The 123,034-nt window shown below is 45.1% G+C and overlaps 4 protein-coding genes and 1 pseudogene across 5 annotated transcripts; 3 read left to right on the top strand and 2 right to left on the bottom strand.

Moving 5' to 3' along the window:
- The first annotated feature begins 5,433 nt into the window (after positions 1-5,433).
- Positions 5,434-42,728, top strand: CASS4 (Cas scaffold protein family member 4). Its single transcript, XM_019972155.2, has 7 exons — positions 5,434-5,958; positions 25,393-25,809; positions 30,924-31,025; positions 32,782-32,862; positions 33,975-35,285; positions 36,161-36,238; positions 39,559-42,728. The coding sequence occupies exons 1-7, from the start codon at positions 5,923-5,925 to the stop codon at positions 39,967-39,969; spliced, it is 2,436 nt and encodes an 811-aa protein (XP_019827714.2). The 5' UTR covers positions 5,434-5,922; the 3' UTR covers positions 39,970-42,728.
- Positions 42,729-49,725: 6,997 nt separating this feature from the next.
- On the top strand, positions 49,726-93,021 carry RTF2 (replication termination factor 2). Of its 2 annotated transcripts, none has more exons than XM_019972153.2 (9): positions 49,726-49,882; positions 54,880-54,974; positions 56,130-56,223; positions 58,236-58,375; positions 66,118-66,196; positions 88,726-88,839; positions 91,623-91,677; positions 91,782-91,877; positions 92,628-93,021. In XM_019972153.2, exons 1-9 carry the CDS (start codon positions 49,814-49,816, stop codon positions 92,780-92,782), a joined length of 897 nt encoding a protein of 298 aa, XP_019827712.2. In that variant the 5' UTR covers positions 49,726-49,813; the 3' UTR covers positions 92,783-93,021. The 2 variants fall into 2 exon arrangements, with proteins under 2 accessions (XP_019827712.2, XP_019827711.2); XM_019972152.2 differs by having other exon boundaries at positions 92,625-93,021.
- Positions 74,061-78,462, bottom strand: LOC109567311 (beta-1,3-galactosyl-O-glycosyl-glycoprotein beta-1,6-N-acetylglucosaminyltransferase 7). Its single transcript, XM_019972154.2, has 3 exons — positions 77,434-78,462; positions 76,342-76,437; positions 74,061-74,954 (listed from the first exon to the last, which is right to left on the bottom strand). The coding sequence occupies exons 1-3, from the start codon at positions 78,401-78,403 to the stop codon at positions 74,731-74,733; spliced, it is 1,290 nt and encodes a 429-aa protein (XP_019827713.2). The 5' UTR covers positions 78,404-78,462; the 3' UTR covers positions 74,061-74,730.
- Positions 93,022-95,215: 2,194 nt separating the features above from the next.
- FAM209A (family with sequence similarity 209 member A) lies at positions 95,216-97,893 on the top strand. Its single transcript, XM_019972775.2, has 2 exons — positions 95,216-96,605; positions 97,550-97,893. The coding sequence occupies exons 1-2, from the start codon at positions 96,147-96,149 to the stop codon at positions 97,805-97,807; spliced, it is 717 nt and encodes a 238-aa protein (XP_019828334.2). The 5' UTR covers positions 95,216-96,146; the 3' UTR covers positions 97,808-97,893.
- A 20,915-nt stretch (positions 97,894-118,808) lies between these two features.
- LOC109567309 (large ribosomal subunit protein uL6 pseudogene) lies at positions 118,809-119,507 on the bottom strand (annotated as a pseudogene).
- Between the last annotated feature and the right edge of the window lie 3,527 nt (positions 119,508-123,034).

Genomic DNA, 123,034 nt, shown 5'->3' with positions numbered 1-123,034 from the left:
AATCCCAAGTCTCAGCTCGCTTAAGGAAAATCATTTCCCTTCCAGGCAACAGTTTCCTTTTCTGTGATTGAAGAGCTTATCAAAGTCATCCCCAACATGCACTTCCATCAGTGAAGCTCCTTTTCTAAAAACACATCGTGATATAAACAGAATTGGGGGAGGGGGAAGACACTGATTTCTGAGGGGAAACCTGCTTTTGAAAGAAACAGCGGGTCAGGATCGTCTGAGAACCCGTTTCACTACAAACCTGAACAGATTTCATTTTTAATCACTAAGTAGATAGGTGAGCTAGCAAGAGAGCATGGGAGTTCCTGAGGCAGACCCCACCACACAGCCCACATCCAGAGCACTGATAGTGACAGCTGCTGGTAATACCATGGACATTGGGAGTCCCTTGTAGCCTAGACTCCTTGCGCTCTTGAGTCTTCACAAGGTAGGAACTTTGATCAAGACCCAGAAAGAAAACCCAGAACCCAAAAGGTGCTTCCCCCCACAGCTAAAAGGTGATGTTGACAAAATTCCCACCTCAGAAAGAGGAATCCCACCTACAGCACTGGCTCAGGTTTGTGGAAGAGGGTCTGTGGTGTACCAACACGGGAGAAGGCTGTTGAGAATCCCCTGTCCACAAGCTGTTGGCTCCTTGAGCAAGGCTAGAACAAGTCATACCGCTTAGTGGTTTAGAAAAACCTCTGTGTGGTTTCAAGCTGAGAATTTAAAACAGCTCCAGCTGGTAGTGGAGTGTCAGGCTTGCACCTCTGTACAGCTGGGGTCCCCAAACTCCAGGATCTAATGCCTGATCTGAGGTGGAGCTGATGTAATAATAATAAAGTGTACAATAAATGTAATGCACTTGAATCATCCTGAAACCACCCCCCCACCCCCACCCCAGTTCACAGAAAAATTGTCTTCCATGAAACCCATCCCTGATGCCAAAAAGGTTGGGGACTGCTGCTCTTCAGAAGAGCACATCTCAGCCCCAGGCCTCAATAACTTCTCCCAGAGAAACTGTAAGAATTGTTTTCAGGGGCTTCTCTGGTGTCTCAGTGGTAAGGAATCCGCTGGCCAATGCAGGAGACTTGGGTTCGATCCCTGGTCCAGGGAGATCCCATGTGCAGCCAGGCAACTAAGCCCATGTGCCACAACTACTGAAGCCCAAGTGCCTAGAGCCCGTGTTCCACAAGAGAAACCACTGCGACGAGAAGACCCCACACCGCAAACTGGAGAGCGGCTCCCACTCGCAACGAGAGCAAGGCCATGCACAGCGATGAAAACCCAGTGCAACCAAAAACATGAGTAAATGAATCTTTAAAAAGATAATCACGTGTTCTCGAGTGTAAGAAGCAGCCATGGTGATGAGAATCAGCAGAAACGAGTCAGACAGTGGAATTAGCAGGTGCATGATAGCTAAGCATGGTGTAGAATACGTCTGAAAAACTAAAACAATAAAATGGGGTCAAGGATCAAGAGACTTTAACCGAGTAGATTTGAACAACAACAACAAAATAACTTGAGAAAAACTTTCAGCATTTTCGTAGCTTTCATACCTCTTGTCTGGAGAGGGCAATGGCACCCCACTCCAGTACTCTCGCCTGGAAAATCCCATGGATGGAGGGGCCTGGTGGGCTGCAGTCCACGGGGTCGCTAAGAGTCAGACATGACTGAGTGACTTCACTTTCACTTTTCCTTTCACGCATTGGAGAAGGAAATGGCAACCCACTCCAGTGTTCTTGCCTGGAGAATCCCAGGGACGGGGGAGCCTGGTGGGCTGCCGTCTATGGGGTCACACAGAGTCGGACACGACTGAAGCGACTTAACAGCAGCAGCAGCAGTACCTCTTGTCTTTGCCCTGTGCCTTTGTCTTCCTTTTCCCTTTAGTAGGTGTTATCATCTATGAAGACTCTTTCCCAGTCATTTTCTGGCCAATTGTCTCTTCCCTTCCTGGTTGCACCTCCATAATGACTACTGGCTTGTGGCATCATTTTCTGCATTCAGCCTTGCCCTCCAGCTTTACAGACCTTTCTCCACCTGTAGCATTTCCTCTACAGTGTCCTTTTTTTCAAGTCTTGCTCTGATTCCTTTTTCCTGTCAACCTTGGGATCAAAATTCAGGCTAGTAAGCTGAGCTATCGCTAATTATAATACCTTCAGTATTTCAGTCTTCCCCATATTATTCCTATACTCGGGTTTTTAGATGAATTTGTTGGCAATTTATGAAATCCTACTTTGACCAAAGGAGCTCTTTTGAGTTACCTTCTTGAGGTTACAATCTGCCCGATAATCAGGTGATTTTAAAGCAGCACAGGGGATTCCCTGGCAGTCCAGTGGTTAAGACTTTGACTCCCAATGCAGGGGGTTCGGGTTCAATCCCTGGTCAACGAGCTAGGATACCACATGCCTCCTGGCCAAAGAACCAAAACATAAAACAGAAACAATATTGTAACAAAACCAATAAAGACTTCTAAAAAAATAAAGCAGCACAGTCTGAAATGTCCTGCCAGGACTTTAATGCTCTGGACATTCTGAGTCTGGTGTTCAGCTGGACTTTAATGTCAGGTATTGAACTGATACTCATACAGCCGAGTGGCTGAAAGTCCACACGAAAACAGTATAAAAAAGCATATGAAAAAGAGCTCAGTACACAAAACAATATGCCTTCCTGCACATTTTTTAGGAGTTATGAAAATGATCAGACTCCCTAAGTTCTGAAAAGAAACTCAACTCAAAATTCTGTTCTCGGGGACTTTGCTGGTGGTGCAGTGACTAAGACTTCACACTGTCACTGCAGGAGGCCTGGGTTTGATCCCTGGTCAGGAAACTAGATCCCACATGCCACAACTAAAGATCTGGCATGCCTCAATGAAGATCGAAGGTCCTGTGTGCCTCAACTAAGGCCCGGCACATCCAAATAAATAATAAAAATAAACAAAAAACACTGTTCTTAGCAGCATATTACTTAAGAGAAGGGGAGATTATCTTATTAGAAGCTTTCTCACTTAGTTCTCTTAATTCTAGCTGTTTCAGCCTTTGGTCTGTGGGATATTGCAAAAACAACCCAGTTTCCTAGAATAATCAACTCTCGCAATGTTGAGTTAAAATGTAAATATGAATGGACCGCAGCAAAATGTCTACAACTTTCCATTCAGAAAAATTCTAGCTGATCAAACAGGAGCCTGAGAGAGAATGAGGAGTCAAGCCCCTCATTCAATACCACACTGAATATCTATGCAGGGGTGAGTATTTAATTTAGGGTCAAATCCTATTAGTTTTGTTTTTTGGTTCGGACTATTTTTCCTTGAAAAAGACATGCAAATGACATCATTCTAATCTGCATAGGGACCTTCAGGGTCATCCCTTCAGTACTGGGAAGAATTGCTGTCTGGAATTCGCCAAGGTGATGGGAACCATCCAAACTTGAACTGGCGTGAAATCTATCTGTTGTCTTTTCCCGGAGACTTGGGTTCAGAGTCTGTATCTGTTCATCACTTGAGCAAGTTTGTCCAGCCTTTCTACCTTTTTTCAATACAATAGAAAACAGTGGTTTTAAGTGTGGAGAGGAGAAAAAGGAGTGACTGCTGATAGGTATTGTCTTTCTCATTGGGGTGATGAAGAAGTTCTGAAATTAAATAGTGGTGATGGATGCACAACTCTAAATATACTAAAAAAACTCTAAATATACTAAACTAAATAAACTAAAAACACAGAATCGTACTTCTGTGGTACCTTAGAGTCAGGTAGTGAAAGTGTTAGTTGCTTCAGTCAAGTCCGACCCCTTGTGATTTCATAGACTGTAGCCCATTAGGCTCCTCCATCCATGGAATTCTTCAGGCAAGAATACTAGAGTGGGTTGTCATTCCCTTCTCCGAGGGGTCTATGTGAATTATGTGCTAATAAAGCTGTTACTTTTTAAAATTCAATATCAGCAGTACTGTACAATGAATCCACATGGATCCATGACTCAGACTCCCCAATTTTCAGCTCATGGCCAGTATTGTTCTAATTACCTCTATCCACTTTCCCCTTGAATTATTTTGAATTTTCAAATTTTGTCTGTAAATATTTCCTCTCTGAGAGATAAGGGCTTTTAAAAATGCAATCATAACATCATTCCATTTCTGTACATAAGAGGCATCAGAGTTTGGTTCCTTAGATTCCCTCTTTAGCTGGACAGCACTTGCCTCTTCCTTATAAGGTGCTCCATGACCTGAGGTCACCGACACAGAGGAGCTGGTAAAGCCAGAAGAAAGCAGGAGAAAACGGGTACACCTGAGAGAAATGTCCAGATTCATATTTAAAATCATCTGCTATTTTTTAGTGGCCTTTGCCTCACAAATATCACCTGCAGTAGTACCATTTTAACGATTTGTCTCATCTGTAAAGACAAACAGGATAAACAGGATAAGTACCTGTAAAAGATAAACAGGTACATCTGTTAGTCCAGGCTCTACACTGACCTGCCCCTGCTTCTCATACCTTGCCTTCCATGTGAAGACTTTCCTAGATTATTCCCTCTTCTCCTGTCTCTGCCCTCCTCTCTATGGATCTCCACCTTAAGCTTGTTGCTCAGTCGTTTTGTGACGGTTCTGTGTGATCTTTGTTCCTTCCCTCTTATTTGCTCTCATCTATAACATGTCAACCACTTGGCCAGGGAAGTTCCAACAAAGGTAACAATTTAGAATATAGATTGTCTCCCACTGGAAATCAGTGAGCTCTTTCCACCCATAAATCCTTCCTGGTGCTCAGACAGGACAACCAGCAGACAAGACAGTAAGTGCTGTAATCACGGGATGGGAAGAGAGAGAGAGCTCATTGGAGACGGAACCTGAGCCTGGCTGGAAGGATGGACACCAGTTTGTTTATGTGAAATAAAAATGCCAACAAGCTTAGCAAGCCATTTGCGTCCCTGTAGGTCCTCTCTGGATATTTAGTCTGAATTTAAGGAAAGTGGAAAGAATCTGCCTGCAATACAGGAGCCACAGGAAACTCAGGTTCGATTCTTGGATGGGGAAGATCCCCTGGAGAAGGAAATGGCAACCCTCTCCAGTATTCTTGCCTGGGACATCCCATAAACAGAGGAGCCTGGTGGGCTACAGCTCAAAGGGTTGCAAAGAACTGGACATGACTGAGCAACTAAACACGCGTGCTCACAACAAAAGTGGAGCAATTTAGCAAGTTGTCCTGAATTGCATGATGAACTAGCATTGTGGCTTCAAGTTCAGATGGTGGGTGGGTGAGATTTGAGAGATAATATACTTGTATTGACAAGTGCTCAGCATAGCCCTGCTGCAGAGACAGCACCCAAAGACCAGGGGGTGGGCAGTGGGGGTTGGAGCAGGGGGAAGTGTGTGCCTGACCCAGAAAGATGTGGGAGGAGGTCTCCTGGATACCGCTCCCCCATCCCCGGACTCGTTTTCTCTGGCTGTTGCAGGGCAAGTTTTAAGGGGCGAGAAGGAAGAAACACTGACCACTATCAGAAATTTGTCCTGGCGGCCTCTAATCAGAGAAATAAGTTTGATCTGTCCAGTGGGAGTTGTTCCACAGCGTTCAGGGAATGAGACTGCCGTGCGTTCATGCACTCAGCTTTTCAAAGTAGGAACTTCACCCTATAAAGGAGAAGACTATTTTTTTCCCCTTTTGCGGTTTCTCAGAGCAAATGTGTGACAGTCTCTACTCATAGACGTTAGGCATTGAGGAGTGAGGGTGGCCTTGATTTCTTATCTTCCCTCCTTCATTTCTTTTCTTCTCCTCCTTTCCAGAAAGTCTGCCTTCTAGGAGAACCATTCTGACAATTTCCTGTGCTGTCAGATAGCTCCATAGAATTCAGTTTCTGAGAACCAGCCAGAGGCATGCAGTGACATTGCGTAACCGCTTCTGAAGTCAGAGATATTAGCTGCCGGGCTCAGAGGAGCAGGTTCACACGAGCAACATGAAAGGAGCAGGCATCCTGGACGGAGCGCCCAAGGTGAGTGGCCGGGCGGTCTGCAGGGGCAGAAGATGGAGGAGTCTGGGTTAAGGACAGTGGCTGATTTCAGTGCTGAGTTTCTGATGAAGTAAAAAATGTAACAGTAACATGTAAGCTCTAGAGAAGAAAGTTTCATGGGAGTTTAAGTGCAGAAAATATATGTGCTATAAAGCTCCTTACCAGTCTGACTCAGAGATGGATGCAAATTATTTTCTAGCAAAACTCAGTGTACATGACTGATAACACAACCCATCTCTTTGTGCCCATTCACCTTCTAACACATTTCTGAGCAAGACATAGGTCTCTGCTCTGGCCCTGAGCCCTCAGCAGGCTTTCCTATGCTGTTTTCATGCTGTTTTCATGATACCTTCTGTACTGATTATTCCTGAGCAGAGCTCAAGTCTGTGGCAGGGATCAAAAAGGTTTTGCTATTTAGAAAGTTGAAATAACTGCTTAAAAAAGAAAACAAAAAGACTGCTCAGACACAAGGAAAGTGAAGGTCAGGGTTATTTTGCTACATCTTTTTAAAAATTCTAAGTAGAACAGGAAAAAGAAATGAAGCAATTATGAAATGGGAAGCTTGCTTATATGATTAAATATGTGATATTTATTATTATAATAATCATAGGTGTCATTAGTGAAAGTTACAGCTGAAAAACCCATGACAGCCTCTCTAATGTATATTAGCTATCCTAGAATTTTGTACTCAACTATTTTCTTTGAAAAAAATTTAAAGCACTGGGAAAACAGAAAAAAAAAAATGCAGTAAACTTGTGCATTATCCTTTACCTAGATTCACTGATTCCAGGCACTTTATCACATTTGTGATCTATTTATATATTTTTTTATATATAAACCTATATATATTTAGACACAGGCTACATTCACATTTTCTAGAAATCCAAAAATATCCTTTCTATCTTTTTTGGCTATTACTATGTCTTTGTGTATGTGTGTGTTTGTTTTTCTAACCCCAAACTCATTCCAGGATCACACATTTTGTTTGTTAGGTCTCTGTCAACCTTAATCTAGAACAATCCACTACTTTTTATTTCTTTCATAACATTGACATTTTCTATGAATATCCAGATTTTTTTATAATTTAGACTTATTTTTATTTATGGGCCGCTAAATCTGCCCAGTTTCTACAGCACTTTGCAGCATGTGATTAACATATATATACATGCATGTAACATATATTTGATAGTCTCAGCAGCCCCATAAAATTCTATTATCGATATTATACAGATAGTAACAGCTGACCCTTACTGACTGTCCATCTGCCAGGCCTGGTGCTGAGTTTTCTGCTTGCTTTTCATTATATCCTCTCGACATCTCCATGAGGTAGGTGTGTTACTCTTATCCTCATTTTACAGATGAGGAAAGTAGACCAGATGAGGACAGATGACCTTGAAACGACTTGACAAGGTCATTTGCTAGTTAGTAGAATGCCAGGTACCAACCAGGCAGACTGACCCAAGCCCCAGCTCTTAACCACCTCACTATATCCTGATCCTTAGGCAAGAGGTCCACACTCTTTTCATAAAGAGCCAGATAGTGTTTTATGCTCTGTGGGCCACCTCTGATCTCCAGTGCATATTCTTGTTTGTTTTTACAACCCTTTAAAAATATGAAATCATTCTTAACTCTTGGACCGGTCATGTGGATTTGGTCTAAAGGCCCTAGATTGCCGACCCAAGTCTTAGATGAATGACATGTGAACTTGTTCAAATGCCCCCACCCAGTAAGGGCAGTCCCAGGGCAAGAACCCAAGTCTTCCACTCCCAGTCCTAAGGCAGCCTCACCTCACGGCTTCCCCAGCATTCCTATAAAACCACCAATACACAAAGAAAATAATATACTTTTTAAAATGGCTTTACAAGAGCGGGAGCAGTAACTGAATATCTGTGGGGCTTCTTGTCTTTCACAGTGAAAATTATGTATTAGAATGCTGTCTGTTTTAGCACTGTTGATCTACCTCAGTATTTTTAATGCCTACATTGCTGTTTAGGTGCTTCTGATTCGATGGTAACACAGTACGTGAAGGGGTCATGCCATGGGAGTGGTCCCCCGCATCGGGGCATCTGACTTTAAAGCAACCCTGCTTTTCACTTGGGTGACCCGAGTGTTTCCCCAACACCTCTCGTGTCCCGATGTCTGCCTGTGCACGTCAGGAGGCGAGCAGAGCCCTCCAAGGCTGTTCCCCAGTGTTGCTGCTTAACAGCCAACCTGGACTTCCTCGTCACTAGAATTTCACCTGTGTGCACAGCAGGCTCTGTGTAATTGTCTGACTTTTATTAAGTTTCCCCAAACTGTCTTATTAAATGAAGAGAAAAACTGAAAAATAAACGTGATAAAATTAGAGCTAGGAAACACTGACCTCAAACAGTGTGACTGCAGCAAAAATAGAGACCATGATGCGTTGGCAAGTTGGTAAATCCAGCCTCTCAGTGGACTGTAGCTGACGGGCTCCATGTTCAACTCATTCAAGAAAAGCTAGAAAATCAGGTCTAAAAGACAAGATGAATAAGTGGTTTTATTAAATGTAATGCAAATTGTGTTTACTTCTGAGTGTGTGTGTGTGTGTGTGTGTGTGTGTGTGCGTGTGCGTGCACACGTCCACACACTTAGAAGTGATACTGAAAATAGCATCTTTGTCTCCCTGGAGTGAATGTCCAGAAATCGAAAGAGGAATCCTGGGTCAAATAAGCATGGTGGTTATTTTCCATCATTTTCTGAGAATCTCGACTATTTGAAAACCTACTTTCTGTAGTATTTTCTCTACAGTCTAGATGTTCTCTCTTATGAGTAGAGCTATAGGCTGTTTGCTCACTTGGTTTTCTGAAGGGAATTTTCAGACAAGTGTCTTCATTGTGTTACTGAAAGGTGGATGGTCCAGAGAACTGACTTAAATCATGTTTATGTTTTAAGAACTTTTAAATGTCCTGAAATGTTCTCAGCATTTCAGATTTCAGCTTCAATTGAAAAGCAAATGGTCCTGCTTCATTGCACCTCTGAGTGAAATGGTTCCAGAATCAGTCAAGCAGGGTCTATAGTGAAGACTTTGAATTGTTTTTTTAAAAAAACCACCAACATTCCCAGGGTTGGTTTAGACCCTGATAGACTAGGGTGGCATCAGAGTGTCCACCGGTCGCTGAGACTCTCCTGCTCTGGTGCTTCTGGGCAAGAATGCTCACTGAGGCTTTGTTTGTGAGTGGGGAACAATTGCAGGCTCTCCTTATACCTTTAGAAGCTCTGAAGTATAATGATCCACTCCCACCAGCTCCCCCACTGGAGCTGAATTCTTCCCTGAACAAATTCCTTCCCCTTCTCCCCTGCCATTCCTGGCCTGGCATGCTTCTCTCTTCCTGTGGCTGGACCACTGGGTACTCCTATCAAGCATCTTGCCAGCCAAAGGCCTCTCTGCACCACCCTGTCTAAACCGCCTCCCTTTAGACACCCACTGCATCATCTCACCATCCATCTCAGCCTCTCTTATCAAGATGGGAGATTGATTGTTTCCTGCTCTGGAAAGTCAACTCCATTAAGGATAGATCTGGGCTTTCTCATTCGGCGCTGCAACTTTATGTATTTATTTATAGCTGTGCTGGATCTTCATGGCTGCACAAGGACTTTCTCTAGTTGCAGAGAGTGGTGGGGGTACTCTCTAGTTGTGGAGTGCAGGTTCCTCGTTATGGTGCCTTCTCTTCTTGCAGAGCGGGGGCTGTAGGTGCACGGGCTGCAGTAGTTATGGCTCCCAGGCTCTAGGCTCAATAGTTGTGGCGCACAGGCTACGTTGTCCATGGCTTGTGGGATCTTCCCGATCAGGGGCGGAACCTGTGTTTCCTACATTGGCAGGTGGATTCTTTACCACTGAGCCACCAGGGAAACCCTCAGTGCTGCATCTTTAGTGCCTACACACAGTAGGTATTCAAGAAACACCTAGGTGTATGTGTGTGTGAATGAATGGGAGGTTGACAGGCGTGCAGAGCCCTTGCAAAACAGCCTTGAGGACAGGAACGGTACTTCCTGCTTATCAGATGTCTGGGAACAGAGGTCATCCCTGACTCTCAGCTCTCCTAAGCCCTCCCTGGCCCCAACCTGACCCACCTCTCAACCTAGACACTTGAGAATCACCTGCTCCTTCTCCCGTGATCAGATGTTGCCTTATCTCTGAGCCTTTGCAACCAAAGTCATAGCCACAAGCACTGGTGGCCTCCCTCTGACTTTATCCAGCGCTTGACCCCTTCACCTGCCTCCCAAGGCAGGACAGGCTGACACAGAACCCAGTGGAAAACATAGCTCATGGTTCACTGTCATCCTTTTACCCAACACATAGTTATCGAGCTCTGGGGATCAGGGTGATCAACAAAGAGCCAACGTTCCTGTGGGGTCAGAAGGTCAGTTAAGTCAGTAAAGGGACGCAATGATTTCAGATGCTGCTAACTGCCCTAAAGAAAACAAAACAGGGTGACCTGACAGAGGTGGTAGACAGAAAGGACCTCTCTGGAAACCAGAATGATGGGGAAAGTATTCCAGGCAGAGGGAACAGCAAATGCAAGGGCAGGAATGAACTGAGCAGAGCAGAGTGTCGGTGAAAAGGCCAGTGATGTTAGAGAAGAGTCACAAGGGGAGAAAGTGTCAGCAGCAACATTTGAGGGGTCGGCAGTGTCCTGTGCACACTGGGGCTCGTCGACGCTGGAAGAACTTGGACTGAGAACTTGGACTGCAGCGGAAACCAGTGGCCTGTTTAAAGCAGGAGGTGACACGGGCTGTCTTACCTTTTAAGAGATCACTCAGGCTTCTGGGTGCCCATGGACAGTCAGTAGGAGACAGCAGAAGCAGGAGGTGATTCAGGAGACAGAGCAGGGCTTCCTTTTCCATCTCAGATGGTACCCTGCTGTTCTCAGTGCACACGGAGAAGAATCATTCGCTCTGCCTTTTGAAAAAAATAAGACATTTGGTGTTCAAAAGTGTCAGGAGATGTGAACAGAAGGAAGATTAAATAAAGGTAGAAATAGCTTTTAGTGAACTGCGTGTGCTAAATAGTTTTCTTTTTAAGGAACTGATTTTTTTTTTAATTTTTAATTGCAGGATAATTGCTTTACCATAGAACAGTGTGAATCAGCCTTAAGTAGACATATATCCCATATATTCCCTTCCTCTTGAACCTCCCTCCCACCCAACCCTGATTTTTTTTTTTTTTTGCCACACTGAGTGGCCTGAGAGATAAGTACCCAGAATAGGGATTGAACCCTTGCCCCCCCTGTAGTGGAAGCTCAGAATCTTAACCACTGGACCGCGAGGAAAGTCCCAAGAAACTGATGTTTATTTTCACCAACTTTATTTCCATTTTCTGTTGAAAATCCTTTCCTTCATTCCACAAATATTAAGCCAGATGCTGCTCTAAATACCACAGAGAAAAAAGGTTTGGTCCCCTTTTTCAATACTTAATAAATCATCATTAGCATTAACAATCTAGTACAGAATATTCTTTCCCCTGTTTGATAACCTTTAATTCCCTTAACAGAGTATTTACTAAAGAGCTCACTTTGCTGGGGGGAGACGGGGTGGGATTGAGCGGGGCGGGGCGGGGAGGAAGCAAAACAGAACACCATCGAGCTTACCCTTAAAGTTAAAAACGCCTATTAGGAGACTTTTCAAAGGAAAGTGGCCTGCATGATAATGGAATGGGGAAGCGGCTGTAGAAACATGTGTGGTCATCTTGGAACCGTGATGACTCAGAGAGGAAATGACAAGAGGGGAAATAACTTCAAAGGAGGAAGGTGGGAGGCTAGTAACAACAAAAAAAATGCCCCTATAAGTGATACTCGAAGACTTCAACATGAGTTGCAAAAAGGGGAAGTCATCTGTTAGGAACCATTTCCAAATGCAGTGCTCATGAGCCATGTGTTTAGCAGAATGGGAGAGGGCTCTTGTGTGCTCATGGCCAGGACAGAGTTAGGACCTAGAGTGCAGCATGTGCGCCTGCGCCGGAGAGGTCGCTCCTCCCAGGGAGGCTTTGCCAGTTCTTAAGGCACCTCAAGGAAGTGTTAATCCTGGGCAAGTCCAGGCGACCCATCTGCCCATTCAGAGTGGTTTGCCATGAGTTTATAAATTAGTGAACCGGTTGTTCTTTTTCTTTAAACCATTGCTTCTCAAGACTTCTCTGGTGGTCCAGTGTTAAGACTCTGGGCTGCCAGGGCAGGGGTCATGGGTTTGATTCCTGGTCAGGGAACTAACCTTTGCTTCACAAAAGCAACAGCAGTTTTGTTTGTCACACATTTGTTACAGCAGCCTATCATTTGGGGGTTGGCGTTGGGGACAACTGGGGTAAGAAAGCAGTAGGATGCTTCTCTCTTGGAGATGTTTGACACCTGGTTAACAAAAGCTGAAAGGTGCTTGGTGGTCCAGTGGCTAAGACTCCAAGCTCCCAGGGCAGCAGACCCTGGTTCGATCCTTGGTCAGGGAACTAGATTCTGCACACCGCAACTAAGACCTGCTGTAGCCAGATAAATAAATAAATATTTTAAAAAAGAATGTTCACTTGGGTGCAGAATTTAAACTCACAGGTTGAAAGAGCATGAGAGTCAATTACTAACAGCGGAAACATCAACTGGCTTCTATACTTTGGGAAACACCAAAATGAGGGGATTAAGAAATCAACAGGGACAGTTGCAGAGCACATGGTCTATAACCTTCCTTGTGGTGTCTCCTGTAAGGCTAGCAATTGGTTTGTCTGTGACTCATTACTAACAACAAAATGAATAAACCTGGTAACCTGGAAAAAAATTCCTGCTAACAGAATGGGAGAAGAACTTAACAGGTAGCTTGTTGTTTTCCTAACAACGCTAAATATGACCCTAGGCAATGGAGAATTCCGTGAACAAGTATGAACCTTCACTTATTTCTCTGCAATCTATTAAATAGCTTGGACCAGTTTTGAATTCTTCCTGATCAGTCAAATGGAAAAACCACACCCTACAGGGACTTTGACCTCAGTCACACAAGATTATTTTAGGTGTGGTTCATAGATGGGACATTTGTTAATGTTAGCTATGTATTCTAATGTGCATTGGGAAAAAACTAAGGCTGGCTTATCAAATTTTTTATTTCATAGGTCATATTGCTTTGGGAGAGTTTTTTTTTTAATTGGTTTAATTTAATATTGTTCTTTAAGTTAGAAAGTATACGAACAGCACACAGGTATGACAGGAAGCATGCAGTTAATAGTCACCCTTCCTGGTGGCTCAGATGGTGAAGTGTCTGCCTGTTATGTAGGAGACCTGGGTTCGATCCCTGGGTCAGGAAGATTCCCCTGGAGGAGAAAATTTCCACTCCAGTACCCCTGCCTGGAAAATCCCATGGATGGAGGAGCCCAGTAGGCTACAGTCCATGGAGTGGCAAAGAGTCGAACACAACTGAGTGACTTCACTTTCCTTTTTTCCTTTCCTATGCAGTTAATAGGACACGAAGTTTAAGAAGCACAGTCTTAGACAAAGCTTTCCCCTAATAAGGGTGGTGCAATTGCTTCAGACTGCTCAAAGGCCATGAAACACCTTCTTTGGTCTCCATGCCATTCCTTCCCTTTACCTTTCAAAGCAAGAAAAAAGGAAGAAAGGAAGGAAAAGATGAAATAGGAAAAGATCCCACCTGTCACTTTCTTTAATTCCTCTGATGACTTTCACAAAATAGGAGATAAGAATAAGAGAAGAAACTGTGCAAAATGCAGTGGGGGGTGGGTTGGAGCTGGATGGGAACCCTACACTTTCAGATGAGGGTCCTGTCCTGAGATCCAGGAAATTCTCAGCTACTTGCCCTCCTCCCTCCACAAGTTTCTCACAAGAGAAGGCTGAATCCCAACCACTTACCTTGGCCCACCTTTGCTCTCAACAACTCTTGTCCCCAAACCAAGTATCTTAAACAAAAATTCAGGGACTTGTCTAGCAAGGAATGAACTTCGAGGTGGGGAGGGGCTTTGGGGAATGGATGAACAAATATGCTGTGTCTCTAGGGCACTACAGGCTACAAAAACAGTTTGGTACAACACCAACCTGTCTTGGGCCACATCCAAAAAGATCAATTACTTAGAAGACCCGGGAGATCTTCATTGTTGCATCATTTCAACCCTGAGCTTAGACTAAGGAAACTTGTTCACCTTGCTCCCCCTAATACACATCAGACATACAGTTGGTGCTTAATAAGTGTCAAATCAGTGAAGCAGGGAAAGCATATTTTAGCAAAGTTCCCATGAATAGGGGAAGTATATTCAAACATCTGGGTCTGGTGAAGACCCAAATCTATTGGATAACCACACTATTCAGGCATCAGGGAAGAAAATGCCTCATTTCCACTCAGTGGCTTTGGAATTTTTTTCTGGCCACTGTCTCTTCCTCAAACTCTTATTAGTTGACAATGCCTTCTGCGGCTACAGAAGTCCCCGTGTGAGAGACTTTTACATCTGAACCATCAGGAAGAATTCAAAGCTGAAAAGATCAGAGTTCAACATTATGATGGAGAAATCAGTTAAGGTTTGTGCCTGTTCATAGTCAGGATCATTTTTAGAGATGTTGAGAAAACAAGGAAACTTTCTTTTATTTGTTTCTATTTTTTTCTTTTAATATTTTTGATGCATTCTTATCATGCTCTTTCTTTATTTGGTTGTACTGGTCTTCATTGCTGCTCTCAGGCTTTCTCTAGTTGAGGTGAGTGGGGGTTATTCTTTGCTGTGGTTCACGGGTTTCTCATTGCGATGCCTTCTCTTGCTGCAGAGCATGGGCTCTAGGGCAAGCAGGCTTCTGTAGTTGCGGCTCTCGGGCCCTAGAGCATGGGCTCAGTAGTTGTGGCTCACAGGCTTAGTTGCTCTCTGACATGTAGGATCTTCCTAGACCAAAGATCAAACCCATGTCCCATGCATCGGCAGGTGGATTCTTTACCAACGAGCCACCAGGAAAGTCCTGTTTCTCTTAATCTGGAAAAGTGTATTTCAATATCTCAGTTAAATAACTTCAGATGTTCTCTGCATTCTGGAGTCTTTCCATCCAGAACTTTTCAACTTTTTCCTCAAAGTGGAGTGGAAGCCAGTTATTTTCCTAGCCCATCCAAGCAAATTAATATTAAGCACAAGAAAGACAGCAGTTTTCCCTCAGCATCTCTCATTTAACTACTTTGCCAAGTTAAAAAAAAAAAAAAAAAAACTCCAAGAGAAACTACTCTTCTTTATACTGTGGGGATGATGCAAGAAATTACTTAGCTCTCACTTCATTAAAAAAAAATCTAAAAACTTCTGAAATTGAAATGCAGATCATTGTAGCCACGGTGTCTCAAGTTCTGCAGCACCCATGTTTAGGCATGACACATTCAAAGGAAATAATTCAATAGAGTTGCCAATCTCCAGGCAAGTTCTGGTTGCGAAATGTACCATCTTGCTATGTTAAGTGACTCTCGGTTCCCTGTAACGTGTGGAATTGTACTTTTCAATGTAATTGTGGCTACAGAGAGCTGCTGAAATTCATGAAAGGAAAGAAAAGTTAAGATAACTTAGAGAAAGAAGAGGAGGCCCGATGGCCTCGTAGTACAACTCCATGCGCAGGCAAAGTAACAAATGGTTAAACTAACACCTTCCCGGGTGTTAGACGCATGCGCAGCTGCAGCGTCCTGCCGCTGTTCATTGCTGGTCCTGGGAACAGTCCCCTCAAAGGAGGCCTCCCTTCTGGTCCAGGTGTTTGTGCCCAGGACATGTCATTCTGCAGCTGACCACAGGGGAGGGGGTGTGATGGGGACAAACGCAGCCTGCCTCCCCCTTTTTCCTGGAGACTCATTCCGTGCCTCTCTCACTTGCCTGGGCCAGCCCAGAAAAACCCTTCAAGCTTCTTCCAGACTAAACTTCTGTGATTTTTTTTTTCCGATTTTGTTTATTTATGGCTGTGCTGGGTCTTCGTTGCTGCCCGCATGCTTTGTGGCGAGCACAGATACTTTCTAGTTGCAGTGTGCGGGTTTCTCATTGCAGTGGCTTCTCTTATTGCAGAGCATGGGCTCTAGGGCACGCAGGCTTCAGTAGTTGTGGCCCACAGATCTAGTTGCCCTGTAGCATGTGGAATCTTCCTGGACCAAGGTTGGAACCTGTGTTCCCTGCATTGGCAGGTGGATTCTTCACCAGTGGACCACCAGGACGTCCCAACTTCTGTGATTCTTAACACACCTGCAGTTAGACCCTGTTGCATTTATTTTTAATATTATTTATTGATTTTTTTGGCCGCATCGGGTCTCAGTTGCAGCATGCAAGAGTTTTCATTGTGGCACACAGAGTCCTCTCTAGCTCTGGCACACCGGCTTAGTTGCCCAGTGACATGTGGGATCTTACTCCCCAACCAGGGATCGAACCCGTATCTCCTGCATTGGAAGGCAGATTCTTAACCAGTGGACCAGCAGGGAAGTCCCTGACCCTGTTGCATCTAAGTGGTAGGTCTTTGTTGCCTTCTCTGGGGATCTTCACGCTGTAGTCCTACTCTCAAGGAGCTGGGGAGAAAAAAACACTGACAAAATCAGCCAGTTCTCGACAATGGTCCAAACACTTCTCAGCATCTTTCAAGATGTAAATGGTCCTCTGAATGGATGGACAATGAGAGTGCCATCGATGGTGTGAGTTATCCTGGAAGTTCATGAAGCATCTCCCCAGGTGTGAGATGCTTTTACGTGACAAAATGCTTTTGGCTGAGATGAAGACTGGCTTGGTCAAGGTTCCCATCTAGCAAATCTGGAAGTAGAACAGGGATCATGACAAGCAGAAGCACAAGTTTACCAACACAGAAGCCATTTTCTTCCAACAGAACAGAACCCTCTTTACACTAGATTATTGAATTGAAAAATCAAAACATGCACATGTGATTTAAAAAACTGAAACTGTTCCAGTAAACATGGACTGAAAGCATGTTTTCCTTTAATCCCAGATCTCTAGGGTTTCCTGGTCTCCAGTTCCCCAAACCAGAGGGGGAGCCCCAATGACTTAGGTCTTCTTCCAGAAAGATGCTGTCCTCATAGAAGCCTACCATCTGCAGTTTCTCATCTTGCATTTAAAAATATTAGCATTCAGGGATTTTCTGGTGGTTAAGTGGTTAGGACTCTGAACTTTTGCTACCCAGGTCCAAGTTCAACCCTTGGTCAGGGAGCTAAGATCCCACAAGCTGCATGACAGTCAAATAATAATACTCTGTTTTTGAGACTGTTCCACTTCAGCTCATATAAACTCTACCTCATTCTTTTTAATGACTGTATAGTATTCCATTATACAAATGTGTCATTATTTGTCAGTAATTACATTGAAGCCATTGTCTGAATTCTAATGCAGTATCTAATTCTGATGCTCTAACCATGCAACTTATCCAACTGTGTTAAAATGTTTTTTATCAGATTGCCATCCCTCTCTCCTGAGGCACCCTTGGTCATTTCCTCATCCAGAGAAATGCACATGACATCGTGTGATGGACAGTGTGATAGACAGTAACCACTATGACTTGTAGGCTAAAAGGAAGACTCCAGGGTCAGATTTGCCTGTGTGCCAATCTTGGTTCTATTCCTTGCCTCTCTGAGCAGCTTTAGGCTACTCACTCACCCTTTCTGTGCCTTAACTTTCACATCTCTTAAATGGGACATTAGTAACAGTCCCTGCTTTATGGAATTGTGACTACCAAGTGAGATAATCAATACTAATTACTTATCCCAGTGCCTGGAACTGAGTTGAAAAGCTATGAGCAATCCTTATGAATGAGGTACTGGCTAAATTAGTAAACAACAGCATGAACATGACTCAATATACCTCTGGAAGATTAGAGAGAATTTTTTTTCTCTTTGATTAATTACAGGAACTCAATATTAGCTGACACACAGTGTGTACGAAGTCTGCATTGTTATATGGACTTTGCAAAGTGGGGAGCCTCCCCAGAGAGTCTTTGCAGTGACTCCTTGAAAGCCTGTCTGCCCCTCCCTCATCTCTTCTAAGGTTACCTCGCAGAATGTTGTCGCTCATCAGCATCTCCCATGAAAAGATGTCATGTGGATACTGTGCTTCTTCCTCAGGGTTGTCCTTCTTCCTCTCTCTTTCTTCCCTTTTTGGAGAATGTGGGTGGGAAAGGAAAAATGGAGGTGGTAAGGGGATTTTTATTATGCTTTTGGAAACTTTTATTTCTCTCTCTCCTTTTTAAAAAAAAAAAACATTATGCTTTAAAATTTGATGGAAAATAAACAGTCACAAGCCAAAAGATAGCACCATTCTCTCTGCTTTGATCATTCTAAGCCTGTCTATGTATTTATATGATTTGAAATACTTCCAAGTACATTGAAGGGGAGACCTTTGTCTTTAAAGATGATCAAAGAGCTTTCTCCACTCTGCATTTACTCCTGATGTTCTGAGTCTGGACTCAGCAGCCTCATAAAGATGGATGAGAGAATACTGCATGGATCTCAAAGAAGTTCCTACATCCAGGAAAACCTTCATGAACCTCAGGGGTTCACATTTCCCATACACCACAGGATTTGAAATATTTACAGTATATGTGGTTTTAAAAATTGTGACTTCTGTATAACTGTTCTCTCTCATGGCCCTCAGAAGGGAAGTATGAACCATTCCATCACCTTCCCCTAAAACTAACTAAGAATTCTTGGAAGTAAGTCATGGAATCTGTGAGAAGGAAGCCAACATGCTAAACATGGACACTTTTCAAAGAAGGATTTTAGTAGAAGAAAAACACTCATCTTGTTAATGGGGTTCCATGACATTGTACAGAGCAGGGACCCAGCAATCACTTGCTACTCAGAGTTCCTTGCACATTTATGATCTCTATTTCTCCTTGTTTGTGGCATTTGTTTATTTACTACTTCCTGCTGTGTGCTGATGCCCTCATGGTATAATTACCTTCCCAAGGAAAAAAATCCTTTTCTAGCTACTTTAATGGAAACATCCCAGGATCCTTACTCTCCTATCCCCTGCCACTAACTCTGTAATTTCAGGTGTACAAGAGTCTGGGAGTGGAGGGAGACTTGTGAAGGATAAAGCAAGGAGGGAGCAGGATTGGGCTGTGATGCTGCTGATCAGACCCTTGTGGAGGGAGAGAGGGGAGCCAGCAGGGGAGGATGGAGAGAGCCTCAGACCGTGAGCAATTTGCACATAGTCATGGATAACATAATGGGATGGGTGGGAGGCTTCAGAACAGAATGTCCATTAGAGGAGTCCTGCATTGGACATAAATGCTCCTGCGACCCCTAGTTTTAATGCCCAGTTTGCAAAGGAAGCCAGGGTGAGGCCTCTAAGACCCGAGCAGTGGGCTGGACTCAGCAGTAGAGTACTTCATTTGACCCCAGCATTAATAGTTATCTTCTGAAATCTGTCTGACCATGCCAAAGTCCCCACCACTCTCAAATGTCTGACACCTGGCCTTCCTCCCTGACCTACACATACTTCTTTCCCTGGTTCTTATGATCATTTGAGTTTGCCTCTCCTGCCTATGGCTTCCCAGGTGGCTCAGTGGTAAAGAATCTGCCTGCCAATGCAGGAGATGCAAGAGACCCAGGTTTGATCCCTGGGTTGGGAAGATCCCCTGGAGTAGGAAATGGAAACCCACTCCAATATTTTTACCTGGAAACTTCCATGGGGAGAGAAGCCTGGTGGGCTGCAAAGTCCATGAGGCTGCCAAGAGTCGGGCATAACTGAGAGACTAAGCACACATGCACAGAGACTTTGGCAGATTAGGATAGGAATTGACTTGGACTTTGGGGGGCTGTGCAGTGAATTGGCCGTAGCAGGCTTCAGAGTCAGAGAGACTCGCATTTGGATCCCTACTTTCTGCCTGCCGCCTTATGACCTTAACCTCTCCTAGACACAGGCAACATAAAGCTCTGAAATATGGCAAAAAGAATAGATGAGACCCAGCTAGAACATTCTGAGTTTCTGCCACTTTGCTCTTTCAAGTGAACTGAAGAAAAGTGGAAAGGCAAGCAGGAAGGTAAGCTGGGCTCTCGGAGAGCCAGTGTGGGGCAGTCGCCGAGGAGCCCACCCTCCTGGTCTAGAGAGGAGCTGACCACCCTGGCAGTGGGAATGATGCAGAAATAAAAGTTGGTAGCAGCAGCTTCAGCAGGTGGCATTTCTACAGGCTCCTCTAGCCGGCCTCTGCTTAGAACTGTAGATGCTTCTGCCAGCTTTTACATCACTGCAGAAGACAAAGTATGGGACCAAATCTCTCTCTCTGCCTCTTACTTCCCCTGATCCACAGTGCAACTCTCTTTCCTTCTCAGCAGTTATAACCTTGCCCTTCTTTCAAGACTCACCTCAGGATTACACACAATCCCTCAGCAGCTCCTCCCAACTGTGCTCCTACAGCCAACCACCACCCTCCTCTGAGCCTCAGGCCTCTCCCACCTGGACTGGGCCACCACTGGCTTTAATGAGCTTCTTTGGCTTCACACCAGCTCCATCTAATCCCCTTCCCATCCAGAAATTAGAGAGAAGCGTCAGCCAATACGGAAGGAAGCTCTAGGTTTTTGTTTACTTCTTTCCAGACAACCTGGTCAGGGCTTCCATGATAGCTTAGCAGTAAAGAACCTACCTGCCATCGCAGGAGACACAGGTTTGATCCCTGGGTTGGCGAGATCCCCTTGGAGAAGGAAATGGCAACCTGCTCTAGTATTCTTGACTGGGAAATCCTATGGACAGAGGAGCCTGTTGGGCTACAGTCCATGGGGTCGCAAAAGCATTGAACACAACTTAGCGACTCATTAGCAACAACAAGACAACCTGGACATCTTTCAGTTTCCCTGACTCACCATACAATTCACACAAACGCACAAACTCACTCCCTTCCTCACCCATTTCTCTTCCTCTGCCTGGATGATTTCTCCCCCTTTCTCAATCCGACTAATTTCTACTCACTCCCAGATTGCAACTTCCATGGCCAGTTCTCAGGAAAATGTTCTCTAAGCCCTTATCCATCCCCACTTCCCAACTGTACTCAGAATTCCTCATAACTTTCTGTATTTTTCTTGGCTGCACTTAAGAGAAGTAGAAACCCTATGTTTATTTCTGTTGTATGTCTCCTCTGCTAGGATATACACCGACATAAGATCAGGAACTATTTTCTTCACCACTTTATCTCCCCCGAGCGCCAGGCATATAATTGATGCTCAAACTTGATGTATGAGTAAACGAAGCTAGCTAATTACTCCCGTGGCTCATTGCCAGTTCAGTATGGATTAGCACTTTGCATCTGGCCATGTGAATGTCTCCCCAGAGAGAGAAACTCTTATTCTTTGCCTCTGTTTCCCTAGTCTCCTTTCCCTTCTCCCAACTGTTGTATGAAGATGGGCATTTGAGGGAAAGGTCCTTTTTGGAAATTGGCAAGGAAGGTTTCTTCTGTTGTACCTAAGATCTAACTGTCTTTGTGCCCAAAGAGAATAAAAATATAAATATATGCCTTCCTTCATCTCTTGTCTACACAAATGTTCCCAAATTAATACTACCCTGAAAGCCCCTGATCTCACCTGATCTTGGAAGTTAAGCAGAGTTGGGCCTGGTTAGTACTTGCATGAGAGACCACGGGCATACCGGGTGCTATAGGTCTTTTGGGCTTTCCCAGTGGCTCTGGGGGTAAAGAATCCTCCTGCAATGCAGGAGATGCAGGAGACACAGGTACAATCCCTGAGTTGGGAAGATCCCCTGGAGGAGGAAATGGCAACCCACTTCAGTATTTTTGCCTGGGAAATCCCAGGGACAAAGGAGCCAGGCAGGCTACAGTCCATGGGGTCTCGAAGAGTAGGACACTACTGAGCATTCACACACAAAGAATAACTTGGGGGTGGCCTCAGTGGTGATCTTGGTTGTAATCAGAACGCTGTTGTAGTAGCCCATCAGTCCCTTCGGTCTATTGTCTGCAAAGCATTCAGTGCAGTATCAGGGACATAAGAGCTCGATACCTGTTTGCTGAGGCTGCTATTTCTTTTTTTGTTTAATTGGATTAATTAATTTATTTTTATTTTTGGCTGTGCTGGGTCTTTGTTGCTTTTCTCTAGTTGAGGCAAGCAGGGGCTACTCTTCAGTCGCAGTTCGCGGGCTTCTCATTGCAGTGGCTTCTCTTGTTGCAGAGCACAGGCTCTAGGGCATGTGGGCTTCAGTAGTTGTAGCTCCCAGGCTCTAGAGCACAGGCTCAGGAGTTGCAGTGCATGAGCTCAGTTGCATGTGGGATCTTCCCGGACAAGGGGTGGAAGCCATGTCTCCTGCACTGGCACGTGGATTCCTCACTCCTCAGCCACCAGGGAAACCCAAGGCTGCTATTTCTCATTCTCCCCACACTGCCGTCCTGTCCATAAAAGTCTGGCTTGGTCCCAACTGGGTTCTTTCTTAACATGCCCAGAGGGCCCTCGTCTCCAAGTCCCATGCATGCACATGGAGGAGGAGCCCAGCCTTCCCGTGTGGTCAGGGACAGCTTCTACAGGAAGTGACTTGAGCTGAGATCTGAAGGATGAGGAGTCAGTTGTGCAAATATATGGCTGAAGAGTGTTCAGGGCAGGAGGACTCACAAGGGCAAAGGTCCTGAGGTGGAAGTAATCAGTGCGTCAGAGAAAGAAAACGAGGCAGCTGGAGGAAAATTAACAGAAGAGAAGCACTAAAATTAACAGGAGGAAGTCACTCAAGCCAGGCAATCAGGCAGAGTTTAGGTTTTGTTCTAAAGGTGGTTCTAAGCAATTGGACGTTTTTAAACAACAGACCAACAGTCTGATTTATGTGTAAAAAATATCATTCTATACAAATCAAAACTGCAATGAGGTATCACATCGCACCAGTCAGATTGGCCATCATTAAAAACTCTACAAAACAATAAATGCTGGCAAGGGTGTGGAGAAAAAGGGAAGCCTCCTACACTGTTGGTGGGAATGTATTAATAAATTAGTACAGCCAAAGGAGAACACTGTGGAGGTTCCTTAAAAAACTGAAAATAGAGCTACCATATGACCTTGCAATCCCACGCCTGGCATATATCTGGAGAAAACCGTAATTCAAAAGGACACATGCACCTCAGTGTTCATTGCACCATTATTCACAATAGCCAAGACATGGACGCAACCTAAATGCCCATTGACGGAGGAATGGATAAAGAAGATGTAGTACATACGTAGCATGGAATATTACTCAGCCATTAAAAGAGTGAAATACCATCATTTGCAGCAACATGGATTATCATACATAGATATTATCATACTAATTGAGGTAAACCAGACAGAGAAGGAGAAATGTCATATAAAATGTCATTCTGATTGGTGTCTAGAGAATGAATTGGAAGGAGAAGGGTGCAATAATGGATGTGAGGAGAAAACGTCGAGTCCATGGGACCTCAGACAAGTCATCTGATCTCTCTGACCCTGTTTCCTCATCTGTAAAATGGGAAGAAGAAAACCCACCTCTGAGGCACCTGAGAATTAACTGATATCATAGCTTCAGTGTCCCCAACACAAAATAATTCCCCATTCAGTATAGTCTACTGTTAGCTCCCTTTTCTGGGAGAGGAATTCTCCAAGATTTCTTACATGTATTTAATTCTTTTATAACGTAAATATTGATAGTCTTTGTTATCAAAGCTTTGAGACATTAATTGACTGCAGGAGGTGTCTCTGAACCAGTTGTAACAAAATACTATTTTGAGGGGAATCCTGTTCTAGCAACATAGTTAGGGTTTTCCTTTGCTGTGACTATATGCCCTTTAGGGTGTGGACTGCTGCTCTGAAGATTGCAGATTTTTCTGTCCATGGAAAGTAAACCATGTCTCCATAGCAAGACTGTCGATGTCCATTTTGGACAGTTGCGGGTGCCCGATCAGGCAGGTGATCACACAAGGCAATTATTCTCTAGACAAGTATCCCTTTTTGCAACAGGCAAGTCCACCAGCTAAGCTGCTGCCAATCTGGGCACTTCCAAGCAGCTGCCATGTTGAAGCAACTGCTCTGCCTAAACACACACACTATCTTATTTCCAGACAAATGCAAGCACGTTTCAGATGATGGGTTTTTTCTTCTCAGACTGTGTTAGATGTATTTCATGGGAATTGTGATGATAGATTGGAGACTGTGTTTTGCTTTCTGTTTTTTCCCCAGTATGAACAAAGTCTCATTTTCAAAAAGGTAAAATCATAACTCTCATGCAAATATGAAATGACCTCATGTCAAGGATTTTATTAAACTGATTAATTGATGAGGGAACCAGAAAAAGGTTAAAATCAGGTCAAGGGGCATTTGAGGAACTAGGTATTTGTAGGCAGTACAGTACCATTGCTGTCATTATAACAGGTGGGGTTTTTTTGTTGTGTTGTTTGGGATTTTATGAGAACCATGTAGCTTACAGAAAGAGCATGGGCCTGAGAATTAGGAGATTGTTTATATTTTGATTCCGGCTGTGTAGGCCAGTCACTCACCCTCTGTGTCTTTGTTTCACTGCATGTGAATAAATGATCATTAATAGAGCCTCTGCTCTGAGCCTGGGTCCATGCTCAATGCTGCGAGAGAACAGCAAATCGAGCAAGATGGGATCCCAAAAGTCATGGAGCTTCCAAGGCCAGCCAGGAGAAAAGCAACAACCAGGCAAAGAGCAATATAATCGTTTTGACAGTTTGCAGCCAAGCTTTACTGAGCACTTACAAAGTGCCAGGCACTGTTCAGTGAGCTTTCTATACATATCAACCCATTTAATTAATAACTTTGTGAGGCAGAGGTGGCGCTAGTGGTAAAGAATCTGCCTGCAGTGCAGGAGATTCAAGAGACGTGGGTTCAGTCCCAGGGTCAGGAAGATCCCCCGGAGGAAGAAATGGCAACCCACTCCAATATTCTTGCCTGGAGAATCCCATGGTCAGAAGAGCCTGGAAGGCTACAGTTCAAAGGGTCGGAAAGAGTCGGACATGACTGAGTGACTGAGCACACCTACATGAGGTAGATAGCACTATTATTCCCATTTTACAGACAAGGAAACTGAGGCCCAAAGATAGGGCTAATTTACTTAAGGGCACAGAGCTAGGAAGGAGAGCCAGGATTTCAACCTAGTTCTGCGCTAGGCTGCCGTCTACCATATAACTCGGGTGGGTCATTTGTTCAGTCACTCAGTGGTGTCCAAGTCTTTGTGACCCAAGGACTGCAGTATCATCTCCTGGATCTTGCTCAAACTCATGTCCATTGAGTCCATTAAGACTACCTGGAAGTTCTGACATTTCACCTGAGACTCTCCTCACCTCCCCAAGTATGGCTAGAAATAAATCAGGCAAACAGCAGGGACAAGGGTCTCTGGGTGGTGGGGAGGGGAGGAAATGAGATAAAGGAGCAGCTGTGACTGTGTTCTAAGCTAGTGGTGTGGCAGTCTTGGTCCTTGGCAATAACAATGACTGTGAATTCTTTCTCTCCCATCTCTAGACTCTCTTGGCCAAGGCACTTTATGACAACCACCCCGACTCCGCTGATGAGCTGGCTTTCTGCAGAGGAGACATCCTGACCATTCTGGAACAAAACGTGCCAGAAAGTGAAGGCTGGTGGAAGTGTCTGCTCCACGGGAGGCAAGGCCTGGCCCCTGCCAACCGCCTCCAAATCCTAGCGGAGGCCTCCACAGACAGGCCTCGTCCCCCTTTCCTGAAAGGCCTAGACAATGCTCCCGCCATCTCCCAGGAGACCTATGAGGTGCCCACCCTGCTCAACCCCTCATCTCCTGTGTATGAGCAGATGAAGAGTTGGGTGGAGGGACCCCCACCTCCCACAGTCCAAGTCTACGAAGTCCCTGACCCACCTGCCTGTGCCAGAATCGTCTGTGAAAAGAACCTGAGCTTTCCAAAACAGGTAAGTACATTTCCAGACAGAAGAAATAGGTCAAAAGGTAGGCAGCACCCAGGGCCTAAATACCCTTGAATTGTGGGTGTCCATCAGGAGAGCAAACGTACAGGATGGGAACCAGACAGTTGGGGTGATTGGGTTGTCGTTAACACTCTGGGTACCCTGGTGGTTCCTGGCTTGCCAAGACACCCACACTTTGCAGGAAACTGAATGCTTAGTTGAGCTGAGTCTGAAAGAATGATAACATTCACAGTGGTCTCTTTTTACACTAGGAAGAAACATTAGTTAAATGAAGGGGTTGAATTTCCATGGGTCAAAGGCAAGAAATCATTCATCAGATTTAAAATATGTGTTCCTTTCAACCTAGAAAGGATTTCCAGAATTGTTGCAAAAATATACAAGAAGGCAGAAGTATATCTGAATGAGAAAGTCATAGCCATTACAGTATTATTTGTTATAGGGAAAAATTCCAGTTGCCTAAAGGAATGTTCATGGAGGATTGGTTACATAAGTTTTGGCAGTACCCTAGGACGAGCCACTCCGTGTGTGTGTGTCCGTGTGTGTGTGTGTGTGTGTGTGTGTACTGCAGTTGTGGGGGGAAAAAATGAAATTAGTTCTGTAACGATGTATAAGGGAGGGAGAAAGAGCCATTTACATAAAAACCTAACAAACAAACCAAAAAAAACCTTTAAAAAGTATGTGTGTATATGTGTGCATTGAAAAGAACACACACTAGCAGTGGTCACCCTTAGGAAGTGGAACTGGTTAAGCAGAAAGTGGAAGAAGTCATTAAACAGGGATCTATACTTTATTGGCTTCTGTGTCCCCTGCACCTTGGATGTGCCTCGCCTGGGGTGGGCACTTGATAAATATTTGATGAACAAAGAGACTAAGAGGTTGATTTGTGTGTTATATAGAACATGTATTACATCTGTAATTTTTTAAAAAGTAACATTTTTTTTAAAGCCGAGGAAAAGAAGCACTTCATAAATGTATAATGAAACATTTTTTTAAAGTAGGAGAGGAAGGGACTTCCCTGGTGGTCAAGTGGTTAAGATTTCACCTCCCAATGCAGAGAGTGCAGGTTCAATCCCTGGTTGGGGAGCTAAGATCCTACATGCCTTGGGGCTAAAAACCCAAAACGTAAAATAGAAGCGATATTGTATCAAATTCAATAAAGACTTTAAAAATGGTCCACATCAAAAAAAAGAAGAAGAAAGAAGCAGGAATTTAAAAGGAAAAAAAAAAGTAACTGCACTGTTTCCCTCCAAGCCCTGGCCTTCATGAGGTGTTAAGAATGCAGCACAGTCTTGCACGATCTTCAGTCACTGCAAGCATTTCCTGCCATCACACACTTTGCTTGCAGCTCGATGACACATCCCACCTGGCCTCAGCTCTGCACAGAGGTCCTGATGAGGCCCTAGGCCAGGAGAGGCCACTTCTCCCATGTATGTGCTGCCCCTCCTCCCAGGAATGTCCCACTTACCCTGCAGGCCTCCTCCATACCAGCTTCTTCTTTGATTCCTTAAGAGACTTATTTAAAGTCTTTATTGAATTTGTTACAATATTGCTTCTGTTTTATGTTTTGGGGGGTTTTGGGGGGGGCACGTGGGATCTTAGCTCCCTGACCAGGGATGGAACCTGCTCACCCTGCACTGGAAGGTAAAGTCTTAACCTCTGGACCATCAGGGAAGTCCCTAAGAGATTCCGAATCCTTCAGATTGCCTGCCTCCCTGGGCTGCCAGGCACACGACCCGTGTTACACAGAACAGCTGCCCCTCTAGGCACCGACTACAAACACCAGAAAGAGGTGGCTGATTGTCCTTCAGCCATCCGCGAGGTGGACCTGAAGTCCCTTTTCTGGAACAACTGGCCCAAATCTAGGCCTGGCACGCTCAGCTGTCATCCGAGCAGCTGACCCAGAGTGGGGCCTGGGTGCTGGCTCCTCTGAGAGCGAGTGGTCTGGGCTGAAGTTAATTGAGTTGCTCCCTGATAGCTCAGTTGGTAAAAAATCCGCCTGCAATGCAGGAGACCCCGGTTGGATTCCTGGGTCGGGAAGATCTGCTAGAGAAGGGCAAGGCTACCCACTCCAGTATTCTTGGGCTTCCCTTGTGGCTCGGCTGGTAAAGAATCTGCCTGCAAAGTGGGAGACCTGGGTTCAATCCCTGGGTTGGGAAGATCCCCTGGAGAAGGGAAAGGCTACCCACTCCAATATTCTAGCCTGGAGAATTCCATGGACCATATAGTCCATGGGGTCACAAAGAGTTGGTCATGACTGAGCAACTTTCACTTTCAAAGGAAAGAAAAAAACAAAATCAAAGGCCAAATGGGACGAACTGAAGAGAGTAGCATTTATGTGTATACACTGCTGCTGCTGCTGCTAAGTCATTTCAGTCGTGTCCGACTCTGTGCGACCCCATAGACGGCAGCCCACCAGGCTCCCCCGTCCCTGGGATTCTCCAGGCAAGAACACTGGAGTGGGGTGCCATTGCCTTCTCCGGTGTATACACTACCATGTGTAAAACAAACAGCTAGTAGGAAGCTGTCGTATAGCACAGGGAGCTCAGCTCAGTGCTCTTTGTTGACCTAGAGGGCTGGGATGGGGATGAGGGTGAGAGGGAAGCTCAAGAAGTAGCGGATACATGTATATAGATAGCTGATTCATGTTGTTGTACAGCAGAAATGAACACAACATTGTTAAGCAATTATACTCCAATTAAATTTTTTTTTTGAAATCTAAGGTCATTTTCCCCACCCCCTAAAAGCACAGCAGGTGCAAAGTCTGCAGTTTGCTGGGGATTCTGAACCCCCAGGACCATGCCAGGCTCCTGAGAGATGCTCCATAGACATTTGTGGAATGAATGAAATGACCAGATCCAACATAATGGGCTCACTGTCAACTTCTAGACTGATGTTGGTATAAAAGGAGAGATGAGTCGACCATCCTAACTTAGAAAAGAGTCAGGGCGCTAGCGTAAGATTTGTCCTTGACATGAAGCGTGGAGACCTCACTGGTGCAGGCTGTGGCCACGGCAGAAACCACAGCCACTGAAGGGGATTTCAGAAGCCGAGAGCTCCTCACCACTCAAGCAGGTCTTGAGGTGGCCCCAGTAAAACACTTGGGGAACTTCCCTGCCTTTTATTCCTGCCTAAGTTCCCTCCATCACTGCCCTATCTATGTTTTGGCTCTCTCCCCATTCCCTTTTTCATCGCCTTCTCTGTGCTTGAGGGTCTTTTAAAGCAAGCAATGTCATCTGCAGCTTAGAAATCAGGAATCCAGGTTCACTTGGTTTCTGCAGCAGCCACTGCCATGCTGGGTGACTGGAGACACCACAGCACCCCTCTAGACTTCTCTTTCTTGGTCTGTATCAAGAGAGGGTTCAGTTCAGTCCAGTCACGCAGTCGTGTCTGACTCTTTGCAACCCCATGGACTGCAGCACACCAGGCTTCCCTGTCCATCACCAACTCCTGGAGCTTGCTAAAACTCATGTCCATTGAGTCAGTGATGCCATCCAACCATCTTATCATTTCTGAGTTCACCTCAAACTAGTTTTTGGTGATTCTGAGTAATCTTGCTTCTTCCTCTACTACAAGAAGGAAGGAGCTAGAAGGATGCAAGATTATAATAACTTAAGAATCTTCTGATCCACAGAAGACAGGCATCTTCTCCCTACTTGGGTAATCCAGTGGTGAGCTCTGAGTCTGAGACGGCTGAAAAAAATAACATTCTGAGCAGAAGCAGACATTGGTAAAACTAAGCAAGCCTAGCCACTAGCTTTGAGCTGTTTTCCAATGGGCAGTTCACAGGCTTGGCACACAGCCCAGGGGATCCATCTAAAAGATTCCCTTTATACTCAGGTTGAGCATCTCTAGATTTATGTTAGCCAAAAATTAAAAACCAAGAAGGTGAAAATATGTCCCTTGTCTCAAGTTGTCCTCATCAGGGACTCTGCATATTTCTAGCTGGAAGAGACCTCTGTAGATCTGAGAGAAAAAGAGACCTCTTTAGATGAGAACAACTCTTCATTTTACAAATGAGGAAGTTGATTCCCTGGGAGGTGAAAGGCCCATCCAAGGTCATATCCTGATGAACACCAGAGACTAAAGTTTCCTTGTTGTGTCTGTGTCTGTCCATACCCCTGGCCTGCCAACACCCAAAACAGAGCCCTTGGCATGCTCTTGATCTAGTTCGCCTGGCTCTGTGGCTGATACTATCTATTAATGTTTTATTGAAGTTTAACCTCTAGATCTTCAGAGTACACTGTTCAGTCACTAGTACCCGAATCCAGAAACACAATGAAACCAGCAAGCCAGAAGCCCCCTCCCACCTCTCCCAGCCACTTCCCCCCAGGGTAACCACGATCCTGAGCTTTGTTTTACTTTTTATTCCAACTTCCTTATTATAATACACTGGCCTCTCTTTAAAAAAAAAAAAAAATGACCATACAAAGAAAGTATTTGATTTTGGTTTAAATTCAGAAAGGGTAATCTTTTGTATTTCAAGTAAAAAGATCAGATTTCCTGATGAAATCTGCTTTTAGGTTTAAATTGCTTATAGACCATCTAGTTCTTGAACTAGAGTTTCCTTCTGTCCCTTAAACCTTTCAAAACCATGGTTCTCAAAAAAATGTTCCTTAGTTCCCATCTACGTTTTCCAAGAAACAATGGGCCTTTCTGAACTGGCTTCTTTCCACCTACAATTCCAAACCAAGGAAAGTCCCATCCTAGGCTGTAGGTTGTCTCTTGGACAAGTGTGACCCACAAAGTCAGCTCCATAAATAAAATTCTGAGAACATCAGAATCACCTGGGGGCCCTGACAATAATGCAGTTTCCTAGGCTCTCCGTCAAGACTCAGAGATTCCGTGCAATGCACGCGGGGCCCAGGAATCTGCATTTCCAACCCACTTCCCAGATGAGGCTGATCCACATGGTGAGGAAGATTGCCCTCCATCACAGACCTCCCCACCAGCATCCTGCTGTCTCCAGTCTCAGAGCAAAGGGTCTCCAACAAGAGGTGCCCAGAGAATGTCCTAGCATGATGGTGGTGCCTTTGCTGTTTCGTGATCCATGGATGCGGTGGTAACATTTCTTTTCCTCTGTTCTTCTTTTTCTCCCCAAGGCTATCTTCATGATTCCTAGACATGCTCGGACCTCATTACCAGCCCTGGGTTGCCAGGTGTACGATGTGCCTGCCCAGAGCCGGTGCCCACCAACTCTGAAGGTGAGCCTCATCCGTGGCCCTGCTCCGCCCCGGTTTCTCCATCTAAATTGTTGGCTCTCAGCGTCACGCTGACCTTGCATTTCAGTTTTACCATTGAGAGATCTTTGGAGCTTCAGTTCTGACTCCAAGGGACCCATCACCACTCAGAAACCAGCTTTGTGCCCAGGGAACCCAGACATGCTCAGAAGAATATTACTATTATTTGAATTCTGAATATTTAAAAAATTTTTACTTTGCATTTGTAATGCTTTATATCCATGCATATATACACACTGGAGAAAAGATTGGCAACCCACTCCAGTTTTCTAGCCTGGAGAATCCCATGGACAGAGAATCCTGGTCAGCTACAGTCCATAGGGTCACAAAGAGTCGGACACGATTGGGTGACTAACACAATATATACACACACCTGTATACATATATCTGCACTTTTTAAAAAGTAATAGTAACACGAAGGATATACATCATAGTCTTAACATTATTGTTGGTTATCTTAACACTGATTATCTCTCGGGGAGGAAATTTCAGAGGTTTTTTTTTTTTTTTTTTTTAACCTTATTTGAATGTAACTGGTACATCAGTTTTGTAAGACATACTTCCTATAATCAGAAAACAACTTCACTCACTTCTTAGCCCATCAGAACTGCCCCATGGCCATGCTCTCCCCTGCCCACCACTCACAGGGGAATGGCCTGGATGCTTCAGCCATGCCTGCTTCCTGGAACCACGCCCAGAGACTCTGAGGTTTGAGATCTGGGGTGGGCCCTGGGCAGTAGGAATTTTAAAGCTCCCAGTTGGTTCTAAATTCAGGCTGGTTTGGCGACTTCCTGGTCGCTCCCAGGTAGTAAGAAATCTCCGTGGAGGAATTTAATGTTCTGAGCAGGCTGTACCAAAATTCCCCCTGCCTATAAAGTGAAAGGAGGAGACTTGGAGGAGACTCATAGCCTGACTCTCTTCAGTGATTAGGACTCTCACTGCCGACGGCCCGGGTTCAATCCCTGGTCGGGGAAATAAGATCCCACAAGTCATGATGTGTGGCTTAAAAAAAAAAAAAAAAAAAAAAAGCCCAAAACAAAAACCCTCTCCAAATTTCAGCTTCTTTTCTCTTTCTTTGAAAAACCTGTTCTGGTGCTCTCACCTTACCTTGGAATATGGAACCTATTTTTCACGTCCTAATATATGTATTTCCTAATTGTTGCACCTCCCCACAAATGTCTATTATCTCTAGAGGTGCCGTGTCTTTTGCTTGTTACTGGGTGTACATATGTCACTTAGTTCAGTGGCTAGTCGTTAGTGGGCACTTAGTAAATATTTGCAGGATTAATACATGAGTTATAAGCACAGGAAAATTTCTACTGGGAAAAACAAGAAAGAAAAAAGACATAGTAAATTCCAATCTTATATTTAGTCTTCTTTAATTCAGTCTTAAGGTGAACTTACAGAAGGAAATGAACTGCTGTTTTTAACTCAGACAACTGCAGCTAATTCTCTCTATGGTTTGTCCCCACCTTTGATTGAGAAGGTGCCTTTTTTTATAAAACACAGAGCCCATTGTTGAAAATATACTCAGAACAGCACACACTTGTACCATAAAACCATCATGACTGAAAGTCCCAAAGTCTTCAGTGATTTGTGTTTTCACTTGGGAAAAAAAAAACAAAAAAACAAAAAAAAACACCAGCGTTGAGACAGTTTGTGATGTGCTGTCACCAGGAAGGAAAATTTCAAGTTGACCTTCTTCGTGGTCTTTTCCCAGGAGCCAGGCACGCAGCAGCTATATGATATCCCCCCCAGCCCCCAAAAGGCAGCACTGGGTCCCCCGGCCAGCCAAACAAACGTAAGTATGATCGGCACTGAGATCTGAGACTGTGCAAACCTGAACCGCCTCTGGGAAATGTTGTTTGCTTGGTCAAAATTAGGAACTCAAATCCCTCATAGCAGAATTTACTTCACTGGAGGCAAAACTTTTAACTGCGACAGTGTTCAGGAACCAGACAAGTCATGTGGTCTAGATAAACCCTTTGACTTCCGTACACCTCCGTTTCTCTTTACAAACTTACTGTGAGAATTGACATAATCCCTGTGAAGGACCTAGTACAGTGCTTGGCACAGAACAAGAGCTCAGGAGACTTGAGATAAATGCTTCTTGCAATCTACCTTGGAGACATGTTGTGTTGAGGTAGGTTTTTATTTGTATGGAGGGGAGATGACTTAACTTGAAATCTGTAATCCATGCTTATCAATGGATTCTGTCACATGCATACAATAAATACACCTATGCCCAAGGTGGGCTCTCCAGGTAGTGCTAGTGATAGAGAACTTACCTGCCGATGAGGGAGACATTCTCTCCCTGGGTCAGAAAGGTCCCCTGGAGGAGGGCATGGCAACCCACTCCAGTATTCTTGCCTGGAGAGTCCCATGGACAGAGGAGCCTGGCGGTCTACAGTCCATGGGGTTGCAGAGAGTGGGACATGACTGAAGTGACTCAGCACGCATGCACTTATGCCCAAGGTGGCTTCTCAGCAGTGTCATGAGGGATGCACAGGAGTTTGTTAGATGGAAAGCAAGGGGTTGAGTGGACACTGAGAACAGAGGAACTAGCTTGGACAGAATTGAATATAGCCGTGCAGGAGAGCATTTTGGGTTCAGAGAAAGGTAAGCAGCCTGAGTCGCTGGACCTTGAAGGAGGGGAGTGCCATGTGTGGTGGCAGAGGCAGAGAGTGAGGAGACTCAAAAGCAGTCTGGAGCCAGACTGTGAAGGGCTTGAGTGGTGGCGGAAATGGGAAGCCACTGCAGAAACTTGAGCAGAGGAGTGACCATCAGGCTTTTAAGATGCACAGTGCCCAGCGCTTGGTGGCTCCTCAGTGTAATACACATGCATCCCCCGAGTCACTCACACTGTCTTTTCCTTAAACTAAATAACAGGTGACTTTGTGTGGTTCTTCACAGAGGCAGAATATTCCCCCGACATCAAGCATCGCCTCAAGGAGGGGTGGTTGCAACACACTGCCAAGCCCTCAGAAATCGGAATGGATTTATGACACGCCAGTGTCTCTGGAAAAGGCTGATGTAAGAAATGCATCTCCAAGTAGCTCTGTGGAAAAATCGGGGCACCATGTCCTCCCCAGGTGTATGTCCAGCTTCCACAGCCCTCCGAGCAGCAGAGCAGGGACTCTCAGTCCACACCCGCAGAAAAACATGCCCATGCAGAAAAAACTCAGCCTTCCAGAAATTCCTTCTTATAGCTTTCCAATAGCCAAGGCTGCATTCCCTTTGGATGAAGCTGTCAGCTACAAGGTTCCTTCAAGTTTTCTGATCCCCCGAGTGGAGCAGCAGAACACCAAGCCGAACATTTACGACATCCCTAAAGCAAGGCCGAGGGACCCCCAGGCTGGAAAAGAGCTGGGGAAAGCCAACGTGCCTTCAGAGAATTCCTTGGACCATAACTCCCCGTGGTTTCCTAGCCAGGCAGAATCGCTGTCCCCTGAACCAGACAGCTCGTCTGTGTCCAGCTCTGACAGTAGAGCCAGCATTCTTTCCTCCTGCTCCTCCACATCCACTGACTCTTCGTCCAGCTCCTTCTCAGAGGAGTCAGCCAGAGAGCTCCCCTTGGACCTGGACTTGGCCAGAGAGACGGTCACAGTTCTGCAGCACAAGGTGGCCAACTCCGTCGGGAGCCTGATGCTCTTTGTCAGTAGGAAGTGGAGGTTCAGGGACTCTCTGGAGGCCAACATTGATGCAATCCGCAGGGCCGCTGACCGCACAGAGGAATCCTTGAAAGAATTCCTGGATTTTGCCCGAGGAGTCTGTGGGACCACCTGCAACCTCACCAACAGTAACCTTCAGGCCAGAATTAGGGATCAGCTACAGACAATCTCCAACTCCTACCAAATCCTGCTTGAATCAAAGGAAAGTCTGGAGAGCTGCAATTGGTCCCTGGAAGTCCTTGTGACTGACAAAATCCAGAACAGCCCGGATGACCTGGAGAGATTTGTCCAGGTGGCACGGATGGTTCCGGAAGATGTCAAGAGGTTTGCCTCCATCATCATTGCCAATGGGAGGCTCCTTTTCAAGCCAAACTGTGAAAAGGAAGATCCCGTGCAATTGACCCCAAGTGCAGAGTTTAAGCTTGCCAAATCCATCCAGCTTCCCCAAAGGGAGATTGAATCCTATCAAAGGAACACTCCTTTTCATAAGCAAAAAGAAAGCAAACACTCTCCTGAACTATTAGAGAAGAATAGGACAAATGTTTGTGAACAGGTGAGTTCAGAGTTCCACGCGGTATTAATAAAATATAAAGGGGCTTTCCATTTTTATCTGGAGTGGTCACCCATAAGTTAGATGCTGAGAATCTACTATTTCATCTTTGGGGAGGCATGAGTTCCATTTTCCAGAAAATAAAATTCATGAAGGTAAAATTCTGTATGAAATCTTACTAAGAAGAAAGATTAATATTAAGACAAACAGGATGTCTTCTGGACATTTTAGGGTTTGGGGCTTACTTCTGATGCTAGGATAAGAAAGGATTCTGAAAACCTTTTGAAACCTGTTTTTTGAGCAAAATTTTTATCTCACCATCAAGTTTCCTTGCACTTTGGAAAGTTATAAACTGAGTCATTGTCAGTGTGCTTCTTAGGAACATAAGAGGAAGTATAAATACTCTTCCAAATTGTCCATGGTCCTAGCAGCCTCCATACTCTAGTTACTCTTAGAAATACTTTCCTCCATGAGATGAGGCACTATAGTAAGACACCTTTAGTTCAAGAATTGCAAGTTGCAGGAGATGCAGCAGATAACAGGGGCTGTGTCACAGGATAACTTGGTGCTTTCGGCCCCAGTCTTGGGGTTTTCTGCTGACATGCCTGGTGGTGCAAGAGCTTTAACACACTCCAGAGAAGCTGGACATTTAGATATTTTTCATTTCTGGTTAAACTCTGTGTCCTTCTATTAGGTTGTGTTGATAGGCAAAATTCAGCTCTTCACCTGCTAAAATCTCCTTTGTTGGCAAAAGGTATCATAGGCAGAACCTCAACAAAAGCATAAAGAGGAACGCTCAAGTTTTAAAGTGGATTAAATAGCTATACAGTAGGTAAAGACCGTTCTGGTTGGTAATTCGAAGGAATTGTATGTTTCAGAAGTTGCCTCACCTGGAAGAGAGAGAAAAGCCCATCTTGGAACAAAGGTCGGATGAAAACAGCGACTTGGAAACACAGGTAAGTGATGATGCTGACTGACTCTCCAACCCTTCTGATTGACTGAAACGCTTTATCCCCAGAGACATCTCCTGCTGTGAATAATTCAATATCACAGCCCTGACCCACCTGGGAGGAGACTTGGTTTTGTCATAGTTCTTCCTTATTTACAATAGAAGGAACCCTGGAGATGAACTAGCCCAGTGAGCCCCCAAGCGTGGAACACGGTCCTTTGACCATTAGTGAAATAATTCTAGGTCCTCTGCAAGTTTATCAATGACCTGCCATTAAGTCACATGGCCTAACATTCTTTTTTTTTCCCCCCACCCCCACCTTTGGCTTAAACAATAGAAATTTATTTTCTCACAATTATGGAGGTTAGAAATCCAAAATCAAGGTTCGTTTCTTCTGCGGCATCTCTTTCCCTGGCTTGTACGTGATCATCTTCTCATTGTGTCTTCACTTGATCTACCCTCTATCCGTTAGCGGTCTGACATTCTCTTTTAATGTTTCTGATTACAACAGAAAAACCATTTTGGTTTGAGGCTTGTGTACCTTCAGCACGTCTTTGACATATGATGTTCTTTTTTTTTGAAATCAAAGATGTTATCATTGTGCTTAATTTTAATTGGTTACCTCCTATTGCTGGCAAATGATACTAGTTTTCCATTTACCAATTTAAACAGTTTTAACTTAAGTAAAAACTGGATCGTTTAAAGACAAATATGAAGCCAACTGAAGTCAAGAGGAAGGTAGAAACTTCATAGCGTGTGAAGGTTTTCTTTGCATAACTGGAGCCTGGGAACCAGTGAACCCACTCAACTTTCTGGTTGGGGGATCAGGGTAGGCAAGAAGGGTCAGAGTTATTCAATGATATGGATAAGATTGCTGCCTTTTCAGAGGCCAGCTAGGATAATAACCCAGGCCTCCTGATGCTTAGTTCTGCAAACTCCAAACCCCAAACTTAGTGGCCTGTCACATTGCTAAAAGTCATGCTATTTTATTCAACATGAAGTCTGTCTTGGACTAGCAGTTCTCAAATTTGAGAGTGTGTCACAGTTTCCTATAGGGCTTGTTAAAACCCAGAGAATTGGGTCCCACCCCAGTGTTCAGGATGCAGTAAGTCTAGGGTAGGGCCTGAGAATTTTCTTTTCTAATAAGTTCTCAGGTGCTACTGGTGCCGTGGTCCAAGGACCACACTTGGAAATATTCTGCTTTAGACTGACTGCTTCTTAGTGTGGGTAGAGGGACCACTGACCATTGGGCGGACAATTCTCCGTCATGTGGGATGGAACATTGAGCATCCCTAGCCCCCTGACTGCCGGTATTCTGTGGTGCTCCCTCATCAGTGTGACAGCCAAAAATACCTCCAGAGATTTCCAACACCTCAGGATAAAAGGCAGTGCTTTGTTTCCCTACAGGTAATACTCTCAAGCTAAGATGCCAACATTCCTATTCCCTAGATGGTTGCTTCTCATTTCTAGCCTCTGATGTGTTCTTCTCATGTTTCCTGCCCCTCCAAGAGTCTACCACAGCTAACACTCCAATCTTTTCTTCATCACTTGTCCTTGTTTATGCTGCTACAACAAAGTACTGTAGTCTGGGTGGCTTGCAAACAAGAGAAATTTATGTCTCACTGTCCTGGAGACTAGGAGTCTAAGATCAGGATGCCAGCATGATCAGGTTCCGGTGAGAGATCCCTCCCAGGCTTCAGACCTGGCAGAAGACACAGGTGGGAAGCAAGCTCTCACATGACCCTTATAAGAGCACTAATCCCCCACCCTGGGGGCCGTGAACCACCGAGGAAGCCTTAATTCTAGTCACCACCTCCCAAAGGCTCCATCTCCTAATACCTTTACCTTGAGGGGTTAGAGTTTCATGATACAGATTTTAGGGAGACACAGTCAGACCATAACGCAGTCTGAGTGCTTCTGAGCTGTGAGTTTTGAGATCTTAGATTGATAAAAGGGTGCAGTGTAACAAAGAATGAGAACTTCAGACTTGCTGACTCGGCTTAGAGCTCCAGAACTTTTTTTTCAATATTGATTGATGCATTTGGCTGCACCAGGTCTTAGTTGTGGCGTGTGGGATCTGGCTCCCTGACCAGGGATTGAAGCCTGGGTCCCTCCATTGGGAAGGTGAGTCTTAACCACTGGACTGCCGGGGAAGTCCAGCCCTCCAATCTTTATTTTGCTAATTGAGTGACCCTAGGTGACCTCTTCTCTTCTGGGATACTCAGTCTCCTCACCTATCACCTAACAAAGGGGATTTTGATTGTTACCTGGGGTGGCTGACACTAAATTTGATGCTGAGAATCTTTCACTAGTGAATAGGATGTGGTGCCACACTGCAGAAAATAAAATTCATGAAAGTAAAATTCTAAATGAAACTTTAACTAGCAAGTAAGATAAATATTTTAATCTTAAAGCAAATAGGTCAGTATGTTTTGATTTCTTCTGGAAATTTGGGGGAATTCAAGTTTACCTCTTATACTGGAATTCGGAAGGATTTTTTAAAAATGCTTTAAAATCTGTTATTTCAGTAAATTTTAAAATCTCACCATCAACTTTCCTGCATTTTTTTAAATTTATAAATTTAGGGGACTTCGCTGTGGTCCAGTGGTTAAGACTTTGCCTTCCAGTGCAAGGGGTTTGGATTGGGAGCTAAGTTCCCACATGCCTCAAAGTAAAAAAAAACAAAACAAAATGCAAAGCAGAAGGAATATTGTAACAAATTCAATAAAAATGTTAAAAAAGGATCAACATAAAAAGAAAAAACTTTTTAAAAAAAGGTATAAATTTAGTCATTGTCAGTAAGTTTCTTAGAATGGGTTTCTAATGGTTTATTGAGAGGATTGACTATAATTTTATGTATATTTAATATGAATGATTATATATAACACAATATATAAGATTATATTTATAAGGAAGCTTTAAAAAGGGTTTCCCTGGTGGCTCAGCAGTAAAGAAACTTCCTGTCAATGTAGGAGATGGCAAGGACCCAGGATTTGATCCCTGGGTCGGGAAGATTTCCTGGAGGAGGAAATGGCAACCCACTCCAGTATTCTTGCCTGGAGAATCCCATGGACAGAGGAGCCTGGCAGGCTACAGTCCATTGGGTCACAAAAGAGTTGGATAGGATTTAGCAACTAAACAGCACAACATGCTTTGAATTAACATGAATTTGTTAGGCAGCATGTTGCACCTGCACGTGGGGCTTCCCAAACAAAACTATACTTTTTCTTATAAAAAGTCTGCAAATTAAGCAAAAACAGAAGAGAGACAACCACAGCCTGTTGCTCGTGTCTCTCTCTAATCTGTCATCTTCTTCCCCTTCTCTAGAATCCTAGCTCCCTGGTCCCCAGGCCTTTGAGTCAGCAGAATCCCGAGAAGAAAACCCGTCTTTCTGAACATTGCCGCCTCTATTTTGGGGCACTCTTCAAAGCCATCAGCGTGCTGAACAGCAGCCTCCAGAACAGCCAACCCCCCGAGACCTTCATCACGCAGAGCAAGCTGGTCATCACGGTCGGGCAGAAGCTGGTGGACAGGCTGTGCCGGGAGACCCAGGAGCGGGACGTGCGCAATGAGATCCTGCGGGGCAGCAGCTGCCTCTGCAGCCTGCTCAAGGACCTAGCGCTGGCCACCAAGCACGCCGTGCTCCAGCACCCCAGCCCTGCCGCCCTGCAGCACCTCCGGGCCGAAGCCAAGAAGCTGGAGCAGCACGCGCAGCAGTTCAGGGGGACGTTGGAATAAGCCTCGTTCTCCCTGTTAAACTCTTCACTTCAGTTGCACACCCACAACCTGTGCAAGTCTGTCCTCTGGGAAAAACCAACCTGGGGGTGTGCAGTGGATGGCAATCGTCATGGTGCCCAAACCCAGTGTTACTGAGGGTCTGGGCAACTCCAGGATATTGGCTTATCCCACAGAGTCAGGGAGGAGTTAGGTGTGAAGAAAGGACCTATGGTGTAGGGCCAGTGTATGAAATGAGGTTGTGGAATCCAGTTTTTTATATTAGCCCAATGTGTGCCTGTGTTAAGTTCATTCATTCATTCAGTACTTATTTATTGGATACCTATTGTATGTTAAATTCTAGGTGCTAGGCATGTAGCACAGAATCAGACCAAGGCTTTGCCCTCAGGGCGTTTACAATCTAGTGGGGAGACAGACAAATGATGGAGAAATACATACACAATATATTAGGTGCTAGGGAGAAGCCTACTTTTGGGCTTCCTTTGGGGCTCAGTGGTAAAGAACCCACCTGCCAATGCAGGAGACATGGTTTGATTCCTGGATTGGGAAGATCCCCTGGAGAAGGAAATGGTAACCCCCTCCAGTATTCTTTCCTGGGAAATCCCATGGACAGAGAAGTTTGGCAGACTACAGTCCATGGGTTGGCAAGAGAGTTAGACATGACTGAGCGACTAAACAACAGGGAGAAAATAGAATATGAGAATGCGGGCAAAGATTATTTTTAAGTGATTAATTTCTGTTGCATCTACTAGAAAATGTAGTATAATTTTCAGTTTGGATAGAATTAATTCTGTGAGACTGGTACAAATTCTGTATCTGTGACTTATACCACACATGTATATATATATATTTGCTGTTTTATCTGAACAGAGTTAAACAAGCATGTTATAAGTAGCGGTAAATTTGCAATATAACATGTTCTATTGGGTTCCCTATTTATTTTGTACATTATAGATTCTGTGTTGATAAATTCAACACATGGATTGAGCATTTAGTATGTTCAATCAGAAAAGGTTTATACCTCAATAGTCTCAAATGTGTTACCATTTATAATATTATGTCAATACAGTCATGAATTGAAACATCCTTTGCACCAATCTTTTCTTTGGAAAGGTGTTTGATCTGTGTCACTTGGGTTCTGGTACCAAAGCAAAATGTTTATTTGTGTCACGCAAATGCTTCTCCCCAAAGTGTGCAAGGAGAGGAAGTAGAGGCCAAGTTTGCACATGCAACGCTAGCTCGGGAAAAGTAGAGCCAGGAAGTGTGGTATAAACAGCAGCCCTATCACTGGGCACAGATCTGAGAGTGGCCCAGAATTCCCCCCCACTCCCCCACGCCAAATCAAACACCTCCTCTTCCTGTCCTTGCAGCTGGGGCTTTAGTTCATGTTTCTATGGTTACATCATCACTTCAAGGGGAGGTTCATGTCTTCTATGTGCCCCTCTGCCATGAGCCATCTCTAGGCTGGAAATTACCTGAAATGGTACCAGCTGCAGTTCCTATCTGCTACTCTGCACTTTTAAATTGTTGACTACCAAAAGTTACTCTCAGGGTCCCTAAAGAAGGATCCTGTCCTGGTGAGGCTTGGTTCTCTGCACTAGAATGGAGACATTTTCTGGGAGCAGCCGTGATCTGTGTCAGTTAGGACTCCTTCTGATACCATCTCTCTTAAGCAATAAAAGGAATTTATTGACTCAAGTATCTTAACATAATCCAGGGTCAAGCTGGCTTCAAAAACAGCTGCTTTGGGTACCCCCAGCAGAATCATCAAGGCCCAATTTCTGAGTCCCACTTTCTCTGTGTTAACTCTCATGGTTTCAAGGTGTCTGCCATGAGTTATGGTCTTTATTGGTCTGTGGCCAGAGGGGAAGAAAGAGCCTTAGATCAGATGTCTGCCCCTAACAACTCCATGGTAAGATGGGTGTATAATACCCAAAGTGTCCTAGACCTGGGATTTACCCCTACACACAGACACACACACACACACACACACACACACACACACACAGAGCCATGAGTTCCTAGACAGATAAGGAGATGGCTCTAGCAAGAACTGTGAAATTACTTCTTCCCTTACTTCAAAGTAACAAGTCAGCCTGCCATAATCTCATGGATGCTGAGAGAAGACATGAGATTCTGGGATCAGAGACCATGTCGGGGGTACCCAAGACCGCCCTGAGGCCCCCTGATTCGGTAGGAAGCTTCACAAGATCCCACGTATAGTGTCTCACCCCTCCGATCTATCACAATCAAAGGAGACAGAGCAAAATCTGCAAAGGGAAAGGTCACGTGGGAATGAAGCAGCAGGGCAGGCTCAGGCTGCCAAGAGTCCCCTCCCGGGGGTTACCTAGGACCCCCTTAACTCCCCCAGCTGGGAGCCATGACAATATACAGGGAGTGTTGCTGGCCAGAGAAACTCATGACAGCCTGGCCTCCAGGGTTTTCACTAGCGTTGATCATGTGTGAGCCTCTGTGTGGCGTGGACCAAAGTCTCAGACTCTTTGAAGGGAAGCAGGTGTCCTGTATGAATCACATTGTTTGTACAAACAGTTTAGGCCCTGCTCCATTCTTACCAACTCAGGGATGGTGGAAACTCTCCCTGAAACCAAGTTCCTATACAACCGCCAAAGCCAATCTTGCCAGCAGGCCTTTCTAAGGATATTAGTCAGACCTGTTATTATGTCAACTCTCCTACACAGAGTCAAATGGCTCCTCTTATAGCCTCACAAGTGGTTACTGATTCATTTTTAAAATAAAAAAAATTATTTATTTATTCTTAGTTTTGGTTGTGCTGAGTCTTCATTGCTGCTCGTGGGCTTCCTCTAGTTGCAGTGAGCATGGGCTACTTTTGTTGCGGTGCACGGGCTTCTGTTGCAGTGGCCTCTCTTGTTGCAGAGCACAGGCTCTAGTACTCATGGGCTTCAGTAGTTGTGGCACAGGGGCTCATTAGTTGTGGCTCTCAGGCCCTAGAGCGTGCAGGCTCAGTAGCTGTGACTCCAGGGCTCTTGGTTGTGGCGCACAGGCTCAATTGCTCCATGGCACATGGGATCTTTCCAGACCAGAGACAGAACCCACCTCCCCTGCATTGGCAAGACGATCCTTAGCCACTCTACCACCAGGGAAGTCTGCTAATGCTTCATTTTTACATCATTTCCCCATACCCCTCAAGTCCCAGAGGCAATGCAAAGGTGTGTGTATGTGATGCTGTGCACACAAAGGGTTTGCACCAAAGCCATAAAAAACCCCTGAACCTAGGAAGCTCCCAATCTTTTATAGCAGTCTCTGTGTAAACCTGACCAAGCTTTGCCTCAGAGGAAGACTTTATCTTTATGACACTGGACAGCAAACAATCCTGCCCTTCTTCTCTGGAGGGAGATGTTGTCTCTGTCTTCCAAGGGGTTTGCTACATACATCCTTGACAAGATAGTCTGGAACAAAATATCAAGCCAATGCCTCTGTTCAGAAGACATGCAGAAACACGAGAGACCCCTGGAGTGCTGTGTCCTAGCCGGAACCCCTAGCAAAGTGAGAAATGGCACTGTAGAGAGGAAGGGCTGCTCCAGGGAGACACCAGTCAGTGTTTGCTCCAGGAGGCAAAGTGATGTGTTACACACTAGTGATAGCAACGGGATGTATCTATTTAGTGATTACTACATTTCAGATACTGTTCTAATGCTTTAGATGTTTCAACTCATTTAGTCCTTTATAAGTGACCTAGTCTCCAGGAGGTAATGAACAGGTCCCACATGGTTTCAGAACACTATGTAAGTATGTACCTATGTATGTAGAGAGATAGAATGACTGAGAGAGAGCCAAAAAGAGAGACAGAGACACCACAAAGAGACAGACATCTGGAGCTCTATCTATCTATAGATATTTCTTTTTTTTTGAGATCAGTTTAAACCAGGGACCTTTGGCAACAAAGTATAAAACCAGAACCACTGGGTTCAAAATATTGAAAACTGCTGCTCCTAGCTAAGTGAGTTTCCTTCCTTTTTTTTGAAAGAGAGCAGTTATGGGATGAGTTTCCACTGATTGATTTAATAGGATAATTACTTCTGAAAAAGTTGTAAAGTAGATAAAATCACATTTTTCAGGTTTCAGCAGCTTTGTGCTAAGTCTGTTTCTTCAATGTCCAGAATTCTGTACTGTTTCCTCTCCAGGTAGGAAGAGGAAATGGTGGGTGTATGGTGGTGGTGGTGGTGGTAGCAACCTGACCTCAATTAAGTTAAATTTCCTCAGGAAGATGGAAGTGGTGAGAAGCCTCCTTTAGAGATCTTTCAATGTGATAGGCCCTGGGGGCGCCAAGAACCCAGGTGGGTGGCAACTATTTTTCTTAACAAAGCATCTTTTAAAAATGTTATGTTCTCCCCAAGTACGCACCGCAGGTCTCCCGAAGCTTTCCCTTTGCAAGTTGCCCATATTTGTAGGTTATTTGCTAATGTCCTTTTCCTTTCCTTCATTCATTTAACAATCATTTATTGAGCATCTCCTATCTGCCCAGGCCTCTTCTGATCACTAGACGTGCTGCAGTAGACAAAACAAAGGGTCTCATCATGCAGCTTTCTTCTCAGCTCAGGGAGATGGAATACCAGGGCCAAAGTGAGGGTGAAGGCCAGTGAGGCACTCTCTTTGGATGCAAAATGCAGGCGGGCACACCCAGCACTTGGTAATAAAGATAAATTATATTTTATACAACATTTTAAAAATCTAAATTAATGCAAAAACTCCATGGTGGACAAGACATCAAAAGTTACATTTATAACAGGTTATCAGTGATGGTAAATGGAAGGAAGAAATTAAATCAGGGTAGTGGGTAGGGTGATGGGGGAGATGTGCATTTTTAAAAAAGATTTATTTATTTTTTTGGCTGTGGTGGGTGTTCACTGCTGCACTCAGGCTTTCTCTAGTTGTTGCAAGCAGGGGCTACCCTTCATCACAGTAGGTGGGCTTCTCAGTGTGCTGGCTTCTCTTGTAGCACAGCACGGGCTCTAGGGCACAGGTGGGTTCAGTAGTTGTGGTACGTGGGCTTAACTGCTCTGTGCTATGTGGAATCTTCCTGAACCAGGGCTCTAACTGGTGTCCCTTGCATTGCAAGGCAGATTCTTAACCACTGGACCATCACGGAAGCCTGAGTTTTTTGTTTGTTTGTTTGTTTTGTTTTTAATGCACCCTGCAGCATGGGGGAATCTTACTTCCCTGACCAGTGAGCAAACCCATGCCCCCTGCATTGGGAACACAGAGCCTCAACTACTGGCCCTCCAGAGAAGTACCAAGATGTGCCTTTTCAAATGGAGAGGTCTGGAAAGATTGCTCTGAAGAAAGGACCAGGAGCCAAGTGATGATGCATCACTGAAGAGAGTCAGCTTGGCAAATGTAGGGGAAGAGTGTTCTGCAAGGGGAACAGCAAGGGGAGTGTGCAGAGTAGATGTACACCTGGAAAGCAAACATACACCGGGAGAATAAATGCACACCTGGAGAGTAAACGTATGCTGCTGCTGCTGCTAAGTCACTTCAGTCGTGTCCGACTCTGTGTGACCCCATAGACGGCAGCCCACCAGGCTCCCCCGTCCCTGGGATTCTCCAGGCAAGAACACTGGAGTGGGTTGCCATTTCCTTCTCCAATGCATGAAAGTGAAAAGTGAAAGGGAAGTCGCTCAGTCGTGTCCGACTCTTAGTGACCCCATGGACTGCAGCCTACCAGGCTCCTCCGTCCATGGGATTTTCCAGGCAAGAGTACTGGAGTGGGGTGCTGTTGCCTTCTCCGGAGTAAACGTATACCTGGAGAGTTCTATCAAGTGGAGGAGATGCCAGTGTAGGAAAGAAAAATGAATGACGTAAGCTGGGAGGCGTAGTTAGGAGCCCAGTCCATGTAAGGCCCTGTAGAGTCCTGGAATAGTTTTAATATTTCACTAAAACAGCAATGAAAAGTAACTTTTGTCTTGAATTACCGCCGCAAACACTTCCATTTTCTACTTTATTTTAACTGTCTTTGGGACACCCTCCCAGTGTAACCTTAAATGAGGCCATGAAATTCTTTTTTATTTTTTGGCCATGCCAAGAGGCATGTGGGATCTTAATTACCCACCAGGGCCTGAACCCACACCACCGGCATTGGAAGCACAGTCTTAATCCCTGGACCACTAGGGAAGTCCCCAGGCTGTGAGCATCTTGAAGAATCCTAACACGTAGTTTTACGTTTTTGTTTTTTCATGCTGACTCTTAGAACGAGTTATTCTGCATATCAGCCTTTTCCAGACAGAATTGAAAACTGCAGCTTTGGAAGAGCATCTGGGCAGAGCTAACAGGAAATAAAACCCTCAATGGTTTAGAAGTCGGAAGTATTTGGGAACTATTTTAACAGGCAGTTGAAGCACTTAAAGTAGTGGGTCTTAGCCTGGGCTTCAGGAAGCCATGAATAAAATGCATATATGTATAAAGTACAGCTGGGCTTCCCAGGTGGCTCAGTGGTAAAGAATCCACCTGCCAATGAAGACAACAAGGGTTCAAACCCTGGGTCAGGAAGATCCCCTGGAGAAGGAAATGGCTACCCACTCTAGTATTTTTGCCTGGGAAATGCCATTGACAGAGGAGCCTGGCAGGCTACAGTTCATGAGTCAAAAAGAGTCAGAGATGACTTAGCAACTAAAATAACAAACAAATTGTAGCATCCTGAGTGCTTATGGATAATTTTTCTGGGGAATAAGTCCAAAGCTTTCACCAAATTCTCCAACAGGTCCAATGACCCAGAAAGGTTAAGGAATACTGATTTTTTTAATTGGCTGAACAGCATGTGAGATCTTAGTTTTCTGATCAGGAATGGAACCATGCTCTCTGCATTGGAAAAGTAGAGTCTTAACCACTGGACTACCAAGGACGTCTCTAAGGAGTACTGATTTTGGTAGAAGGTAATGGTTTTCTCTATCATGATTCCACTCCTCTCCTGCCCTTCAAGTTCACAGCTTGATCCAGGGATCAAACTTGTCACCAAGGATCCTCATAAGGGAATATCCTTTACCAGCTCATTCAACAGACAGTGGGAAGAAGCAGCAGATAATAGACCTACTTCTCAGTGTGGCTGGAAATGAAATACTCGAATGAAATAAAGGCAGAATACAATGCCTGACAGCTCTCAACACAAACTAGTTGCTACTGATATTAAAAAATAAACCTGTACATTTTAGCTGTGTATAGTCTGCAACACAGAGTAGCTAAGAAACCAATATTCTAAAAGAGGAAACCAAGGGGGAAGAGAAAAACCATGCAGCTGCCTGAACTTTAACGCCCACACAGTCATTACCACTGGGTGTCATCAGTAGCTTTGGGGGGAGGAGGTGAAGAATCCTGGCATCTGTGGTTAGATGGGCCTCATTTGGGAAAGCCCCTCCCCCACCTCCTTTCCCTTCTACTTCCCTGATGTGTGCCATGGACCCAGGACATCTGGCACATCTGAGCCTCAGGGTTGTCACTTGGATAACAGAAGGCACTATACCCCATACTAAGGTTGAGAGGACAGAAGGCAAGAATGCTTCCAACTCTCCCAGCATAGAATTACAGTTTGATAAAGAGCAGCTATTTTTGTTTATTCCACCCCAAATGAATTTGGTGAGGGGTAGTTGTACCTGTCCGAAAAGAACACTGGTTTGAGAGTCTGTCTAAAAATCCTTTATTTTTGCTATTCTCTGTTTTTCTGTCCATTGCTTTAAGAGAAAACCAATCTTAGAAGCCATCCCCAGCTCTCACTAGCTGTTTAACCTTGGACCAGTGCTTTTGATCTTTCCAGCCTTCTGTTTCCCTACCCTAGAAATGAGATTCTAGTTGAATCAAACTTTTTTAGGGTCTGCTGGTCAACCCTCTTGGAATGAATCTGTACTTTTTTGGTTTATGGAGGACTTAGACTCTTGCTCTCAACCTATTCGGAGAAGGCAATGGCACCCCACTCCAGTACTCTTGCCTGGAAAATCCCATGGACGGAGGAGCCTGGTAGGCTGTAGTCCACGGGGTCGCTAAGAGTCAGGCACGACTGAGCGACTTCCCTTTCCCTTTTCACTTTCATACATTGGAGAAGGAAATGGCAACCCACTCCAGTGTTCTTGCCTGGAGAATCCCAGGGACGGGGGAGCCTGATGGACTGCCGTCTATGGGGTCGCAAAGAGTCGGACACAACTGAAGCGACTTAGCAGCAGCAAAGACTCTTGCAGGCACTGAGAATGCAAGAGGGAGTAAAACAAAGTCCCTAGGAAGTTTACAGTTCTTGAGATGTTAATAAAAATAAATTAGGTGCCAATCAGAGACCAACTGATTAAAGGATTTATTTTAATTCTAATTAATTGCAGTATCAGATAACTCAATCATCTAGCCCTTGAAGCTTTCCAATCCACATACACTGTATTTTCTCTTCCCAAGTGGGGAGTATTTTTAGTGTTTTTGTTTCATTTTGATCAAGGTGGTAACACCCAGACTCACGTCCATCTAGTCAGTGATGCCATCCAACCATCTCATCCTCTGTTGTCCCCTTCTCCTCCTGCCCCCAAATCCTCCCAGCATCAGAGTCTTTTCCAATGAGTCAACTCTTCGCATGAGGTGGCCAAAGTACTGGAGTTTCAGCTTCAGCATCATTCATTCCAAAGAAATCCCAGGGCTGATCTCTTTCAGATGGACTGGTTGGATCTCCTTGCAGTCCAAGGGACTCTCAAGAGTCTTCTCCAACACCACAGTTCAAAAGCATCAATTCTTCGGCGCTCTGCCTTCTTCACAGTCCAACTCTCACATCCATACATGACCACAGGAAAAACCATAGCCTTGACTAGACGAACCTTTGTTGGCAAAGTAATGTCTCTGCTTTTCAATATGCTATCTAGGTTGGTCATAACTTTCCTTCCAAGGAGTAAGTGTCTTTTAATTTCATGGCTGCAGTCACCATCTGCAGTGATTTTGGAGCCCCCCAAAATAAAGTCTGACACTGTTTCCACTGTTTCCTCATCTATTTCCCATGAAGTGATGGGACCAGATGCCATGATCTTCGTTTTCTGAATGTTGAGCTTTAAGCCAACTTTTTCACTCTCCTCTTTCACTTTCATCAAGAGGCTTTTTAGTTCCTCTTCACTTTCTGCCATAAGGGTGGTGTCATCTGCATATCTGAGGTTATTGATATTTCTCCCTGCAATCTTGATTCCAGCTTGTGTTTCTTCCAGTCCAGCGTTTCTCATGATGTACTCTGCATATAAGTTAATTCCCGAACAATCTCGGTTAACATCACTTCTCTGTTGTGAATGCTTCGATCATAACTGACGCCCAGTAAAAAGATACGTTCTCTTTTAGACACATAAACGTTAACTGAAATGGATCCATCCCTATTCATCGCTAATTGCACTAATAAAATTTAGTCTTTTCCTCCACGCGGTCCCAGTCTAGGGATGTTTGCCCACAGTCAGAAAGGCTGGGGTGGGATGGGGCCCCAAAACACGGCTGCTGCTCCTGAGTCGTCCCCACCCGCGCCGCCCCCTGAACCCCGCCCCCGAAAGGTGGAAGAACGATTAGGTAGGCGGATGCAGCAGGAATCCCACGTCCACCGGAAAGATGAAGGGACTGGCTGCAGACAGACGTGCTGCTTGCACCAAGGCCCAGCCTTCGCTTTGCAGCTGCCCCCGCTGCGGGGCCACGCCCAGCGCCTAGCGACGCTCTCCATAGCAACCAAGACTGGGCACAAACCCCGCCCCGCCCCGCCCCGCCCCGCCCTTCCGCGTGGAGACTAGCGTGTTGCGTCATTGCAGCGCGCCGGAAGTGAGTCCTACAGTCGCCAGGGACTCCGGAAGTTGCTGCTTGCTCTGGACTCTGTCGGCTTGCGATGGGTTGCGACGGAGGAACAATCCCTAAGAGGCATGAACTGGTGAAGGGGCCGAAGAAGGTTGAGAAGGTGAGCTACATGGGCCCAGTGGGGCCTGGGGGTGGTGCGGCCTGCGAACGCTCCCAGGAAACGAAGGGAGGTGGGAGGAGGAGCTAACGGGTTTCCACATACAACCGTGCTTATTTATTCCCTTTCAGAGAACTCAAAATTAACCACAGTGTTAATAAGGGACGTTCATTGACTGCGGGCTGTTACCATTCATCCGACAGTATGCATGATATAGGGTGTCTCATGTAATTTTCAAAGCAGCCTTACGGGTATATACTTTCAGAAGCCTCACTTTTGAGACTTGAAAATTGAGGCTCAGGAGGAGAAAGTTGCAAAGCTAGTAAGTGGCAGAACCAGGATTTGAAGTTTGTCTGCTGCTAGTAACAATGATACAAATAGTTGCTGTTTATTGAGTTCTGTACACACTAACTTCGTTTTCTCAGGAGGTCAGGGCCTCCACTTAAAAAGTAACCACCGTGTACACTGCGTTCAAGTTGATTACTGTTGGTCTTAGAAGGTGGTTGGGCTTCTCAGTTGGTAGAGAATCCGCCTGCAATGCAGGAGACCGCGGTTCGATTCTTGGGTCGGGAAGATCCGCTGGAGAATAAATAGGCTGCTGCTGCTGCTGCGAAGTCGCTTCAGTCGTGTCCAACTCTCTGTGACCCCATAGACGGCAGCCCACCAGGCTCCCCCGTCCATGGGATTCTCCAGGCAAGAACACTGGAGTGGGTAAGAAATAGGCTACCCACTCCGTATTCTTGGGCTTCCCTTGTGGCTCAGCTGGTAAAGAATCCGCCTTCAATACAGGAGACCTGGGTTTAATCCCTGGGTTGAATATCTCCTGGAGAAGGGAATGGCTACTGAACATTTCCCAGTATTCTGACCTGGAGAATTCCATGGACTATATAGTCCATGGGGTTGCAAAGAGTGGGACAGGACTGAGCGACTTTAACTTTCAGAGGGTGGTAAGCTCCTGGGGGCTGAGGCCACACCTTTTCCCCCTCCTCAACTAGCACTATAAATACCGTAGATAAATGGGTGATTGAATAATCCATAATTCTCACCAATGATTGAGCAAATTACGTATAATAATTTACCTGCTTTTGTTGTTGTTCAGTCGCTAAGTCGTAGGCTACTAACAGGGAAATTGAGTCAGTAACATGAGCAAGATCACACAACTGTTAGGTAATGAAGCCAGGATTCCCATCCAGTTATTCAGGATTTCAGAGTTAGCACCAGTGATTACTTTTTAATAATAGAAGGTGTTTAAAGTACCTAATATTAATACAAGTGACTGCCACACTGGGTGGTCCATATGAGTCTCCAGTCAGTAGCCAGAGAAGTCTTTTTTTTAAGTAAATTCCATGTATCACTACTGTATTTAAACCCCTCCAGTCATTCCCATTATATTCAGAAAAAAAGTCCCACAAGACCCTGTGTGATCAGACAGGATGTGATCTGTTTACCTCATCTTCTGCCCTTCTCCAGTTCTTTTATTCTGTTCCAGCTCATAGGCCTTGTTCCTCAACCTGGAGTATAATTGCCTCAACCTGATATGTTCTTCACTGAGACAATCATATCATTTGGTGTTTTTTTTAATACATCAGTTAATTCTTTACTGAAATGTCATCTCAGCCCACTGTAGCCAAAATACATCTCTCTTCTGATTACTCTATCCTCTTCTGCTGCTTTACTTTATCATGCTTATCACTATATTTATTTATTCTTTGTCTATTTCTTATGTGAACAGGGGCCATGTATGTGTCACTTTTGTGACCCCTGTGATGTGTCTGCCACACAGTCAACTCCCAACAAATGTATATGGAATTTGAGAGTGAGTGAACACCCAAGGTGATGGTGTGTGCTCTTCTGATCACAGCTACGTGTGCAGAGATTAATGCTGGGTAGCTACCACTTGTGTGAGCAAGCTTTTACCCAAATAGTATTTAGCTCGGTTTTGTTACCTTGAGCCCAGAACTGAAGAGGAGTAGCTTATTGACAGGCTTGGCTAAGAATAGATGTCAGAAGGGGAAAGAAAAGAAGAAAGGGTGATCTGAAACAACTAGAGTACCCAGGCAAGGTGGATTTTTATTATCCTTATTCACTCAACAGATACATATTAAGTGCTTACGATATACACCATTCTAGGCCCTGGAGTTATAGCAGTGAACAGAGTCCAGCCCTTGTAGAGCTTGCGTTTCAGATAGGTATATAATAACATTTGTCGATCACATATAGTATGTTTGATTTGGCCCAAGACATTCCTCAGGTTTAAGACCTTGTGTGGACCAAATTTTAAATTGGAAAGAAGTAATTCCTTCCCTGTCCCCAACTCTCCCAGGTGGTTTTTTTGAAGCAGTGAAGGACTGTGGTGTGAAGCAGGTGGGAGATCTAGAAGGTAGATCCTAAACTTACCTAATGTAGCTTTTTAAATCTACAAAAAGTATAGTACGTCAGCTTCACTGGTGACAAGTCTCTCTCGGGGCTCTTCTACAGTGTGGCTGATGATAAGAGCTATTTAAGATGCCAAAATGGGGCTGTTGGATCTTGGGACCAAATAGGACAACATCTGCAGTAGTGTGGTGGGATTTTTATTGTTTGTGTGTTTGGTTTTGTTTTAAACTATAGAGGGGAAGGACACATTTATCTGTATTAACAGATACTAACTACTATTAATAACCTCAGATATGCAGATGACACCACCCTTATGGCAGAAAGTGAAGAGGAACTAAAAAGCCTCTTGATGAAAGTGAAAGAGGAGAGTGAAAAAGTTGGCTTAAAGCTCAACATTCAGAAAACGAATATCATGGCATCCGGTCCCATCACTTCATGGGAAATAGATGAGGAAACAGTGGAAACAGTGTCAGACTTTATTTTGGGGGGCTCCAAAATCACTGCAGATAGTGACTGCAGCCATGAAATTAAAAGATGCTTACTCCTTGGAAGAAAAGTTATGACAAACCTAGATAACATATTGAAAAGCAGAGACATTACTTTGCCAACAAAGGTTCGTCTAGTCAAGGCTATGGTTTTTCCAGTATTCATATATGGATGCGAGAGTTGGACTGTGAAGAAGGCTGAGCACCGAAGAATTGATGCTTTTGAACTGTGGTGTTGGAGAAGACTCTTGAGAGTCCCTTGGACTGCAAGGAGATCCAACCAGTCCATTCTGAAGGAGATCAGCCCTGGGATTTCTTTGGAAGGAATGACGTTGAAGCTGAAATTCCAGTACTTTGGCCACTTCATGCAAAGAGTTGACTCATTGGAAAAGACTCTGATGCTGGGAGGATTTGGAGTCAGGAGGAGAAGGGGACGACAGAGGATGAGATGGTTGGATGGCATCACCGACTCGATGGATATGAGTTTGAGTGAACTCCGGGAGATGGTGATGGATAGGGAGGCCTGGCGTGCTGTGATTCATGGGGTCGCAGAGTCAGACACGACTGAACGACTGAACTGAACTACTATACATAAAATCAGGATGAGATGGTTGGATGGCATCATCGACTTAATGGACACGAGTTTGAGCCAACTCTGGGAGATAGTGAAGGACAGGGAAGCTTGGGGTGCTGCAGTCCGTGGGGTCACAAAGAGTTGGATGTGACTGAGCGACTAAACAACAAATACATAAAATAGATAAGCAACAAGGATTTACTGTATAGCACAAAGAATTAAATCTAATATCTTGTAACAGCCTGTAATTGAACATAATCTGCAAAAACCTCAAATAACTACACTATATACCTGAAACTAACACAATATTGTAAATAAACTGTACGTTAATAAAAATAATATAAAAGTTATACAAAATAATAGAAATGTAATAGAGAGTAGCGATTAAAAGCATGGTCTTTAGAGCCTGCCTGACTTTATCTTCACTCCTCCGCTTGAGTGTGTGACCTTGACACGCAATTTAACTTCTTGGTACCTCAGTTTCCTCAACTACAAAGATAAGAATCCAAACTCATAAGTTTCTATGAGGGCTAAAATATGCTGAAGCTGAAGCTCCAACACTTTGGCCACCTGATGCAAAGAACTGACTCATTGGAAAAGACCCTGATGCTGGGAAGGATTGAAGGCAGGAGGAGAAGGGGACGACAGAGGATGAGATGGTTGGATGGCATCACCGACTCGATGGACGTGAGTTTGAGCAAGCTCCCGAGTTGATGAATAGGAAAGCCTGACGTGATGCAACCCATGGGGTTGCAAAGACTCAGACACGACTGAGCAACTGAACTGAAAAGACTAAGTCACAGAAACTGTCTAGCATAGTACCTGGCATACAGTAAACCCTTAAATAGTTCCTGCAAAAATTAAATTTGAGGGAATTTAAATTCTTTATTTTTTCTTCCTTTCTTTCCCCCAAGTGTGCCATCTTGTTAAATTATTCAGGTTTGACATTTTAGGAACAGTAGAGAGTGGGACATGGGATATTAAATAGGTGGAAATATCATTTGAGGGCTTCGGAGGGTCTCAGATCTGAATCTTTACAGTGTGGATAATGACTTGATATGCCTTGTAGTGAGTACTCTGCAAAAACATTTTTGTTACATCGGTGATTTTTGTAAGGAATTATACAGTCTTTGTGCTGAACTTTTTTTTGTTTTTGTTTTTAATGCCTGTCTTCTCAATTCTTTGCCCTTAAATTCTTCTACAACTTTGGAGCTGTTCCCACTGTTAGAAATCAACCTGTACTGCTTGTTTTTTCTGTTTGAGCTTCCTTGTTTACTATTAGGATATAAATACTAATATTTATATGTAATTGACGTAAGCAATTTAGTGACTTGATGTAAACTGTTTTTTTGTACACATCGTATATAGAGAGGCCTTTATTTGACATACTATTGATTACTTGTGACTTTTTAAATCCCAGCTTCGTGTTTCAGTAATTTGATTTAAAAAACAAAAATGATCACAGCGTGGTATTACTAAATAAGCCTTTATATGTGGAATTCTGTGGAGTATGTGTCTTTCAGAGGAGAAAATTAACTGAAAGGATTTTTTTTTTCTCTTCTCAGGTCGACAAGGATGCTGAATTAGTGGCCCAGTGGAACTACTGTACTCTAAGTCAGGAAATATTAAGACGACCAATAGTTGCCTGTGAACTTGGCAGGTATAGTTCCTTCACTTAATGGAGATGAGTTTTTATTACATGGTGTTAAAAAGAATTTTAACATGTAAATTCAGTTTTTGATTCATCAGATGATGAATTATCTCAAGCAAATTTGTGAAGCCTGGGTTGTCATTCCCTGTCTCAGAGCATACTTCCGCACTTTTCTATTCAGTTTGGTTTGTTTAATCCATGGGTTGGAAACTCAGGGGCCGATAGGAGGGAGCTAAGTTACAAACCTAAACGCATAAAGGATCCATGTGGGATCAGTAGGGCATGGTGAGGACTGGGTGAACCAGAGAGTTCATGTTCCCTGGTGTTCCAGTGGTTAAGACTTGTTCTCACTGCTGAGCGCCCACGTTCAGTTCCTGGTTGGGGAACTGAGATCCCCCAGGCTGCATAGCAAAAAAATAATAAAATAAAAGGCAGCTGCTATTGAATTCCAGCTTGTTGTTACATTTCAAGAAGGTAGACTGATTCCAAAACATCTGATTTCTTTTTTCCCCCAGGGAAAGTTGAAAATGTGTACTTTAAAAAAAATAATAATTTTATTTATTTATTTATGGCTATGTTGGATCTTTGTTGCTTAGCAGGCTTTTCTCTGGTTCCAGCGACAGGGGGCTACTCTCTAGTTCCAGTGCACAGGCTTCTCATCATGGTGGCTCCTCTTGTGGCACAAGGCTCTAGGGTGCTCAGACTTCAGTGATTGTGGCACAGGGCTCAGTAGTTGCAGTTCCCAGGACCCAGAGCACAGGCTCAATAGATGTGGCACTCTGGCTTAGTTGTCCCTCGGCAGGTGGGATCTTCCTGGATTGGGGATTGAACCTGTGTCTTCTGCACTGGCAGTCAGATTCTTTACCACTGAACCACCGGGGAGGCCTGAAAATGTTTTATGTTAATTTCCCAATTTAAAAAATCTTAGTTTGGGTCACATTCAGTCCTCTGACTGCCAGTCCGCATAGCCCTTGATTTAAACTGGTTTCTTTCTTTGTATGCTTTGGAAATGGTTAAGACAGGATTAAATTTACATTTTTAGGAGTGCAAGGACATTTCTGTTATCAGATGTAAATGACTTTGGACTGTACTCAGTTTAGTCTTCTTCCCTTGGATGAAGGTTGATTGTTGCCAGAATGTCTTGACTGATCTTTATTGTTGCAGACTTTACAACAAAGATGCAGTCATTGAATTTTTATTGGACAAATCTTCCGAAAAGGCTCTTGGGAAGGCAGCCTCTCACATTAAAAGCATTAAGGTAAGACAGGTGATTCTGAAGTGCTCTGGGAGTCTCAGTGGTTAAGGTTTATTGTATAGAATTCATGTATGTTTTACACTGGACTTGGAAATTGGAATTCCAGTCCCATCGAGCCATCTAATAAAGGTGTGATTTAGGACAGGTCATGTAAAGTTCAAGCCAGAAGTCCCCACACCTGTACTTACTGGATTATAAATCTCTGGTGACTTAATGTCTGTGAAAGAGCTTCAAAAATTCTCAGTGTGCTGTATAAATGTTAAGAGGCATAATTTTTGAAGTTAAAACTCAGCTACTTGAATTTTTTTATTTAGAAGACACTTTTATACAATTAGAGATTTTTATAGATAGATCACTTTTCAGTCATTGTGGTTATCTCCTGCTGATTAGATGTTGTGATTGACACATTTCTATCACAGAAGTGGAAAAACAAGTTTTGTAGTAAAGGAACTTTGTTGAGAAGACAAAATCTGGTCAGTGGGAGAAAAATCAAAAAAGTAGTGAAGAATCTGAGAACTGTAAAGCTTGTCAGACACTTCATCTCACTGTGTGTGACATGGTGAGGCCTCATGGCTTGTCAGAGGGTTGCTTAAATCAGAGCCAGAGCCCCTGACTCCCAAGCTGAGGCTTTGAGGTTTTTCCTTTTTTTCCTCCTCCTCTTTCTTTTTTAAGTTTTTAGCCTACTACTACAGTAGGTGTTTTGTTTGAGTCTGGGGTGGGTAATTAAAGGATATAGGGATTTGAAATAGTTCATTTCAGACAAATTAATAATTCTGAATTGTGGCTGATGGTCATGCTGTGGAGATATCCATGTTGATTTTTGTCGTCATTTCCTTGAGAAGAAAATTCATTTCTCAAAAACCCACAGTAGCAGAATGACCTTATCTCAAAAATGTGATGACCACTGAAATTAACCTATACAAGTCTATACTTACAATATATAATGTATGTGGTTGAACTTTTAATTTTAAGGCAATATATTTTTTCTAAGAATTCATAACTCTATAAAGACAGAAGGATTCAAATAAAACAATGTAAAAGTTATTATTACTGTAATTAATAGTCCACAAATACTCTGAGCAAAGAACCTAATTAGCACACACCAGCTCTCAAGCAAGAAGTTTACTGTGTAGTGGCTTTCCTTCGGACATGCTCAGCTGCTCCCCGGAGTGTTGAAATCAAATTGGTGCAGTTAATTATGAAGAAATGCTTCAGATGCTAAAGTGAGGCTGTTAAGTCACTCCTTGTAAAATTGAATTTTGAAAACCCAAATAACTGGGTCTTGGAATATGACAATAATGCCCAGCTGATAGCCTGCCTTGGACTCATTAGATCGTGGCCTCACAGATTTACTGTCTCTTCAACTGTTAAATTAACATGGCAGGTCAATAATATGAACAGCCTGACTGAGGCTTCATTAGCCAGGAAAGAAGGTGTTCCTTTCCAGAGAATACTAATACGAACCTTTCTTCTCTTAGTGGGATAAATTTTCATGTCCAAAGTTCCTTTGCCTTACTTAGCAAAACGCTTGTAAAATAGAAATTAATAATCTGCTAGACAGTACATTTAAAAAATGTTTTCTATCACAGCTTATGGCTTAATTTCATTTCTGTGTTAATTGATGCAAAAGGAAAGTAGAAAAAGAGGTTTGGATGGGAACAGACTATGCTATGCTATGCTAAGTCACTTCAGTCGTGTCTAACTCTGTGGGACCCCATAGACAGCAGCCCACCAGGCTCCTCTGTCCCTGGGATTCTCCAGGCAAGAACACTGGAGTGGGTTGCCATTTCCTTCTCCAGTGCAGGAAAGTGAAAAGTGAAAGTGTAGTCGCTCAGTCATGTCCGACTCTTAGCGACCCCATGGACTGCAGCCTAACAAGCTCCTCCGTCCATGGAATTTTCTAAGCAAGAGTACTGGAGTGGGGTGCCATTGCCTTCTCCGGGGAAGAGACTAGAACAATAATTAAGGCTAAGGATGATCCATTTGTCAAAGGAATTGTTGATGTTTTTTCACAGAATGTGACAGAACTGAGGCTCTCTGACAACCCCGCCTGGGAAGGCGATAAAGGAAACACTAAAGGTGACAAGCATGATGACCTCCAGCGGGCACGTTTCATCTGCCCTGTCGTGGGCTTGGAAATGAACGGCCGACACAGGTAGGTAGTCAATGTAGACAGGTGATGTGGACTCTGGGTGAGTAATCCCAGGGCTGTTATGAACTACGCTGTAACTTCATAATCACACTGGTTTCTCTAAGGTGTCTTTTGGTTAGGGAAGTGCTGCACCTAATCTGGAGTGTTCTGGCACATCTGTACATGGCCATCTAAGAGACATATGTACATTGTATGTGGAAAACTACACCAGAGGAACCGATCACCCAGCTCTGAAATGAAATAACCTAAGGCTTCATGGGTTTGTGGAGAAGGAAAACTTAAGTCCCAAGGATCTTCTACTTTTAAAGTTTATATTCTTCAGATAGTCTGAATGGAAATCGTTTAGACTTCTCTTAAAGTTTACGTTTAGTGGTGACCCTGGGAGTATGTCAAGGCTGTATATTGTCACCCTGCTTATTTAACTTATATGCAGAGTACATCATAAGAAACGCTGGGCTGGAGGAAGCACAAGCTGGAATCAAGATTGCCAGGAGAAAATATCAGTAACCTCAGGTATGCAGATGACACCACCCTTATGGCAGAAAGTGAAGAAGAACTAAAGAGTCTCTTGATGAAAGTGAAGGAGGAGAGTGAAAAAGTTGGCTTAAAGGTCAACATTCAGAAAGCTAAGATCATGGCATCTGATCCCATCACTTCATGGGAAATAGATGGGGAAACAGTGGAAACAGTGGCTGACTTTATTTTGGGGGGCTCCAAAATCACTGCAGATGATGGTTGCAGCCATGAAATTAAATGACACTTACTCCTTGGAAGGAAAGTTTTGACGAACTTAGATAGCATGTTGAAAAGCAGAGATATTACTTTGCCAACAAAGGTCCATCTAGTCAAGGCTATGGTTTTTCCTGTGGTCATGTATGGATGGGAGAGTTGAACTGTGAAGAAAGCTGAGCGCCGAAGAATTGATGCTTTTGAATTATGGTGTTGGAGAAGACTCTGAGAGTCCCTTGGACTGCAAGGAGATCCAACCAGTCCATTCTAAAGGAGATCAGTCCTGGGTGTTCATTAGAAGGACTCATGTTGAAGCTGAAACTCCAATACTTTGGCCACCTGATGCGAAGAGCTGACTCACTTGAAAAGACCCTGATGCTGGGAAAGATTGAGAGCAGGAGGAGAAGGGGACGATAGAGGATGAGACAGTTGGATGGCATCACGGACTTTATGGACATGGGTTTGGGTGGACTCCGGGAGTTGGTGATGGACAGGGAGGCCTGGCATGCTGCAGTTTATGGAGTTGCAAAGAGTCGGACATCACTGAGCGACTGAACTGAACCGTGAGGTGATGGGTATATTAACAAGCTTGACTGCAAGGATTATCTTAACAGTTTATACATATAGCAGATCATCAAGTTGTACACAAATATATACAATTCCTGTTTGTCAATTATACCTAAATAAAGCTGAAAAAAAGAAAAGTAAAATGAAAGGCTAAAGTTCACGAGAGAGATTCTGAGGAATGAGACTTGCCACTAACCTTCTTCTGTGCGTGTGTTGTGTACATACACAGTATTTTGAGGTGAATTTCATAATGTGAAATTTATCATTTAAGGTGTATGTTTCAGCGGCATTTAGTATTGATCCAGTCAGAGTGCTGTGCAGCTGTCACCTCCATCTAGTTCAAAAACCCCCTACCCATTAGCAGTCCCTCCCCGTTCCTCCCCAGCCCCATAGAATGACACACTATGTGACCTTTTATATCTGACTTCCCACTTCTTTTTAAGGAAACCATGGTTCACCCCAAAAGAGGAACTTAGCAGAAACAGTCTCAGCTCTGGGGTCTTGAGCAGGGGTTACCTGCAGTACATTGCTCCGATTGTGGTTTCCCCTAGATTTTCTTTTCACTTGTTAGTTAATCTCTTCTCCTTTTTCTCTTCTCAGTTCATTGAGCTTTGCCTGTTTTGGCTTTGCCCTGGTGCTATTTGTAGGACCTCCACACTAGAAAATTGATTTTGGAGTTCGTTTGTATATTTAATATACAAAACGAAGCACGTCAAAGGCTAACAAGAGTTTTGCCAGGAGAACGCACTGGTCGTAGCAAAGACCCTCTTCCAACAACACAAGAGAAGACTCTAGATATGGGCATCACCAGATGGTCAATTCCGAAATCAGATTGATTATATTCTTTGCAGCCAAAGATAGAGAAGCTCTATACCATCAGTAAAAACAAGACCAAGAGCTGACTGTAGCTCAGATCATCAACTCCTTACTGCCAAATTCAGACTTAAATTGAAGAAAGTAGTGAAAACCACTAGACCATTCAGGTATGACTGAATCAGGTATGACTGAATCAAATCCCTTACAATTTTACGGTGGAAGTGAGAAATAGATTCAAGGGATTAGATCTGATAGACAGAGTGCCTGAAGACCTATGGACGGATGTTTGTGACATTCTACAGGAGGCAGTGATCGAGATCATCCCCAAGAAAAAGAAATGCAAAAAGGCAAAATGGTTGTCTAAGGAGGCCTTAAAATAGCTGTGAAAAGAAGAGAAGCGAAAGGCAAAGGAGAAAAGGAAAGATATACCCATTTGAATGCAGAGTTCTGAAGACAAGCAAGGAGAAACAAGAAAGCCTTCCTCAGTGATCAATGCAAAGAAACAGAGGAAAACAATAGAATGGGAAAGACTAGAGGTCTCTTCAAGAAAATTAGAGATACCAAGGGAACATTTCATGCAAAGATGGGCACAATAAAGGACAGAAATGGTATGGACCTGACAGAAGCAGAAGATATTAAGAAGAGATGGCAAGAATACATAGAAGAACTACACAAGAAAGATCTTCATGACCCAGATAATAATGATGGTGTGATCACTCACCTAGAGCCAGACATCCTGGAATGCAAAGTCAGGTGGGCCTTGGGAAGCATCACTACGAACAAAGCTAGTGGAGCTGATGGAATTCCAGTTGAGCTATTTCAAATCCTGAAAGATGATGCTGTGAAAGTGCTGCACTCAATATGCCAGCAAAGTTGGAAAACTCAGCAGTGGCCACAAGACTGGAAAAGGTCAGTTTTCATTCCAATCCCAAAGAAAGGCAATGGCAAAGAATGTTCAAACTACTGCACAGTTTCACTCATCTCACACACTAGCAAAGTAATACTCAAAATTCTCCAAGCCACGGTTCAACAGTACGTGAACCATGAACTTCCAGATGTTCAAGCTGGTTTTAGAAAAGGCAGAGGAACCAGAGATCAAATTGCCAACATCCATTGGATCATCGAAAAAGCAAGAGATTTCCAGAAAAACATCTATTTCTGTTTTATTGACTATGCCAAAGCCTTTGACTGTGTGGATCACAACAAACTGTGGAAAATTAGTAAATAGATGGAAATACCAAACCACCTAACCTGCCTCTTGAGAAATCTATATGTAGGTCAGGAAGCAACAGTTAGAACTGGACATGGAACAACAGACTGGTTCCAAATAGGAAAAGGAGTACGTCAAGGCTGCATATTGTTACTCTACTTGTTTAACTTCTATGCAGAGTACATCATGAGAAACGTTGGGCTGGAGGAAGCACAAGCTGGAATCAAGATTGCCAGGAGAAATATCAGTAATCTCAGATATGCAGATGACACCACCCTTATGGCAGAAAGTGAAGAACTAAAGAGCCTCTTGATGAAAGTGAAAGAGGAGAGTGAAAAAGTTGGCTTAAAACTCAACATTTAGGAAACTAAGATCATGGCATCCGGTCCCATCACTTCATGGGAAATAGATGGGGAAACAGTGGAAACAGTGACAGACTTTCTTTTCTTGGGCTCCAAAATCACTGCAGATGGTGGTTGCAGCCATGAACTTAAAAGATACTTGCTCTTTGGAAGAAAAGTTATGACCAACCTAGATAGCATATTAAAAAGCAGAGACATTACTTTGCCAACAAAAATCCATCTAGTCAAAGCTGTGGTTTTTCCAGTAGTTATGTATGGATGTGAGAGTTGGACTATAAAGAATGCCAAGCACTGAAGAATTGATGCTTTTGAACTATGGTGTTGGAGAAGACTCTTGAGAGTCCGTTGGACTGCAAGGAGATCCAACGAGTCCATTCTAAAGGAGATGAGTCCTGAATATTCATTGGAAGGACTGCTGCTGAAGTTGAAATTCCAATACTTTGGCCACCTGATGCAAAGAACTGATGCATTGGAAAAGACCCTGATGCTGAGAAAGATTGAAGGTGGGAGGAGAAGGGGATGATAGAGGATGAGATGGGTGGATGGCATCACTGACTCGATGGACATGAGTTTGAGTAAGCTCTGGGAGTTGATGATGGACAGGGAAGCCTGACGTGCTGCAGTCTATGGGGTCACAGAGAGTCAGACACAACTGAGTGACTGAACTGAACACTTGTTTCCATAGGGAATGTTTCTGTAGGAGAAATTCAGAAGAGTGATGCTTTACCCAGTGCTGCCAGTCGTCCTCCTGAAATCCTGTAGTGTGTCGCACCCACCCACCCACAAATGTGCCTGTTTCCCCAGACAGTTTCCAGCTGGTCACCTTCAGACTCTTTCATTACTGCCTGATCGGTAAAACAGTATGTGTCTTTGTTTGAAATGCGTTTGTGTAATTAATAGATGGGGGTTCAGTTCAGTTCAGTTCAGTCGCTCAGTCAAGTCCAACTCTCTGCGACCCCATGAATTGCAGCACACCAGGTCTCCCTGTCCATCACCAACTCCTGGAGTTCACTCAACTGAACTCGGTGTCCATCGAGTCAATGATGCCATCCAGCCATCTCATCCTCTGTCGTCACCTTCTCCTCCTGCCCCCAATCCCTCCCAGCATCAGAGTCTTTTCCAGTGAGTCAGCTCTTCATATCAGGTGGCCTAAGTATTGGTGTTTCAGCCTTAGCATCAGTCCTTCCAATGAACACCCAGGACTGATCTCCTTCAGAATGGACTGGTTGGAGAGTCCAAGGGACTCTCAAGAGTCTTCTCTAACACCACAATTCAAAAGCATCAATTCTTTGGCGCTCAGCTTTCTTCACAGTCCAACTCTCACATCCATACATGACCACTGGAAAAACCATAGCCTTGACTAGACGGATCTTTGTTGGCAAAGTAATGTCTCTGCTTTTCAATATGCTATCTAGGTTGGTCATAACTTTCCTTCCAAGGAGTAAGCGTCGTTTAATGTCATGGCTGCAACCACCATCTGCAGTGATTTTGGAGCCCCCAAAATAAAGTCTGACACTGTTTCCACTGTTTCTCCATCTATTTCCCATGAAGTGATGGGATCAGATGCCATGATCGTAGTTTTCTGAATGTTGAGCTTTAAGCCAACTTTTTCACTCTCCTCCTTCACTTTCATCAAGAGGCTCTTTAGTTCTTCACTTTCTGCCGTAAGGGTGGTGTCAACTGCATATCTGAGGTTATTGATATTTCTCCCGGCAATCTTGATTCCAGCTTATGCTTCTTCCAGCCCAGCGTTTCTCATGATGTACTCTGCATGTAAGTTAAATAAGCAGGGTGACAATATACAGCCTTGACGTACTCCTTTTCCTATTTGGAACCAGTCTGTTGGTCCATGTCTAGTTCTAACTGTTGCTTCCTGACCTGCATATAGGATTCTCAATAGGCAGGTCAGGTGGTCTGGTATTCCCATCTCTTCCAGAATTTTCCACAGTTTATTGTGATCTGCATAGTCAAAGGCTTTGGCATAGTCAATAAAGCAGAAATAGATGTTTTTCTGGAAATCTCTTGCTTTTTCCATGATCCAGTGGATGTTGGCAATTTGATCTCTGGTTCCTCTGCCTTTTCTAAAACCAGGTTGAACGTCTGGAAGTTCACAGTTCACGTATTGCTGAAGTCTGGCTTGGAAAATTTTGAGCATTACTTTACTAGCGTGTGAGATGAGTGCAATTGTGCGGTAGTTTGAGCATTCTTTGGCACTGCCTTTCTTTGGGATTGGAATGAAAACTGACCTTTTCCAGTCTTGTGGCCACTGCTGAGTTTTCCAACTTTGCTGGCATATTGAGTGCAGCACTTTCACAGCATCATCTTTCAGGATTTGAAATAGCTCAACTGGAATTCCATCACCTCCACTAGCTTTGTTCGTAGTGATGCTTTCTAAGGCCTACCTGATTTTGCATTCCAGGATGTCTGGCTCTAGGTGAGTGATCACAGCATCGTGATTATCTTGGTCGTGAAGATCTTTTTTGTACATTTCTTCTGTATATTCTTGCCACCTCTTCTTAATATCTTCTGCTCCTGTTAGGTCCATACCATTTCCGTCCTTTATTGTGCCCATCTTTGCATGAAATGTTCCCTTGGTATCTCTAATTTTCTTGAAGAGATCTCTAGTCTTTCCCATTCTTTTGTTTTCATCTATTTCTTTGCATTGATCACTGAGGAAGGCTTTCTTATCTCTCCTTGCTATTCTTTGGAACTCTGCATTCAGATGTTTATATCTTTCTTTTTCTCCTTTGCTTTTCGCTTCTCTTCACAGATGGGGGTTAAGCATCTTTTATGTGTTCTGACCGTTTACGTTTCTCTTGTCAACCACATGTTAAGGCCCTTTGCCCATTTTTCTGTATTGTTTATTATTGCTTTTAAAGACCATTTTGAATATTCATAAACTCTGAATCTTGGGACTTCCCTGCTGGTCCAGTGGTTATGACTGTGTGCTTCCAATACAGGGAACGTGGGTTCAATTTCTGGTTGGGAAACTGAGATCCCACATGCTGTATGTAGTGGCCAAAAAAAAAAAAAAAAACTCTTGAGTCTCATATATATTTAGAATATTTTCTCCCTGAGTTCGTATTCTGTCTTTTGACTCTTGTGGAGTTTTTAAAAAATTCATTTATTTATTTTTATCGTTAGTGTTTTTTTCCAAAGGATTATTGCAAGGAGGTGGGAGTGGAACTGTTGCCTATGTTTGTGGTTTTAATTTCAATATACGGGTTTCTCCTCTATGGTGGCTCAGACGGTAAAGCGTCTGCCTGCAACGTGGGAGACCCTGGTTCGATTCCTGTATCAGGAAGATCCCCTGGAGAAGGAAATGGCAATCCACTCCAGCACTCTTGCCTGGAAAATCCCATGGATGGAGGAGCCTGATAGGCTACAGTCCATGGGGTCGCAAAGAGTCGGACACGACTTAGCAACTTCACTTCACTTCACTTCCTCTATCTGAAAAGTAGAGCTTTCCCTAAATTTGTACGAATTTTTATAAGAATTTTTCTTATAAAATGAAGAAGCAGTTACCTTAGGACACACCTTGCTTACACATGCACAAGTTAAATAGGGATGAAGGCCTGATGCTCACAGACATAATTCAGAGCTGTGGCAGCTTGATGCTGAGATGGTGAATGTGGTTAGCTGGAAGGAGTTTGGAGTGCGAGCTACCTATATAACAGCTCTCGGCAAAACAAACACTGAACGCTATTTTCTGCTTTTTTGCCTTATTTCATAGAAGGAAAAATTCACTTTGAATTTCTTTCCATTAGTAAAAATAGGTGCTCATGTAGGTCTTTTGAAACAATGAAAGTGTAGGTCTTTGTAAAGAATGAAGTTTCCTAAAGCAAACTTTCAAAAAGTGGGGGATACCTCATGTGTGGGTCTGTACTTACTTATTTATTTAGGACACACTGATTTTTTTTTCTTAAGGGAATCAGATATAATCATTTTTCTCTTTGTGGTTCTTGGCCTTTGTGAAAACAGAATAAATATTAATCGATAATGTGGGTAATAATTTTTAAGTTGTTATTTAAGTCATTCTCCATGTTGGATTCTCTCTCCAGGTTTTGCTTCCTCCGGTGCTGTGGTTGCGTGTTTTCTGAGCGAGCCCTAAAAGAGATCAAAGCAGAAGTTTGTCACACGGTGAGTTGTTGACATCATTTGTTCCTTCTCAGTAGCTGAAGACATCAGATGGTTTGGGCTCCTTCCCTCCGTGTGTTATTTCAGCATCTTTCAATTCTTTCTGAGACAGGGATCTCATCAGTTGCTTCTCTGCATAAAACCCTTCCATCCCCATCCTTGCTTTGATTCCATCTTCTATCCCCTGCTTTAAGGTAGAGACTCAGACCACCTCTGGTCCCTGCCCACCTGTCCTGTCTGGTGCCTTTATTCCCTCTAGTGGGTGGAGGCCTGCTTTCAGAACCTTAGTTCAGAGCCGTTGCTTCCTGTGTAAACCCAGCCTCCTTCCCCATTCCCTGGGCACTTGGTTATCCCACGGATCTCATCAGAATGTACTTGCTGGTTGTGTGGTACTTTTCCCACTGGACTACAAGAGTTTCTTCTTTCTCATTTTCTTTTTTATTTTCATAAATAGGACTTTATTTTTAGAGCGGTTTGATGTGCATAGCAGAATTAGGAGGAAAGTAAAGGGTTTCTCACAGACCCTCTACCCCCATACGTGCACGGCCTCCCCCTGTATCCACATCCACGCCAGTGGTGTATTCGTTCCAGTTAATGAACCTATTATGATCCCTCACCAGCACCTGAGGCCCCTTCACGTTAGGGTCCATGCTCGGCAGCGCGCGTTCTTGAGCTGGGACGAGGATGTAAGGGCGTGCGTCTGTCACTGCAGGCTCACAGTGTGTCTCCACTGCCCTCACCATCCCCTGTGCTCCGCTGGGACACGTTTGAAAGTGCGAGCAGGGCTTGACTGTCTCTTCACCCTCGCCTTGTTCTGTCCAGGCATGTTGGACGTCCTCAGTAGACGCTCACACCCATGAGCACACACGTGATATAAGAGTGCCTGCTCAGCTCACATGAGAGGGTACAGAGGACTTTGCTCTCCAGGGTTGCTGCAGAGCCTGGGACCTCTGTGTCTTGGTGTTCCACCTGTCCGTGGAGAACCTGGCATTTATTTTAATGTCATGGATGCCAACAACTGACTGCATTTTTCACCCACATTAGCTCTGCTTGGGTTTCATTAGGCTTCCCAGGATGGTTTCTCCCTGTTGTGAGTTATTCTTTGATTCAGCAGCTTTCATAAAACAAATGTCATGGGCCAGCCTCATCCTGGCAACTGTGGAATGGGGTGCCTCTGCAGATTTGAGTTAAGACCTGAGGGCAGGAAGGAGCTCGCCGAAGAACATTTGCGCCTAAGCTCAGAAGTGGCAGAGGGTTTTGCTAGTTGAAGGAACAGAAAGTGTGGTGGAGGGTGGGGACAGGAGAGGAGAAGTGGGTGAGGTGGAGGGCTAGGCAGGGGTCACCTTCCGTAGGCCCGGGTGGCCACACGGGGGCTTGTGGATTTTATCCTCAGAGCAGTGGGAAGCTGGGGGCAGCTTCCAGCTAAGCTGGATGACTTTAGTTTCAGAATGACTTCTCTGCAAAGAAGCCAGACGCAGAGGAGGACTCACTGAAATGTGACTTCATTAATTTGAGGCTCAAAGGCAGACAGAAGGTGATGGCTGGTGAAGAAGTTGGGGAGCATCTAGTTGTTTCCACTTTGGGGTGATTATGGATCGAGCCCATCACAAAATTTGGAATCTATCTCATTAAGCTTTTACCAAAAAAAGAGAAATTTAAAGAATGCATTTAGGAATCAATCCGTGTCATTTATCGTCCAGTATTGATTATGTCTCTGGTATTAAAGATGATGTTACAGGGGTTCCCAGGGAAAGTGGGATGTGGATGACTTGGTCCTTGCACTTAAGGAGACTGCAGTCCTGCAGGAATCAAGTTATATGAAAAATTGTGTTCTACTTCGTTTCTTGAGTTGTTGTTGTTTAGTTAGTAAGTTGTGTCCAACTCTTTGCAGCCCTGTGGACTCCCTGCCAGGCTCCTCTGTCCATGGGGATTCTCCAGGCAAGAACACTGGAGTGGGTTGCCATTCCCTTCTTTGTCTCTTGAGGCCAGTTGCCAAGTGGATGTAAGGACGTTATTGGAGTTGAGGGGCCGGAGAACTTTCTGGCCATGCTGGTGATAAATGGCTTTATGAAGGAGGAGGTATTTGTTGTAGGCCTTGGAGGCAGAGCGTGTTCTCATCAGTCAGGCTTTCCCAGAGATTGGGACGTCACTGTCAGCGTAGGAGTGCTGGTGCGGGGACCACAGGAAGGACCCCAGACATCCTCACGAGACGTTGCGTGGCAGGACGGCAGCTCCCGTTTCCCGCACCTTCTGTCATGTGCCTGCCCTGCAGGGAGTCTCCATTTGGTCCTGGGGTGGTTTTAACGCATCTCCAATACTCACTGAGCTCCCAGGAGAATGGGCCTTACGCGCAGAGCTTAGGCAGACAGAGCCTCCAGAGATTTGTTCTCTGCATTTCTATGCTTCCTAAATCCCATGGTCAGAGGAACCCAGTGGGCTGCAGTCCATGAGTTGCAAAGAGACAGACGTGACTTAGCATGTGCACACACACACTATTTTTATGCTTAGCAAGATCAAGTTAATGTTTCAAGTAAATTTAAGTAAAAGCGATGGGTAGATTTAAAGAAAAATATTAAGATGCTGACAGTACATTAGGCAGGGGAAGGCCTGCAGTTTGAGAGATGCTATTAGTGATGGTGGGCGCACTGTGGGGGTGGCAATAGGTGGGAGAGGAAGAGCTGCAGCCGCATTCAGGAGAGGAAGTGCCCAGGCAGCCTGAGAAGGTGGGGGCTCGAGGTGCCATCACTGCCCGGGCCGCTCAGGAGCAGGGAGAAGCCAGGGGTGTGAGTCAGACTGCCTGGTGAAAACTAGGAGCACCAGGCTGAGGAGCAGCTGCCCGGGGGTGGAGGCGGGAGGGCAATGCTGTCGTCGGGGGCTGTTGATACCTTTGCAGCAGCAGAGACCCCTGGGGGCAACAGTGTGTAGGTCTGTGCAAGATGGACAGAGAGAAAAGACTAAACAAGAGCAAGTAACAAAAAGGAGCCTGTGAGAGAAGCGTCGTGAAGGAGAGGGAACTCAGCTGGCCTGGGGTTCCCAAGAGCAGGAAAGGAACCTCTCTGTGTTCAAGTGTGTGTGCGTTTTAACAAGTAGTGTGTGAGGCGTTGTCTGTGTCAGACACATCCACAGGTGCACTCTGGAAGCTTGCTTGAAAGAATGTAAATATGAGAAGGTGGGAAATTAAGCTGAAATCTTAAAGCAGTCAGATGCCCTGAACTAGTGGTTCCCAGCCCAGGCCGCGCTGTAGAGTCACCGCAGTGGTTTTTTAAGTCCCCGCTCCCGACCTCAGGCCCTACGTCAGGATTTCAGGATTAGTGTGGAGCCCTCACGTATTTCTTTTCTTTCTTCATTTGTTTTTGATTTCTGCTGGGAGGCTCAGTGATCTAAAGGAATCAGGCTTTTTCTCCTGACCCACAGTGGGTGACCATCTCTTAGATTGGTGTGCAGTTGTCTTCTTCTCTGGCTGACCCTGGATGTCCTTGGTGGTAGCCATTGTGACAGGCCTGCAGCAGAACAGGAGTGTGCGAACAGGAGTGTGCTCTGCAGAAAAATTGATGTGATTTCATGGAAAGGCAGTGCCACTCGGGAACTGTAAAGTCATTCTGTTGGTGTCTCGGAACAAAGTGCTAGTCACCTTCTGAAAGTCACCATCCAGCTCTTCAAGGGAAGGGAAGGAAACAGGGGGAGAGGGGAAATGACCTCATCAGGATTGCACAAGCAGCAGCCAAGACCAGATGAGAACCAGAGTGCTGGCTCCTCCTACCACCTAACAGGGGCCGCAGGGTAGCCGAGACTGCCCACAGTCAAGACGGGACCCTGGCTATATAACCCAGGAACCAACCTTAGGGACCAGCTTCCCTTAAAAATCAGTCTGTCATCAGAAGAGTAATATTTTACTCTTTTCACTTAGGTCATCTCCTTAAAAATTGCCCTTGCACACAGAGGTAGGTTGAGTACTCTGCGTATTAGTTCACTAGGGCTTCCGTAACCAGGCGCTGCAGACTGGGTGACCTAACAGACATTTAGTTTCTTACCTTTCTGGAGGCTTGAAGTCTGCAGTCACAGTGTTGGCCAGGCTGGTTCTTCCCGAGGGCAGCGAGGGGAAGATCTGTTCCAGACCTCTCTCCCTGGCTTGTCCATAGCTGCCTGTCCCTGTGTCTGTTTGCACAGTCTTCCCTCTGTGGAGCGTGTCTTTGTGTCTCAATTCCCCCCTTTTTATAATAATACCAGCCCACGCAGTGACTGCATCTTAACCAACTGCATCTGCAGAAGGTGACGTTGTAACATCCTGGGGGTTAGGACTTTTTGGGGAGGTGGGGGAGCATAATTCAACTGATAACACTATACGGTTTAGAAAATTAGAGCCTGGGACAGTCTGTGGTGCCCTTGGTGGGCGTCATTCATTCAGTCACTCACGCAGCCAACACTGAGAGCCTTGTATTTTATGGGGCAGACCTGGGTATAGTACTTACTGCTTCTGCTCACATGCCATTGGCCAGAACTTAGTCAGGTGACCACACCTACCTGCAGGAGCCTAGGGATTGCGTTCTAGCTGGACACCCCAGAAGAAGAGGTGAACACCAACCATTTCTGCCCAAGTACCCAAAGGAGGAATGATGGTGCAGTTTCAGGAGCTGTGGTGCGTTGTGAAAATGTGAATGAAGGGAGATAAGGCCACAGTGTGGAAATCTAAAGCAAGTATTTTTCATGTTTTAGAAAACGTCTGAAATTTAGAGGAACCAGTGTCGTTAAAACGGTGTCAGGGACTTCTCTGGCAGTCCAGTGGTTAGAACTGTGTTTCCTCTGCACAAGAACACCTTTCTTGGAAACAGGAAGGAATAAACATGTAAACAAACACGATGGAATGTTATGTTTTAAAAAAAGAACAGTATCAGGAGTGATGCTGATGGTGTGCACTTTCTCCACTTTCCCTCTGTAATCCCATGGACATTGGGCTCTTTGGTTCACCAGAAGAGACTCCAGGGTTCGAAGTTGCCCTGGTTCTGTGTTCTAAAATACACACTGTGCGCCTGACTTCAGGAAACAGAGACCAAAGAGATGTAGTTGCTAGGTTTTTCTGTTTTCATGGTAAACAAAGCACTAGCCACAAAACTAATAGTATTCCCTACTGTGTTCATCCCTGCTTGTAATAAGAAACACATTGGAGTAACCACGGGTTGCAAAATAAATGGTGTGCTTGTTACTCAAAACATGAGCCATGGTCCTGCGAATACTGGCATCACCTGGGAGGGTTTTGCTTTTGTTTTTTAAGAAACACAGAAAAAAAAAAAGAAACACAGACTCCCAGGCCCCTCCTCAGACCTGCAGAATTGAAAACTTCATTTTAACAAGAGCCTCCCAGGGTATTTGTATGCACAGGTCAGCTTGAGAAGCTGACCTGGATGTTAACGGTGGTGGTGATGGTGTTCCTTCGCTCAGTCATGTCTGACTCTTTGCCACCTCATGGAGTGCAGCACACCAGGCTTCCCTGTCCTTCACTATCTCCCAGAGTTTGCTCAAACTCATATCCATTGAGTCGATGATGCCATCTAACCATCTCATCCTCTGTTAACCTCTTCTCCTGCCCTCAGTCTTTCCCAACATCAAGGTCTTGTCCAGTGAGTCGGCTCTTTGCATCAGGTGGCCAAAGTATTGGATCTTCATCTTCAGCATCAGTCCTTCCAATGAGTATTCCAGGTTGATTTCCTGTAGGATTGACTGGTTTGATCTCCTTGCTGTCCAAAGGACTCTCAAGAGTCTTCTCCAGCATCACAGTTGGAAAGCACTAATCAATAGAAGTGTGGGCAGTAGCATTTGGCTTGCTGACCTGGCTTTATTTAGTTAGGCTTTGTGACAACTGAGCACAGGGTGTGGATGTTTTAAAGTCAGAAGTGAAACAAAAATTTACACTTATACACTGGTTTTTTGTTTTGTTTTATTTTTATCATGGAGCAAGCAGAGTGGAAAGGGGAGAAAATAAAGAAGGAGGAACTTCAAAAGCGGGTGGTGAATTCTGCTTCTCGGGCCCAGCCTCCTCCAGTTGTTCCTTTCTGCCATCTTCATGGTCTCGGTGAATAGTAAGCCTTAGGAAATCATATAGCATACAGCACTGGCAGCTTTAAATTTTTACATGTAAGGAAAACACAATAGGAAAATTGAACAGTAGACTCTACATATTCACAAGCAGGTTCTGTTCCCGGAAACTTAGAGAAATTATCTCAAGACCCCTATTTGTCTCACCTTTAAGATACAATCCTTAGAAACGTTGTTCAGACTTTGTTTTACATGTGATTTGATTTTGTTTTTTTTATATGACGAATAAACACAGTTAGAGGCTGGCTCAGGGTAGAGAGTGCGGCAGCTTCCCACTGGTTCTCATATCCATGGAGGCTGTGGCTTTGTCTTGGCCTCCTGGGAGGTGCCCTGATGCCCCACTAACACCCAGCTTGTGCTTCCCCAAATCTCACACTGCTTCATTCCACTGTGGTGGTGGTTTAGTTGCTTAGTCGTGTCCAACTCTTGCAACCTCAAGGACTGTAGCCCTCCAAGATCTTCTGTCCATGGGATTTCCCAGGCAAGAATACTGGAGTGGGTTGCTGTTTCCTTCTCTAGGGTATCTTCCCAACTCATGAATGGAACCCAGGTCTCCTGCACTGCAGGAGGATTCTTTACCAACTGAGCCACCAGGGAAGCCCCCTTCATTCCTCTGTACCTTTAAGTTGTTTTTTATTTATTTATGTGGCTGCACCAGGTCTTAATGCAGCATGCAGGATCCAGTTCCCTCACCAGGGATAGAACCCAGGCCCCCTGCATTGGGAGGGCAGAGTCTTAGCCGCTGGACCACGGGGGAAGTCCCTGTCTTTATCTTATTATTCTTATTTTTTATCTCGCTGTTACAGAAATGCTTTGTTGCAGGATTTGAGGTTTTTGAGGGCAGTTGTGTGAATTTGTGTTCTATGAATTGACATTGAAATGAAGGGAAGCTTATCTTTTAAGTAACTTGAAACAATGTTAGCTTCTTTTATTTTTTATTTTATTTAATTTAAAAAGTGTACTGGGGTTTGCACTTACTTGCAAAGAGTTGTTATAAAATGTAGGGGACAAGATTGTGGTGAACCTGAGCTTTCTGAACAACCACTCAGACCATGACCATCAACTCCGTGTCTGCCTGTAAGCAGGCTGGCTGGGGCGCTCACATTTTCTGATGGTCTTAACCTTCTGTTGTGCGCTTTCCCTGGAATCACGTATCTTTGGTGAAGAAATATTTGTTTCAATGGAAATTCAATGTGCTATGGTTAGCTCAAGTTTGATTTGCAGACTCTGCTTTCAGAGCCTCTTTTCCTTCTGTGTAGTTCCACGCTTTTCAAGGGCTGTTTGCATTGACTTAAGTGGAATCTCATTTAGTTTCTGCATTTGAGAAGTGTCGGTTCACTAAAGGGTATGCTTTGTCCTTGAATTATATGTTTATTTCTTTAGTATCCTGTCCTGTGGTTCCTACTTTTCCCTTATTTTAGTTGTTTTAAGTTGTGCTGTTTAATAGTTGTATGTTTCTAACCCACTCCAGTATTCTTGCCTAGAGAATCCCAGGGACGGAGGAGCCTGGTGGGCTGCCGTCTATGGGGTCGCACAGAGTCGGACAGGACTGAGGCGACTTAGCAGCAGCAGCAGCCCTGTATGATGCCGTGGGCTCTTTTCGAAAGAGTATATAAAAAGTCCTCGACAAAACAACAAAGATTTGTGGATTTTTGAAAGACCTGGATCTTTGAGTAGAGAGAAGTAAGACCATCCACACCTTTGACCTGTGCTGTTCTGTAACCACCAGCTACGTGTGACTTTTTACATTTTAATTAATTAAAGTTTTTAAAGTTAATGTTCACTTGATCAGTCACTGCAACCACATTTCAGATGCCCAGCGCTCCCTGTGGTTGTGACTGGTATAGGCAGCTTAGACACAGACCATCCCATCATCGCAGCTGCAAGCCCGCAGAAACTTGGGGGCAGCCTTTGTAAGAAGTTATGTTTCAACTCCATAATTTCCTTTTACCCAAAGGAATTAGACTCTTCCTTGTTTTTCTAGGATTTCTAGAACAGAGTTACATTGTTCCTAGCCAAACTGGAGGACTGCTAGAAGCCTATTTTCATTTTCAGTGGGAGTTTGTTCTTTATTAGAATCTCATACACAATAGTATCTTTAAGACAAGATACATTCTTACTCTAACTTGAGCCTGGATCTAAGTGTTTGGAGAATCTTGATTTCCATTAACTGTTTAGTGAGGCAGTCAGGCCTCCATGTCACTTATCTAGTCACCAGTGGAACTTTGAATTATTTTTTCTCTTGTGATTTCTTTCTCTAAACTGTGAAAGTGGCTTATCACCAGCAGCAGAGTCTTTGTCAGTAGCAAGTTTCTAAATTCATTTTATGACTAATTTCTGTCAAGGAATTATTTTTCCATTCTTTTTTGGTTGAATGTTCTCTGATTTCAAGTCAAGAAAACAGAATGATACCAATAAGAAAGCAAGCAGTCTCTATAACTTTCGACTCAGCGGTTCAATTCCGTATTAAAATGGCTCTCCCGTTGGAAATGCCAGTGTGCCTCCACAGGGCCCTCTGCCTGCCCGAGAACTCTGAGCCTGTGCCACCGCTCCAGGCAGGAGACCACAAGAGGCTCGGTCGAGTCAAATTGGTTGGCAAAGAGAGAAGGTGATTGAATGATCCATGGCAAGTCTCCTGGTCCGTACACACAGGTGTCCTGGGCGTAATGGCCTGCAAAGAGAACACAGAAGCTGAGCCGCCTTTGTTTTGTTGTCAGTGTACATCTACGTGGACAGGTGCCACTTCTAGGGTCATCTCTCAGGCCTCTCTGCTTCTTGCAAGTTCAGATTAAACATGATTTCCACAAGTGCTTTGAAAGGGGCTTTTATTTTCAACTTTGAACTTGTGATGGAAGGGAAGCTTCTATTCGTTTGGTTAGTGATGTGTGAAGTCTTTAATGGCTGCTGTAGGTGAATTCTTTAGAATTTTAGCTCGTCATGAGCTGCAACTCTCTGGCCCCCTGATGTGAAGAACTGACTCACGCAGGGATTTGCTGCAGTCTCCGCGAGTTCTCTGTCCACCAGGAGCTGCGGGCCCACAGAGGTCATGCATGCTCTGTTTTCCCTTCCGTGTGTGCACCAGAGAACTTGCCATCTTTCTACTGGACCCCGTCTGTGTCACGTTGTGAATCGTCATCCATCATTTCCTCCCTGAGACTGTCTGCCCCTCTCTGCCATCTTCACATCGCAGGTCTGGGTGGGCAGGGAGAGCCAGCCCAGGAGAGTAGGCTTGAATCGCTCCCTAGGAGCCAGGTTCTGGCTCTTCAACCCGGAGGTGATCTCCCCCAAACTGATGAGCCTGAGAACCTCCCTGCAGCCTGCTAATTCTCTTCCAGACTGTTCACAGAACAGAGACACTGCTCTCTCCTCCACCCACTATCTGGCTTCTGTGTTTTGTCCCAGTAACTAAAACCTCTGGGACACCAGTCAAAGGGGCAAAAGAATTCACAGTTCCGGAGAGCCTCCTGAGGGCAAAGGAAAGAGACCTTTTTTCAGCAGGAACTGTGTTGGAAATGTGGGGTATCGCTGGCTGATCCCACCAACGAGCACAGACTTGTGTTATTCAGTCATTTTGTTCTAATAGACCCAGAGAGGCAGGGAGCTCATTTTAAATAAATGTTTGGGTTTGAATTCTAGGAGCAAGTGGGGTAAAGCCAGATGGCTGATGTATTTTTATCTGAAAATTTTGGAAGTTGCAGTCCTGTTGGGTGTTCTCTTTGTGAAAATTTATTGACTCAGATTCTTAGAATTTGTGTACTTTTCTGTCTGGAGAGTAGTTAGAAGTTTTTAAAAAAATTGACACCATGCTAATTGGATCATCTCATACATGACCGTTAGCCTTTTCCTATTGTTACTGAGGCAGCAGTTCTACAGTTTTTGTAAAATTTGAAGGCATCCTATGGCGTGTGTTTTATTTTGTTTTTATTTTTTGTTTTCCTGAGCTGGTTGGCTTGCAGAATCTGTTTCCAGACCAGGATGGAACCCAGGCCCCAGCAGTTGAAAGCCTGGAGTCCTAACCCATTAGGCGACCAGGGAGCTCCCTTGGGTTTTGTTTTTACCTTTACAGCCTTCGTGAACTGTTCCCTCCTTATTTCTCCATTTAACAGCTCGAATGTTTCCTTCCCAGCCAGCATTTGGGGTGGAGCCCGGAGCGTCTAAGGGAGAAGACAGGCAGGTACACAGGGAGCAGGTGGAAAGCAAGCCCCACCTCACTCAGGATGTGTGCCCTTGTCTGCACAAAGGACAGCTCTCTGGGGTAATCTGAAAGGATTTTCAGTGGTTAAAAAGGTCCTAATTCATTTTTTCTGGACTCATTGTTTGCACTGTCTTCCTGGACCTATTCACTTAGCTATTCAAGCTTGAAGGCCCGTCCCCAGTTGGAGCCAGTCAACTTTATGTAAAGAGCAAATAAGCCCCATTTAAAGGAAAGCATCATATTTCCCTCTGCCTCTCAGAAAACCTACCTACCCACACACAATGGCTAGTTTTAATATTTTCCATTCTTAAAGAGCCCCTAGCATGATATATGGAGAAGGTGATGGCACCCCACTCCAGTACTCTTGCCTGGAAAATCCCATGGATGGAGGAGCCTGGTAGGCTGCAGTCCATGGGGTCTCGAAGAGTCGGACACGACTGAGCGACTTCCCTTTCCCTTTTCACTTTCATACATTGGAGAAGGAAATGGCAACCCCCTCCAGTGTTCTTGCCTGGAGAATCCCAGGGACGGGGGAGCCTGGTGGGCTGCCGTCTCTGAGGTCGTGCAGAGTCGGACACGACTGAAGCGACTTAGCAGCAGCAGCATGATATATAGTACGCGTAGGTATTCAGCAGTATCTAATAAGTAAATGAAGAAAGGAAGACCTTTCCAGCGATCTGTGCTCAGAATTTTCAAAGGGCTCTATTTGGGGAGATGCAGAATGCTGGCACTTCCTTCTGGAGAGGGAACAAAGCAGTGAGCCTGGCAAAGCCCAGACCCCTAAAAGCAGAGACACCCTGCACCCCAACCCCCGCCAACAACCACCCAAGTGGGAGGTCCTACAGAATATGTAGAGCTGTTTGCCAAGTCAAAGAGCTGAAATAGAATCTTCAAGGGTACACGTCTGCTGTTGCAGCTGGCCTGCACAGACACCCCTCTGCTGGATTGTTTTTACCTTTCAGTCGGTTCAGAGTCACCCAGTAGTGTCGCTCTGGGCCATGGATGTCTTGGGACCACTGGAGCATGTCTTTTGCGCGGATGTCAGTCAGCACAAACTCCACAAACTTCCTCGTTAGTACATAGTAAGCACTTCCAAAATAAATGGTCAAGTTATGGGGTGGCTCAACCTTGAATCCTGCATTTGGAGACACGTAGATGTCTCCTTCAGGGCTGAATTCAAGATGGCTCTGACTTGTCTTAGATTTAATGCTTGGTGACTGGATTACTCCGGGAGTGATATTTTTATCTTTCCATTTGCTTCTGATGTAGTGTATGATTTCTTTGTTGGTTTTGATTGGAAAGTCCTGTCCACAGAGATTAATGACATAGTTCCATTGAAATTTGGAATGCACTAGATCTCTCATACAGTTAATATCTGCCTGTAGTCTTCTAAAGCCAGTGTAAGCCATTTTCTCTCTCTTTGATGAAATGAAAATGTTCTCAAAACAGTTAACCAGGGATTGCACTGCAGTCTTATACTTCTTTGGGGCCTTTTCATCCACATGAATACAGTAAACATTCTGAGGCACATAAACAGCCCTGAGTAGCTGCACAAACATAGCCAGCTCCTTATGAATAGTTACAATATATGCCAAAGAGAAGCTGGCTTCCTCTGCAGACAGGGGTCTGGTTATGAAATGCAACTCCTGGGAAATCCTGGAGCAATTTCCTGGTCTGTGTAAATGAGCAAGTATTTCAGATCCATGAGGGTTTCTACAGAACTTTGCAATCTGGGGAGCCGCCTCTTTCCCTTCAAACAAAGCCGAGCACAGTTCATCTGGATAGAAGCCGCATTCCACCACTGCTGGGTGGGTGGGTTCCTCCTCTGCTTCCTCAGGAGTTAGATTCCTTAAATAAATAAAAATGAAGATGCAAACGGCTGTGCACACGAGAAGACCAGGCTTTGTGGCTCGCAGCTGGCTCATGCTTTGAGCTCCAGTTGCCTTCTTATTACCATGGTTTGAAATGTTCTCCTCTCAGCTTCCTAAAGGAACAACAGACAGAATTCAGGGTGTTGTGAAAGTGCTTGTGAAACCCACACCACAGTCACGTTAAGCATTTCTTTTACCCCATAAGAGTTTTCTTGGGCCCCTTTGTACTCTATCCTCCTTCCATCCTTGTCTCTAGATAATCTCTTAATGTGCTTTGGTCACTGTAGATGTTTTGGCATATTCTGCAGTTTTATATAAATGGAGTTATACGTGTGTATTTTTTTGCCTGGATTTTTTTTTTCACTTAGGATAATGCTTTTAAGGTTTGACCCACATCATTGCACTTATCACCATTTTCCCTTTTTACTGCTGAGCAGTATTCCATCAAATGGATGTGGCACAATCTGTTTGCTCATCTGTTGAAGGACTGAAGTTGTTTCCATTTTAGGATACTACAAGGCGCTGTAAGCATTTATGCATAAGTCTTTGTGTAGACCTGTGTTTTTGTATCCCTGAGGTAAGTACCTAAGAGTGAACTAGCTGGCTCACATATGGGTGTTTAACTTCTTAAGAAACTGCCAGGTTGTTTTCCAGAGTGAGTGTGCCATTTTCTATCCCCACCAGCAAAGTATGAGCGTTCCGTTTACTCCACATCCTCACCAACACAGGGTGTAGTCAATTTAAAATTTGTTTAATTGGTAATGGTAATTCACTGTGGTTTTACTGTGCATTTCCCCAATGATTGATGGTGTTGAATATATTTTCATGTGTTAATGCCTTTATCTTGGCAGAAAAAAAAAATCTCAAAGATTTATTTTGGACGTAGATCCTGTCCTGGTTTGCATTATCCAGAATTTCTTAGGCTGTAATTCTGTATCATGTTATGAGGATATATCTTTTCAATAAAAGGAACAACAAATCAAGAGAAATTTTGTGATCACATAATTCGACTTACTGAAATGAATTTATGTATTTTAATTTTTTTTAGAGAAGGCTTCAGTGATTAAAAACAAGTTATTTTTAATAAGATTATTTGATAATAATTTAGTTGCCTCTCTTGAACTCTATAGAGATGCATGAATAGGTGTTTTAATTAATTATTATTAGCATGCAAATACCATCCTTGGGAATTTAGGGAAGAAAATTGATCAGGTAAAATGTCTTTATTGTTAGTAATTTTTTTCCTTATTTATGAGTCTTATTTCTAAGTTTCTGTAAAAAAAAAAAGTCATCATTGCCTATTCCTCCTTCCTGTTTTTAAAGACCCTATTACTTTTGACCAGTGTTAATCTCAAATTTCACATTAGCCCCTTACCTTTCCACATCATTATTGCAGATGCCATTTGAAAGTATGGATGAGGCAACATTTTTGAGTTATCTCTGTGCTTTTAAAACTGTGAGCCAGGAAAAACTATAAATGCTGGTTTAGGGTTGTGGATTTTTAAAATGTATACAGTTTTCTTTTTACACATCATGCTTCAAAAATAAAAAGCAGCTGCTGCCCATATATGCCAGGTTACATTTTACTCTAGTTCAGTAAATGTTTGTTGATGGTCCCAAACAGAAAACATTATGGCATAATTTTAAAGACATTTTTTTATGAAGTACAGAGTCGTCATTAACACATTTCATATCTGGTCTCTAAAATAGACACAACCTTTATCATGTAAACAGAAATCCAGTTGGAAGGAAATACCTTCCTGAAATGAAATGCTTCTCTGTTAAGAATTTTGGTTAAATGTAAACCATGTACCATAGTTTATTACATTTTATCCTGCATTTAGTTTTAGCATGGGAAGGGGGTTTGGAGTATTTTTCAGTTTGTTGTCTTGGTTGATGTTTTTAAGCTTATGGTCAAAGTAAAACCAGCTGGCCTCATCACAGAAGTGTTAGCCCCACTTCACTGACAGACTCCACCTCATGCAGCGCCCAGAGGATTGGGTATTTTCAGTGGTTTGTGATAATTAAATGAAGATGAGTCCCATGTGTAACCTGTTGTCCTTCAGGGCAATACATGGGCTAAGTCCCTTCCCTCCCTTATAAAGAGACGGTCAGTGGAGCGTGGTCAGGGTTAATCGGCCGCCTTTCCACCTCTTGTTCTGTGGTGTGTGGTTCACAGTTGCCCAGTCTTCCTTTTAGCTCAGGTTCACTTTGAAATTTAGAAGCTGGGGAGTGCTAGAATGTCACGTTGTGGGAAGGGCCACCAACTTTATTTTCATTGTTTCAACACGAGCCTTTCAAGGACAGCCTTGAAATGAAGCCTTTGGAGACCCTACTGCTGTTGAATGTAAATAGTTGTTGCTGTTGGTTTAACCTCCACGAGGTGGATAATGTGAAAATTCCTACAGGGATCAACTGTTTAGGGCCTGGCAATTTTTTCTTTTGAAGTAGTAAATGAACACCATTTTCAGCTTTGCAGGCATTTCCAGCCTCTCTTCTTGGTGATTTTTTGTTGTTTTGTTTCTGTAATGTGAAATCAACTTTTGTTGTCATCATGAAACTATAATTGTTAAACATGTGACTTTTAATCACTAATTTCCAAGAAATATAAGCAATATTTTTCAAGTGAGGGGATCCCATTAAAAAAAAGTACAGTCTTTTATTTTTGAGCCTTTTTTTTCTTCCGCAAAAAGTTTTATTTAAACTGTGTATTTTAAAGGCTTTAGAAAGAGCGGCAGTTATCATTGTGTTTCATGGATCAGGAGCAGATATAGTTCTTTGTTCAGACCTTTTTTTTTTTTTTTTTTTAATGAGTAGCCTCATTAAAATAAGGCTTCACAGGTGGTGCAGTGGTAAAGAATCACCTGCCAATGCAGGAGCCACAGGAGACTCGAGTTCCATCCCTGGATTGGGAATATCCCCTGGAGTGGGAAATGGTAACCTGCTCCAGTATTTTTGCCTGGAAAACCCCATGGACAGAGGGGCCTGGCGGGCTACAGTCCATGTGGTCGCAGAGTCAGACACGACTTAGCAAGTGAGCATGGCAAAAACATCATTAAAATATATATAATGGAACTTTCCTCGTGGTCCAGTGGTTTAGACTCTGTGCTTCCACTGAAGGGCAGGGGGTCAGTGGGGCATGGGTTCTGTCCCTGGTAGGGGAACGGTCAAAAAATAATAATAATAAAATATGTATAGTGTACAGTAGAATTCAATAGGTTCCAGACAATGAATAATGTTTTAAAGATTTTACAGTCAGTTGACTGAAGACATATGACATCTAAGAGATTTTGTAGAATATCCTTCAATAGAAGTAATTACCAAGGCTATGGTTAAGGATGGTGTTAAGATTTTTTCCTTTTTGTGGTATTAGCAATCACACATGATTTCTAATCTAGTTCTCAGAATGGAATAATTTAACCTTTTATGTTTTTTGTCCAAGCATAAAATATTTCCAAGAAGTTATTTCACAATTCCTTACTATCCTAACTGAGAGCCAGTGAGTATATTTTCCTTCTTTTTTCCTTTCTTCTCTGTCCTTCTGTAGTCCTCTCTCCCACCCCACTAACAAGCCTTAAACAGCCCAAAACAAAGCCAGTAATGTGGGTTTGGTACCAGGTATTGCCACTGAAACACTTCGGGGCAGTCGTTTTGAATTTTATTATGATGAGATTTAAGTTGTTGTATGGACTTTAAAGGGCAGGTTGGCAACATCCTGTATAAATTAATTATTTTGCTGAAACTTACACTTATTTAAAGGTTATTCCTGTTAGTAAATAGATCATGGGCATCTTTAAAGATGAACTTGTGGTATTTTGCCATATACCCTAGTATACTTCTGTTTTAGAGCATTCATGTTAGCTGGTTAATGTCAATTTAACAGGGATTAAACAGTGTAGTCTTTATCTTCTGGACTGCAGGTGGGGGTATATGATAGAACCTGTCTCTTAAGGCCCAGGGACCCAGGGGTGTGGGAGTGGATGGATGAGTGTTTGCTCCTGAGCCTGGCCTGGGAGGGTGCTCGATGCTTAAGTCGGTTGGGGGTGCTTAATTCCCACCAGTCTCCTGGAGTAGTGAGACCTTCAGACCATGAATGTCGGCTCTCTCTCCATTTACTGTGTGTTTGTCCTAAAAAAGTCACTGTAGCTGCAGCGATGAAAATTTTGTGTGTTTTTCTGTCATCTCTAGGCTCAGAATGATGTCCAGAGCATCCTACAAGTTAACAGTTTTTTTCTTGAACTATTTGAGCTTTAACATATTAGACTAATTTTGAACTCAGACCATTTAGCTATCTAGTAAAATAGATGTCTTAATCACAACATGCTAATTCCTAAAATGAGTATTTGTTTCTTCAGCCACTTTGATATGAAGAGGGAAACTGCATTTCAGGATATCCACTCAGAACAACCACAGCAAATAAAACGTTCTTCTTATTGGTGCAGATTGAGAACTGAGAGTGTGGACACGGCCTTGAGGCTGACTTAGTTATTTCCCACATGAGGAATCAATAAATGGCAGCATTTAAAATTTGAAAATAAAATTGGTCTCATTCTTAAAAACATTCCACTTTAAATTTTCTTGGCTTAAATGAAAAAATGAGGGCTGTTTTTTGAGAGGAAAAGATGTGCAGTACTTCTGAATTTTAAAATATTACTGATATTCCAATAGTTCTAGTTTAAAGGCATGGAGGAGACACAGAAAAACTTAAATTTCATTTTATTAGTAGTAACAATACCTGCTCAGCCTGTGGCATTCACGAAGCACTTACCGAGAGATGCTCCTCTCATGGGTTGGAGGTCCGGGCGTGTCTGCACCCTGCCTGGCTTTTCTTCTCCTTCAGTTGCTTCTCTTGCTGCGGCTCCTGCTGAAGTCACATGAACCAGAGTCGCTTGGCAGGTTTTGTTACCCTTTCATCCCTGGAGGATTTTATTCTTGTCAATTCTGACCCATGGGTTGAAAAACAGAACCTGAGTGTTTCTTCAGGGCTGGCTCCCTTTACAAAACAAACACCTGGCCCAGGAGAAGGGCAGCACGGGGTGCTTCTCGGATTCTAAAAGCTGGGTGAAATCCTGGCAGTCCTGGGTCAGATTTCTTAAATGTTTTTAAAAGAAGGAGGCCAGAATTGATTATTGAGCCTTTTTCATTCAGAGAGTAAATAAAAATCGCTTAAAAATCTCACTTGCTTCCTACGTAGCATTGGAGCAGTCGAGTGCCTCAGCATGGCTCTCCAGAGGCCTGACTTCAGAGACACAGGCAGAGTCCTGGCCCTGCCCCATCTTCCAGCGGCCACCGGCTAGCCTGTGCACCAGGCGGAGGTGGAGTCTCTGTCCACGAGTAGTGGCTCCCCCCTTTTGTTACTCTTCTCTGATGGGTACTTCTCCTCTTAACAATCTTCGCTTTTCTGGCTTAAAAGGTCTTCCACTTGCTGGTCCGCTCTTTAGGTTTACCCCACGTGTGTCTGCCGGGGATAGTGAAGCCAAGAGACGTGACTCAGAGCCCACAGAGACTCTCACCCTCGTGGGTGTCCAGACACCTGAGCTCTTTGTTAAGTCAGATGAGTCCAGCTTTTCTTCACCTGCGGTCACTCGAGATACCTGTTGCTCTTTTGCAGAACAGATGTTGCTTAAGTTTTCTTAATGGGGCATAGAGAACCTGGTCTGTCTGATCTTAAGGGGCTGCAGCATTGCTGTGCATGTAACATGCATGCTTTTTATATAAAAACAGACCTATGCAGCCTTTCAGTGGGGAGACCCTGTGTAGGTTTGTATGGAGGTATTCAGATTCCCTGAGTCGATAGACTAATTTTACCAAGAAAGGAAAGGCCACCCTGCCAGCTCGTCAAATGTTGCTGCAGTGCTGCCCCCCAGGACCCTGAGGGCTTGTCTTAAATGTCCCGTGGGTGCTGCTGAACTGGCCTGGCAGGTCCATCCCTGGGGGAAGAGGTTTGGTGCTGGATTTCACCTGGATCTCACATCCTTAACCTGGGGGGAAAAAACAGTGGAAGAAAACAGCTGAGAAAATGATGAGAGTTGCTTGCATGCACTTTACACCCCCACAGCTCTGAGGAAAATACAGAATAAAAATCAAACATGTTGGAGGAACTGTTGTAATAAGTGGATGAAAGATAGGTTTAATGTATCAGCTTCTTATACAGATTGAAAGTGAAAGTGAAGTCTCTCAGTCGTGTCCAACTCTTTGCGACCCCATGGACTATAGCCTACCAGGCTCCTCTATCCATGGGATTCTCCAGGCAAGAGTACTGGAGTGGGTTGCCATTACAGATTGATTCAGCTAAAATTTTTTAAATGAAAGTCCTAAGAAAACAGCATAAACATAAATAACAGAATTTATATGTGCTATGAATACAGTGGGGTACTTTTGTATTTCTTAAAGCCCAAGAGGAGCAATCTTCTCCTTTTTAGATTACCGTAAGTTTGTTGTTTTTTTTTTTGCCCCTGCCTTTATGTGATGTGATGGGCATTCTCACATGTTTTAGGGAGTGTAAGGTTCATGCGGCCTTTTAGGCGAGCTATTTGGCTTTAAAATTTCACTCCCTTTCATCCTGGTTTGAAATATTTCTTTAGGTTATGTTCTCATTCATGTAGTCAGCAGTTATTTACTGAGCGTCCACTGTGTGCAAGACCCTGGGCTTAAGACTTGGCTACAACCAAGAGAGAGAAAACCGTCTCATTTGGAGCTTACGGTGTGACAGAGGGAAGCCCTGTTTTAAAAGTTCATACACACATACAGGCATGCATTCATTTATTAATATTATAAGCCATGAATGCAGGAAACTGACAGGGTTCTATGACAGAATAACCAAGTCTCAGAAGTGAAATTTCTGGGTCCGAGATGCATGTAATCAGTTCTTCATCACAGTTATTGTTCGTAAGAACAAAAATTGAGAAACCACTACTCCATTTGTCTCATATGTAAAAATACAGATAGAGAGGCATATTACTCTTAATTCTGTCTCCTTCAGGACTTTGCTACTAGCCTTTTTTTCCCAATATTTAAAAAGAAATTAACATCCAGAGATCATATGAATATATAACTTCCAGCCTACTTTTCCTTTTAACATATAATAAGCATTTTCTATGCTGTCAAAAAATCTAAAATAGCTATATATACGCTTCCTTTTTAGGAACGTATTTTTTTGGACGTCTAAGGTCCAAGTGATGAAGCAAAACTGAAAATGAATATACGATTTCAAGTGCATGGTAATGGCACACATAGAAAAATGCATTCACAGGGAAATATGGTGTTTTCTGCTTTGTGTGCATGTTAATTTTATAGGCAGAGAGAGGATCAGTCCCTTTGGGGTCTTTACAGCAGCGCCACCCCCCCCCCCTTTCTAAAGTGATTCCTACCCTTTAGTCCACATAGAAGAGCCCCAGTCTGAGGCTGGCATCATGGCAGAAGCCTGATTCCTGCCCTGGTTTCACTCACCTCCAGGGATGGTTTGCTCCACCCAGGGCCCTGGAGTCCTGCAGAAGCCTGGTGAGGTCAGGTCACAGGCCTGTGGCTGGTGGGAGAGCCAGGTGCCTTCTCCAAGGGCTGCCAGGTCAAGTCCAGGCAGTTGAAGCCTTGAGGGAAGAGTGGGTTTGATATTAGTGGGTCTTTTAAATTTTGGAGACCAAGAGCAAGATACCACGAGTTTTAACGTGAGCAGTTCCTGACTTGGTGGTGTTGGCAGCTAAATCAGCTGTAAGAGTACAACTTTGGGGGCAGCATACCACAGCAGCAGGCAGGGCAGAGCCCACCATTATAGACAGGCAACTAAGCAGTCATGTGCAGGGGAGGAGGCTGAGGCCGCTGACGTGATCAGGCCAGGGCAGCAGGGCATGGTGGAAGGTCACACAGAAAGCCCCCAGAGGAGGACAGCGCGGCTGTGATGGAGCAGGGTGAGCAGACGCCACAACTCTGCCTCACGGTTGTGCACTCAGGAGGGTTACTGACACCAGAACCCGGCCCCAAGCCTCACTGGGCCTTATCTACCACCTGATTCTGTTCCTGCAGATTCTCTCCCATTGTCTCTCCAAGGAGGACACCTCCAGGGGAAGGCTCTGCCCAAATCTCCCACAACCCGGGGCTTCTGGGTTACAGGGACTCTCCCCCTGCAGAGGGGCTCTTCCCTTCCCCAGGCCTGCCAGCCTCACTGTTCTCCAGGGGCACAGAACTATCTCTACGGCACCAGCCTTGGGCTTGGTGGGTCAAAGGAATGTCTTTTCAGTTGAGAAAACTTACCCGAACATGAGCTTACTTTGACCTGGAGCTGTGCTTTTTGGACCCAGAACCACAGTAAATAACCCAGCTAAGGCAGTGGCTGAGGAGAGTTGGGAGGTGCTGGGAAAGCTTTGGCAGCTTTTGAGAACAGAACTTGCAACAGTCTTGTGTTGAGAATGTTCTCTATCAAAGAGATTCTGTGCACAGTTGGTCTCTTACTGTTCTGGGCAGAGTGGGCTAGTAGGACCCACCGGACGTGCCCTACAGCTGTCCTCATGGCCCAGCTTTGTCCACTGATCCAGCAGGGGTGTGTAGTCCTCATGGTGAGGGATGGAGACTCAGACAGTCTAGAGGAATCCTGTGAGGCTTCCTTCTGCGTTCTCCCCCGATGCAGGCGCGCACCTCCCAGTAGGGAGAATGCAGCCATGTGACTGTCAGCCCTCCTTATTGGGCTGGGGGCTTGGGGTTGGTCCAGGACACTCCCCCCCCACCCCGCCCCCAATACCAGAATCCGAAGAGGCTGAAGTCCCTTATATAGCATGGTGTAGTATTTGCGTGTGACCGACATCCATCTTCCCATATACTCCAAGTCATCTTCAGGTTACTTAATAAAATACCTAATAGAATATACCTAAGAATAATAATAATACCTAATGATCTTCCTGGGTAAGATATCCCCTGGAGAAGGAAATGGCAACCCACTCCAGTATCCTTGCCTGGAAAATCCCATGGATAGAGGAGCCTGGTGGGCTGCAGTCCATGGGGTCGCAAAGAGTAGGGCACGACTGAGCAACTAACACTCCTACTAATAGAATGTAAATGCTTTGTAAATACGGTGTAAATGTTATGTTAATAGTTGTGGGTCTGTGTAAATAGTTACTGCCCTGCACAGATGCGTGGTAACTATTTAAATAGTATTCAAGTGTTGCTTTCTGGAACTTTATGAAAAAAATTTTTTTCCCAGTATTTTTAGTCAGAAGTTGGTTGAATCCATGGATAAGGAACTCAGGGTAGGCAGTGCTTCTGCCTAGGGAAGCTGGTTAGAGCATGGTGCAGAGGGCTGTGTCTTAGAGTTCCACCTGTGCTGATACCAGAAGCTCTGCTCCAAGAAAATGCGCAACTGCAACAGTAGCTGAGAATGGTCGAGTGCTTGGTGCCCAACTCAGCCTTCTAGTCCCTTCAGTGTTACCCTTGCTGGGAGTTCAGTTTATTCCCTTTAACAGAGGCAGTAACTGAGGCCAGGGTCTAGGCAGAGGGACTCTGGAGAGCCCACAGGAAGAGGTCCTCCATGCCCCTGGCCCACACCCTGTCCTCAGTAGGGCAGGCTCCCCAGGGAGCGGCTGAAAATGCAGGTCCCTGTGGGGATGACAGTGGCCACTGCAGCCCAGGACAGAGCTGAGATGCAGCTGTGTCTCTGGAATGATCCCTCCCCCGTCCTGCTAGAATTCAGCCCATTTGCCCCAATCACCAACTATCTAAACTCTAGAACCGTGGTTCTCAAAGCCTGGTTCCCCCACAGGCAGCACCTGCAGGACCTGAGAACACATTAGAAATGTGAATTCCCAGGTCCCACCCCAGAACTCCTGAAAGGAAACTGAAGGTGGGTCCCAGAGATCCTCCAGGAGGTGCTGCTCTGAGGTCAAGGTCACAGACCTCTGTCTGGAATGTGAGATCCCCTGGTCTCTTCCCTTCTAGCCTTGGCTCAGCTGTGTGTGAGCCTCATGGGCTCGTATTAAGTCTGTCATCATGAGATGAGGCAGCAGTAGGTGCTCAGTAAGTACTGCTGGTGAGTCCTTAACAGGCATCTCCTAAATGCCGACCCCGTGCTCGGGTCTGTGCACCCAGAGGTTGGGTCCAGTGGCAGGGGTGGGGACTGTAAGCAGAAGCCCAGCACAGTTTGGAAATGGGAAGAACCCTCCAGAAATGTACGTTCCCAGACACCAGCCAAGGCCAGTCTTGTAGGCAGGCCTGTTGGACTAACCATGCCCGGAAACTTCCCCAAGCAGGGCGGGACCTCCACAGCGGATCAAGCCAAGGTGCAGGCGGGAAAACAACAGGAGGCCCAGTGGCTGGGCTGAGAGCCAGGACCTGGGGTCGCTGCTGTCCGCGTGCTCACGGGACCTGTCTCCTCTCTCCTCTCTCCTCTCCAGTGTGGGGCTGCCTTCCAGGAGGATGACGTCATCGTGCTCAATGGCACCAAGGAAGACGTGGAAGTACTGAAGAGCAGGATGGAGGAGAGGCGGCTGCGAGCCAAGCTGGGGAAGGTACCGCGTCCTGGGCTTTGCCCTCAGCCTCTGAGTCTGGGCAAAAGTAGGTCCTGCCCAGCCATGGCCCCTGCTCAGGAGCCTGTTGCAACCCCACAACCCCACTGCTGGCAGCGCCCTCAGGGTTTGCAGTGATGGAGGTGGCTTTTATGACCTAGAAGAACGTGGGCTCTAGAAGATTCCTCGGAGCTCGGGCTCCATGGTCTGCTCTGCACTCAGCTTCCTCTTCAGTGTGGAGGGAGGAGTGGTTGGCCCACCCGCAGGGGAAGAGCACGGGCAGGAGAGCAGAGAATAGCCTTCCCACCACTGGAGCCATGGCTTGGTCTCTCTTCCCGCCCACCTGTTTTGAGTGGCACCTCAGTGAGCATCAACTGCAGGCAATGCTCTGGGTTGGGGTGTCGGGGTGCAGGCTTTGTTTTGTGCCCCAGGCTCAAAACAATTGATCAGCTAAGAAATGTGTTCAATATGCCATCGATTCTGTATCCAGCAGTGAATTTTGTTATTTCTTGAGTACTTAAGGTGATAGCTATGGTCTTTTTACATTCTTAAAAAAAAAAGTTAGGTTTAGTTTAAATGTGGGAGAAACTTCATGTCTTCAGAACTAAGGCAAAAGAATGCCTAAAATACTAGAAAATTGAGGACATAAAATTGTGGGGAAGAAAAAATAGCCTGCCTGTTTTTATGCAGTTGGAGTACATCTACCAGTGATGTCATAATTAAAGATTTTTCAGGTTATTCTTTTTTAAAAATCATAATAGAGGAAAGTGCAGGACTGTATCACTCTCAAATAATATGTAATTCATGTTCATGGGGCTTTAAAAGCCTGATGCTTGAGAATGTGGTATTGGTCTTACGTGTCCAGAATTCTCAGAAAGAGCTAAACCATTTGGGTTTTCTTCTCTTATTGTCTCACTTAGGTAGAAAATAAATAATTTGTGTGAATTATTCTGTAGTACAGGAAATTGTGCCCAGCTTATGTGATCAAATGCCAATCGAAGTGTTCCTCGAAGTGGTCTTGTATGGGTTATTACAACATTCATGAGGATAAAGAGCCACTCTGTGTTTTAAAGGGGTGACTTTAGGTTTAGGAGCAATTAAATCTATAAATGTGTTCATTTCAAGTTGGTTTTCTAAATAGCTGTGATCTCATTATCAAATGAGCAAAAAAAGAAAAAGTTTGAGATGTTTTTGACAGAGGACATTTACCAAAAAGGATCTGCTTGTCCTTGATTGCTGCTACCAATCAAGTCCAGTTTTTAAAAAGCACGGAAGGGGAGATTGTGTTTTGAAGGAAGCTTTAGTAGAGATGGTGGTGTGGTCGTAGCCGTCTTACCTCAGTTGTCTCCTGTGTCCCAGGCTTCCGCCAAGTTGTTGAAAGCCCAGCGGAGCTAACCTGCCCGTCTCCGCAGGGTCCTCCCTGGAGCTTCTGGGAATGCCTCTTAGAGACGGCTGCCGGGAAACCAAAATATTTCCCAAATATACCCACAGCTAGGAATAGGACATAGCATTTCCTTTCTAATGCCCCATTGCCCATGCTTTTCAAACATCATAACCTTATCTGTGAGTGGAGGGCTTAGAAGTCACTTTTCTGTATTATTTTTGAACCACGATGTGTTACCCTCAGAGTTGAATGCATGTCTTGCCTGTGTGAAATGAACAGGACATTGTGTTTTGTACAGATGTTACAAATCACGTGGCGTATATATATATTACAAGACCAAGAGGCCACTGCCTGAGCAGGGTCTCTGATGTTTTCTAGAGGTGGGATGTTTTCTAGGTATGGGAGCCTCCTGAAAGGGTTAGGCTGTGTATCTGTAGCGCCACCTTTTGCATACTGAAGGAAATGTCATGATTAGAGTAAATTCCCTCAGTGAAGAGTCCTGTTTATCCTATGATTGAATCAGCTGTGTGGTTTGTAATATTCTTTTTCTCTTAATGTTTATTTGTTTATGGCTGCACTGGGTCTTCATTGCTGCGTGGGCTTTCTCTAGTTGTGATGCGTGGGCTTCTCATTGTGGTGGCTTCTCTTGTTGCAGAGCATGGCCTCTAGGGTATGCGAGCTTCAGTAGCTGAATAGCAACACGGGCTTAGTTGCTCCTCGGCTTGTGGGATCTTCTCAGTTCAGGGATCGAACTTGTGTCTCTCACATTGTTAGGTGGGTTCTTTACTACTGAGCCAGCAGGGAAGCCCAGCTGTGTGGTTTTTAGAAGTTTCGTTTCTTAACTTTTTGCTGACCAGCTTAACTTTAACTATTATGAGCAACAGAATTCTAACAGAAGTAATCCACAGTTGAGAATTGGCTAAAGTGTTCTTTAGTACAGGCCTCACGTCCTTACAGTTAAATACACAAATGTCAGAACATTTTGACCACTTTGAGGAGGTCTTCCTGAAAAGGTTAGGATTCAGTCCATAGTTATCCTGTCTGGATTTTATGTTATTATCCAGCTAACTGCTCTTATGTGTGTGGTGGTCACTATTGAAACGGACTGTTCTAACTGAAACTTGTCCTCCTTATTGAAATTGTCTGAGGATGTGGTTTTGGAATATAACTGTACAGCTGAGCAGATCCCTCTAGATGTGTACTGCGTGAGGCATAAGTGTGCAGCCAGAAACACCTAGGCAGGACCAAGGTGCAGGGCTGAGGGTCAGAGTCGCCTTCAGAGGGAGCCCTGCCCTAGGTGACTGTGTCGGCCTCAAGTTGGACTCCCAGGCCAGTGGCGGCCACACAGACGCTAAAAATCAGTGAATTGGAGCACGTGTCCTCTCTCCCTTTCTTTTCACAGAAAACAAAGAAACCTAAGGTGGCAGAGTCTGTCTCAAAATCAGAAGTCAGTGAAGGTAAGATGCTAAAAAGAAGTCCTTGTTTAGCAAAAATAAAACCCTAGGCCTGTTTTGCTAAATAAGTTCCTGCTTTGGTTTTGTTTTACTTTGTTTTTTCACAGAAACCCCAGGACCATCAAAAGTGAAAACAGGGAAGCCCGAAGAAACCAGCCTTGACACTCGAGAGAAGAAGACCAACTCGGCTCCCAAAAGTGCAGGTAGGTCCAGTTGAGACGACTGTGGGCCACTCAGACAGCTGGAGACCCGCGTGGTCGTGTCACTGTTTGCTGGGGTGACTCTGGAGACTCTAGCTTATCCTGACCGTGTCTCTCTTGGGGTTCCCTGAGCTCTCTTGGGGGTGACTAAGAAACGGTTGATTCACCTTGGAGCAGAAGGCCTGTCAGGATCGAAGGGGGTGCTCACACATGCCGTTGTCCAGTTTCCCGTGGAGCCTGCTCGTAGGGCCAGGCGAACGGGGTGCAGAGACCAAAGACCTGACTCGGTCGTTCCCCGTTTCAAGGCTGGGTTCTCTGTGCACTGGAGCCAGCCTCCCTCCTCTGGCCTCCCAGCCAGGAGCTGTTTGGTGGCTAGTCCAGAATTTAGAGACTCTAGTACTTATTTCACAAAGAAGAGAAGGACAGATGGATGAGGTAAGGAGTGAGTCATCTAGTGTTCATGGGTTCCAGAAACCCCTCCACATACCAGCTCCCTGGCCTCAGGGTCTCATGTACGTCAATCCCTGAAGCTGGGGCCAGTGCAAGTAGTGATTAAGGTGATTTTAAATGACAGATTTACATACAGTAGCTTCGTTTGTTTTTTGGGTTTGGTGATTGAGATACTGTATTTCAGCATTCCTCCCCAGAAAGGAGGAGGGAAATTCCTGGGCTTGGTGGCCTCTCAAGAATGTGATGGTTGGAATGGTCTGCAGCCCCAGCCTCAGAGTTGAAAGCTTCTCGTTTTTCCAGCAGCACACGGGATCACTTCTGGAAAAGCCGCTAAGAGGTCCATCGCCGACAGCGAAGAGTCAGAAGCTTACAAGTCTCTCTTCACCACCCACAGCTCCGCCAAGCGCTCCAAGGAGGAGTCGGCCCACTGGGTCACCCACACATCCTACTGCTTCTGAGGCCAGCGGTGCGGCCTCAGCTGGGGCCTGTGCACTTGCTCGTCCCCTTAAAGCTGGAGCCAGGCACGGTGCCTTCGAGTAGGAAGGCACAGTGGGGACTCTGTGACCCCCGCTGGCCTCGCCCGTCACCCTGTCCCACTCACCTCCACCCTCTCTGCACTTGGACCTTCCCGAGGCCCTAAGAGCATGTTGGCTGCATATTTATGCTCAAAATAATTAAAGACTCCAGGTTCCTCCTGGGTGTGTGGTCAGCTCATTTGACTCATTTTGACATTTTCATGGTTTTGCTGCCAATGGTTAATTAATTAAATAAGCCAAGTGAGACTGAACTTGAGAAAGGACGAGTTGAGTTTCAAGTACATTCTCCCTGCAGGGCTGTGGGAGGGAGCGTTTTGCACCAGAGCAGGGGACTTAGGGAGTTTCCTTGCTCCATCGCTGTGATGAGAAAGGCGATTTAGTTGCGCACCTGATGATTTGGTACAAAAATTAAGTCTAAAGTCTGCTTTTTCTCTCATCTCTGTGTTTTCCTTCTTCCACTAATATTTGAGTAAGAAACTTGGAACCATTGCATTGTTAGTGACAGTAATTCTGTGACGTCACATCAATGCCACATTCTCTCTCAGCAGATTATGAAAAGGAAAACTGGATATAAAATTGGTATGTCTCATGCATAAAGTGTGTTAAAGTCATTAATTAATGAAACTGTTCTAAAGGCAGGAGCCTCAAGATTGTGAGCCCTGCCTTCTGGAGACAGGGGCATATTACGGAGATGGTTCTTTATAGGGGATCCGGGGCATGGGGTTCCATTAAGAAGCAGGCAGAGGAAACACAACACTGTAAATCAACTATACTTCAGGAAAATACAGTTTTTTTTAGAGCAGACAAAGGAGCTGGGAGAGGAAGTTGGAAGCGGGAGGGAGCAGCCTGGGGTTGGGAAGGGGAAGGGGCTGGAGAGCTGAAGTCAGGCTGCTCTGACACCCTGTCCTCTGCCTTAGCAGTCAGGAGTTGGACCCCAGGATACGTGAATATAGATGCATTTTCATCAGATTATATCAAGATCAGTGAATTTTTGTTGCAGACTTTTTCCAGAAGAAACATGAAAATTACCATTTATGTACATTTATATGCAGACATCTAGTTACGATCACCATGCCTATTTCTGATCAAGCCTGGGCTCTCACACTCCTGTAAGCTCTCTACCCGGGAGCCCCCCGCCCCTGAAGGTAGGGGGAGTGTGATCCCCACGTCAGCCTGTGTGGTACGTCTGACTCTCCTCTGTCTCCCCTTCTGATTTCACATCCTCTCACAGAACTTCCCTGGGCTCAACACAGTCAGAGGCTGAGTGCAGACACACCGTGGACCCTGGGTTGTAGCAGCAGAAGTCGTCTTTCTGAGGAAAAAGTGTGAATCAGATGACCCAGCGGAACAGGTGCAAGCCCTGTGTTCCGCTGATTGGGATTTTTTTGTTTTGTGTCACTTTCAGAAGCTGGTGGTTTTTGAACACGGTGGCCTGTGGGCCTGGTTGTGTTCCTGGCGGCGGCTCCTGTCCGCGGCACCCCTGTCGCCTCACCGTCCCCACACCTGCCTGGATATCAGCCTCTCCCCCACTTCATCCAGCCAACTGATCATCCCTCACACTCTGCCCGGATGTCTTCTTCAGGAAAACCTGCCTGCCTGAACTAACCTCCAGCTACCCCTTCGCACTCTCAAAGCTCTCATTTCTTAACCACAGTTTTTTTGTTTTTTGGCCATGCTGTTCAGCCTGCGGCATCTTCATTCCCCAATCAGGGATCGAACCTGTGTCCCCTGCATTGGAGTCCTAACCACTGGACCACCAGGGAAGTTCCCTCATCACAGTTTGTTTTTTCACAGTAATAACAGTTCAGTCCCTGGATCTGGAAGATCCCCTGGAGAAAGGAATGGCTACCCACTCCAGGATTCTTGCCTGGAGAATCCCATAGACAGAGGAGCCTGATGGGCCACAGCTCATGGGATCACAAAGAGTCAGACATGACTGAGAAACTAACGTTTTCACTTTTTTCAGTAACAGTTAAATATTAAAAATTAGTTTTCATTTACATTTGAAATCGAGATGTCCAATCTCCATTGTTTTTCCAGAGAACTTACAGGGAAAAAAGATCACCTAAAAGGATGGAGCTTTTTTAAGGCTGTTGCTGCTTCTGCTGCTGCTAAGTCGCTTCAGTCGTGTCCAACTCTGAGCAACCCGATAGACGGCAGCCCACCAGGCTCCCTCGTCCCTGGGATTCTCCAGGCAAGAACACTGGAATGGGTTGCCATTTCCTTCTCCAATGCATGAAAGTGAAAAGTGAAAGTGAAGTCGCTCAGTCGTGTCTAACTTTTAGCGACCCCATGGACTGCAGCCCACCAGGCTCGTCCATCCATGGGATTTTCCAGGCAAGAGTACTGGAGTGGGGTGCCATTGCCTATTCACAAACTTCAAATTGGCATTTTTCTTCAGTTTTCATCTCCGCTATTAGTACTTATTAGTCTAAAACTCAAAACAGTTTGCTAATGAACAACTGCATACTTCATACTGTGACCATTTGATAACTGGTCATGTAAAACTAATGCTCAGATGTTGATTTGTCTTCAATTTATAAATAGTAAAAGCAAAAGAGGTCTTTCCTAATTCCCTTATCACAATTTTAATGAAGTAAATGATACTCTTAATTAAGCCAGGCGTTGTACACTCAGATGATGTCAGCGAGTGTGGATATGAGGTGATAGAAGTGGTGGGGACAGTAGAACATAGCCACCAGAGGGGCGGTTTCCTACTTGGCTCCAGCAGAGAGGGGCCCTGTGTTATCAGATCTTCCATACTTTTCAAGGAAATCAGAAATCTGACCTTTGTAAATGGAGCTCCCCCACCCCCATTTAAATACCCCAGCCAAAGCAAGAGATGCAGGAGACTTGGTTTGATCCCTGGGTTGGGAAGATCCCCTGGAGGAGGAAATGGCAACCCACTGCAGTATTCTTTCCTGGAGAATCCCATTGACAGAAGAGCCTGGCAAGCTACAGTCCATGGGGTCACAAAGAGTCAGACACGACTTAGCGACTGAATACAATAATTTTTCAGAACAGTGTAGGCCACACAAAACACATCAGGAGCTCCTAGTTTGCAGCCTCTGGTTTAATATCTTTCTTTCCCATTCAGCTTTCTGCTCCACGGGGGCACATGCCTTGAGTCTGCTCTGCTCACCACAGTGTCTGGATTCAACAAATGCAAAAATAAAAATAGGAGACGGACCCGCCCTCCCAGTAGAGCACCAGGCTCAGAAAGCATACACTGGCAGGGAGATGGCATTCTGTCACTCCCCACCTCTTTTTCGACTGCTTGCTGGAAATGATGCCATTTCCCTTTAAATCCTACTCCCAGGCGACCCCCTCAAGCCTCTTTATCCTCTGCCCTGAAGTCATCACAATGGCCAGAGCAGGTTCTGGCTGGGGGGCCCTCTGTGACATCACCAACGACCCAGCCCTGCCTGGTCCCGTCTCCAGGTGCAAGGGCACACCAGCCCACTGTGAGCCACGTCCTGTGCCATCTCTGCTCACCATGCAGTCTCTGAAATGGTGCTTGTTCTTGCCTCTGTGTCTCTCCTGCGGCTATGCCTTTATGTTTTCTTCTCTGAGAGAGAAACCCAAAGAAACCCAGGGGAAGGTGCCCTGCGGAGGGCACTTTAGAATTCGGCAGAATCTACCAGAGCATACCCAAAGCTGGCTTGGGAGCAAGTGGCTCTGGCTCACTTTTATTGTTGTGCTGTACATGATACTGAAGTTTCGAGGAGATGGTGAAAAGAATAAGGTAAGGGTGGCTCCTTTTGTTAATCCACGTTGATTCCATCTCAGAAAACTCAGACTCAAGAGAAACAGATGCTCTCGTTATTACAGGCAAGACTGTTAGGTATAACGAGTTTGAATATGGAGTATCTACTCCCAGTCCTGAGTGTGCTGGTAACTCATTTCCCCACATATCCTTAGAGAAAACTAGGCCTGAACTCACAGAGATTAGGACTCATATAGTTGAAGGCCACCTTTTGTTTATTAGGCAACTAAAACCTTGGCTCAAAGTTTATCCTGTTAAATCAGTTTTTTTTTTTTTTTTTTTCAAATGAGGATAGATTCAAGAACTTGGCATGTTTCAGGTCAAAATTATTTACAGAGCCAGATTCACTGCCGCTGATTTCTCATTTCCCTGACATCTGAATTATTACCAGTTGCTGAACTGAATGGAAGTGGTATCATTATTCCAAGTAAAGGAAAAGATCTGTTGTAAAGGGTCAGAGGTGTAAAGAAGTAACAGCCTGTCCATGAAGTGGCTGAAGAGCTCTGAGAAGGGGATGGGAAGAGAAATATGGTGGCTTGTTCCCTCTTCAGCAGACCCAATGCTCCAGGATACTGTGTCCAAACTGATGGGAGCAGGGGATTGGCAAACCTTTCTGCAAAAGGCCACATAGTCGATATTTTCAGCTTTGTAGCCCATTCAGTCTCTGTTGCAAGGACTCAACTCTGCCCTTTGAGCATGAAAGCAGTCATAGACTATCGGCAAATGAATGAGCCTGGCTGTTCCAATAAAACTTTATTAACAAAAGCAGCTGGCAGGCCATATTTGGCCATCATTTGCCAGTCCTGTGACTAGATCAATGCTAGAGCCAACTTCTCGCAGGTGAGCCCAACTCTCTTAGAACTCCGTCAACACAAACCAGCAATGTCAACGGTATCATTCACCCTGAATATCTTTCTTGACAGGTGCAGACTCCTCCCACCCTTCGGGGCTGTACATTTCGCCCTCCAGGAAGGAAAAACGCTTCACCCAACAAAAACTATGCATTCAGTACCTTAACCCAGCTCGAGATGGACCTTGTGGAATTTGTGTCCAGGGTGCGGAATCTGAAAGTCAGCATGACAACCAGCGGTCACTTCAGGCTTCAGAACTTAGGGAACGCAGATCCACAGCATAAAGTTACAATATATGAGGTTTGGGGCGAAGAAGACTCTGTCGATTGAGTGGGTTTGTGTGTCCAAGTAGGAGAGGAGAAGTTGGGTACTGACAAACTGTATCCAAACTATAAAACTGTTGTGAAGAAAAGCAATTCTCGTATTTGTGACCTTTTTCCTTTCTCATTTTTTCTTTAAACTAGAAAAAAAAACGTGAGGCCAGAAGCCATTGCAGTTACTGTTTTTGTGTTTCTTACCTTCTCTAGAGCTGAGGGTGGTGAGAAGCGTGAGGACAGTGACAAGCTTGGCCACTGGGCCATGACCTTTGTAGAATAAGGCTTGGGAGATTTTGGGATAAGATGCTAATATTATTTCTGTAATAACTTATCTTTATAGTAGCTATTTTTGGAAAGGGCAGAACCATTTTTTCTCTAATTTACTACATTACAAAGGACAACTTTAATTATAGGTTTAAAATTATAAAATGATTGAGTTAGGAGGTATGTGTGCCCGGAGGATGGTGGATTCACTTCACTTTTTTTTTTAATGTTTATTTATTTAGCTGCTCCTGGTCATAGTTGCGACCTGTGGGATCCAGTTCCCTGACCTGGGCTCCCTGCATTGGGAGTGTGTGATCTTAGCCACTGGACCACTAGGGAAGCCCCTCACTTCATTTTCTTACCTTCAGAAACTTATTCATTCTACTTGTGGGTCTAACATATTGACTTTTTCTACACAAAACTGACAGTTACATGTATCTAAATGGATTAAGAAAAATGGAAACTCAAACCACGTTTCTAATGTCATTTGGATATAGACAAGCTAATCAGGAGCTTCCAAAGCAGTCAGGGTTAGCATTCTTTGTGAGTGCTAAGTCACTTCAGTCATTTCCGATCCTTTGCGACCCCATGGACCACTCTGTCCGGGATTTCCCAGACGAGAATACTGGAGTGGATTGCCATGCCTCCTCCAGAGGATCTTCCCAACAGAGATCAAACCTACGTCTTTTATGTCTCCTGAATGTTCTTTATAATACTTGTTTAAAGTATGGATATTTGGGGAACTTCTCTGGCAGCTAGCCCAGTGTTTAAGACTCCAGGCTTCCATAGCAGGGGATGAAGTTTTGATCCCTGGTTGGGGAACTAAGATCCCACATGCCTTGCAGTGTGCCACAAAAAACAAATAATAAAAATAAAATATGGGTATTTCGGCATGTTCGTATGGCTAATGGAAACTACACTTTCTCTGGGCTGTTCTATTATCTCATGACGCCTCATAAAGGCCACCCTGATAGTTTTAGGACGAGCAGATGCAGGCCTAGGCAGAGACGTCCGCTCTGGAAGTTCCCTTATTTCCACTTCACACCTAATTTAAGTGTGCTTGAACCTCCATTGCCTTCCATCTGGCTAAAAAGAGTTAATCCTCATGATTCGAGCAGCATCTTCAAGACGAGTCCCACACAGTGTCTGAGAGACCTCAGGTTAGACCTCCCACCTCTTCCCCTCTCATCATTGTCACCCTATCTTTGAAAAGTGATCCCTGAACCCTTTGCTTTTTGTCTCAATTTCAGCTTTCAGAATATTTTTAAAAAAGAAAAAAAAAAAAAACTGGAAGGAGTTGAGATGTCTCCTCAGTGCCTCCTGTACTCTTTCTGCATGTTTTCAAGCAAAAGTTATTTTCCCAGCACATTCTGAAGAAATGCAGATAAGGAAAAAAGACTTTGGTTTTAACCTGTGATGTCAACATGGGGTATATTTTAGATTAGAATGGAGATAATCAAAAGGTTGCCAAATCACGACTCACAGGTCAAATCAGCTTCTGCCTGTTTTTGAACAGCCCTGGAACTAACAGTGGTTTTTTAATTTTTAATTTTAATATTTTTGGCCACGCCATGTGGCAGGCAAGGCCTTAGTTCCCTGATCAGGGATAGAACCCATTCCACCCACAGTGGAAGTGTGGAGTATTAACCACTTGGACCATCGGGGAAGTCCAATAATGGATTTTATATTTTTAAATGGTTGAAAAAATATCAACTGATGAATCATATTTCATGATATGAAAGTTACATGAAACTCGAATTTCAGTGACCGTAGATAAATTTTTATTGAAACAGAGCCACACTATCATTTACATGTTGCCTCTGGTGACTTTTGTGCTCTGTGGCAGAGTTGAATTACTGCACAGAAACCATTATGACCCACAGAGCTGAAAATATTTACTAACTAGCTCTTCACAGGAAAAGTTTGTTGATCCTAGTTTATACTAATCTTGCTCAGTCGTGTCCAACTCTTTGCGACCCCATGAACTAGAGCCCGCCAGGGTCCTCTGTCCATGGAATTCTCCAGGCAAGAATACTGGAGTGGATTGCCATTCCCTTCACCAGGCGATCTTCCTGACCCAGGGATCAAACCTGGGTCTTCTGCTTTGCAGGCAGATTCTTTACCATCCAAGCCACCAGGAAAGTCCTAATTTATATGTTAACAAACAGAAGATATGTTCACTGGGATCTGATATATTCAATAACCTTCACAAACATCCCCTCTTGGTCTGATAAGCAAAAATGTAATTTCGTATCATTTTTGTGTTGTTTTGTCCCAGCTAATGATGGGAATCCTATGAAAGAGCAAAACATCAAAATTTCTTATAGGGAGTTGATCTGGGATATAATTAGAACAAAATCTGCTGTTCAAGTGGATTTAACAGTTTCCATAAAAGAGTGTCCCGAGTCTTTGCCTTGACTAACACAAAGCTTTGCAGACCCCGGTGTTGCCTAGAAAATAGTGTTTTCCTCGCTCCAGTCTATTTCATGCATTATTTTCATACAAAAATGTAATAGATACAGATCAAGGAGTGAGAGCCCCACAAAGCCGCTCACCTCTGCTGTTTGAGTGTCAGCTGAAACCCCAGGGTTTCTGCACTCTGCAGTGACTCAGCAGCTCGAAGCCACCAGATGGTTGTAGTCACCTACACCTCCTGTCTCCGTCAGAGGAGATTCACTTGGAGGGTTGGCAGAATTCGTAGCCAAGACCCTCTCCTGGCGGCCTGAAAAGACCACTGCCAGAGGTGGTGGGTCATGAGGCAGAGATGTGAGAGCATCCTCTAGGATCTGAGAACAGTCCCCAGTCGACAGCTAGAAAAGAAGCCCAGAGTCTCAGTCACACAGCTGCAAGGACATGATCTGGAAGAGCCCCCCGTGTCAGAGGGGACCCCTGTCGTGTGAGACCCTCACAGAGGAGCCCACCCACCGGAACAGACTCTCGGTCCACAGAAACTGTAGGAGAATAAATGTGTGTTGCTTGAAGCCACCAAGTTTGTGATAGTTTATGACACAGCAGTAGAAAATCAGTAACACACACACACGCACACACCCTATCTTTCTGTTCCCAATTGCTGAACACCATTGTTGTTCCCAATGCCTTGGAGGACAAGTCCACACTCCCTCTGACCTAGTCCCTGGCTTCTGAACTCGGGGAATGGGACCAAAGGAATAATGGCAGGGGATCAAGAATAGGACTGTCCTGCTCCTTGAAACTAGAAGTTACAAACTATTGGCCCAGGGACCAAGCCTCCCCCTGCCCTGACATGTTCATTTGACCATAATCACGGTTATTGAGCATTTAATTTGAAATAATTGTAGAGTCACAGGAAGTTGCAAAGGTAACAGAGTATCTTCTTAGACCCTTCACCTGGATTCCCCAGTGGTTGCATCTTATGCAACTTGAGAACAATCACAGAACCAGAAGACAGATGTTGCAACAGTGTGTGGGGAGAGTCTGTGTTGTTCTGTCCCTGGTGTGGAAGCCTGGACCCACCCTACCCCAACCACACTATCCTGGCAGAGACTGTCAACAGCCTTCCCCACCTCCCCTGACCCCTGGCAACCACCAATCCGTTTCCATCTCTACGACAATGTTATGCGAATGAAATCACACAGTGTGTTACCCTTGAGGTTGGCCTCTTTCACTCCTTACAGCCCTTCAGATACATCCAGGTGGTGTCATATGCCAACAATTCATGCCTGTCTGCTGCTGAGTCTGTTGAACCATCCGCTTGTGGGGGCACATTTTAGTCTTTTTGTAGTTTTCGCTTATGATAACAGGACTGCTATGAAGAATTGTGTGCAGGTTTCTATGTGAACACACACTTTCATTTCTCTGGTTTAGATGTCCAGGATTATGGCCGCTGGTTCACATGAGAAGTGTAGGGTTTGGCCTTCACTGAGAGTCAAAGATTTAGAAAAAAAGATGCACCCAGAGAACTGCCTCTCTTTCTCATCCCTGCCACCCGAATCCCATGCCCTCTTCCCCTCCACAAAGCCCTGTAGGGCTGTGATCAGCCTCGTTGCTTTCTGTCTTATCCTTCCTGCATTTCTGTTGCGCAAATGAACAGATACACATTTATTTTCTTATGCTCCTTCTTTCTGATGTGAAGAAGAGCAAGCGTTCTATATTCTTTGGGGCTTTGCTTTCTCCATTTAACAGAAAGTCCTTGAAAATCCCTTCTTTTTGGCTTTGAGAGGGTCTTTCTCATGCTTTTTTCCCCCGCTGCAGAGTGCTCCATCATGTTTGTTTAGCCTCTGTCTTCCATGAAAATCTTCAGGTAGTTTCCAGAAGTTTGAAATGACAAATGATAATGCAGTGAATCACTTTGTGCATACCTGTTTTTGTGTTGTTGGAGACATAACTTTAGGGTAGATTTCTAGGAATGACCTTAGTGGGAGAGAAAGGAAAGCCCAGGTGTAGTTTTGTTAGGTATTGCCAAATTTCCCTCCAGGAGGCTTGTGCCAGCTCGAATTCTCATCAGAAATGCCAATACAGATTTTTTTTTTTTTTAACGGATTTGCGGACAGCGGACTGGACACTTCTGCCTGAACCACCTGTCTTACGTGGCCTTGTGAGGCTTGCAGTTACCTAAGATTGCTGCTAGGTGGCAGACGAAGCCCGTCACGGGAAACAGCGCTCTGGTTTCCCAGACCTTGTTTTCAAAGACCTTTGATGAAAATAATGTGTGAGATGAAGTGATGGTAACACTTCATCTGATGAAGTGGTCGTAACACTTTGATCATAGTTAGCAACTGGCATTCTTTGTACCAGTAGTAATAACAGGGGCTTCCCTAGTGGTCCAGTGGCGAAGACGCTGTGCTCCCAATGAAGGGGGGCCTGGGTTCAATCCCTGGGCAGAGAACTAGACCTCACATACCTCAACTAATAGCTGGTGCAGCCAAATAAATAAATAAATAAATATTTATATTATATATTTAACATATATTTATATATTATACATATTAATATATATTTAAAAGCAGTAATAACAACGTTACTTTTTATTAACAATGAACTTTTGTCATTGATTATTTATTCATTTATTCAAGTGTTTGTTCTGTGCACTTCTCCAGGTTCTGGGCATGAGAAGATAAAAACAAACAAACATCTTCCCGGGACAGAGCTTGCTGTCCACTGAGGAAGAAATGAGAAGCACACCCATGAGTCTAATAGGTAGTCTCTCCAAGGCAAGAGGTGAGGGTGTGGGGGTCAGTGAGCAAGATGGTTCTTTAGATCTTAAATGGTGTGGTCACGGAAGGGCTACTGAGAAGCCGTTACTAGAGGGGGTCAGCCCTGAAGACCAGCTAGAGATGAGTGTGGAGGACACTGGGAAGGGAGGTGCAAAAGCCCTGAGGCTGGAGGGAGCCCAGCCTGATGGGGAGCCCTGGGTGGGGGTGGTGTCCTGTGCTTGGGGTGGAGTTGGGGAGGGGATGAGGTGGGGCCCAGGGAGCAGGTGCCTTGCAGGCCATCGATAGGACTTGAGTTTCCCTCCTGGTGAGATGAGGGCCGTGGGGAGAGGAGACTGGAACAGGCCAAGATGCACCCATTTCTCCAGGTATCTCCAGATGGCCCAGCCTGGGCCACACCTGATGGATGCCGAGTGAGTGCTGGTCTCTGCTCTCAGGAGCCCTTGGTGGGGGTAGGGGGGGCCTCAGGGGACAATAGACATGGCCACATGAGGTTTCCCGTGGGAAACAAGGAGTCTTCTGGAGGCCCTGAGAGTGAGCTCTGGCTTCTGGCACCTTGGAGCCACTTCCCAGTTCTGTAAACTCTAGAAAACAGATAATACGCCAAGCCTTCGATTTTATGAAGATGCAGGTGGGTTGCACGTAGGGGACCCAGTCAAGCAGCTCTGCCTCTGCCTGTCTGTCTGTCATCCTCCTGTTGACTGCTAGTCCTTTGAAGCCTTGTCTGAATCTCATCTATAACGAGCAGCTGGCCCCTCCTTAGCTAATGAATGACATCTCTCTTTTTTTTTGAGAATTTTGTTGTTTCTTTTGTTTATTTATTTATTATTTATTTGTTTGGCTGTGTTGGGTCTTAGTTGCATCTTGGTGTGTTTTTGTTCAGTTGTTGCTAAGTCATGCCTGACTCTTTGCGACCCCATGGACTGCAGCACGCCAGGCTTCCCTGTCCGTCACCATCTCTTGGAACCTGCTACAACTTATGTCGATCGAGTCAGTGATGCCATCCAACCATCTCATCCTCTGTCACCCCCTTGTCCCCTGCCCTCAATCTTTTCCAGCATCAGGGTCTTTTCCAATGAGTTGGCTCTTCACGTCAGGTGGTCCAAGTATTGGAGCTTCATCTTCAGCATCAGTCCTTCCAGGAAATATTCAGGGTTGGTTTCCTTTAGGATTGACTGGTGTGATCTCCTTGCCCTCAGCATGTGAGATCTTTGTTCCCTGACCAGGAATAGAACTTGCATTCCCTGCATTGCAAGGTGGATCCTTAACCACTGGACCACCAGGGAAGTCCCCCGAGTAACATCTTTGACACGTGGTCATCATATTGTAAAAGAGTCATGATTCCCTTACACGGAGCCCTGAGCCCTGCTCAGTGACAGTGCTGACATGAAGATAGCTCTGAAGTGCATTACTCCCAGAGATGAAGAAATTAGATTCCCTTCCATCTTGAAAACCCATAGAAAAGTAAACATGATGGAGAGGAGGGGACAGTGGCCGTGGGAGGACCCACTGCTGCCCAGGCTCTTCTGTCTCTCTTTCCTAGGGACACTTGGGGAGGCCCAGCAGGGACCTGCCCCAGAGTGGTGACCTGGGAGAGGCAGAGACGTGGGAGGCAGCTCCCTGGGGGCACAGGGAGGCCCTGAGTTCCTGGGGGCAGAGCCCCTCCCTGTCTGGCCCCTGGTCCCTGCCAGGACCCTCGCCTCCCCACTGGGGCTGCGGTTCTGAGCTGTGAGCTTGAAGAGGCTGCTCAGCGCCTTCCCTCCCAGTGTGTGTGGCCTCAGCCCTCAGGCAGATGCGCTGGAGCTTTGCCATCATAGCCACCTTGACCTCGATATTCCGGAAACACCGTCTCCCCTTCACCCACTCACCCTTCCCTCTGTATCTGTTCATCATCATTCAGCCAGGGCTCAGGAGCATCTCTGTGCGAGCACGGCAGTGGTGCTGAAGATCCAGTGATGTGTGAACGCGGCGCACAGGGCCTCCTCACACCCCTTAGAGGTGGCTCCCAGGAAAGAGATTGAAAACCAGTGCAGCCACGGCGAAGAACAGGACAGAGCTTCCCCCAAAACTCAAAAAGCAGAATTTCCATAAGATTTGGCAACCCCACTTCTGGGTAAACACCCCAAAGCAGGATTGGGGAGAGCTATTTGCTCACCCAAGTTCATAGCAATGATTTTCACAGCCACCAAGAAACAGAAGCGGCCTCAGTGTCCATGGGTGGACGAATGAATCAATGAACACAATGTGACTTATCCATACGTTGCGTATTACTCAAGTCCAAAAAGGCCAAATTCCTTCTGGGCACCGAGAATGCAAAGGTAATAAAATCCTACAGTATTTCTGGGGATTTTGTCAGACAAAGACGAAACGCCAACACTGGCCACGAACACATAAATATACAACATTGTTCAGGAGCAGCTGAGTGCTGTGAAGAAAACTACTCTGGAGGAGGGGCCCCTGAAGCCAGATGGTCAGGGAAGACCTTTCGGAGGACACTTTGAACAACACGCTGTGTGAGGTGAGGCCCTGGGGATGGGAAGCCAGTGCAAAGGCCCCAAGGTTCTCCGAGAAACCCACCTTCCTTCCGAGGGCTGGCCTCTTGCTGTAATTGGGTCCTTGATGGACATGCTGACCCGAAGTGTACCACTTTGGCACAAGGATTGTTTTGAGCTGGAGGCAGCTGAGGCAGAAAGTGCTCTCTGCCCTCCCTTTTTCTGCCCCAAAGCAGGACAGAGGTTTCATAGAGGGAGGTGCCCCTCCCCTGCCCTCGGGGAGAAGAATGATTCTTATTCTAGAGTTCGGATGTACCGTACTTAACCAGTTCCCTCCTTGTGGATGCTGGGTGCTCCCCAGTGTCGTGTTATCATGAACACATATGGTTCCTATTTCCCCAGACTGGGCAGGACTTGATGCTCCCCACTTCAGGCAGTACAGCTGCCATCTGCCAGTGTTTGGGTTTATTCCACAGTCAGCAAACACTGAAAGCACAGCCAGGCAAGGCACTGAAAACAAAAACCCTTGCAACAGCTTACACGTGACTTATTTTAGAATTTCTAAGTACAGTTAAGTGATGATTCATCCCACTTAAATCTGAGCTGTTTAATGGACCATCTGGTTCATCAGAATATGAAAGACTTTGCCCAGCAACCTGGAAAAGTACCCAAGAGGAAAACAGAAGTGGTTTTTAACCACTGAGAGGGAGTCCCAAGAAACATCAACTGAGTGTCAGCTCCTTGAAGACAGGAATGTTGGTGAATAAATAAACTGCATAATGTCTGGGCCTATTTTTCTAAAAAATGTTTTTTATTAATTTATTGGTTATGCTAGGTCTTCGTTGCTTCATGCATGCATTCTCTAGTTGCAGCAGTCGGGGGCTCCTCTCTAGTTGCAGTACACAGGCTTCTCATTGCGGTGACTTCTCTTGTTTCGGAGCACGGGCTGCAGGGCACACGGGCTTCAGCGCTGCAGCCGGGGGCTCAGTGGTTGCAGTTTCCTCACTCTAGAGCACAGGGTCAGTAGTTGTGGTGCACAGGCTTAGTTGCTCCACAGCATGTGGACCAGGGACAGAACCCACGTCTCCTGCCTTGGCAAACAGATTCTTTACCGCTGAGCCACAAGGGAAATGCCTAAAAAATATTTTCTTTTTTTCTGATTACAAAAGCAATGCAACTCAAAGCACAAGAAACCAAAGAATAACGAGTAAGTGAAATTAAAAGCTTTTGCACTTCAAAAGGAAACTATAAGAAAGTGAAAAGACAACTCAGAGAATGGGAGCAAATATTTGAATATCATATATCTGACAAGGATCTAGTATTAAGAATATATGAAAAATTCACAACTCAATAAAAACCAACTGAAAATGTGCAAAGGACTTAAATAGATATTTCTTCAAAGAAGATGCACAAATGGCCAATAAGCACATAAAAAGATGCTCATCATTACTCATCAGGGAAATGCAAATCAAAACAACCATGAGACACCATGTTATACCTACCAGGATGGCTGTCATCAAAAAGACAGACAATAGCAAATATTGGTGAGGAGGCAGAGAAATTGGAACCCTCACACACTGCTAGCAGAAATGTAAAATCACGCAGTTACTTTAGAAAAAGTCTGGCATTTCCTCGAAGGGTTAAACATACAGAGTCACAGTGCAACCCAGCCATTCTATTCCTAGGTGTCAACACCTGCCCCAAATGAAAACATACACCCCGTATAAAACTTGTACATGAGGCTTCCCTGGTGGCTCAGGGGTATAAAGAATCCGCATGCCAAGGCAGGAGACACAGACTTGATCACTGGTCTGAGTCGCCACATGCCAGGGAGCAGCTGAGCCCGTGAGCCACAGCTACTGAAGCCGGCATGCCCTAGAGCTCACCTTCTGCAAGAGAAGCCAGCGCACTGCAACTGGAGAGTAGCCCCCCTCACAGCAACTACAGCAAGCCCGGGTGACACAATGAAGACCCAGAGCAGCCATAAATAAACAAACAAAAATAACTCTTATAAAAAGCTTACACACGAATGTTCATAGTAACATTATTCATAATAGCCAGAAGTGGCAACAACTCAAATGTCCATCATCTGATAAATGGATTAATAAAGTGTGGACTAGTCATAGAGCCGGAGAAGGCAATGGCCCCCCACTCCAGTACTCTTGCCTAGAAAATCCCATTGACGGAGGAGCCTGGTAGGCTGCAGTCCATGGGGTCGCTGAGGGTCGGACATGACTGAGCGACTTCCCTTTCACTTTTCACTTTCATGCATTGGAGAAGGAAATGGCAACCCACTCCAGTGTTCTTGCCTGGAGAATCCCAGGGATGGGGGAGCCCGGTGGGCTGCCGTCTATGGGGTCGCACAGAGTCGGACACGACTGAAGTGACTTAGCAGTAGCAGTAGCAGCAGTCATAGAGCAGAATATTATTCAGCTTTGAAAAGGAACGAAGGGACTTCCTGGTGGTCCAGGGGTTAAGAATCTTCCTTGCAATGCATGCCATGCAGTGCAGCCTTAAAAAAAATGATATAAAAAATAAACCCCATACCTTTAGCACTCACTTTCCATCCTTACCCCAGCCCTGACAACCACTAATCTACCTTCTGTCTCTGGATTTGCCTCTTCTGGGCATTTCTCATAAACTTCGTCAGCTACACGCAGCCTTTTGTGTATTCTGTTCTTTCTCATGGCTGAATACCATTCCATTGCATGGATGGGCCACATTTTGTGGATCCATTTGTCCATCAGCGGACATTTAGGTTGTTTCTATCTTTGGGCTGCTTATCTCCTCTCACTCTTTTTTTTGAAACTAATTTTTAGATAATATAACAGTCTCATTTTATTTTGTCTGTTTTGTTTTTTATTTTTTGGCCATGCCACGTAGCATGTGGAATCATAGTCCCCTGACCAGGGATCAAACCCACATTGGAAACTCAGAGTCTTAACCACTTGGACTGCCAGGAAAGTACCATCTCCCTCACTCTTAATCATATCCCCTTACTTCCTTCATAGTCATTACGCCATCATCCAACTTATCTACCCTTATCTGTTGGTTTTCTTCCCCTCCTCCTGCACTGGAAGCTCCAAGCAGGCACAGAGCTCTGTGTGAGTCACTGCTGTGTGCCTGGCCCACGAGGATGAAAGAGAGATTGGAAGTGGATCTGCTCCCACTGAGTCAGGCCTCCGGGAAGTGAGGGCTCAGGAGCTGACACAGGAGAAAGTTCTTGTAATTTCCAGGCATGGCCAGGAGCCACTGCTTTCCTCTTGGCCACAGCGACCTCTGCTTTGAGAGTCTGCACCATCGACTTTGGCTTCCCTGGTGGCTCAGTGGTAAAGAATCCACCTGCCAATGCAGGAGATGAGAGTTTGATCCCTGGGTTGGGAAGATCCCCTTGAGTAGGAAGTGGCAACCCCACTTCAGTATTCTGCCTGGAGAATTCCATGGACAGAGGAGCCTGGTGAGCTGTCCATGGGGGTCACAAAGAGTTGGACACGACTAAGTGACTGAGCACAGAGACACATCATGGAATTTATCTTTCTCTGAACCATTCTCTTAAAGGAGAGGTGTTGGGACAAGTGGGAAGATGGGTGTGTTGGGTGGGCGGGGGTTGCAGGGGTGGGAGAAGCCGCCATCTTCTGGGATCCAATTCCTGAAACTTGCTGGTTCCACCGAGACACCAACTGTATGGTGGTTTCAACAGTTACCCCATGGAGGAGGTTCCCCTCTGTGACCCAGTCTCCTAGCCTAGAAAAGGATGCCCACAGTCCCCTCTGTTTAGCTTTTTATTTTTGCAGTTTCGGGAAAATTTGCCAAATACACCCTCTTTCTTGGCAAAGGAAATTTCCATCTACCCATCTGAGTCAGGACTCTATTTGTTCTTTCAAGATTTATGAAATCCCACCGTTCATTAGCTTCTCAGGGTTGTCATAACAATGTTGAGAGTCCTTTGGACTGCAAGGAGATCAGATCAGCCAATCCTAAAGGAAATCAACCCCGAATATTCATTGGAGGGACTGATGCTGAAGCTGAAGCTCCAATACCTTGGCCACCTGATGCAAAGAGCTGACTCATTAGAAAAGACCCTGATGCTGGGAAAGATTGAGGGCAGGAGAAGTGGGTGACAAAGAGTGAGATGGTTGGATGGCATCACAGACTCAACGCACATGAGTTTGAGCAGGCTCCGAGAGATGGTGAAGGACAGGGAAGCCTGGCGTGCTGCAGTCCATGGCGTCCCAAAAAGTTGGACATGACTGAGGCATTGAATGAGACAAAACACGCAGGGTGGCTTTAACACAACAGACATATATTCTCTCACAGTTCTGGAGGCTAGAAATCCAAAACCAAGGGCTAGGAGGGCCATGTTCTCTCCAAAGGCTCTGGGAAGAGTCTGGCCCAGGTCCTTCTCGGGGCCTCTGGTGCTGGCTGGAAATCCTCGTGGGTGTTTGGCTTGTAGGCTCATCCCTCCTATCGGGCCTCTCTGGTCACAAGGTTTCTCCTCTGTCTGTGTCTCCATGTGACCTCTCCTTCCTCAGTCTCTCTCTCCTTTTCTTATAAGGACACCAGTTGTATAGGATTAAGAGCCCACCCTTCTCTAGCATGACCTCAGCTTAACTTTCATCATAATTACATCTGCCAGGACCCTGTTACCAAATAAGGTCAGATTTACAAATCCTGGTGGCTTAGATGGTTAAGAATCTGCCTGCAATGAGGGAGACCAGGGTTTGATCCCTGGGTTGGGAGTATTCTTGCCTGGAGAATCCCATGGACAGAGGAGCCTGGTCTACGGGATCGCAAAGAGTCAGACACAACTGAGCTACTCACACATGCATATCATAATTTTTATCTTTTCTTACTCAAGGACATGGGATGTCCCTTCCTTTGCTCCTATTCTGTGTGTTGTCATCCAGGAAGATTTTTTAATTTTCCTCATAAAAAACCAGGCCTTTCTTCCTAAATTTATTTCTGAGTATTTCATCATTTCTCTCTATATTGTGAATGCATTTTTTAAAAAATTATGTTACTCTATTGCCAGAGTGTAGGAAAGCTTTTGTTTTTGTGTATTTATCTTGGACCCGGACAGCTAACCAAAGTCTCTTATTTATTCTAGGTATTTTTTAAAATAATTTTATTTATTTATTTATTGGCTGTGCCACGTCCTCATTGCTGTGAGGACTTTTCTCTAGTTGTGGTGTGCGGGCTTCTCACTACAGTGGCTTCTCTCGTTGCAGAGCACAGATTCCAGGGGAGTTGGGCCTCAGTAATTGCAGCTCCTGGGCCCTAGAGCACAGGCTCAGCAGTTGTGGTGCATGGGTTAAGTTGCTCCGTGGGATCTTCCCAGACCAGGGATCCAACCTGTGTCTCCTGCATTGGCAGGCAGATTCTTATCCACCAAGCCACCAGGAAAGCCCCTAGGGTTTTTGTTGTTATTTTTTCACTAACTAGCATATTGGGGGTTTTCCAGGTACACAAGCCTATAAATAAGGAAATGATAGAATGTTCCATCTTGGAATGTTGTGCAGCAGAGAGGAAGAATGAACTAGAGTTATGTTAGCATTAAGCTTTTCCAGATGGTAGTGTTCAGTGAGGAAAAGAGTTTGCATGCTGCAACCACAAGACCCCGCCTGTTGCAGCGAATATCCATCCTGTGTGCCGCAGCTAAGACCCGGTGCAGACACATACAGAAATAAAAGCATGGGGGAAGCTATGGATTGGGAGCAGGGGCATGGAGGGCACGTCTTTCCCCCACTGAAGGACAGAGGAAAAATGGGAAGGGACAGCAAATACCATCTTCACGGGATGTAAAGTGAAAGCCTGGAGCAGTGGGGCTCAAGCTCAGGGGTAGGTGGGGCCAGACTGGGGAGCCAAAGGCAGGTACTTGCAGCTTAGAGGCAGCTGGGGGATATGAGTCAGCATCCCATAGAGAGCAAGTCACATCCATGGACCGCCTGGCTCAGGTGGTGGTGGCAGCCAGTGGATTCCTCCTTTGAGTTAATTCTCTCACCTTGACAATGATGAGAGAGTAGCAACGCTGCTTCTCCTGGTTCCGTCCTTCATTGGCTTGTAATCCATCCAGTATACTCAGAGGCCCACACGCTTTTTCTGTAATTGGCCAGAAACAGTAAATATTTGGGGCTCTGAGGGCCAGCTGGTCTGTGTCCCATCTGCTTAACTCCTCTGTTGTAGTGACAGCAGCCATATTATTCGCATACTGCCTGAGGCTGCTTTAAGACCATATGTACCTAAAATTCCTATCGAGCCCTTTATGGAAATCGTTTACCAGCCCTGTCACAGACTACCAATGTCTTCCAAGTCAGTAAACACCCTTCCTCACCACCACTTTCAGTCACTGCATTTTGCTTCCCTTCCCTTTGTTGTTGCTTAGTCAGTCATGTCTGACTCTGCGGCCCCACAGACAGTAGCCGGCCAGGCTCCTCTGTCCATGAGATTTCCCAGGCAAGGATACTGAAGTGGATTGCCATTCCCTTCTCCAGGGGACCTGCCAGACCCAGGGATAGAACCTGAGTCTCCTAGATTGGCAGGTGGATCCTTTACCACTGAGCCACCTGGTAAGCCCTTCCCTTCCATAGATATGTCCAAAGTTGTTCTGCTGAGAAGGTTAATTTCCCAGGCAAATGCTCTCAAAACTGAGTTTGCTGGGACTTTCGGTGGTCCAGTGGTTGGGGCTTGGTGTTCCCAATGCAGGGGGGCCGGGTTCGATTCCTGATCAGGGAGCTGGGATGCCACATACTACACAGCGTGGTCTTAAAAAAGTTTGGCAGCAGTGGAAGAGACCTTCTGAATTTGAAAAGCAATGGGACAAGGGTTCCCCAAGCCCTGCCTGACTTCTGTCCCAGCCCAGTCCTGGTCTCTAATCTCTGAAGGGCTGAAAAATGGACATTTTCTAAGTCATGTCTGCAGACCCAAGATCTTGCAACTTTGCAAACCCCTAAATTAAGGCCACCTCTTTAGGAATCCCACTGGCCCTGTACTGATCATTCAGGACAGTCCCTGTTGGTCCCTGCAACCTGGTCCCGGCCACACCGAACTGTTTAAAAGGAGCTCTTTGAAAAGTTTCCTCCTTAATTACAGTGTAAGCTTTGCTAAAGAATCCCTTGCTTGCCTGGGGTCATGATACATTAAGCTTACGGGGTGAGGGCGGGAGGGGGGACTTGTTGGATTCTGGAGGAGGATTCAAGAAGGAAGCTTGAACCAGTTTTTCTAGTTCCCAGGCACTCTCAAGATTCTTCTCTGGGTTTACTTTTCTTAAGTAGAAATACAACCTGGATTTGCAGAGGACCTGGGGCTTTTTTTCACCCGGGACCCTTCAGGGCCAATGGGGAAAGCAAATTGTTTAAAAAGTGTTGCCTCTTAGGCATTTCTTTTTTTTTTTTTTCATAAAAGAGAAAAAAATCTTTGGACCCTATAACCTTGGACTTCTGTCAAGTTTCCTCAGACCATTTTCACTTGAAAAATATAAGCCTTTCTCCTCCTGACCCAAGAGAGTATTTCTTGAAAGAACAGTGGTGTTTGAACAGCCGAAGCTCTCAAGCTTGGCTCTACACCTGTGTATTTATCACGTCAAACACCCTACATGCACATGTCACCTTGCAACCGACTTTTAGCTGGATTGATTGGAAAAGCCAGAAAGAAATAAGAAGCAATCGTTATAATCATTTTTCATAATCATTTTTCAGAGGCCTGGCACGTACTCCCATCAGCTCCCAGCCTTCCCCATAGTCCTCAAGCCTCCGTGGATCATGACCCAGAGGCTCCTCCATCTGCTCAGTGGAGCCCACGGACCTGGCGCTAATGCCAGGACTGGGGCCGCCCTCCACCATGTAATGAATCAAGAAACCCCAAAGATGAGAAGTCAGGGGCCCTGCACCAGAGCTGATCTGCTACACACCCTGGTCTGCCCAGACTCCTCGACTCCCATCTTGTTTCCTTGGTTTGAGGACTAGAGATATCTATGCTGTCACAAGCAAGGGGATCATTTAAGCCTCATAATAGCACCTGGCTGTGACATAAAGCATTTAAGTAATGGCTCAAGATCAGCCAGCTGGTAAGTAGGTTGAGAACGTAAGACTTTGAACCCTAGCATGTCTGACTCCAGGGTCCGGGTTTTGGGTTTTTTTTTTTTTTTTTTTTAACTTTAATTGCTATAAAATAAAAAAAGGGGGAGTACTTAAGAGTTGGTTTAACATTTATTTTAAACTTTTTTTTTTCCCCTGGGGTTATACAATGATTCATGGTCATTATAGAATTAGGAAATCTTCATTTATTTTTTAAAATATCTTTAGGCCATAGCCTAGGGCATGTGGGATCTCAGTTACCCAGCCAGGGATTGAACCCATGCTCCTTGCACTGGAAGCTTAGCCACTGGACTGCCAGGGAAGAGCAATTTTCATTATTATTAACTGAACTTTTGGCAAAACTCTAATACAGACTGATGATAAACAGGGCAGTACCTCTTGGCTTAGGTGTGAAGATGGAGAAAAAGGATAACTTTTCATCTCCTGCCACCTGCCAATCAACATTTTCCTGGTCACGGGGGTGGGGAATGGCGGGTGGAGGGTATGAATCCTGCCAAGAGATGAGAAAGCAAGGATGTAAAAGTTAAAGGATAGAACTGCTGGGGTCAGGAGCTTCTGTTTTAAGTGACAGTGACCTGGCCTGTTAGTGAATCGTACTCAAGTGTCTTAGAGTTTAAAGATAATAATAATAATAAAAAGATGCTGTGGCATAATAAGAAATATGTATTTGGCCTCTCCCCCCATCCATTTCTAGGACATAACTAGCACATAACTCCTAAACCCCTTGGAATCTCTGGAGTAAAAAATGTCTTTCTCTATGTTAATGAGATGATTGGTTACTGGGGCTCCCGAGTAGCCTCAGGATGGGGGTTGGTGGCCATGGGAACCACCACCTACTTAGAAGGCTGGGACTTCCAGCCCTACCTCCTGACCTTTGGGGAAGAGAGAGGGGCTGGAAGTTGAGTTAATCGCAGGTTGCCAAAGACTTACTCAAGGGTGCCTGCCTAATGGAGAAGGCAATGGCACCCCACTCCAGTACTCTTGCCTGGAAAATCCTATGGACGGAGGAGCCTGGTAGGCTGCAGTCCATGGGGTCACTGAGGGTCGGACACGACTGAGAGACTTCACTTTCATTTTTCACTTTCATGCATTGGAGAAGGAAATGGCAACCCACTCCAATGTTCTTGCCTGGAGAATCCCAGGGATGGGGGAGCCTGGTGGGCTGCCGTCTATGGGGTTGCACAGAGTTGGACACTACTGAAGTGACTCAGCAGCAGCAGCAGCCTGCCTAATGGAAGATCCATAAAACTACGTGGACAATGGATTCCAAGAGCTTCCGGGTTGTTGAACACCTAGAGGTGGGAGAGGGCCTGGCAACTCAGGGCCCCACCCCCAAACTTATCTGTCTCTTCTACCTGGCTGTGCCTGAATCATATCCTTTATAATAAACTGGCAATCTAGCAAGTGTACAGTTTTTCATGAGTTCTTTGAGCCTTCTGGCAAATTATCAAACCTGAAGAGGTGTTCATGGGAACCCCCAATTTGTAGCCAGTTGGTCAGAAGTGCTGGAGGCCTGGGCTTGTGATTGGCATCTAAAGTGGGGTCAGTCTCTCTTTTTTGTAATTGGAAGATAATTGCTTTATAATACTGTGTTGGTTTCTGCCATATATCAACATGAATCAGCCGTATGTCCCATCCTTCTTGAACCTCCTTCCCACCTCCCAGCCTATCTCACCCCTCTAGTTTGTCACAGAGCATCAGGTTTGAGCCCCTGTGTCATATAGCAAATTCCCACTGGTTATCTATATTGCATTTGTAATGTATATGTTCCAATGCTGCTGTCTCCATCCATCCCACTCTCCTCTCTCCCCTCTGCCTGTGTCCGTAAGTCTGTTCTCCTTGCAAGTAGGTTCATCAGTACCATCCTTCTAGATTCCATATATATGGGCCAGTCTTATGAGGCTGAGGAGTTAGTATCCTAATGAGTTAAACTGTGGGAAACCCCCACCCCGCCCCCCGCCATACACCTGGTGTGAGCAGTGGGTAGTAGAGAAAAAAACATGCTTCTCCCTTTAGAGGCTCTTCATTTCTCCTCCACGAAGTGTCTTAAATCTTTAACATAAAAAAAATTATTTCAAAGCATCTTGCCATTCGGACCGGAAGGAGAGCTGAGCCCACAGACAGCAAAGAGAATGCAATTTTACTGAACCCGACACAGTTTTCTTAGCTCTGATGCTCATAGAATTCATGCGCTGGCTAAAAAGACAGTTTATGGTTGTCTGCTGAAATTTCCAGAGTGGTAACGTAGAAATGTGGCTAATATTTTTATTTTTTCTCTTAGGGAAGTTAAAATTTTCTCCGAAGGAATATCTTCAAATAGCTCTTGCTTTGACCCCAGGTGATTTTAATTAAAATCGGAGTAGAGAATTCCCTGGTGATCCAGTGCTTGGGACTCTGAGCTTTCATTGCCAAGGGCCCGGGGTTCTATCCCTGGTCAGGAAACTAAGATCCCACAGCTGAGAGGCGCAGCCAAAAAAATTAAAAAATTAAATAAATAAATAAAATAATGATAATAGTTAAAAAAAAAAAAAAAAAAAGACTGATGGTTCCTGAAATGCTAGTTCCTGAGAAGGAGGATTTAGGCATGGCAATGTACTTTAAATGTTGGGGGTTGGTCTTCAAGTGGGATCTTCTTAGAAAGCCCAGACTTTACTTGGATTGTACCCTTATTTGGGTTGTCTTGCTACTGGGGTGCTGATGGAAATGGGAGCAGGGAGATAGCCCTCTATGTGCATGCGTGCTAAGTCGCTTCAGTCATGCGACCCTATAGACTGTAGCTCGCCAGGCTCCTCTGTCCATGGGATTCTCCAGGCAAGAATACTGGAGTGGGTTGCCATGCCCTCCTGTAGGGGATCTTCCCGACCCAGGGATTGACCCCCAGGTCTCTTATGTGTTTTGCATTGGCAGGCAGGTTCTTTACCACTAGCGCCACCTGGGAAGCTCCATAGACCCCTATAATAATAGCCAAACATCACATAGCACCTAGGATGCTTTCTACGTGCTTCCCAAGTATAAACTCATTTAAACCTCAAAACGACCCCTTGAGGTAGGTCCTTTGCAACCTCTCTAAGACCACACAACCAGCAAGAGTCACAGGACCTTGACACATCCTGCCTCCTGCCCTTCAGAGAGGCTTGGTTTCTGGCTCTGCAGCTGCCTAGCCGGGCAGGCTTGGACACTTATGTTCTCGGAGCCTCATTCCCCAGCTGCAGAACAAGGGTGATTCTGGAGTTGTTGGGCAGCCTTGAAAGCACCCGATGTGGGTGCTGCCCAGAGGAAAGTTGTGCTCATTGTGCTGACCTAGACCTGGGGCAAGCCTGGTACCAGGATTCGGGTTGTGCTGCATCTCCAGACTGAGCTGAGGGTCTGTGCAGGGAGCAGCTGCCAGCGCCCTGGACTGTGCACCGCCCAACTGCACGTGGAAGAATGGGCTAGGCCACTCTGGAAGCCTCTCCCCATAAAACCCTGACATTAAGTATTATTCCTCATTTGCTGTCTCTCCTCCCCACTTCCCTTCCTCTCTGCCCCTAACCCCTTTCAAAAATATACTTATTTATTTATTTGGCTGTGCTGAGTCTTAGTTGCGGTATGTGAGATCTAGTTCCCTGACCAGGGATTGAACCCAGGCCCCCTGCATTGGGAGTTCAGAGTCTTAGCCACTGGACGATAAGGGAAGTCCTCTCCCCAAGTCAGTTGATCCCTTTCTTTAAGAACCTAACAAGCAGGACAGACAGTGTGAGCGCAGGGCAGGTGCTAGGCAGGATAAGGAGAGGATTAAGCCCTTTGTTGATTGCTCATGCTCTCTCTGCAGAGACAAGCCCTGCAGTATTGCTGAAACATCCTCTTGGAAGCCACGTTCTCTGGGGCCCCATCTGGATGGCCTCTGGCTGGGTGGAGCTCCCACGGGCCCAGCCTTCTCGGGGAGGCTGCCAACCTCAGAGCGGGTGAACTAAGGAATTCACTTTGGGTTGGTCTCCATTCTGGGGCCAAGTCGACTCATCTTTGGGGCCAGTTGCTTCAGACCTCAGAGACAAGCCGCATCCTGCCAAGAGGCGTCTGTCTCCCAAATGCAGGGCCCAGGGGTGTGGTCCTTCAAGCATCCCCACCTGGGTCCCCTTCCTCCTCCCATTTCTCCTGGTTTATGGAGGAAACATACAACTTCCTCTTCCAACCTCAGTCCTGTCCCTCCCTTGCTCCAGGTCCCACCCTTTGTGACCTTCTCCAGGATTTCAAGTCTTTTAATTATTCTCTGCATCTCCCAAATCTTCCATCTCTTCCTTTGCATCTTGTAAGCCTGCAGAACTACTTCTTTTTGCTTTTTTTCTTTTTTTTTTTCTTAGTAAGCCCACAGATTTTATTGATGGACTAGACACAGTATGTAAGACAAAGTTAAATGTTTTGCCTGAGAAATTACACGGTTAGAGTTTCTAACAAATGAGACAGGGGAGGACTGCAGGTTTAGGGGCAACCCTACCGTACTGTATAGTAGTATATCTGAAGTATGACACATGGAACGTTTCTTAAGTTTTTTTAAAGCTATCAAAGACTAGGATATACATGTGGCTGAAATCTGAGTATAACTGAGAGAATCTTAGACTACAGCAACCATGTTTATCATAAATACAAATTAACTCCATCTTTTAATTCTTACTAAGACAGTATCACTTCTCAGCTGCTTTTTCAGTTACTGTGACTCAGGCATTTGCCTCACAAATATTCAAATCTGTGCCACTGCAAAATTAGATTCCTAGGGCATCTCCGAAAGTTCTTCCCATGATAACCATATTCCTCTTGCCTGAAATGCCCTTGGTATTCCTTCAAGCCCCCTCTGCCATTAAGTCTTGCTAACATCTTTCTAACAACAACAAAATCAATCAACCACTCCTATTCCTTCTGTTATTGTTTTTAACACACTAGAATTTACTTAACTGCTTACTGGCCAAATAGTTTGAAATGATAATCAGTAGGAAAAAATCTCAAATCAAGAGTTTTTATTGTCTCTTTAAAACATCACAACTGAGTCCATAGAACCGTCTATCTTGTTTCTGCAGCAGGATCACTGAGATCTTATTCATCAGCCTGCTGAACTGTTCCTTTTTCAGAAACATAGATACCATCCAAAAATTTTCTGATATCCTTGTTTTTAACTGTGGTGGCTTGCTGAATCAAAGCAGCTGAATTTGACACAAGTTCAATGTCATTTCCTTCAAGAATCAACTCATCTCTCTGGGCTTGAGATACTGAACAGGCAACCCCTGGCCTCATTCGAACCCTGCGTATGTATTTTTCACCCCAAAAATTTTGGATTTCCACAAGAGAACCATTCTCCTGAATAACAACGTTGATGGGGAAGTGGGCATACACCGACCTCATCTTGTAACGGAAACCCAGTGTAACACCCTTGATCATGTTCTGTACGTGACTACAGATTGTGCGAACAGTGGCCAGTTCCTTTCTGTTTCCCCACCATTTGTCAACACGGAGCCTCTTCTTTTTCTTTCCAAGGAGACTGAGTTCTACATTGATGTGATTGAAGTCCCTCCGCAGGGTGCCTCTGGGGCCCTTCACAATAACTGTCCGTCCCTTCAAGTTAATGTCGACATTTTCTGGGATGTCGACAGTCTGGTTGCTGAGAATGGTCTTCATTCTCGCAGTAGATGTGGCAAAAAAAGAGCTGCTTTTTTTTCTTTTCCCTTTTTTCGGTTGCGCTGCAGAGTTTGGAGAATCTTAGTTCCCCAACCCAGAATTGAACCTGTGCCCTCTGCAGTGGGAGCTCGGAGTCCTAACCACTGGATTATAGAAACTAAGTTTTTTCCTTCCAAACGGATGGTCAGTTCCTTCCAAATGATAGATTATAGAATCGGCTTCTGCCTTTCACGTATTAAATCATAACACCATCTTCTAGAATTGTAAATACATCCTCGGCTAGTTCTGTTTATTCATATTATACTTATCATTACTGTCACTTGAAGAATGGAGGAAGAGGTTGGTTATAGTCTATTTGGACACCCCTTGGCTTCCTTATGAGTTGTGTTCCAAGTGTTTGGGACCTAGCAGGGGCTGGATCCAGTCGACTTCCCCAATGGCTCAGTAGGTAAAGCATCTGCCTGCAGTGCAAAAGACATAGGAGACATGGGTTCAATTCCTGGGTCAGGAAGATCCCCTGGAGGAGGAAATAGCAACCCACTCCAGTATTTCTTGCCTGAAAAATCTCCTGGACGGAGGATCTTTATGAGCTACAGCCCAAAAGGTGGCAAAGAATTGGACAGTACTCTTGCCTGGAAAATCCCATGGATGGAGGAGCCTGGTAGGCTGCAGTCCATGGGGTCTCGAAGAGTTGGATACAACTGAGCGATTTCACTTTCACTTTTCACTTTCATGCATTGGAGAAGGAAATGGCAACCCACTCCAGTATTCTTGCCTGGAGAATCCAAGGGAGGTGGGAACCTGGTGGGCTTCCGTCCATTGGGTCACACAGAGTAGGACACGACTGAAGCGACTTAGCAGCAGTAGCAGCAGCAGAGCGTGAACACACGCTCACTCACTCACACACACACACACACACACAGACTGGACCAGTACTGGTGAATGAATGAAATCACTCTCAAACCAGAGTTCCAGGTGTCATGTTATTAGCCTCCAGCGGTTAATTTCAGCACACCCATAAGACCAAACATGGCTTTCACTCTCCAGATCACAGAACCATAGAATGCCAGCATGGCAGGGTTCCCCAAGGGCCCACTGCCCTTCTCTGAATGCATCAGGTGAGCTGCCTGAACCATCGCATTGCACTGAGTAGGTGGGCTGCAGGCTGGGCAGGGGCAGGGCGCAGGGGCCAGACATACCTGGGCTTGTGGATTTACTCTCAGTGTGGTGAGAAGCCCTTGGGGAATTAAACACGTCACCTGATCTGATTTCCTTTTTGTTTGCTTTACTTTTTTAAAGATCACTGCAAACCTCTGGAAAACCAGATCCAGGACTGGAGAGAGAAAGCAGAGAGATGTTTGGGGGAAAAAAAATAATGTTTGCACAATTGTGACCCCAAAGGAGCCCATCCCCACCCTAATACCCACCCTTAATGGCAGTGACTGAAGTCAGCTCGCCACCTTGTGGTTAAACATAGGAACTGCACCCTCCCATCCTCGTTCCCACTGCTCCACCGCGGGGGTGGAATCAGGGTTTGAACCCCACTCACGGGTGCTACCAGACTTGTCTGGGATCTAGAGGCCTACGTTCAAGTCCTGGCTTGACCACCCTGGTTGTACGACCCAGAGGATTCATGTTTCTTACCCAAATCATGGAGACTGAAATGCTCTCATCTCAAGGGCAAATAACGTTGTCGCTGTCACTGGCTTTTGCAAACTCTCGAGTATGGTTGAGGGGATTGCCCTTCAGAGGTTGCAGGAAGAGCATCTTCCTTCAGTGTTAGCTTAAAACAAGGACATAAAAGGCCTAGATGGCTTGGATGTTTTAGCACTGGAAGGGATTTGGGGGTCATAATCTGTGTGTGGGGCGGGGGGGGGTGGGTGGGGGTCACACATCTGCTCAGGTGTGTCTGACTCCTTGTGACCCCAAGGACTGTATGTAGCCAGCCAGGCTCCTCTGTCCATGGAATTCTCCAGGCAAGAATACTGGAGTGGGTAACCATTTCCTTCTCCAGGGGATCTTCCTGACCTGGGGATCAAACCTGGATCTTCTGCATTGCAAGCGGATTCTTTACCACTGAATCAACAGGGAGTGACCTCCTTATTTCACAGAGAAAGAAGCTGAGGCTCTGGAGAAAAGAAAGCAGAAGCTGAGACTTTTCAAGACTCGTACTGTTGGACTCGGCCTTGCTGCTTCTCAGTTTAGCAGTAAAGTGAAAGCTCTGGGTACCGGCAAGGACCCTTGTGGACAGAGGGTCTGAGGAGGGCATTGCAGAAGTGGGTCCAGTGAGGACAGAAGCTGCATCTTCAATGTGAGGATGAGGAGGTGCCCAGGGAACCTAGGAGTGGTACTGGGTGCTCCGGGAAGCACCCCCTGTGTGGGATTTGGGGCATTTAATGAAGATCTTGCCCCAAACCCCATCACTTTACAGAAGAGGAAGCTGTGACGCAGGGAGAAGAAAGAGGGGAGGGACCTTGCACTCCACCAGGCTGCCTTTTCAGGAGCTGCTCCAACTCAGCAAACTGTGGCTATAGGTGCCATCCTTTGATTCTGATCAAATACCTGTTGTCTTAGAGGGATGATGGAACTATGCACTTCACAGCCCTATTATTCCATTTTATCCCATTTTATCTTCCCAGCAGCCTGGCAAGTGGGATTCTCTGGCAGGGTCCAGACTTGAACCTATTTGCTCAGCTCAAGAAACTGGGTTCACAGCCACTAACACATACGGTGTCACCAGAAGCTTTGAGCTTTTGGGGAACAGGGTGTTATATAAAGAGATGGAGAAGTGTTTCTTAGTGGCCTACTGGTTAGGATTCTGGGCTTTCACTACTGTGGCCTGGGTGTAATCCCTGGTGGTGGAACTGAGATCTCGCAAGCTGCATGGTATGGCCAAAAAAAAAAAGAAGAGGTTATTAGGAAGTATTTTCTCCTAGGAGGACCGTCCTCAAAATTTACTTACATCTTCTCTGTCACCCAGAGCACACCAACTACCCCTACTCATAGCTTTGTGAAAAATGAAATAGAAGACACCAAGCCACTGGCATAAAGCTCCTGCCTCAGTTCCTGACATACAGTCGGGACCCAGATAGAGGCACCTTCTTCCACTGGTCCCCCCAGCCTCAGCTGCTCCCCACCCCCACCTGCTCGAGAACCCAGATGAATGAAGCCTCCAGGGAGGGGAAGGAGGGAAGCGTGAATGCCTCCAGGGGTTCTTCCCACCCTGTAACAGTACACCCGTGGGAAGAGGGGCAGGAACATCCCTGCTGGAAATACCCCAGCTCGCTGAGGGCGATGGCAACCCCATTGTCTCTCGTGAAGAACAAAATCTGCCCCAGGAGTTCTGGCGGCGGGGAGGGGCAGATGCCATCTGAGACTCCTCCGGCCTGAACCCCCAAAAGGAGCCATCAGATCCCACACCTGAGCTGCTTCGTGGGTCGACCCTCCTGGAGTGTCCGGATGCCATATACCTGGCGTCCGCTGGCAGCCTTGGGTCATCCTTGCCAGAGTGTCCTCAATGCCGTGGACAGGAAAGTCCCAGTCTGACTCTGCTGTT

Source organism: Bos indicus, chromosome 13, assembly GCF_029378745.1.
Source record: "Bos indicus isolate NIAB-ARS_2022 breed Sahiwal x Tharparkar chromosome 13, NIAB-ARS_B.indTharparkar_mat_pri_1.0, whole genome shotgun sequence".
Classification (NCBI taxonomy): domain Eukaryota; kingdom Metazoa; phylum Chordata; class Mammalia; order Artiodactyla; family Bovidae; genus Bos; species Bos indicus.
Note: the sequence above shows the minus strand (reverse complement) of the source record. Positions and strands in the feature narration are given on the sequence as shown.

Excerpts from the sequence above, each read along its gene's own strand:
- CASS4 (XM_019972155.2), top strand. The coding sequence starts at position 5,923 with ATGAAAGGAGCAGGCATCCTGGACGGAGCGCCCAAG. Across the intron at positions 31,026-32,781 it reads GGTGCCCACCAACTCTGAAG|GAGCCAGGCACGCAGCAGCT; the intron begins GTGAGCCTCATC and ends GTCTTTTCCCAG. Across the intron at positions 32,863-33,974 it reads CCCCGGCCAGCCAAACAAAC|AGGCAGAATATTCCCCCGAC; the intron begins GTAAGTATGATC and ends GGTTCTTCACAG.
- RTF2 (XM_019972152.2), top strand. The coding sequence starts at position 49,814 with ATGGGTTGCGACGGAGGAACAATCCCTAAGAGGCATGAACTGGTGAAG. Across the intron at positions 88,840-91,622 it reads TGCGAGCCAAGCTGGGGAAG|AAAACAAAGAAACCTAAGGT; the intron begins GTACCGCGTCCT and ends TTCTTTTCACAG. Across the intron at positions 91,878-92,624 it reads CTCGGCTCCCAAAAGTGCAG|CAGCACACGGGATCACTTCT; the intron begins GTAGGTCCAGTT and ends TCGTTTTTCCAG.
- LOC109567311 (XM_019972154.2), bottom strand. The coding sequence starts at position 78,403 with ATGAGCCAGCTGCGAGCCACAAAGCCTGGTCTTCTCGTGTGCACAGCC. Across the intron at positions 76,438-77,433 it reads GACTCTGAACCGACTGAAAG|ACGCTCCGGGCTCCACCCCA; the intron begins GTAAAAACAATC and ends CTTCTCCCTTAG. Across the intron at positions 74,955-76,341 it reads AGTTCACGAAGGCTGTAAAG|GCCATTACGCCCAGGACACC; the intron begins GTAAAAACAAAA and ends TTCTCTTTGCAG.
- FAM209A (XM_019972775.2), top strand. The coding sequence starts at position 96,147 with ATGATGCCATTTCCCTTTAAATCCTACTCCCAGGCGACCCCCTCAAGC. Across the intron at positions 96,606-97,549 it reads GAGATGGTGAAAAGAATAAG|GTGCAGACTCCTCCCACCCT; the intron begins GTAAGGGTGGCT and ends CTTTCTTGACAG.